The 144,179-nt window shown below is 42.4% G+C and overlaps 5 protein-coding genes and 1 pseudogene across 6 annotated transcripts; 2 read left to right on the forward strand and 4 right to left on the reverse strand.

The window, feature by feature from the left end:
• Nucleotides 1-11,289: 11,289 nt before the first annotated feature.
• On the reverse strand, nt 11,290-24,853 carry LOC139540872 (sodium- and chloride-dependent GABA transporter 2-like; annotated as a pseudogene).
• Nucleotides 24,854-32,332: 7,479 nt separating this feature from the next.
• Nucleotides 32,333-55,447, reverse strand: LOC139562835 (sodium- and chloride-dependent GABA transporter 2-like). Of its 2 annotated transcripts, XM_071380959.1 has the most exons (15): nt 55,331-55,447; nt 46,010-46,218; nt 42,877-43,011; nt 41,520-41,660; nt 41,081-41,171; nt 40,808-40,940; nt 40,556-40,690; nt 38,468-38,571; nt 38,119-38,243; nt 37,826-37,938; nt 37,520-37,657; nt 37,075-37,177; nt 35,643-35,743; nt 33,944-34,114; nt 32,333-33,273 (listed from the first exon to the last, which is right to left on the reverse strand). In XM_071380959.1, the coding sequence occupies exons 1-15, from the start codon at nt 55,369-55,371 to the stop codon at nt 33,112-33,114; spliced, it is 1,902 nt and encodes a 633-aa protein (XP_071237060.1). In that variant the 5' UTR covers nt 55,372-55,447; the 3' UTR covers nt 32,333-33,111. The 2 variants fall into 2 exon arrangements, with proteins under 2 accessions (XP_071237060.1, XP_071237065.1); XM_071380964.1 differs by lacking the exon at nt 35,643-35,743.
• Nucleotides 55,448-61,764: 6,317 nt separating this feature from the next.
• On the reverse strand, nt 61,765-73,020 carry LOC139562849 (synaptoporin-like). The gene is made up of 5 exons (XM_071380972.1): nt 72,823-73,020; nt 70,777-70,901; nt 66,050-66,248; nt 65,275-65,466; nt 61,765-62,907 (listed from the first exon to the last, which is right to left on the reverse strand). Exons 1-5 carry the CDS (start codon nt 72,844-72,846, stop codon nt 62,527-62,529), a joined length of 921 nt encoding a protein of 306 aa, XP_071237073.1. The 5' UTR covers nt 72,847-73,020; the 3' UTR covers nt 61,765-62,526.
• Nucleotides 73,021-104,279: 31,259 nt separating this feature from the next.
• LOC139562855 (caveolin-2-like) lies at nt 104,280-106,203 on the forward strand. The gene is made up of 3 exons (XM_071380979.1): nt 104,280-104,670; nt 105,095-105,282; nt 105,443-106,203. Exons 1-3 carry the CDS (start codon nt 104,443-104,445, stop codon nt 105,591-105,593), a joined length of 567 nt encoding a protein of 188 aa, XP_071237080.1. The 5' UTR covers nt 104,280-104,442; the 3' UTR covers nt 105,594-106,203.
• A 9,424-nt stretch (nt 106,204-115,627) lies between these two features.
• On the forward strand, nt 115,628-118,343 carry LOC139562865 (caveolin-3-like). Its single transcript, XM_071380983.1, has 2 exons — nt 115,628-115,954; nt 117,418-118,343. Exons 1-2 carry the CDS (start codon nt 115,832-115,834, stop codon nt 117,757-117,759), a joined length of 465 nt encoding a protein of 154 aa, XP_071237084.1. The 5' UTR covers nt 115,628-115,831; the 3' UTR covers nt 117,760-118,343.
• A 2,919-nt stretch (nt 118,344-121,262) lies between these two features.
• LOC139562874 (isotocin receptor-like) lies at nt 121,263-131,596 on the reverse strand. The gene is made up of 3 exons (XM_071380997.1): nt 131,469-131,596; nt 130,013-131,200; nt 121,263-123,730 (listed from the first exon to the last, which is right to left on the reverse strand). Exons 2-3 carry the CDS (start codon nt 130,941-130,943, stop codon nt 123,477-123,479), a joined length of 1,185 nt encoding a protein of 394 aa, XP_071237098.1. The 5' UTR covers nt 130,944-131,200; nt 131,469-131,596; the 3' UTR covers nt 121,263-123,476.
• Between the last annotated feature and the right edge of the window lie 12,583 nt (nt 131,597-144,179).

Consider the following 144,179-nt stretch of genomic DNA (forward strand, 5'->3'; position numbering starts at 1 on the left):
AGTGCTTTGAAAGGCTGGTCATGGCTCACATCAACACCTTTATCCCAGAAACCCTAGACCCACTGCAATTTGCATACCGCCAACAGATCGACGGATGATGCAATCTCTATTGCATTCCACACTGCCCTTTCCCACCTGGACAGAAGGAACACCTTCAATTGAAGTCGGAAGTTTACATACACTTAGGTTGGAGCCATTAAATCTCGTTTTTCAACCACTCCACAAATTCCTTGTTAACAAACTATAGTTTTGACAAGTCGGTTAGGACATCTACTTCGTGCATGACACAAGTAATTTTTCCAACATATTGTTTACAGACAGATTATTTCACTTATCATTCACTGTAGCACAATTACAGTGGGTCAGAAATGTACATACACTAAGTTGACTGTGCCTTTAAACAGCTTGGAAAATTCTAGAAAATGATGTCATGCCTTTAGAAGCTTCTGAAAGGCCAATTGACATCAATTGAGTCAATTGGAGGTGTATCTGTGGATGTATTTCAAGGCCTACCTTCAAACTCAGTGCCTCTTTGCTTGACATCATGGGAAAATCAAAAGAAATCAGCCAAGATCTCAGAAAACAATTGTAGACCTCCACAAGTCTGGTTCATCCTTGGGAGCAACTTCCAAATGCCTGAAGGTACCACGTTCATCTGTACAAACAGTACGCAAGTATAAACACCATGGGACCACGCAGCCGTCATAACGCTCAGGAAGGAGACGCGTTCTGTCTCCTAGAGATGAACGTACTTTGGGGTGAAAAGTGCAAATCAATCCCAGAACAACAGCAAAGGACCCTGTGAAGATGCTGGAGGAAACAGGTACAAAAGTATCTTTATCCACATTAAAACGAGTCCTATACCGACATAACCTGAAAGGCCGCTCAGCAAGGAAGAAGCCACTGCTCCAAAACCGCCATAAAATAGCCAGACTACAGTTTGCAACTGCACATGGGGACAAAGATCATACTTTTTGGAGAAATGTCCTCTGGTCTGATGAAACAAAAATAGAACTGTTTGGGAAGAACACCATCTCAAATGTGAAGCACGGGGGTGGCAGCATCATGTTGTGGGGGTGCTTTGCTGCAGGAGGGACTGGTGTCCTTCACCAAACAGATGGCATCATGAGGGAGGGAAATTATGTGGATATATTGAAGCAACATCTTAAGACATCAGTCAGGAAGTTAAAGCTTTGTTGCAAATGGGTCTTCAAAATGGACAATGACCCCAAGCATACTTCCAAAGTTGTGGCAAAATGGCTTAAGGACAACAAAGTCAAGGTTTTGGAGTAAAGCCCTGACCTCAATCCCATAGAACATTTGTTGGCAGAACTGAAAAAGCGTGTGCGAGCAAGGAGGCCTACAAACCTGACTCAGTTACACCAGCTCTGTCAGGAGGAATGGGCCAAAATTCACCCAACTTATTGTGGGAAGCTTGTGGAAGGCTAGTTAAATACTTTAAAGGCAATCCTACCAAATACTAATTGAGTGTATGTAAACTTCTGACCCACTGGGAATGTGATGAAAGAAATAAAAACTGAAATAAATCATTCTCTCTACTATTATTCTGACATTTCAAATTCTTAAAATAAAGTATTTATTCTAACTGACCTAAGACAGGGATTTTTACTAGGATTAAATGTCAGGAATTGTACAAAACTGAGTTTTAATGTATTTGGCTAAGGTGTATGTAAACTTTCGCGTTCAGCTGTATGTGAGAATGCTGTTCATTGACTACAGCTCAGCGTTCAACACCATAGTGCTGTCAAAGCTCGACAATAAACTAGAGACCCTGAGACTAAACACCTCCCTCTGCAACTGGATTTCCTGACGGGCCGCCCCCAGGTGTTAAGGGTAGGTAACAGCACATCCACAATGCTGATCCTCAACACAGGGGCCTCTCATGGGTGCGTGCTGAGTCCCTTCCTGTACTCCCTGTTCACTCAGGACTGCACAGCCAGGCACGACACCAACACCATCATTAAGTTTGCCAATGACACAACAGTGGTAGGCCTAATCCCTGACAACGACGAGAGGAGCCTATAGGAGGAGGTCAGAGACATGACCGTGTGGTTCCAGGACAACAACCTCTCCCTCAACGTGATCGAGACAAAGGAGATGATTGTGGACAACAGGAAAAAGAGGACCGAGCACTCCCCCATTCTCATCGAAGTGGCTGTAGTGGAGCATGTTGAGAGCTTCAAGTACCTTGGTGTCCACATCACCAACAAACTAACATGGTCCAAGCACAAAAAGACAGTCGTGAAGAGTTCACAACAAAACCTATTCCCCCTCAGGAGACTGAAAAGATTTGGCATGGGTCCTCAGATCCTCAAAAGGTTCTACAGCTGCACCATCGAGAGCATCCTGACTGGTTGCATCACTGCCTGGTATGGTAACTGCTTGGCCTCCGACAGCAAGGCACTACAGAGGCTATTGCGTACGGCCCAGCACATCACTGGGGCCAAGCTTCCTGCCATCCAGGACCTCTATACCAGGCGGTGTCAGAGGAAGGCCCTAAAAATTGTCAAAGACTCCAGCCACCCTTTTCATAGACTGTTCTCTCTGCTCTCCGCACGGCAAGCGGTTCCAGAGTGCCAAGCCCAGGTCCAAGAGGCTTCTAAACAGCTTCTACCCACAATCCATAAGCCATAAGACTCAAATGGCTACCCAGACTATTGACATTGCCCCTCCCCCCCTTTTTTTACACCGCTGCTACTCTCTGTTGTTATCATCTATGCATAGTCACTTTAATAACTCTATCTACATGTACATATTACCTCAATTACCTTGACTAACCGGTGCCCCCACACATTGACTCTGTACCGGCTCCCTCCTGTATATAGTCTCGCTATTGTTATTTTACTGCTGCTCTTAAATTACTAGTTACTTTTATTTCTTATTGTTATTCATATATATATTTTGAATTGCATTGTTGGTTAGTTAGGGGCTCGTAAGTTAGCATTTCACCTGTTGTATTCGGAGCACGTGACTAATAAAATGTGACTTGATTTTAAGGTGCTGGGGGCAAAAGGCAAAAACTCTTCAAATGTTGATCTTTGGTTGCGTTGACAATCAAACACAATTCAATATCAATAACTATCATTACATTCTAAGCACAGCTTGAAACCCTAGGCCTAATGATTTGTCTATTTTTAGTTGAATTCTGGGTTGAATTTAAGCAATAGCTGTCCTTGGCAAATGCTATAGGCTTAAATGGCTTCATTGATGATGAGTGATAAACTATGGTCACGCTTTATTTGCTCTGTTAAACCTTCCCTTTGGAATGACTTCGATAGCAACAGTGAATCTATTTTGTTTTTAAGTCGAGATCTCTCAACAATCGTTCTCAAGAGGGCACATTGGTAATAGTATCGCGGAAAACTACAAACTCTGTTATGCACATGCTCTGTATAAGCCTTGAACCTGTACATTTCCACTGTCTGTTTGTTTCATGTAAGAAGAAGCCAGTGTTTTTCCTCTCTTGTTTTGAGTAACTTAGTCATGCGGCCAAAGACAAAGGGCCATTTGAGAAGTGTTGCCAACTCATTTTCAGGGGAAGTTGCTAGAGGCAGGTAGATTTATTGCTAAAAGTTACTAAATGACGTTGTGACGTCATTACGTAGATTACACAATAACGTTACTCAAACTGACTGGCCATCTCGGTGAAAAATATGATTTGACATTTGTTAGTTTATTATCACATATTTTTATTTGTAAAAGTAATATAAACACAACACATTTGATATGATCAGATATTTTTATTTTTAAACACAACACATTGAAATATTGAACAATTACACATTACAAACTATTGAACAATTACATTTGATATATTTATTTTTTAAACTAGTAAACCTACACATTCTGAACAATTATAGTTTTAAGCAGTGTATTGGTAGTTAGTTAACATGCAAACTAACTGATCAACAATTATAGGTACAAGCTAATAACAAGGTATATATGCTATCTTTTTGAACAAGCAACTTAACTCAAATAATGATGTGTGCACCATGCATCTCTCTCCAGCTCTCTCCAGGTTGTTGTGCTGCTTGGCTGTCTCAATGGTTCAATGGCTCAATGGTTTCCTCCAGATATTGCCACTGTTCTCGCTCACACTGCAGTACACACTGCCACCATCAGCTGTGTGTCTCTACCAGTTCCAGAAAGTCCACTCCTTGCATACGTACTGTAAATATGATGAATCAAAGATTGGCAAGGAAATCCTCTTCCTCTATACTGTCCAACTACATTGTCATGGAGCTGGAACCAGCAGAAGAGGATGGAGTGGCCTAAAAGCTGTATGTTGCTGTGGTGCCAAACTGCTGCAGGACTTCACCTGGTAGTTTATGCTGGTAACAGGTATCACCAGCCAGCTTCAGTCCATATCGCACCAGGAGTATGGAGTTGAGTGTGCAGTGACATTCTATTTCTTAACTTTGACTTAACCACACTCATTTGGCTGAACAGCCGTTCAACCTCCTCATTTGAGTGTGGCAAGGAGAGGGCAGTGAGTGCAGCTTTGCACAGTTCTTCAAATGGATTTGACCCGGAAGAGTCCATGTAGTTATTCACTTCACTCCAAAACTCGACTGTATTTTCAGTTGAGTCCCACCTAAACAAATGGATGTTTCTCCATTTGGAAACAATTTTATCAATTGTTTGGGACTAGTACCCCAGTAGCTCAGCTACTTTAATAATTTCAGTGGTGCCTTTATTGTACTTTAGCTTTTCCTTAACACTGAACAAGGCCATGTTTCGCAAGGCGTCTAGGTTGTCTGGGATCCTTGCTTGCAGCTCCTTGCTTAAAGCAACAATGTAGTTGATGCACTGTCTCCGAATGACCTTTTCGTCCTCTGGCGCAAGACTAAGTTGGACACCGTGCTCTCGAAAAGGTACCCAAGGCATGGTGATGGACTGAGATGTCCATCAATGGCATCCTTCAGGACATCAATTTTTGCCATAGGGTTGACTACTAGGCTGCAAATTAATTTTAAGAGGTGTACCAGATTGTCCAAAAGCTTGACAGGATCTGTTTGCTCTCCCTCAGCTGACTTCACTACAACTTGTACGTCGGACAGGATTGATTTCAAGAATGTCAGGTAGACATAGTTGGTCTTGTCCATGTACATGGCGTGGAGCACATCCACCATGTAGCAATGCTCACTGGCCTTGGTCAACTCAAAGTCAACTCAAACCCAGCGTTGCTGGAGCAGACAGGACTGGCAAAAAGTGCTCTTCACTGACGAGGAATGAGCGTTACACCGAGGCCTGTACTGTGGAGCGGGATCGATTTGGAGGTGGAGGGTCCGTCATGGTCTGGGGCGGTGTGTCACAGCATCATTCGACTGAGCTTGCTGTCATTGCAGGCAATCTCAACGCTGTTCATTACAGGGAAGACATCCTCCTCCCTCATGTGGTACCCTTCCTGCAGGCTCATCCTGACATGACAATGCCACCAGCCATACTGCTCGTTCTGTGTGTGATTTCCTGCAAGACAGGAATGTCAGTGTTCTTCCATGGCCTGCGAAGAGCACGGATCTCAATCCCACGTCTGGGACCTGTTGGATCAGAGGGTGAAGGCTAGGGCCATTCCCCCCAGAAATGTCCGGGAACTTGCAGGTGCCTTGGTGGAAGAGTGGGGTAACATCTTACAGCAAGAACTGGTAAGTCTGGTGCAGTTCATGAGGAGGAGATGCACTGCAGTACTTAATGCAGCTGGTGGCCACACCAGATACTGACTGTTACTTTTGATTTTTACCCCCCCTTTGTTCAGGGACACATTATTCCATTTCTGTTAGTCACATGTCTGTGGAACTTGTTCAGTTTGTCTCAGTTGTTCAATCTTGTTATGTTCATACAAATATTTACACATGTTAATTTTGCTGAAAATAAACGCAGTTGAGAGTGAGAGGACATTTATTTTTTTGCTGAGTTTATATATACATCTACACAATCCCTTCGCATTAACCATCGATATATTTTCACAAATGTCATACTTCAAAGTCTTAAGAAATTACATAGTAGTAGAAAAAAACTACTGTATGTCAGATTATGAAACCCACCCAAATCAAAGATAAAATTTGATGACAGTTGCCTTGATGACAGCTTTGCACACTCTTGGCATTCTCTAAACCATCTTCATGAGGTAGTCACCTGGAATGCATTTCAATTAACAGGTCTGCCAGGTTAAAAGTTAATATATGGAATTAATGCGTTTGAGCCAATCAGTTGTGTTGTGACAGGTAGGGGTAGTATACAGAAGATAGCCCTATTTAGTAAAAGACCAAGTCCATAAGATTGTAAGAACAGCTCAAATAAGCAAAGAGAAATGACAGTCCATCATTACTTCAAGACATGAAGGTAAGACAATGCGGAACATTTCAAGAACTTTGAAAGTTTCTTTGAGTGCAGTTGCAAAAAACATCAAGCGCTATGATGAAACTGGCTCTCATGAGGACCGCCACAGGAAAGGAAGTCCCAGAGTTACCACTGCTGCAGAGGTCAAGTTCATTAGAGTTAACTGCACCTCAGATTGCAGCCCAAATATATGCTTCACAATTAACACACACATCTCAACATAAACTGCTCAGAGGAGACTGCTTGAATCAGGCCTGCATGGTCAAATTGCTGCAAAGAAACCACTACTAAAGGACATCAATAATAAGAAGAGACTAGATTGGACCAAGAAACACGAGTAATGGACATTAGACCAGTGGAAATCTGTCCTTTGGTCTGATGAGTCCAAATTTGAGATTTTTGGTTTGAAACTCTGTGTCTTTGTGAGATGCAGAGTAGGTAAACAGATGATCTCAGCATGTGTGGTTCCCACCGTCAAGCATGGAGGAGGAGGTGTGATGGTGGGGGGGGGGCTTGGAAAAGCGTTCCTCATGAAGCTGGTTGAGAGAACTACATGATTCCATTTGTGTTATTCCAAACCCTTGAATGAGTCGGTGTGTTCAAACTTTTGAGTGCTAGTGTATATGTGAAATTAAATTAAACAGTAATGTATGTTAATGTTAATCCTATGCTAGTGCTAATGATAGCAATAGTTTAATATGTTCAATATGTGTCACGTTCTGACCTTAGTTCCTTTTTTATGTCTTTATTTTAGTTTGGTCAGGGCGTGAGTTGGGGTGGGCATTCTATATTGTTTTTCTATGTTTTGTTCTGTTGTTAGATTTCTATGTGTTTGGCCTAGTATGGTTGTCAATCAGAGGCAGGTGTCAGTCGTTGTCTCTGATTGGGAGCCATATTTAGGTAGCCTGTTTTCTATTGTGTTTGTGGATGGTTGTTTCCTGGGTTTGTGTCACCATTCAGGACTGTTTTGGTTTTGGTTTTCATTCACTTTGATATTTTTGTATTTTGTAGCATTCAGTTTATTATTAAAATATGACAAACACTTACCACGCTGCATATTGGTTCGATCCTTGCTACTCCTCTTCAGACGAAGAGGAAAACCGTTCCAATATGCTGTGATCTGTAGAGATAATATATTAGACAGCATGTGTCAAAGTGATTGATGAGCTATTTTTAGTGTCATGTGTTTATACCCTTTTATGGTCATCCTGCTCGGATTTTCTCACGCTATCGAGTGAGTGTTTATGTAACATGATAGCGCAGCTGTTCCTTTGAAGTAAAGCAAATGTTTGCAATAAAAATGTCCTGGTGATAATGTGTCGTGACCTTGTTGAACTGTTGAATGTGTTTGAACATTTGAAACAGTTGGGATTTTATGTAGTGTGTGGGGGAGGCCTGAGTTTGAAAAGTTTAAACATTTGGGAATTTTTGTAGTGAACTTATGGAGTTAGCTTGTGAGCCCCTTGTATATGAATAAGTAATTTCTGGGGTAGGTCTGTCTGAGTATAAGTAAGTGTTAGACTAGTCCTGTGCCATGTCTAACACAGATAAACTATAGAAAACATGTCTCCTAGACCAATTCTAGGTGTATTGTGTCCTTCATGTCTGGGACACAATAACAAAACCATCTTAAGCCATTTTCTGCAAATGATGGTGGAAAATAAGTATTTGGTCAATAACAAAAGTTTATCTCAATACTTTGTTATATACCCTTTGTTGGCAATGACAGAGGTCAAACGTTTTCTGTAAGTCTTCACAAGGTTTTCACACACTGTTGCTGGTATTTTGGCCCATTCCTCCATGCAGATCTCCTCTAGAGCAGTGATGTTTTGGGGCTGTTGCTGGGCAACATGGACTTTCAACTCCCTCCAAAGATTTTCTATGGGGTTGAGATCTGGAGACTGGCTAGGCCACTCCAGGACCTTGAAATGCTTCTTACGAAGCCACTCCTTCGTTGCCCGGGCGGTGTGTTTGGGATCATTGTCATGCTGAAAGACCCAGCCACGTTTCATCTTCAATGCCCTTGCTGATGGTAGGCTTTGTTACTTTGGTCCCAGCTCTCTGCAGGTCATTCACTTGGTCCCCCCGTGTGGTTCTGGGATTTTTGCTCACCGTTCTTGTGATCTTTTTGACCCCACGGGGTGAGATTTTGCGTGGAGCCCCAGATCGAGGGAGATTATCAGTGGTCTTGTATGTCTTCCATTTCCTAATAATTGCTCCCACAGTTGATTTTTTCAAACCAAGCTGCTTACCTATTGCAGATTCAGTCATCCCAGCCTGGTGCAGGTCTACAATTTTGTTTCTGGTGTCCTTTGACAGCTCTTTGGTCTTGGCCATAGTGGAGTTTGGAGTGTGACTGTTTGAGGTTGTGGACAGGCGTCTTTTATACTGATAACAAGTTCAAACAGGTGCCATTAATACAGGTAACGAGTGGAGGACAGAGGAGCCTCTTAAAGAAGAAGTTACAGGTCTGTGAGAGCCAGAAATCTTGCTTGTTTGTAGGTGACCAAAAACGTATTTTCCACCATAATTTGCAAATAAATTCTTTAAAAATCCTACAATGTGATTTTCTGGATTTTGTTTCTAATTTTGTCTGTCATAGTTGAAGTGTACCTATGAAGAAAATTACAGGCCTCTCTCATCTTTTTAAGTGGGAGAACTTGCACATATGGTGGCTGACTAAACTTTTTTGCCCCACTGTATATATATATATATATATATATATATATATATATTATTTAAGAATGAATGTATTAAAAATGAAGGCTATTTATCCATTGAGCAGTAGCTATTGTTTTTTTTCATACTGTAGACAATAACTTCTGCCCTCTTAGGTTCTATTTGACCCTCTTATTATATCAAAACCTCTCAGACTAGAAACTATGATTAGAAACTTTGGCCAACTATGTTCAAACTAGGATTTGAAACGATAATGAGAAACTATGAGAAACTATGATCAAAAACTACGAACAACTATCAAGCCATGTATGTGTGTGTGTGAGTGATGATCTATTATTTAATTGTGTAATATCTCTCTCTCTCTCTCTCTCTCAATGTATAACATTTCCCTCAATGTATACCAAAGTAACAAATGTTTAACAATGTTTCAATGTTTTGTATTGCAACAGTTATGAAAGACAATGACATCCAATTATTAGGGAATTATTAATATAATGTGTTACATAGTGTGCATCTGTGATAACTTTATGTAATAGATCCTCTCTCTCCCTCTCTCAGGCTACGAAAAATACAAAAGACATGACACTGACTCCTGAGTGTTGAACTTTTGCCCCCTCTATAGCCACCCTGGTTATTATATGACCCTGATGATCATCTATAGTATGAAAGTTGGAACATCTTGAATAACAATAAGGGGCACACGTACTCTTAAATGTCCACTCAGCACAGCCCTCGGAGCATGGTTCCTCTCTAATTTTGTTTCTAGGTTTATGACTTCTAGGGAGTGTTTCCTAGATGCTGTGCTTCGGCATATGCATTGATGGGTCTTATATTTCTAGACGGGGTAACTGTAAAACACTTTGTGACAACTGCTGATGCAAAAAGGGGTTTCAAGAAATACATTTGTTTGATTGACAGATTTGTATTATTATAAAAAGTGTCACGCCCTGATCTATTTCACCTGTCCCTGTGATTGTCTCCACCCCCTCCAGGTGTCGCTTATTTTCCCCAGTGTATTTATCCCCGTGTTTCCTGTCTCTCTTTGCCAGTTCATCTTGTATGTCAACCAGCGTGTTTTTTTCCCCGTACTCCTTTTCTATTCTCTTTTGCTAGTCTTCCCGGATTTGACCACTGCCTGACTCGACTTCTTTCCCGCCTGCCTGATAACCCTGCATGCCCTGACCTTGAATCTGCCTGCCCTTCGGGTACCTATTGGACTCTGAACTGGTTTTGACCACCTTTTTCCTGTACACGACCATTCTCTTGCCTACCCCTTTTGGGATTAATAAACATTGTAAAACTCCAACCATCTGCCTCTTGTGTCTGTATCTGGGTCTCGCCTTGTGCCTTGATAAAAAGAATAACAATATTATTATAATCATTATTATTATTATGTTACAGGTGAGACCTACCCAAATGTTCAAACACATTCAGCATTTCAACAAGGTCACAACACATCAATCACCAAGACATTTTTATTACAAACACTTGCTTTACTTCAAAGTAACAGCTGCAATATCATGTAATATAAGCAATCACTTGATAGCGTGAGAACATCTGGACAGAATGACCACAAAAAGGCATAAACACGACACTTAAAAGAGCTCATCAATCACTTTTTGCCACATTCAAACCTCAGGCCACCCCCATTCACCACATAAATTCCCAACTGTTTCAAATGTCCTAACACATTCAACAGTTCAACATCAATCACATCACATCACATCAATCACCAGGACATTTTTATTGCAAACAATTGCTTTCCTTCAAAGGAACAGCTTGCATTATCATGTCTGCTAAACAATCACTCGATGACATCTACTATATTCTCGCATTGTCTTTTAACAGTTTCACTCAATTCATTCTAATTAAAAATAATAATGACACACCACTCTCTAGTCATTAGTTTGCGCAAATTGCACTGTTTTGTCTACATAACCTGGTTCAAGCATTCATGACATCACCCTGAAGAACGCACAGTGATGCCAAAACATTGGTGATTTACCCAATAAATTACGGTGAGTTTATACATAGAGTGTGCGACTCTCTTTGTTTTTATAGAAGCATTTATAATGAACATAAAGTTAGGATTATCTACTTTACATAGGTTACACATCGGCATCCATTTGATTTATATTTCTCTGTATTGCCAACTAAACTTTTTGGTTTTCTGTAAATCACTTGTATTACTGGGACATCAACGTCATGTTTACTATAACTATAATTGGAAAAATAACAAATTAATTTGCTGTTGACAGTGGGGTGTCAAGAAATAAAACTTACAGTGCAGATGACTGGAGTGAAATACTTCAAACAGTACTTAATGATGGGTAATGGTCGATAACCGATCATGTCTTCCATATTATCGTACAGACGGTCTGCACCTGTGGAGTAAACATATCAACAGGGACTCAAAATAACAGCAGTCAATAAAAGTGTTTGGTCAGTTGGTCTGTCAAATACCCAGTTGGTCTGTCAAAAACCAAGGTAAACATTCTCAAACCACCAAGTGACAGACAGGTTTAAACAATTGCAGATTAGAAAACCTGGAAAACAGCTCTAACCAGGGTTTCCCAAACTCGGTCCTGGGCCCCCAACAGCTGATTCAAATAACCAACTCATCATCAAGCTTTTATTATTTGATTCAGTTGTGTAGTGTTATGGCAAAAAACTAAATATGCACCCAGGGGTGGGCCCCAGGACCGGGTTTAGGAAACACTGGTCTAAAGTACCTGTATTTCTTTGTTTAGAAAATCAGAGCTTACGTTATGGCCATTCTTCTGAAAAAGTGGTGAAAAAAATATAAGTAATATGAAAAGAGGACCAGTGTCACGTATACTCTCTCTCTGACGCTCATTATTACACACACCCATCATCATCATTACACGCACCAGCGCCTTATCAGACTCACCTGGACTTCATCACCTTCCTGATTACCTTCCCTATATCTGTCACTTATTTTGAGTTCTTCCCCAGGCATGATTGTTTCTGTTCCAGTGTTTGTCTGTATGCTACCTGTGTTTCTTGTTTTGTTCATTTCGAGAACTAGCTTCCCGAGTCCCAGCCTACACGCTACAGAATAACCCCTCACCAAAGGGGAGCATCAGTGTCTTTAGTTATTTTTGATGTCGGGTCCTCGGCCGGCTTGTTAGGCTTCCATGCCTTAGCTGGCTCGCCTAGTTCCCACGCCTCACCCAGTCTCGATAGGTTCCCGAGCCTCACCCAGTCTCGATTGGGTGAGGCTCCGGAACCTATCGAGACTGGGTGAGGCTCGGGAACCTGTCTCGATAGGTTCCTGAGCATCAGCAGAGGTCACCGGTCCGCTCCTGGTCCCCGGGATCGTCCCTCTGGTCGGCGTCCTGCGGCTAAAGCCATGCGTCAGGGAGGGGGTACGGTCACATATACTCCCTGTCCGGCTCTCTAGGTCATCAGGCTGCTCATTATTACACACACCTGTCACCTGAAATTCAAGACCTTCATGACTCCTAAACAGCTAATCAAAGGGCTACCAAGACCCCTTTTGTATGCTGCTGTTGCTCTGTTTATAATCTATGCATAGTCACTTTAACTCTACCTACATGTACATATTACCTCAATTACCTCGACTAAACGATGTCCCCGCACATTGACTATGTACCGGTGCCCCTTGTATATACCCTCGCTTGCTCTTTAGCTGCTGCTGTTAAATTAGTTGTTACTTTAATTTTCTATTTTTTACTTAACACTTATTTGTATTTATTTTCTTAACTTCTTAAAGCATTGTTGGTTAAGGGCTTGTAAGTAAGCATTTCACTGTAAGGTCTACTACACCTGTTGTATTCGGCGCATGTAACAAATAACTAATAATGATTTCATAACCTTCCCTACATCTGTCACCCCTTAGGTTCCTTCCCAAGGTGTTATTGTTTCTGTTGCAGTGTTCATGTCTGTATGTCTGTTTCTTGTTTTGTTCTATGTTCATTTAGTTATTAAATTCACTCCCTGAACTTGCTTCCCGACTCCCAGCGTACATGTTACAACCATAACCTGTGATGTGAATCATCAAGGACTCAGGACTATAAAGTTCTAACTGCAAAATGTATAGTTTTGAGATAATGATTATTTTTAAGTACCAGATCTCAGAACTGTTTTGTGATGTCCTCCTATTTTCAAGTATATCACCTTACTTATGTACAATTATTTGTTATTGACAACCCAGCATTGTGTGATTGGATTGCATGTAGAACCTTATAGCACCAAGTTAAAAGGTGTTTGCATAGATAGAACTTTTTTCATTTTTTTCATTGTAAATGTACTTTTTCAAAAATCTGACTTATCTCACACGTAAAGGACCACCTAAAGAGCAACTCTATGTAAAATTCTAATTTTTGACCAACATGGTCAGAACCTTATAATCCCAAAGTAACGAGATGTCGTTTCACATCAATGTCCAAAGTGGCAATGTGTGCCAGAGGAACAACTTGGATAATGCCATAAACACCTTGAACAGAAACATCCTGAGGGAAGCTGACCTGCAATTAGGGTTTCTGTGATTGATTATCTGGGGTTGATGGAATGGGGCCAAGCAGGGTCTTTTACAGCACCTTGTTATCAGGGATCCTTGGGATGTTCCTACTCCATTGAAGTTGACATTTAAAATGGTTAAGGTTAGGGTTTAAGGTAGGGACATCCCAAGGATTCCTGGTAGCACTAATTTTACTATTATGTTTTCATAAAACCTACAATGATAGTGGTAACACTTAATAATAACTTACATGAAAATGCCTTCATTAATGTTTGTATTATAATACAAGGTTTAGATAGCTGACTAGACTAACTTACCTAGCAAACTATAACATGGTAGCTGACATGGGCTAATTGGTTGACTATCAGTGACTGACATAACAAGAGGAAAACTGCGGATGCACTACCACGTTTCAAAATGTCACATTGTGTATTCTACTATCTTAACTAACAGTAAGTTGAGACCCCGACTGACATTGAACAAAAGTGGTTGCGGGCCCTAAGAGACACTGGGAGTAGGCCGGGCTAACTCACCATAAACCCAGCTGATACACACTGACTGTAGTATAGCGAAGAGAAGCAGAGTCATCCCACTGCAGGCATAGTAATCAAACAGCTGGAAGATATACAGGCCTCCCTGCAAATAGAGGAGGGGTAGAAAGAGAAAGAAAGTATAAGGTCTTACTGAGCACAACAATAAGACTATAATCTACCTCCAGAGTCTACAAAACACTCAGACAATGATCGTAGGTGTGTCCACCAGCCCAATCGCTTACGGAATAAGTGGAATCAACCAACAATTCTGCGGAACGAGGTGGTATGTTGAAACACAGGGATATGTTGAAACAGATCACTTGGGAGGTACATAATTGATCATATATCTGGTTACTGTCATGATTGATCTAATAACGATGGCCTTGAAATTAAATATTTTATATCCTATTTCCTTATAGAATGGTGACTTCAAAGGACCTCTCACCTCTGTGACCATGACCAGGCCGATGAAGAAGCTACCCGCACTGATGATGATGAGGAGGATTTTACGCCGATGGCCAACCAGGAAGAAGGAGGGATTCATGTCTGAGATAGCTGTCATCAAAGCCTCCAGAGCTACAAACTGAAGGAGAGATGATGGGGAAGTTCAGTGGAAACTCTGTTCTTTGAAATACTAGCTACTTCTTCACAGTTTCACATCCATTAGTTTAGTGATGGTTGTAGCATATATTGTAGGTTATGTAATTATCCTTCACTAAGGAAATATTCCGTAGACCTTCAGGGCCACTCTAACACACCTCACTGTCTAACCCCAGTAGGATTATCATGATGAAGAATAAGATGGCCCAAAGCTGGTGTAATGGCATCATGGCCACGGCACGAGGGTATGCGATGAATGCCAGGCCAGGACCTGTATGCAGCAACACAGGTAAACTCATTACTGAACTCTCAGGGGCAGAGGGAAGAGTTAGATCCTTGAAATGCTAAGACACCTGTCTTGTAACAAAGCAGAACTTACAAGGGTTTGTTAATTTGTTTGTTTGTGCATTTGTTAACTTCATATCTCACTGCTGCAACACTTGACACCTGATTTGGCCACGGTTGAGATGTCTGTCCCTTATTCATAAGCCATGAAGCCCAGACAGAGAAGATAGCAAAACCGGCCACAAAGCTGGTTCCACTGTTCAACAGGCACAGGTACACACATTACCTAAAAAGATATTCACTTCCCTGTTAGTCACAACACGAAGGCATCCAAATGACCTACAATATGGAGATCATCAAACTTTCCAGATACCTTACCATTTCTGCAACCCAACCTCCAAAGAATTATGTGCACAGGGGACGTTTTTGCAGGCAAGAGAAAACGTTCTGCCAGCACATTTTATCTAGCAAGGCACATTTACTGTTTGTGTACATAATTCTTCCACTCACTTGTAACAGTTGTTGTCATATTTGTTGTAGCTGCCAAGAGCAGTCAGGCAGCCGAGGCAGATAGCATAGGAAAAGAAGATTTGTGTTCCAGCATCCATCCACACCTGTGAGACACACCAGAGAGAGACACAATAGTCTTCATAGTTTCACAATTCTTATACACTAGTCTCATCCCAGGGTGTTAGAGGCGAATTCAAATGGTATCTATTTTGACCTTGTATAGTGGCAAGAAAAAGTAAGTGAACCCTTTGGAATTACCTGGATTTCTGCATAAATTGGTCAAAAAATTTGATCTGATCTAAGTCACAACAATAGACAAACATTGTGTGCTTAAACTAATAACACACAAATGATTGTATTTTTCTTGTCTATTTTGAAAACATAATTTAAACATTCACAGTGTAGGTTGTAAAAAGCATAGGAGGAGGAGGAGATTTTACATACAAACATGGAAATAAAAAAGGCTTCTTCTGAGAAATATATGTGAGATATTGTCAAGCCCTGACCATAGAGAGTTGTTTATTCTCTATGTTGGTTGGGGCGTGATAGTGACTAGGGTGTGTCATCTAGGTGATTAATGGTTTATGTTGGCCTGGTATGCTTCCCAATCAGAGACAGCTGTTTATCGTTGTCTCTGATTGGGGATCATATTTAGGCAGCCATTTCCCTTTTGTGTTTTGTGGGATCTTGTCTACAGATAGTTGCCTGTGTGCACACCAGTAGCTTCACGTTTAGTTCGTTCAGTATTTTGGTTGTTTTTGTTCGGTATTAATTTAAATAAAACTAAATGTACACCTACCACGCTGCACCTTTGTCCAATCCTTACGACGATCTTGACACATATATTATATCCAATCACATTCTCAACCTAAAACATAAAAAAACATTTAACTGTGTTTCTTTTTGATGTGGATTAGACTCCTTTCAAATTCACCAGCCCTGATTAATAGGTTATGGTGCCATTCCAACAAGACAGACATTTGTGAATGTTGGAAGACAGGACAATTGTTCTGAATGCACGTGTCATGTCACAGGAAAGACTGTCACTTACTCTATCATGTAATAGCTCATGAATTAGTGTGAGCCAGTGTAATACTGTTGATGTTTAATCCAAGCTTCATCCAATAACTTGAATGAAATGTCTTGTTACTTTAATCCCTTTTCATTTTTGTTAAATCAGGTCAGAAACAGACCAGTCATCCAACAAGCAATCTAAAATGTATCCTGATATTGTTTCAAACTGGTAAAGCAGAGATTAAAATCATGGTTGACTGACTTTTACAAATACAATAGTGCAATATCATTTACAGAAGGAAAAGCCTGCATGTACTGTGCATCTATTGTACCTATTATGGCTAATTGTCTGGCCCTAAATGTCACCCTCAACCAGCACATTCTTGACAAAGGCTCCAGACAGAACCCTTGAGTTTACGTGCTGAATACCAATTTAAATCATATTAACATTTCTTTGGATTACAATGCTACTTTCTCAAGTTTGGATTTTGCAGCTAGGAGTTTTCCTGAGTACATACAACGAACAGACAACGTTTAGTGTACAGTCCCGCCTTTAATGTTTAATACATGTGCAAAAATGTCTAAATACCTGTTTGCTTCGTCATTATGGGGTATTGTGTGTAGATTGATGAAGATTTTTTAACATTTAATACATTTTAGAATTAAGCTGTAATGTAACAAAATGTGGAACATGGGAAAGGATCTGAATACTTTCCTAATGCAGTGTGCATACGCATGCTTCGCGTTATAAATCAGACCCCTCCTGAAACTATGTGTGCGTGAGCGAGTATTAAAACTCAGCCAGAAAAGAAAAACATCATTCACCTTTAATTTTCATAATAACGCCCTCATTTGCTGTACACTTTGGAAGTATTGGAATTATGCCAAGGCACCCACTGGGCACAAACTGCTTAAATCAGCTTGAATAATTAAAAAAATAATAATGGGCAAATATTGTACAATCCAGGTGTCACGCCCTGGCCTTAGTTATCTTTGTTTTCTTTATTATTTTAGTTAGGTCAGGGTGTGACATGGGGGATGTATGTGTTTTTGTATTGTCTAGGGTTTTTTGTATGTTTATGGGGGCAGTGTCTAGTATAGGTGTTTGTATGTCTATGGCTGCCTAGATTGGTTCTCAATTAGAGGCAGCTGTTGTTCATTGTCTCTGATTGAGAGCCATATTTAGGCAGCCATATTCATTGGGTATTTCGTGGGTAATTGTCTATGTCTTGACGTTAGTTGCTTGTGTCTGCACTTTCGTTTTGTAGCTTCACGGTCGTTTGTTGTTTTGTCTAGTTTGTATTAGTGTTCGTGTTCGTGTTCATCTTCTAATAAAAAAGAAGATGCTGCGCCTTGGTCCTCTCTCTCACAATACGAAGACAATCGTGACACCAGGTGTGCAAAGCTCTTAGAGTTACCCAGAAAGACTCACAGCTGTAATCGCTGCCAAAGGTGATTCTAACATGTATTGACTCTAACATGGGTGTGACTACTCATGTAAATGAGATATTTGTGTATTTCATTTTCAATATATTTTCAAACATTTCCCCTTTTTTTTATCACTTTCTCATAATGTGGTTTTGTGTGTAGATGGGTGAGATTATTATTTACTCCATCTTGAATTCAGGCTGTAATACAACAAAATGTGGAATAAGTCAAGGGGTATGAATACCTTCTGAAGGCACTGTATTTGGCCTTGTGTTTTTTGTCCTGCTGAAAGGTGGATTTGTCTCCCAGTGTCTGATGGAAAGCAGACTGAACCAGGTTTTCCTCTAGGACTTTGTCTGTGCTTAGCTCTTTTCCATTTATTTTTATCCTAAAAAAACTCCTTAACCTCTAACGAGCCTCTACCCCGGGTCCGGGAGCACCCCCCACCCCCCCACACACTGATTAGCATAGCTAGCATAGCTTCACAAGTAGATAGTAGCATCTAAATATCATTAAATCACAAGTCCAAGACACCAGATGAAAGATACAGATCTTGTGAATAAAGCCACCATTTCAGATTTTTAAAATGTTTTACAGGGAAGACAAAATATGTAAATCTATTAGCTAAACACGTTAGCAAAATACACCACTATTCTAACTCCATCAGTTTCTTACTCCTTCAGGTGCTATCACCAATTCGGCTCAACTAAGATATTGATAGCCAATAACCTATAAAAAAACCCATCAGATGACAGTCTGATAACATATTCATGGTATAGGATAGTTTTTGTTAGAAAAAAGTGCATATTTCAGGTAGAAATCACAGTTTACAATTGCACCGACCATCACAAATCGACTAGAATTACTAGATAGAGCAACGTGTATGACCAATTTACTCATCATAAAACATTTCATAAAAATAGACAAAGCATAGCAATGGAAAGACCCAGTTCTTGTGATTTCAGACCATATTTCAGATTTTCTAAGCGTTTTTCAGCGAAAACACAATAAATCGATAAGTTAGCATACCACATGTGCAAACGTTACCAGAGCATCGATTCCAGCCAAAGAGCGCTATAACGTAATCACCGCCAAAATATATTAATTTTTTCACTAACCTTCTCAGAATTCTTCCGATGACACTCCTGTAACATCATTTTACAACATACATATACAGTTTGTTCGAAAAGGTGCATATTTAGCCATACAAAACCGTGGTTATACAATGGAAATAGTCACAACTCAAGCCTCAAAATGAGGAACGTCAGCTTTCAGAGTGATCTAGTTTAATCGAAAGCTAATCATATACTTGACTAAAAAATACAGGGTTGACAGGAATCGAAAAACAAATTAGTTCTTAATGCAACCGCTGATTTACATTTTTAAAATTAACCTTACTTTTCAATACAGGGTTCGCCAAGTGAAGCTATACCAAACAAAATGGCGAAATATGCGTTTAAAATATTTCGACAGAACAACGATTTATCATATTAAATATTGTTTACTTTGAGCTGTTCTTCCATCAGATTCTTGGGCAATGTATCCTTTCTATGTTATAAACGTCTTTTGGTCGATAGATGTCCTCTGTCCTTCGAAATATCCACTAACGATCGAACGGGACCCCAAAACGTGTCCAAAGTTTCAGAGTGCACAACAAAGAAATTCCTCAAAATCGCACTAAACGGATATAAATTGCTATAAAACGGTTCAAATTAACTACATTATGATGTTTTTAACAACTATAAAGACTGAAAACATGACCGGAGAAATATTGCTGGTTAGACAAGGATTTGGAATGAGGCAAGTCCGATGTCCTTCACGCTTCAGGCGCGCGACGAGAAAGGGCGGTCCCTATACATTTTGTGGTTTTATAATGGCTGGGATTGTGCAATAGACTCCATTCAAAACGTGATGACGTACAGACACCCAGAGGAAGACGTAGGCAGTGTCGGTTTCTTCATAGCATTCACTGTCGCCTTAAAAACAGACTCCAGATCAGGGGTAAAAATTTCTGAAATCTGACCCCTGTCATGAAAAGTGCTGTAGATATTGTTCTGTACCACTCAGAGACAAAATTCCAACTTCTATAGAAACTAGAAGGTGTTTTCTATCCAATAATAACAATAATATGCATATTGTATGATCAAGAATTTAGCACGAGGCAGTTTAATTTGGAGACCCAAATATGCTAATGCGGAACAGCACCCCCTATAGTTGCAAGAAGTTAATGACAAGCATACACATAACACGATGCAGCCACCACCAAGCTTGAAAATATGAAGAGTGGTACTCAGTGTAACGACCTGGGTGTCGGGGGGGGTGCGAAGTCAAACGCAGGAAACAGCAGAGCTTCAATAAGTTGAGTCTTTAATCCCCAACTGTCCAACACAATGTCCAACACGGACGAACTGGGTGAACATACACGGTTCGGTCCAACGACACGAGCCACAATCCCAGTCCACAAATACAATCTCCACTCCCGAAATCCAAAAGGTTACAAAGTAATAATCCCGCACAAAGACGCCTACGGGCTGGCTGACAAATAAAGCCATACTAATTACCCACTTAACTGAACACAGGTGTAACAAATAAACACATAAGGAGGGGGAGGAAAAAGAGTCAGTGGCAGCTAGTAGGCCGGTGACGACGACCGCCGAGCGCCACCCGAACGGGAAGGAGAGCCTGCCTCGGTTGAAGTCGTGACAGTACCCCCCCTCTGACGCGCGGCTCCCGCAGCGCGCCGACACCGGCCTCGAGGTCGACCCGGAGGACGAGGCGCGGGGCGATCCGGATGGAGGCGATGGAAATCCCTTAACATAGATGGATCCAAAATGTCCTCCACCGGTACCCAGCACCTCTCCTCCGGACCGTACCCCTCCCAGTCCACGAGGTACTGCAGGCCCCTCACCCGGCGTCTCGAGTCCAGAATGGCCCGTATCGTGTACGCCGGGGACCCCTCGATGTCCAGAGGGGGAGGAGGGACCTCCGGCACCTCACCGTCCTGCAGGGGACCAGCTACCACCGGCCTGAGGAGAGACACATGAAACGAGGGGTTAATACGATAATAGGAAGGGAGTTTTAATCGATAACACACCTCGTTTATTCTCCTCAGGACTTTGAAGGGCCCTACACACTGCGGCCTCAGCTTCCGGCAGGGCAAGCGGAGGGGTAGGTTTCGGGTCGAGAGCCAGACCCTTTCCCCCGGTACAAACACGGGAGCCTCACTGCGGTGGCGGTCAGCGCTCCTCTTCTGCCTCCTAGTAGCTTGTTGAAGGGACTCCTGGACGGACCTCCAGGTCTCTTTGGAGCGCTGTACCCACTCCTCCACCGCAGGAGCCTCGGTCTGGCTCGGATGCCATGGTGCCAGGACCGGCTGGTACCCCAACACACACTGAAAGGGGGACACATTAGTAGAGGAGTGGCGTAGTGAGTTCTGGGCCATCTCGGCCCAGGGAATGTATCTCGCCCACTCCCCTGGCCAGTCCTGGCAATAGGACCGCAGAAACCTACCCACCTCCTGGTTCACTCTCTCCACCTGCCCATTACTCTCGGGGTGAAAACCGGAAGTCAAGCTGACCGTGACCCCCAGACGCTCCATGAACGCCCTCCATACTCGGGACGTGAACTGGGGGCCCCGATCAGAAACGATGTCCTCCGGCACCCCGTAGTGCCGGAAGACGTGAGTGAATAAGGCCTCCGCAGTCTGTAGGGCAGTAGGGATACCGGGCAACGGGAGGAGACGACAGGACTTAGAAAACCGATCCACAATTACCAGAACCGTAGTGTTTCCCTGAGAAGGGGGGAGATCGGTCAGGAAGTCCACGGACAGATGAGACCATGGCCGTTGTGGAACGGGGAGGGGTTGCAACTTCCCTCTAGGAAGGTGCCTAGGAGCCTTACTCTGGGCGCATACCGAACAGGAGGAGACATAAACCCTAACATCCCGAGCTAAGGTAGGCCACCAATACCTTCCCCGAAGGCTCCCCACTGTCCTCGTCACCCCAGGGTGACCCGAGGAGGGTAGGACATGAGCCCACCGAATCAGTCGGTCCCGAACACCAAGCGGTACGTACTTACGGCCCGCCGGGCACTGAGGAGGCGCGGGTTCCGCCCGTAACGCCCGCTCGATGTCCGAGTCCACCTCCCATACCACTGGCGCTATCAGCCTCGAGGCGGGGATGATGGGAGTGGGCTCGGTGGTCCTATCCTCCGTGTCGTAAAGGCGAGACAGTGCGTCAGCCTTTACGTTTTGGGAGCCGGGTCTGTAGGACAACGTGAACCTAAACCGGGTGAAAAACATGGCCCACCTTGCCTGACGCGGGTTCAGTCTCCGAGCTGCCCGAATATACTCCAGATTCTGGTGGTCGGTCCAGATGAGAAAGGGGTGTTTAGCCCCCTCAAGCCAGTGTCTCCACACCTTCAGAGCCCTGACCACCGCTAACAACTCCCGATCCCCCACATCATAGTTACGCTCCGCTGCACTGAGCTTACTAGAGAAGAAAGCGCAGGGGCGGAGTTTTGGTGGCGTACCCGAGCGCTGTGATAGCACGGCACCCACCCCAGCCTCGGACGCGTCCACCTCCACTATGAATGCTAAAGAGGGATCCGGATGCGCCAACACGGGAGCATCCGTGAACAGAGCCTTCAACCTGTTGAAAGCTCCGTCCGCCGCCGCTGACCACCGCAACCGCACCGGGCCCCCCTTTAGCAGTGAGGTAATGGGAGCCGCTACCTGACCAAAACCCCGGATAAATCTCCGGTAGTAGTTGGCAAAACCCAAAAACCGCTGCACCTCTTTCACCGTGGTTGGAGTCGGCCAATTACGCACGGCCTTTATGCGGTCACTCTCCACCACCACCCCCGAGGTGGAAATGCGATAACCCAGGAAGGAGACGGCTTGTTTGGAGAACACACACTTCTCAGCCTTGACGTATAGGTCATGCTCCAGCAGTCTGCCAAGCACTTTGCGCACCAGAGATACATGCGCGGCTTGAGTAGTTGAGTAGATCAGAATGTCATCGATATACACAACTACCCCCTGCACGTGCAGGTCCCTGAGAATGTCGTCTACAAAGGATTGGAAAACAGCTGGAGCATTCTTTAACCCATACGGCATGACGCAGTACTCATAATGGCCCGATGTGGTACTAAATGCGGTTTTCCACTCGTCCCCCTCCCGAATACGCACCAGACTGTACGCGCTCCTGAGGTCCAGTTTTGTAAAGAACTGCGCTCCGTGAAATGATTCCACCGCCGAAGCGATGAGAGGTAGTGGGTAACTAAACCCCACTGTGATGGCATTTAGACCTCTATAATCAATACACGGACGCAAACCTCCCTCCTTCTTCTTCACAAAAAAGAAACTCGAGGAGACGGGTGAGATGGAGGGCCGAATGTACCCCTGTCCCAGAGACTCCGCGACATATGTCTCCATAGCCAACGTCTCCTCTTGGGACAAAGGGTACACGTGACTCTTGGGAAGCGCAGCGTTAACCTGGAGATCTATCGCACAATCCCTACCCGGTCGATGTGGTGGTAATTTCGTCGCTTTCTTCTTACAGAAAGCGATTGCCAAATCGGCATACTCGGGGGGAATGCGCACCGTGGAACCCTGGTCTGGACTCTCCACTGACGTGGCACCAATGGAAACTCCCAGACACCTTCCAGAACACTCCTCTGACCACCCCTGGAGAACCCCCTGTCTCCACGAAATATTGGGATTGTGCCGGGCCAACCAGGGAATACCCAGCACCACTGGAAACGCAGGCGAATCAATAATAAAGAGACTGATACGTTCCCTATGATTCCCCTGCGTCACCATGTCCAGGGGAACTGTGGCCTCCCTGACCACCCCTGACCCTAATGGCCGGCTATCTAGGGAGTGCACGGGAAAGGGAGAATCTATCGGCACAAGCGGAACGCCCAACTCTCGGGCGAGTCCGCGATCCATAAAGTTCCCAGCTGCACCTGAATCTACTAGTGCCCTATGCTGGGAAGAGGGGGAAAAATAAAGGAAAAAAATTGAGACAAACATGTGACCAACAGGGGGTTCTGAGTGAGTTTGGTGCTGACTCACCTGGGGTGATCGAGAAGCGTTCTGCCTGACATCTCGACTCCCAGACAGACCCCCCCAGCACCGATCGGCCGTGTGTCCTCTCCGACCACAGCTGGTGCAGGGGAGGCCTCCTCCTCCGGTACCCCTAGGCGCGGCCCCTCCCAATTCCATTGGGATGGGAGCCGGGGCGCTGGGTGGTGGAACGCACAGGACCCTCTCCGAACGCCCGCGGGCAGCCAGCAGATTGTCCAGTCGGATGGACATGTCGATAAGCTCATCCAAAGAAAGAGCGATGTCCCGACACGCTAGCTCCCTGCGGACGTCCTCCCGGAGACTACACCGGTAGTGGTCAATAAGGGCCCTGTCGTTCCACCCTGATCCCGCGGCCAAGGTCCGGAACTCCAGCGCGAAATCCTGTGCGCTCCTCTTCTCCTGCCTAAGATGAAACAGTCTCTCACCCGCCGCTCGGCCCTCTGGGGGGTGGTCGAACACGGCACGAAAGCGACGGGTAAACTCCGGGTAGTGCTCCTTCGCTGAGTCCGGGCCATTCCAGACTGCGTTGGCCCACTCCAGAGCACGACCCGTTAGGCAGGAGACGAGGACACTCACCCTCTCCGCTCCCGAGGGAGTAGGGCGAATAGTGGCCAGGTATAGCTCCAGCTGGAGTAAAAACCCCTGGCACCCTGCCGCCGCTCCATCATAATCCCTCGGGAGCGTAAGACGGAGCGCGCTGGAGCCGGGGGATGAAGAGTCCTGAGGAAGGGGAGCTGAAGGTGGAGAGAGGAGCCCACTCCTCTCCCATCGCTCCATTCTCTCCATCATCTGGTCCATGGCGGATCCGATTCGATGGAGGACGGTGGTGTGGTGGAGAACCCGTTCCTCCATCGATGGGAGAGGGTTGGCTGCTGCTCCTGCTGACTCCATTGCAGGTGCGGGATTCTGTAACGACCTGGGTGTCGGGGGGGGTGCGAAGTCAAACGCAGGAAACAGCAGAGCTTCAATAAGTTGAGTCTTTAATCCCCAACTGTCCAACACAATGTCCAACACGGACGAACTGGGTGAACATACACGGTTCGGTCCAACGACACGAGCCACAATCCCAGTCCACAAATACAATCTCCACTCCCGAAATCCAAAAGGTTACAAAGTAATAATCCCGCACAAAGACGCCTACGGGCTGGCTGACAAATAAAGCCATACTAATTACCCACTTAACTGAACACAGGTGTAACAAATAAACACATAAGGAGGGGGAGGAAAAAGAGTCAGTGGCAGCTAGTAGGCCGGTGACGACGACCGCCGAGCGCCACCCGAACGGGAAGGAGAGCCTGCCTCGGTTGAAGTCGTGACACTCAGTGATGTGTTGCATTGGATTTGCACCAAACATATCGCTTTGTATTCACGACATATAGTTAATTTCTTTGCCACATTTTTTGCAGTTTATTTTAGTGCCTTATTGTTTTGGAATATTTTTGTTCAGTACAGACTGTGTTATTTTCACTCTGTAATTTGGTTAGGATTGTGGAGTAACTACAATGTTGTTGATTTTATTTAACTTAACTAGGCAATATTGTTGATCTTCCTCAGTTTTCTCCTATCTATGGAAATAAAAGCGAAGTCAGACACCATTTCAGTTGATGAGATAGTGTGTTGCTGTTGCAGGCTTAGTTGTATTATATATTCACTACAAGTCATATTTTACCTGTTGTAACTCGAGTATTATTTTTTACTGCAGAACCCATAAGTACTCTGGTGGAGGTAATGTAAAATATCTTCAAGCAGAAATAATGGTTGTTATACTCAGGCACTAAGCTATCAGCTCTCTTCCCTTCTGGCCTGAAATGTCAAATAGAAAAAGGGTCCAAATGTCATATTTTATCATTTAACATATGAATGCAGATGGCACTTTCACTCATCACAGTCACACTGAGAGATCTCATAGTACCACATGCTGTAGGCATGTTGTACGACCCGATAACTGGCACACTTTTAATAGGCACTCTGTCTTACCTTACTCACAACGACAAACTTGTCAAGCTTCCTCATATTTGAATTGCAAGGAGCACAGAATATATATTTTTATTCATTTATTTTATTTCACCTTTGTTTAATTACTTCATACCCATCCCGGATCCGGGAGCATCCTCATCAAAAAAGCTGACTAGCATAGCCTAGCCTAACGGGAAGGGGATATCATATAATATAATTTTCATGAAATCACAAGTCCAATACAGCAAATTAAAGATAAACATCTTGTGAATCCAGCCATCATTTCCGATTTTTAAAATGTTTGACAGCGAAAACACAATATGTATTTCTATTAGCTAACCACAATAGCCAAAGACTCAACCGCATATTTTCACCATGTTTCTACCGCATAGGTAGCTATCACAAAACCGACCAAATAGAGATATAATTAGTCACTAACCAAGAAACAACTTCATCAGATGACAGTCTTATAACATGTTATACAATACATTCATGTTTTGTTCGAAAGATGTGCATATTTGAGGTATAAATCATAGTTTTACATTGCAGCTACTGTTAGGGTTCGTTCCTTACGTCCTTTGTCAATCATTGGTTCATTGGTGAAATTAGCATTATTACAATATCTTTAATTAAATCATTCAAAAACCTTTATTAATGCAATTGCAGACAGAAGTTGACAAACAGGAACATAGCACGCATGTAAGTAAGTTCTGCCCCCACCAAAAGGTCTCCAGTGGTTTTATTAAACCCTAAGTCGCGCCCTGGTGACGTCACTACCTATATCATCATCCTCTACTCCTGGGACCAAAACCATGCCTACAAAGCTGTATAAAGAGGGCCCTTATTGTTAGCTAAACACTTAGCAGTAAATGTCCCCTTCCCCCAAAGTTGACCCATTGTGGAATGTTTACCTAGTCTTATCTCCTTCACTCCCGTGCAGAGTTCTGTCTAAGGGCCTCTTTATAATGAGGCAGAGAGAGAGAGAGAGAACTAAAATACAAATGTAGAACAATACTAAACTTCTACAATGAATATATATATATTGTTAATCAGTAGTCTAAAACCCTATAAATGTAAGGGTCTTTTAACCCCTCCCCTTCTATTAACATAACATAAGCATAATCAATTATTCTAATACACCAAACATTTGTACAGCCCCAATCATGACCCCTAGGTAAATCCTAACACTACCATCAAAAATAGCACCGAAGCAGCCAGAATAATTACAGAGAGCAACGTGAAATAAATAAATACTCATCATAAAACATTTATGAAAAATACATGTGTACAGGTGTACAGGAAATGAAAGATAAACATCTTGTGAATCCAGCCAATATTTCCAATTTTTTAAGTGTTTTACAGCGAAAACACAATATAGAATTATATTAGCTTACCACAATAGCCAAACACACAACCGCATTTATTCACCACAAAAGGTAGCTATCGCAAAAACCAGCAAAAGATATAAAATTAATCACTAACCTTGACCAACTTCATCAGATGACAGTCTTATAACATCAGGTTATACAATACACTTATGTTTTGTTCGAAAATGTGCATATTTAGAGCTGCAAACCGTGGTTATACATTGTGAATATGTAGCATCGATTCACCAGAATGTCCGGAGCTATTTTGGACAGTCACCTAATCTGACCAAAGAACTCATAAACTTTACATAAAAATACTTGTTGTATGGCAAATGAAAGATACACTGGTTCTTAATGCAACCGCCGTGTTAGATTTTTAAAAATAACTTTACCATAACAAACAGCTTGCGTTATTGCGAGACAGCGCTCGCCAAAACGGCAGAGAATAGGTATCAACATTTTCCACAGAAATACGAAATAACATCATAAATGGTTCTTACTTTTGCTGAGCTTCCATCAGAATCTTGTACAAGGAGTCATTGGTCCAGAATAAATTGTTGTTTGGTTTTAGAATGTCCTTTTCTTCTGTCGAATTCGCGCCAACAATGCTAGCCAAGGTTGATAACATTCCCACCCTCTCTTGACGCAAAGAATGGAAAACTCCAAAAGTCCCAATAAACGTTGAATAAACTGATAAAACTCGGTGGAAAAAAACTACTTTACGATGTTATTATCACATGTATCAAATAAAATCAGAGCCGGAGATATTCGCCGTGTAAACCGAAAGCTTTTCAGAAGCTAATGTCGAGCTCCGCCTCGCGCCTTGGTAGACAAAGGAAATTCCTGACCTGCCACTCCAAAAGCTCATGTTCGACCTCAGATCAAGCTAGACACCCCATTCCACCTTCCACTGCCTGTTGACATCTAGTGGAAGGCGTATGAAGTGCATGTATATCGATAAATATAAGCCAGTTGAATAGGCAGGCCCTGAAACAGAGCCCCATTTTCAGAATTTTCACTTCCTGTCTGGAAGTTTGCTGCCAAATGAGTTCTGTTTTACCCACAGATATAATTCAAACAGTTTTAGAAACTAGAGTGTTTTCTATCCAATAGTAATAATAATATGCATATTGTATGATCTAGAATAGAGTACGAGGCCGTTTAAATTGGGCACGATTTTTTCCAAAGTGAATATAGCGCCCCCCTATTGACAAGAAGCTTTAGGGAACATTTGACAGTGATGGGGTGGTTACGCGGACCGCGGACCCATTACGCACGTAGGCATTGAGGCAGTGATCGCTGAGATCCTGGTTAAAGAGAGCAGAGGTGTATTTAGAGGGCAAGTTGGTCAGAATGATATCTAAGAGGGTGCCCATGGTTACGGATTTAGGGTTGTACCTGGTAGGTTCCTTGATCATTTGTGTGAGATTGAGGGCATCTAGTTAAGATTGTAGGATGGCCGGGGTGTTAATTACAATTGACCATATGCGATCAATTCACATATGGTCTCCCCAGCACAGCTGGGGGCTGAAGGGGGTCTATAGCAAGCTGCAACGGTGAGTGACTTGTTTCTGGAAAGGTGGATTTTTAAAGTAGAAGCTCGAATTGTCTGGATAGTATGACAAATCTCTGCAAGCTATCTCTGCAGTAGATTTCAACTCCGCCCCCTTTGGCAGTTCTATCTTGTCGCAAAATGTTATAGTTATGGATGGAAATGTCAGGATATTTGGTGGCCTTCCTAAGCCAGGATTCAGACACGGCTAGGACATCCGGGTTGGCGGAGTGTGCTAAAGCATTGAATAAAACAAACTTAGGGAGAAGGCTTCTAATGTTAACATGCATGAAACCAATGCTTTTACGGGCACAGAAGTCAACAAATGACAGCAGCTGGGGAATGGGAGTGATGCTGGGGGTTGCAAGGCCTGGGTTAACCTCTACATAACCAGAGGAACAGAGGAGGAGTAGGATAAGAGTGCGGCTAAAGGCTGAAAGAACTGGTAATCTATTGCGTTCGGAACAGAGAGTAAATGGAGCAGGTTTCTGGGTGCGAAAGAATAGATTCAAGCAGTGGCGTGCCGTGGGCCTGGGGCCTGGGCCTTCAGTGAGGTATTACACAGTCCCACCCGAATTAATCCACCTCATTATGATGACATGGCTCTAGACACTATACATTTAGACAGAAACGCAGTATAACCAGGCGTTGCGTCACCTTGAAATTGACAAATTAACATTTTTGGGTAAACAGTGTTTACCCAAAAACATGACACAATCAATGAGTCTTTTCAATATTTCCCTTCACCTTTTCATTGTGCAGCTCCGTTGCCCTGCGCGCGTGTTCTTTGAGCTGTAGATCCACTCCGGTGTCCCCAAAAGTTTTCAAAAGCACCATTGCTTGTTAGTGCCCAGCCGTACTTTGGTGTCTCGTTGCTGCCTTGGTTAGACAACTCAAGTTTGCAAAGCCAGTGTGGCTCCAAACACCAAATCGATCACTTGCAAATAATAGGCATTCCCAGCAGTACAGTTTGCAGTGCTTCTCGGAGCCAAGGAGCCATTGACAGCGCTCGTAGTTGGAACTTTGAAAGTGGCGAGCGAACGAAGCCCTTTCCCGCCTGTGACAGGCTTTGTGGCGTCGGGCGACCTCTCCTTACAATGTCTAACTTTTATTGAAAAGTTTGTCTTGAGAATGGCGTTATAATTATATCCTCGACCAAATCGATATCTTCTCCTCCTTCCGCCATTGTGGGTTGAAAAAACAGCTTACTAGTACGCGAGTTAATTCGTTTATCAAATTCAATTCAATAGCCAACTCTAAAGCTGATTGGTTGACACTAAATTTTCATTTCCATTCACTATAAGAGACAAGCGCCCGCACTGTTGATTCTGAAGGCCTGAGGGCAGATTTTAGACCCCTGGCAACACATGATGGCTGAATATGATTGGATAAAAGATCTAACATAAAGACCAGCCCTTCAAATCTCAACCTGGGGCTGGAAGCAGTGCAACCAAGAGGAAAGCTATGAAATGAAGAGTATAACTCTTACTCTGGGGAATAATTTAATACATATTTGTGGGAAAATATATTTTAAAAAAAATTATATTCTGATGATGTTTAGGCCAGCAGAGAAGGCCTTGCAGGCCCTGACGGCCCACCACTGGATTCAAGGCATAATGTACAGACAAGGGAATGGTAGGATGTGAGTACATTGGAGGTAAGCCTAGGCATTGAGTGACGATGAGAGAGGTTTTGTCTCTAGAGGCACCATTTAAGCCAGGTGAGGTCACTGCATGTGTGGGCGTTGGAACATGAGTGCTAGCTAAGGCATATTGAGCAGGGCTGAAGGCTCTACAGTGAAATAAGACAAAATTGAATCACAAAAACAGCAATTGACAAGGCATATTGATGTTAGGGAGAGGCATGTGTAGTCAAGTGATCATAGGGTCCAGCGAGTAGCTAGGTAAGCTGGTGGCACGGCGATTCAGACAGCAAGCAGTCCGGTGCTAGCTGCAGGCTAGCAGATGGCCCTCAAGGGGACATCGCAACGAGAGAGCCTATTTAAACCCCCTCGAACGGTTACATCGGCAGATAAGTCGTGATGGATCGGCGGGGCTCCGTTGTCTGCAGCAAAGGGTTCAGGCCAATTGGCAAAAGAGGTATTGAAGCCCAGGAATTATCTGATGGATATCAGTTTTGTTCTGTTCTTTATTTACTGTAATGCAATAACATAACAGGGCAACAAGGGACCCTTTCAAAGGCTTGTTATGTTAACTTCGGCATTATACCTTGTCAGTCTCTCCCTGGATTGGCTACTCTTTGAAATTTCAAATCAGTATTAAAAAAGGTAGGAAACAATGGGCCAGTTTCCCAGACACAGACACGCCTAACCCAGGTCTAAAAGGCATTCTCAATGGAGATTGAGAGATATGTTGTGTGAATTCATTAATTATAATTCAACTTCTTCATCCAGAAAACCTGAATGACCCAGGACTCAATCTGCATTGCATAAATTCATCTTTGCAGAGTGATTGAGATTTAAAGGCAATGTTCCTGATTTAGTGGAGACTGCATTCACTGTAAACACTGTATATGTCGGTCCAATCGGAAATTACCTTGAGATTTATTGCAGAATCTGTAACGCTTCAGATTTACAGATTGAATAGAGCTCCTAGTCTTTAAACTCAGTGGAGTTTAGAACCAGAGTCTAACATATGTTAGAACTAGTATTACAACTTGCTGAAGCACTAAGGATGATAGCCTGACATGTGGAGTGACACAACCAATCATTGGACCTCAATGTCAAATACTAGTGGAATACGTCATATGCAGCTGGGGAATTGTGTCAAATTATCACGAGAACAATAATATATCAAAATCTTGAAACACTATTATCACCCTAACCTGCTACATTGAGGGTCATAATGGTATCTATGAATGATAAAACACAAACTGTCATCAGGGATAGTGGAGCTGGAGCTGCCACTGCCTTTGCTCAGCAATCATCAGAGCCATTTGTACACTGTAATACAGACCACAGTACTTCATTAAAGGATGAATATAGATATTGTACAAACTGTCTAAAGCTACGAGTATTCATTTTTCATATCAGGCTAAATTCACCTCAGACACAATTGCGGGTGGGGTGTGCTCTGTGTCGGTTTAGCCTGAACTAATGATAACTGTTGTTAACTACTGGTCTTATCTGTAACTCATAGAAGGGCATGGTTCCTGTATTAGTCTTCAGCTCGGCTATAGAACACTGTCAGTACCCTCTGGGGGAAACGTATTTACAGTCAGTGGAATGATGATGTCTCTGTTCAATTACCTCAGAGTAGGAGTGCTTATCTAGGTTCAGTTAGCCTTTTCTATGATCCTAGATCAGCACTTCTACTCTAGGACGCTTTATGAATACGGGCCCAGGTCTTAGATTAATGTCTGAATATCAGAAGAGATTTCTGCATGGAATTACACTTTTTATTTATAGTACTCCAAAGAATGGGTGGGAAAATGATCTAAGGTTTGATGATTTTATTGATATTGGCATCAAATCCTATCAGTGTTTTACAGTGTTTCTACTATATATGCATCTACACAATCCCTTCTCGTTAACCATCGATATATTTTCACAAATGTCATACTTCAAAGTCTTATGAAATTACAGTAGAAAAAAAACTATATAAGATTATTAAACCCACCTAAATCAAAGATAAAATGTATCTTTAAAAAAACTGTTTGTTCACTTGTATATACAGACTCACTTAACCAACCGGGACTAATAGCAGGAATGTCATGTTTTTGTTTCCACCATGTTGTGTGACAGGTGTTTGATCCATGCATCCATTACTCTGCCATGACCACAGTCCTGGTTAATTAAACTGCAAAGGTCCATATTTTGTGCCGGACCTTACTCAATATGTTTTCTCCTCATTCTGACATGAGTCAGCAAGATTGACCTGTAATTCTATTAATTCTAGGTAGGGTTTTCTGGGCCAAACAGAATGACCGCATCTCTCTTTTCACACCAAGACTTCCCAGAACCAGTGCTTCTACGTCTCATCAGCACTACATACAGGAAATAGTGTGTGTTTTGGAAACACTTGCCCACATCGCCCTCCCAAGAAAAAGGCATGGGGTGGATTATGTTCTGTACTATACTTTTCTAAGCCACTCAGACCAAGCGAAGGGTCACATAAGTCTCTGTTACACAACAGGAAGTATTTGTATTGTTTATGTCAGGACCTGCTTATCTCTAGTCCTATAGGGATGGTGGCTGAGAGAGGGGGCCAGTGTCTCTACAGGGGGCCAGTGTCTCTGTCTAGGAGGTTGTGGTCCCAGGCTGGTATCTCCATGTCCCCCAGGGGTCTGTCCTGCTCTGACTGCTTGGCCAGGAGGGAATTCTTCTGGGCCTTGGTCATGGGGAGATCCTTTGACGGTGTGGTGAGGATGGACAGTCTCTAAAGAATCAATAAAAAGGACAGAGGAGCATTTCAAAGATAGACCACCAAAGAAATGAGACATACAATAACTGGTGATGTTTGCAGAACGTTGATTGTTTGTCTTATTTTCTTAGTTGGTAGAAGAAACAACATCAGTGTATATTGGGGAGGAAATGGGGTTTGGGTAATGGATCTGATCATTCGATAAATAGAGACATAACTAGCGATAACACCACAAGTGATACCTGCCACCTTTTAAAAGATCTGAAGTTTGGAATTGATAGTGAGAAATTAACCATGACCTCTCATGACCATTGCTCCATCTTTGGAGGATGTACTCAAAGACTTAGCCTCTATCGTCGACCTACGTAACTAGCTATAGCTAGGCTACTTATGATATAATGCTTGATTTTTTGTTGCTTTTGGACCACTTTGAGATACTTTTCTGTTTTGAAACTCCAGTGCTTGACTTGGGCTGAGACAGTTGCCGGTACTCATGTTTGGTGTCGGTACTGTTTACATTTAGGTGCATGAGCTCCACAATACTTTTGAGCTAATATTGTAAAAGAGGAACAGGAGCTCAAGCTGTTAAACATTTTAGTTGCCGGTACTCAGCTCCGGAGAGCTCCTGCCCAAGTCAAGCAATGTGAAACTCTATAGAAACATAATAAATGATGTCCCTATTTACCTGTCGCAGTGTACCAGGAGTGACGCTCACGATGTACACCATCCATAGAGGAACCATGAGGGTGGAGGAGAGAGTGAACCACCAGCCAACGGCGGAACCCCACCAAGGATACTGAAAGGTGTTGTTGAACTTCAGCGGAGTAAACTTTATCAAGGAGAAGACAAATGTAGCCTAGAACAAAAGATATGGATGGAGGTTGTATAATAAACATTAAAGAACACAATGTATTTTCCGATAGCATTGTATTAATTATAACATATTAGGGTAACAGTGAGGGTTGAGTGAAGACAGAGATGAACAAGATAAGGTTAAGGACAAGGTTATTGTTTCTCCAGTACATTTAGGTCAGGCTTCTGGTGAAGCATTTTTAATGGTCTAAAAAAAAAAGCATGAGCTGGCGCACACCCAATATGTTCCTTCTGTTGATTAAGCTTATCATGCATTATAGTTGAAACAAAAGATTACATGTAACAAACATTTTATGAAATTGGAAACAATTAAATAAAGTACCAGTCAACTTTCTACAAACCTAATCATTCAAGGTCTTTTCTTTATTTTTACCATTGTCTACATTGTAGAATAACAGTGAAGACATAAACAACTATGAAATAACACATATGGATTCAAGTAGTAACCAAAAGTGTTAAACAAATCAAAAAATATATTTTTTTGATTCTTCAATGTAGCCATTTGCCTTGACAGCATTGCACACTCTTGACATTCTCTCAACCAGCTTCATGAGGCACAGTAGTCACCTGGAATGCATTTAAATTAAAAGGTGTGCCTAGTTAAAAGTTAATATGTGGAATTAATGCGTTTGAGCCAATCAGTTGTGTTGTGACAAGGTAGGGGGAGTTATACAGAACATAGCCCTATTTTGGGGTATGAAATCTGAAATCCACAACAGAAGTTAGCCAGTTCACTGGCCCTGCAGTGCCAATCCAGGCCCTGCAGTGCCTAGCTCCACTCCTATTCCCCAGGCGCTCTCTTTTGATGACTTCTGTAACCGTAATAGCCTTGGTTTCATGCATGTTAACGTTCAAAGCCTTCTCCCTAAGTTTGTTAATTTCACTGCTTTAGCACACTCTGCCAACCCGGATGTCCTAGCCGTGTCTGAATCCTGGCTTAGGAAGACCACCAAAAACTCTGAAATCTCCATCCCTAACTACAAATCTTTCAGACAAGATAGAACGGCCAAAGGGGTCGGTGTTGCAATCTACTGCAGAGATAGCCTGCAGAGTTCTGTCCTACTATCCAGGTCTGTACCCAAACAATTTTAACTTCTACTTTAAAAATCCACCTCTAAAAACAAGTCTCTCACCGTTGCCACCTGCTATAGACCACCTTCTGCCCCCAGTTGTGCTCTGGACACCATATGTGAACTGATTGCCACCGATCTATCTTCAGAGCTCATGCTGCTAAGTGACCTAAACTGGGACATGCTTAACACCCCAGCCATCCTACAATCTAAGCTTGTTGTCCTCAATCTCACACAAATTATCAATGAACCTAACAGGTACCACCCCAAAGCCGTAAACTCGGGCAGCCTCATAGATATCATCCTAACCAACTTGCCCTCTAAATACACCTCTGCTGTTTTCAACCAAGATCTCAGTGATCACTGCCTTATTGCCTGCATCCGTAATGGGTCAGCGGTCAAACAACCTCCACTCATCACTGTCAAACCTGTAAAACTTACAGTGCAGATGACTGGAGTGAAATACTTCAAACAGTACTTAATGATGGGTAATGGTCGATAACCGATCATGTCCTCTATATTATCGTACAGACGGTCTGCACCTGTGGAGTAAACATATCAACATATCAATATCAAGGGACTCAAAATAACAGCAGTCAATAAAAGGGTTTGGTCAGTTGGTCTGTCAAATACACAGTTGGTCTGTCAAATACCCAGGTTAACATTCTCAAACCGCCAAGTGACAGACAAGTTTAAACAATTGCAGATTAGAAAACCTGGTAATCAGCTCTAACCAGGGTTTCCCAAACTCAGTCCTGGGCCCCCCACAGCTGATTCAAATAACCAACTCATCAAGCTTTTAGTATTTGATTCAGTTGTGTAGTGTTATGGCAAAAAACTAAACAAGCACCCAGGGGTGGGACTATAAGGTTCTGTGTGTAAAATGAATAGTTTTGAGATAATAAAAATGTTTCAAGTCACAGATCTCAGAACTGTTTTGTGATGTCCTCCTGTTTTCAAGTATATCACCTTACTTATGTACAATTATTTGTTATTGACAACCCAGCATTGTGTGATTGGATTGCATGTAGAACCTTATAGCACCAAGTTAAAAGGTGTTAGCATAGATAGAACATCCGATTTTTCATTTTGTCATTGTAAATTAACTTTTTCAAAAATCTGACATATCTCACACGTAAAAGACCACCTAAAGAGCAACTCTATGTGAATAACTCATTTTTGACCAACATGTCAGAACCTTATAATCCCAAAGTAACGAGGTGTCGTTTCACATCAATGTCCAAAGTGGCAATGTGTGCCAGAGGAAAAACTTGGATAATGCCATAAACACCTTGAACAGAAACATCCTGAGGGAAGCTGACCTGCAATTAGGGTTTCTGTGATTGATTATCTGGGATTGATAGAATGGGGCCATGCAGGGTCTTTTACAGCTCCTTGTTATCAGGGATCCTTGGGATGTTCCGACTCCATTGAAGTTGACATTTAAAATGGTTAAGGTCAGGGTAAGGGAGGGGTTAAGGTTAGGGTTTAAGGTATGGACGTCCCAAGGATCCCTGATAGCACTGACCATATTTTACTATTATCTTTTCAGAACACCTACAATGACAGTGGTAACATTTAATAACTTACATGAAAATGCCTTCATAAATGTTTGTAATATAATACAAGGTTTAGAAAGCTGGATAAACTAACTTACCTAGCAAACTATAACATGGTAGCTGACATGGGCTAATTGGGTGACTGTCAGTGACTGACATAACAAGAGGAAAACTGCGGATGCACTACCACGTTTCAAAATGTCACATTGTGTATTCTACTATCTTAACTAACAGTAAGTTGAGACCCCGACTGACATCGAACAAAAGTGGTTGCGGGCCCTAAGTGGCACTGGGAGAAGGCCGGGCTAACTCACCATAAACCCAGCTGATACACACTGACTGTAGTATAGCGAAGAGAAGCAGAGTCATCCCACTGCAGGCATAGTAATCAAACAGCTGGAAGATATACAGGCCTCCCTGCAAATAGAGGAGGGGTAGAAAGAGAAAGAAAGTATAAGGTCTTACTGAGCACAACAATAAGACTATAATCTACCTCCAGAGTCTACAAAACACTCAGACAATGATCGTAGGTGTGTCCAGCAGCCCAATCGCTTACGAAATAAGTGGAATCAACCAACAATTATGCGGAACGAGGTGGTATGTTGAAACACAGGGATATGTTGAAACAGATCACTTGGGAGGTAGATTTTTGATCATATATCTCGTTACTGTCATGATTAATCTAATAACGACGGCCTTTAAATTCTATATTTTATAACCTATATCCTTATAGAATGATGACTTCAAATGACCTCTCACCTCTGTGACCATGACCAGGCCAATGAAGAAGCTACCCACACTGATGATGAGGAGGAGGATTTTACGCCGATGGCCAACCAGGAAGAAGGAGGGATTCATGTCTGAGATAGATGTCATCAAAGCCTCCAGACTTACAAACTGAAGGAGAGATGGGGTAGTTCAGTGGAAACTCTTCAAAATACTAGCTACTCCTTCACAGTTTCATATCCATTGAGTTTTGTGATGATTGTAGCATCTATTGTCGGTTATGTAATTATCCTTCACTAAGGAAATATTCCGTAGGCCTTCAGGACCACACTAACACACCTCACTGTCTAACCCCAGTAGGATTATCATGATGAAGAAGAAGATGGCCCAAAGCTGTGGTAATGGCATCATGGCCACGGCACGAGGGTAGGCGATGAATGCCAGGCCAGGACCTGTATGCAGCAACACAGGTAAACTCATTACTGAACTCTCCGAGGCAGAGGGAATAGTTAGATCCTTGAAATGCTAAGACACCTGTCTTGTAACAAACCAGAACTTACAAGGGTATGTTAATTTGTTTGTTTATTCATTACTTAATTCATTCATTCGTATCTCACTGCTGCAACACTTACCTGATTCGGCCACCGTTGAGATGTCTGTCCCTTGTTCATAAGCCATGAATCCCAGAACAGAGAAGATTGCAAAACCGGCCACAAAGCTGGTTCCACTGTTCAACAGGCACAGGTACACACAGTCCCTAAAAAGAGTTTCACTTCCCTGTTAGTCACAACACGAAGGCATCCAAATGACATACAATATGGAGATCATCAAACTTCCCAGATACCCTACCATTTCTGCAACCCAACCTCCAAAGAATTATGTGCACAGGGGACGTTTTTGCAGGCAAGAAAAAACATTCTGCCAGCACATTTTATCTAGCAAGGCACATTTACTGTTTGTGTACATAATTCTTCCACTCACTTGTAACAGTTGTTGTCATATTTGTTGTAGCTGCCAAGAGCAGTCAGACAGCCGAGGCAGATAGCATAGGAAAAGAAGATTTGTGTTCCAGCATCCATCCACACCTGTGAGACACACCAGAGCTAATGAGGCTAATGAGTTCTCCTGTGAGACACACCAGAGCTAATGAGGCTAATGAGTTCTCCAAAGGTAAATTGGAGTCAGGAGTCAGCTAACCTTGTGTCCAATCAATGAGACTAGATTGGAGATGTTGGTTCGAGCTGCCTTGCCTTCATAGTTTCACAATTCTGATACAGTAGTCTCATCCCAGGGTGTTAGAGGCGAATTCAAATGGTACCTATTTTGACCTTGTATAGTGGCAAGAAAAAGTAAGTGAACCCTTTGGAATTACCTGGATTTCTGCATAAATTGGTCATACAATTTGATCTGATCTTCATCTCAGTCACAACAATAGACAGACATAGTGTGCGTAAAATATTTTTCTTGTCTATATTGAAAACATAATTTAAACATTCACAGTGTAGGTTGGAAAATGTATATGAACCTCTAGGCTAATGAGTTCTCCAAAGGTGAATTGGAGTCAGGAGTCAGCTAACCTTGTGTCCAATCAATGAGACTAGATTGGAGATGTTGGTTCGAGCTGCCTTGCCCTATAAAACACACTCACAAGATGTGAGTTTGCTATTCACAAGAAGCATTGCCTGATGTGATCCATGCCTTGAACAAAAGAGATCTCAGAAGACCTAATATTAAGAATTGTTGACTTGCATGACGCTGGAAAGGGTTACAAAAGTGTCTCTAAAAGCCTTGATGTTCATTAGTCCACCGTAAGACATATTGTCTGCAAATGGAGAAAGTTCATTACTGTTGCTACTCTCCCTAGGAGTGGCCATTCTGCAAACATGACTGCAAGAGCACAGAGCAGATTGCTCAATGAGGTTAAGAAGAATCCTAGTGTCAGCTAAAGACTTACCGAAATCTCTTCTGGCAGCACTACTGACTCAATATTCAGTGGACAGAGGAAACTACAGTTGAGTTGTTTGAAAGGAACACACAACGCTATGTGTGGAGAAAAAAAGGCACCGCACACCAACATCAAAACCTCATCCCAACTGTAAAGTATGGTGGAGGGAGCATCATGGTTTGGGGCTGCTTTGCTGCCTCGGGGCCTGGACAGCTTGCTATTATCGACGGGAAAATGAATTCCCAAGTTTATAAAGACAGTTTGCTGGAGAATGTAAGGCTATCTGTCCGGCAATTGAAGCTCAACAGAAGTTGGGTGATGCAACAGGACAAAGACCCCAAAAAAAGAAGTAAATCAACAACAAAATGGCTTCAACAAAATAAAATATGCCTTCTGGAGTGGCCCAGTCAGAGTCCTGACCTCAACCTGATTGAGATGCTGTAACATGACCTCAAGAGAGCAGTTCACACCAGACATCCCAAGAATATTGGTGAACTGAAACAGATTTGTCAGGAGGAATGGTCAAAAATTCCTCCTGACCGTTGTGCAGATCTGATCCGTAACTACGGAAAACGTTCGGTTGAGGTTATTGTTGACACATGAGGATAAACCAGTTATTAAATCCAAGGGTTTACATACTTTTCCCACCCTGTACGTTGAATGTTTACACATTTTGTTCAATAAACACATGGAACCTATAGTTGTTTGTGTGTTATTAGTGTAAGCAGACTGTGGATGTCTATTGTTGTGACCTAGATGAATTTCAGATCAAATTTCACGACCAATTTATGCAGAAATCCAGGTATTTCCAAAGGGTTCACATGCTTTTTCCTGCCACTATAGCTATAATAAGTCAACAGGAAATGCATTTGCTTTGAAAATCAGAGTATTTTTTTAATCAGGTATTGATATTGTAACAAATCTGATGCTCTTAACCACAAACTGTTGCACCAAGGGAGTTACGTTTATTGTGTCAGTGGTAATGGTTGCTGCCCTCAGTCATGTTGACCAGCTTTCAAACACCGGCAGAAACATGACCATTTATCCCCCACAAATCACTACAGTATGTACTGATCGTTTTTGTTACACCTGGACACAAATTATACAGTGAAGTGTGTTCCTACCTGTGGGTCTGTGAGGCGGGCTGGGTTTGGGTAGAGGTAGAACTTGATACCATCTATTGCCCCCGGCAGTGTGAGTCCACGGACCAGCAACACCAGCAGCATCAGATAGGGGAAGGTGGCAGTGAAGTAGACCACCTGGGGGGGGGGGGGGCAGACCAGACCAGCGTTACATTCACTCAGTCTATGGCTCATCCTAACAAATCTACAGTATTCATGGTGTCATCAGGTTGAATGGCAGAGATCCCACCTTACCTTCCCAGTAGACTTCACTCCTTTCCAGACACAGAAGTAACAGAGAATCCATGACAGTAGAAGACACAGAGCCAGCTCCCAGCGAACACTGCCTAGATTGTTTGGACTGTCTGTGAGATTCAAAACTCTTCTCCTGAAAATCATATTATGAGTTACAATCCCACCACTTGCTTTTCACCATTCTCTCTGCGCCTCCTAAGGCAAATAGCCCTGATTTCCATCTGTAAGGACTCAATAAGGAGTTGATAAATTGGAATGATTTTGTATACTCACTCCCAGAACTCTCTCACTGGCGATGTTGCGTTTCCTGCTACTGTCCAATTTAGATGTCCCACTACTCTTCTGTCAAACTCCATGCAGGTTGCTGGTTAGGAGGAAATTACACAATAACAAGCATGTCTCAGAACTCTATGAATCTCTCCTGGATGAGGAGACATTTACAAAAATAAAACTCACAAAAATAATATCTCAGTTTGAGGTAGTGTCCATAAATGTAAGATACTATCTATCTTTTGGGCATGACAAAGCTATGTCACCATCAACATGTCTACACACTGAAGTTAACCTGGTCCCAGATCTGTTTGTGCTCTTTGCAATGCCAACTCCATTGCTGTCCTTGTCATTCCAAACAGGTTTGTTATGACAATGAGTGACAAGCAGTTGGTAGGACAGCACAAGCAGACTGGCACTCAGGCTACACTGAAGTACATACCTGTGTTCCAGCTGTTTCTACAACTGGCCCAGGGGAGCTCAGAGCTGAATGAGGAGAAGAGGTAGAAGAAGGCCCAGGCTAGAATGATGATGTAATAGATGCTGGAATATATAACCACCACCTGACTACCATAACCCAGTCCTGAGGAGGAGGAGGAGGAGGAGGAGGAGGAGGAGGAGGAGGAGGAGATTTTGTGAATGTTTGTGAATGTTTGAACACAGGACAAGTGTCCTGAATGCACGTGTCATTGCACATTAAGCACTGTCACTTACTCTATCATGTAATAGCTCATGAATTAGTGTGAGCCTGAGTAAATCTGTTGATGTTTAATCCAAGCTTCATCCAATAACTTGAGTGAAATGTCTTGTTACTTTAACCCCTTTTTCATATTTGAAGTTATATCAGGCCAGAAACAGACCAGTCATCCAACAATCAATCTAAAATGTATCCTGATATTGTTTCAAACTGTTAAAGCAATGTGATTAAAATCATGGTGGATTGACTTTTACAAATACAATAGCGCAATATCATTTACCGAAGGAAAAGCCTGCATGTACTGTGCATATACTGTACCTATTATGGCTAATTGTCTGGCCCTATATGTCACCCTCAACCAACACATTCTTGACAAAAACTCCAGACAGAAACCTTGAGTTTATGTGCTGAATACCAATTTAAATCATATTGACATTGCTTTGGATTACAATGCTACTTTCTCAAGTTTTGATATTGCAGCTAGGAGTTTTCCTGAGTACGAATACAAAAAAACAGACGAAGTTTGGTCTGCAGTCCCTCTGAATGTTATCTTTTCTTTTGGCACAGTTTACAGTCCTATCAAATCTTTACTTTTCTGAAGGCTATAGCCTTTCTTCCTTCTAGCTATCAGGCTTTTATGTCTATTTCCCCAATATGGAATTCACATTAGGAAGCAAATGCTATCAATTGTCAGACAAACAGTGACAATTTAATCCCTAATATGGTTGCAATACGTACAACAAGACCCCATGGCCACATTCATATAGCATACCAGTAGGATTTTTTTTATTTAACTAGGCAAGTCAGTTAAGAAAGAAATCTTAATTACAATGATGGCCTAGGAACAATGGGTTAACTGTCTTGTTCAGGGGCAGAATGACAGATATTTATCTTGTCAGCTCGGGGATTGGTTCTAGCTACCTTTCGTTTACTGGCCCAACGCTTTAACCACTAGGTTACCTGCCATCCCTAGGATGGCTGATCTAGGGTCATATTATCCTTTTAGATCATAATGACTAAGCTTATATGGACAGAGGGGACCTGATTCTAGATCAGCAGTCTTACTCAATGACGCTTTATAAATATGAGCCTTGATATTTACCTTCAAAAAGGGGGCAGATCTTCCTCCAGCAGGTGATGCTGCCCTGCGTGGTGTACTGGCCCAGGGAGGTCTCCAGGAGAAAGAGTGGAATGCCACAGATGAACAGAAAGAGCACATAAGGGATGAAGAACACCCCTTACGAACAACACAAGTTAAACCACAATTAACCATATGGCCAAGACCATAACTTAATGTTTCATTTCACGTGATTATTTTTCCACAAGACACATTTCTTTCCCCCGAAGCCATCTCAACCACCTGAACCCCCCCCCCCCCCTCCCACACACACACTTCAGGTTTGAGTACATCTCTACTGTCCAGAGAGGAGAACACAAGTATTTTTTATTCATATATATTTTTTGGGGTGAGAGGGTGGATTGTCTTTAAAATTGCAGATAGATTGTCGCTTCCATCAATGTAATTGTCTGCATCATTTCTAATCGCCCATATATTTTTGGGGTAAATATATTTATATACATACACATATCCACATATATATACATAAACATACATACACATACATACATATACATACACATACATATACATACATACAATACACATACCTATATAAATATACATATTATTTAGAATATCTTTTTCCTTTATTATTCCCCACAAACCTGATGAGGTTTACCTTGGGGTCATGATAGGGGTTGCACCAAATGATTGATGTAATATAATAATTGATTATGCTTATGTTGTATTAATAGAGGGGGAAGGGCTATAAGACCCTCCCCCACTACATTTATATGGTCCTGGACCACAGATTAGCAATATACGCATTATAAGGTTTAATATTGTTCCACAGTTCTTATCTAGTCTCTGCCTCTTATAAGAAACGGTCTGAGAGATGTGTGAGCCATTGCGGTCAAAACAGGGTGTCTGTGAGAAAGCGCCTCAAGGCTAAAAGAGATTCATAGACACAGAAACATGCAGGGGAGTAAAAGAGGTAAGAGACAAGTCAGACATACCACTATAAGCCACACGGGAATGGAAAATTACTGCTGAGCCCTTAGAAAACACTGGACTATTGTTTATCCTGCAAGTTTGTATAACTGTACATGCATGGGCTTGGTCTCATGAGTAGAAGGTGTTGACGTAGGCAGTTACATCACTAGGGGTTGACTGCAAACATATTAAAGCAACTTTGACCTTTTTTATTTTACAGAATAACTCTGAAACATGCGTGCTATGTTTCCGTTGTCAACTTCTGTCTGCAATTGCATTAAAAAAGGTTTGGTTTGATTGATTTACTTAAAGAAGATATTGTCTGATTGCTGATTTCACCAATAAGCCAATGATTGACAAGGAACAAGGAACCTACCCTGACAACCCTACCACCCCTCCCCCAATTGGAGTAAACTAATAAACAATAACACTTAGGCTTCTACTTCCAGCTAATATATTTTACAGACATAATCTATTTTACAATAGATATATTTTGTTTGTTTTTAGTCCTGGCCTTCCTCTATTTCTGGTGTCTCTATTTGCCATATATTTGCAACTGTGCTATTTCACAAAGTTCTGAACCTATATACATTTAACAGACCCCATATGTTTTACATTTGTTATCGTGTTGTTATTATTTACACCCTTCAGCTCTATTCAACCCCTGCCATCTATCTCTTAACACCATCCATATTGGATTTCTATTTGCCATATATTTTTTAACTGTACTGTGATGCTTCACAAAGTACTGAACCTTTCTATTCTCATATTTTCTACAGATCGTAAATTAAAGATAACATTTTTTGCTAAAATTATTGATTGATTGACTATGACTTTTCAAATCACCGAGTATTGTTATCTGCAGCGTTAGATCTAGGTAAATGTTGCAATTCTTCTGCAGTTCTTGGACCTGTGACCAAAAAAGAGCTACATATGGACAGTACCAAAATAAATTATCTAATAACTGCCTCCTCGCAGCAAAATCTGCAGAGCTGGGAAGATTGCATCCCCCATATACTGTATATATATATAACATTCTATTCGTTGCAAGAATTTTGAATAATAATTTAAATAGAAAAAATTAGAAGTTTTGAATCCGGTGTCATTTTGCGTGTCATTTCATAAACCATGTGCCATGGAATCGGTCATCGAAAGTCTCTTCAAAACTATTTTGCAATTTATATGGCACAGCTGTCAATTTTTTGGTCCTTAAATGAAACTGGTATATATTTTAATTTATCACAATTTTCTTTAACCAATTTTGGTCTTTAATGCAGGGCCGACAGACAAGTTCCTTGCTTTTCCCCCTTCCACTTGCCTCTTCCATTTTTGTGGTAATGTTGCAATTACTTGGTTGTAATTTTGGGTAGAGCAGACATTTCCATATGTCTGTGTTAGCTGCATGTGTGACATAACTCCACCAGTCCTATTTATGATATAATTTACAAAGATGATAATTTAAAAAAATTGTATCGAAAAATACAGTTAAAAAAAAAATCTATTATTATATTTGAGTTGAACCACAGGGACGGAAATATTTGTTTGTGTGGCTGGTGGACTTAGCTACCACCTGAAGTGTTGTGCGTCCATTTGGCATGTAAGTGTTATGGATATTATTGTGGGGTATCTGGGACACGTTCAGTAGCCTAACATCATCGAACATTGCAGATAGAAAGGCCATGAATAGAGTCTACGTGATTCCTAATTCTACATGTCAAAGAAACATGTTTGTTCTCCATAGCATATTTCTATCAGAGCGTAACAAAATGTTGTACAGTAGTGATGTGCATATCAGTATAGAGATTCTGAAAGCACCTAGAAGGTTTTGGTGCCTTTTGTGCACCCAGGCATGCACTGTTGTTTTTATTATAGTGCCCGCCAGATAAAATCTAGCCCTAGTGTGTAAATATCCCTATAATATTATAGCAACCACTGATATGTTTATATCAGGCCATGATTACACATCTCTTAATGATTATTCCATTACTGTCTTGTAATTGTGTGATTTCAAAATTAGCCTAAGATATGAAAAGAACAACTCTGTACTGTCTCCACCAAAATGAAGTTAAATGAAGTGACTAGCTCTTTTGCATTGATAATGTAAAAGACAAAGGCTCACCTTGCCATACATTTAATGTGAGCTTAATTGTATGACCATGTAAAGATGTGATGTGAGACTCACCTCCTCCATTTTTGTAGCACAGATATGGGAACCTCCATACATTCCCCAAGCCTACGATTTGTCCGGCCACAGCCAGGAGGAACTCCAGCTTGCTGGACCACTGTCCCCTGGTCTGGGTGCTTGGGACAGGGACAGGCTGGACCAGACCCATCTCCTGCTGGGAAAGCTTATTGAACCTCAAATTGGGATCATTATGCTTCTCCATAACACTGAGAAAGACAAAGTTGGTTTTATGCGGTGAACACACATTTATCTAACATAGTCTGTGTGTTATGAAGACAGTATAAGGACACACAGTTAACAGCTACATATGACCTGCTACATATGACTAGCTACATACAGTGCCTTGCAAAAGTATTCACCCTCCTTGGGGTTTTTACTATTTTCTTGCATTTACAACCTGTGTTTTAAATGGATTTTTATTTGGATTTCATGTAATGGACATACACAAAATAGTCCAAATTGGTGAAGGGAAATTTAAAAAAGAACTTGTTTCAATTATTATTATTATTATTTTAAACTATAAAGTGGTGGGTGGTAATGCGTTCACCCCATTTGCTATGAAGCCCCTGTCAGGATTCGGCCAGGATTGTTCAGGTTTTGGTCACTAGATGCCCCCATTGTGCTTTTTTTGACCCTTTTGTTTTTTCCCTTGTTCCAGTTATTATTTGCACCTGTGCCTCATTTCCTTTGAAAGTATTTAAACCCTTAGTGTTCCTCAGTTCTTTGCTCTGTGTTTGTATGTTAGCACCCAGCCCCAGCCATGCTGTGAACATTTGTTTCTCTTGTTGGATTTGCTTGAGGTACTCTGGTTTTGTTCTTGTTTATTTTTTTGATTATTCTTTTGAGGTTTGTTTTTTCCCTGCTGTTGTTACCACTTTGTGGATTTTCCTTGTGTCTTAGAGGATCTAAATTTTTTCTCTTGGAAATTACTTTTGACGTTGTGGATTTTTATTTTTTGCCTGAAGATCTTTTCCTTTTTACTTTATTAAACCACCGTCTCTAGTACTGCTGTGTCTGCCTCATCTTCTGGGTTCTGTCGACTATTAGTGGCTCAGTTTACTAAGTGACTGTTTCTCACACCGGGTCCTGACAGCCCCTTAATAAGATCTGGTGCAACCAATTACCTTCAGAAGTCACATATTAGTTAAATAAAGTCCACTAGTGTGCAATCTAATTGTCACATGATCTGTCACATGATTTCAGTATATATACACCTGTTCTGAAAGGCCCCAGAGTCTGCAACACCACAAAGCAAGGGGTGCCACCAAGCAAGGGGCACTATGAAGACCAAGGACCTCTCCAAGCAGCTCAGGGATAAAGTTGTGGAGAAGTACAGACCAGGGCTGGGTTATAAAATAATATTCAAAACTTTGAACATCCCACAGAGCACAATTAAATCCATTATTAAAAAATAGGTGAACATGGCACCACAACAAGTCTGCCAAGAGAGGGCTGCCCACCAAAACTCACGGACCAGGCAAGGAGCGCATTAACTTCTTGCAACTATAGGGGGTGCTGTTCCGCATTAGCATATTTGGGTCTCCAAATTAAACTGCCTCGTGCTAAATTCTTGATCGTACAATATGCATATTATTGTTATTATTGGATAGAAAACAGTCTATAGTTTCTATAGGAGTTGAAATTTTGTCTCTGAGTGGTACAGAACAATTTTTACAGCACTTTTCATGACAGGGTTCAGATTTCAGAAATTTTTACCTCTGATCTGGGGTCTGTTTATAAGGCCACAGTGAATGCTATGAAGAAACCGACACTGCCTACGTCTTCCTCTGGGTGTCTGTACGTCATCACGTTTTCAATGAAATCGATGGGACGTTCACAGCCATTATAAATGACCAAAATGTACAGAGACCGCCCTTTCTCAACGTGCGCCTCAAGCGTGAAGGCCATCGGACCTGCCTCGTTCCAAATCGTTTTCTAACCAGCTATATTTCTCCGGTCATGTTTTCAGTCGTTATAGTTGTTAAAAACATCATAATGTGGTTAATTTTAACCGTTTTATAGCAATTTATATCCGTTTAGTGCGATTCTGAGGAATTTATTTGTCGTGCACTTTCTAGCTTTGGGAACGTTTCGCGGTCTCGGTCGTTGTTAGTGGACATTTCGAAGGACAGAGGACATCTATCGACCAAAAGACGTTTATAACATAGAAAGGATACATTGCCCAAGAATATGATGGAAGATCAGCTCAAAGTAAGCAATATTTAATATGATAAACCGTGTTTCTGTCGAAATATTTTAAACGCATACATCGCCATTTTGTTTGGTATAGCTTCACTTGGCCAACCCTGTATTGAAAAGTAAGGATAATTTTAAAAATGTAAATCAGCGGTTGCATTAAGAACTAATTTGTCTTTCGATTCCTGTCAACCCTGTATTTTTTAGTCAAGTATATGATTAGCTTTTAATTAAACTAGATCACTCTGATAGATGACGTCAGACATATTGAGGCTTGATTTCCTAGTATTTTTATTGTGTAACCACGGTTTTGTATGGCTAAATATGCACCTTTTCGAACAAACTGTATATGTATGTTGTAAAATGATGTTACAGGAGTGTCATCGGAAGAATTCTGAGAAGGTTAGTGAAAAAATTAATATCTTTTGGCGGTGATTACGTTATAGCGCTCTTTGGCTGGAATCGATGCTCTGGTAACGTTTTCACATGTAGTATGCTAACTTATCGATTTATTGTGTTTTCGCTGTAAAACGCTTAGAAAATCTGAAATATTGTCTGGAATCACAAGATCTGGGTCTTTCCATTGCTATGCTTTGTCTATTCTTATGAAATGTTTTATGATGAGTAAATTGGTCATACACGTTGCTCTATCTAGTAATTCTAGTCGATTTGCGATGGTCGGTGCAATTGTAAACTGTGATTTCTACCTGAAATATGCACTTTTTTCTAACAAAAACTATCCTATACCATGAATATGTTATCAGACTGTCATCTGAAGAGGTTTTTTCTTGGTTAGTGGATATCAATATCTTAGTTGAGCCGAATTGGTGATAGCACCTGAAGGAGTAAGAAACTGATGGAGTTAGAATAGTGGTGTATTTTGCTAACGTGTTTAGCTAATAGATTTACATATTTTGTCTTCCCTGTAAAACATTTTAAAAATCTGAAATGGTGGCTTTATTCACAAGATCTGTATCTTTCATCTGGTGTCTTGGACTTGTGATTTAATGATATTTAGATGCTACTATCTACTTCTGAAGCTATGCTATCTATGCTAATCAGTGTGTGGGGGGTGGGGGGTGATCCCGGATACGGGGTTGAGGTTCGGTAAAGGTTAATCAGAGAGGCAACAAAGAGACCAAAGATAACCCTGAAGGAGCTGCAAAGCTCCACAGCGGAGATAGAATTATCAGTCCATAGGACCACTTTAAACCGTACACTCCACAGATCTGGGCTTTGAGTAAGAGTGGCTAGAAAAAAGCTGTTACTTAAACATGAGACTAAAATGTAGATTTTTGGCCATCAAAGAAAACGCTATGTCTGGCGCAAACCCAACACCTATCATCACCCCGAGAACACCATCCTCACAGTGAAGCATGGTGGTGGCAGCATCATGCTGTGGGGATGTTATTCATCGGCAGGGACTGGTAAAACTGGTCAGAATTGAAGGAATGATGGATGGCACTAAATACAGGGAAATTCTTGAGGGAAACCTGTTTCAGAATTCCAGAGATTTGAGACTGGAACAGCGGTTCAACCTTCCAGCATGACCATTACCCTAAGCATACTGCTAAAGCGGCACTCAAGTGTTTAAAGGGGAAACATTTAAATGTGTTGGAATGGCCTAGTTAAAGCCCAGACCTCAATCCAATTGAGAATATGTGGTATGACTTAAAGATTGCTGAACCCATCCAACTTGAAGGAGCTGGAGAAGCTTTGCCTTGAAGAATGGGCAAAAATACCAGAGGCTAGATGTGCCAAGCTTATAGAGACATACCCCAAGAGACTTGCAGCTGTAATTGCTGCAAGAGGTGGCTCTACAAAGTATTGACTTTGGGGTGGTGAATAGTTATGCACGCTCAAGTTTTCTGTTTTTCTGTCTTATTTCTTGTTTGTTTCACAATAAAAAATATTTCGCTTCTTCAAAGTGGTAGGCATGTTGTGTAAATCAAATGATACAAACCCTCCAAAAATCTATTTTAATTCCAGGTTGTAAGGCAACAAAATAGTAAAAATGCCAAGGGGGGTGAATACTATCACAAGCCACTGTATGAACAGCTACATATGACATATGACCAGCTACATATGAATGCTACATATGACCAAGTACATAGGCACACCTACATATGACCAGCTACATTTGCACACCTACATATGACCAGCTACATATGACCAGCTACCTATGAACACCTACATATGACCAACTATATATGACCTGCTACATATGACCTGCTACAGATGACCAGCTGCATATGAACAGCTACATATGAACAGCTACATATGACAAGCTACATATGACCAGCTACATATGACCTTCTACATATGAACAGCTACATATGACCTTATACATATGAACAGCTACATATGACCAGCTACAGTACATATGACCAGCTAAATGTGACCTGTGTGAGAGCAAAATTGCAAGATTATGTTATAATACTGTAATTGCATGAAATGGTTGTTTTATGCAACAGAATAGAAGGTTGTCATAACTCTACTGTGTCTGTATGAACTGAAAGTGGGCATCTGGGAGATTTAACACTGACAGGAGATTCACAATGTCTTTGGTTGATACCGCATTCCAGAGCATTAGTTAATGTTTCTGTTCTATAAGGGAGAGATGGCTCGGGGCCAGACCCTGGTTTCTACAGAATGAGAACAGTTTTTACAGCAGATACTGTCTGCTGTGAATTCTAAGTATCTTTCATACAAATGTTTACCTTGTGACCCATTCCATACATCTGTTGTTTGTAATGTGGACTGAAGGGGGTGTATCTTGGCTATAAAAGACCTTTGCACCTTTATCTCGAGGTTCTCAACGAATCATCTGAGGGTGATTTGTCGTCCAGACATTATTATCGTAGAGCACTCAATCGATTCACTTTATATGTGTGTGTTGTATTGACTTGCCCCTTTTTAAATAAGTGAATAAAGATTTAGTTTAAGTACAACTCTGACTTGTGTGATAATTTTGTCTCTCCTCATTTGATAGAAAATAAATTAACCACCACAACTGTCAAGAAAAATAGAATAGAGGGGAAAAGGGAAGGTCTAGTACAGCAAAACATGAGCCCCTTTCTTCCATGCTTTGGATAGATCTGCATTGCTTGCTGTTTGGGGTTTTAGGCAGGGTTTCTGTATAGCACTTTGTGACATCTGCTGATGTAAAAAGGGCATGATAAATAAAATAGATTTTATAGGTTCATTGTTCATGTCTGAGTCGTCTCTTTCTAATATTTTAGCATACTGTCGTGTTTATTTTTTTCTGTTAAGGTTTGTAGCTTGAATTATGAAAATAAGATCTACCTCAACAACCAGTAATTCTGCTTTCAAATCGAAAGAATGCGATAAGAGGACTTCTACGTTTATTAGACATGCCTGTACAGTTACACAGAACAGGAAGACACTGCTGCTCTCACTGGCACTGCTGAGCCTCCAGACTTTGGCCGTCATTCCGTGCCTACAACAAGTGCTACTGACTGCAGATAGAGAGAGAGAGAGAGAGAGACAGCGAGAGACAGCGAGAGAGAAAGAGAAAGAGACAGCGAGAGAGAGAGACACAGCGAGAGAGCGAGAGAGAAAGAGAAAGAGAGAAAGCTACAGTACCACTGACTGAAGCCTCATGTCTGTCTCTGTCTCTATATACAACTAGGGAGATGTCTAGGTGTTATCACAGCCCCTGCCTGCCAAGTCTGCTAGATTTCAAATATAAACAGTGATAAACAGTCTAAATAAAAGGTTTCTTGATATAAATGGAGGAGACTAGAAAGCGAGAGAGAGAGAGAGAGTACCTTAAAACTTCTTCAGGGTTGGTCGGTCCCCTGCGGGATGTTGAGCTAACATAGCCTAATGCACAATTTTGAACAGAAATGCAATGGTTCATTGGATCAGTCTAAAACGTTGCACATACACTGCTGCCATCTAGTGGCCAAAATCTAAATTGCAGCTGGGCTGGAATAACACATCATCGCCTTTCTCTTGCATTTCAAAGATGATGGTACAAATAAAATACAAAAGAACGGTTGTTTTTTTCTTTGTATTATCTTTTACGAGATCTATTGTGTTATATTCTCCGACATTCCTTTCACATTTCCACAAATTTCAAAGTGTTTCCTTTCAAATGGTACCAAGAATATGCACATCCTTGCTTCAGTTACAGGCAGTTTTGGGATTTCATTTTAGGCGAAAATTGAAAAAAAGGGTCCGTTCCTGAAGAGGTTTAGGATGAAGTCTGTTGTAGTAGTCTACTTCTCCATCAAGGAAGACTTGTTCTGGTCCCTTTCATTGGAAGCAAACCTAGACCATGTGTTTCTCCCTGTCAAATGCCCTTCCCAGAACTAACCATGAGTGAACCCATGTGGATAGTTTGGAGTGTGTGTGTGTTCATGTGCCTGTGTGTGTGAGGCGGAGCTAGTCAAGGTAACACTGGCTCCTTCATTGAGGGGAAGAGGAGGGGATTTGCTCTGTGAAAGCGACAGCAGCAGGCAGGCTTTTACTTTAACCTTTATTTAACAAGGCAAGTCAGATAAAAAAACAAAATCTTATTTACAATGACAGCCTACTGGGGAACAGTTGGTTAACTGCCTTGTTCAGGGGCAGAAGGACAGATTTGTCCCTTTTTAGCTCTGGGATTCGATCCAGCAACCTTTCAGTTACTGGCCCAACGCTCTAACCACGAGGCTACCTGCTACCCCAAAATTGAATGCTGAAGGGGCATAGATTTGTGGAATGTGAACAACTGAAATTCTCTGCATTATGACTTTACAATGGATAGAGGAGAGGAGTGACAGAACTTAAGCACTTAAATAAATAGGAAAGGGGGGCATAATACATCTAATGTATATTACTTGCAAAACTTTTGAAATGTAATGGAGAGTGATAATGTTACATCTAGTTTGACAGATGTATTTTTTTATTACTGTAACGTTCGTCGTCTGAAGATGAGGAATCATCGGACCAAAGCGCAGCGTGGTAAGTGTTCATGTTGCTAAATTTATTAAAACAGACCACTAAAACAAAATAACAAAGAGAATGAAACGAAACGAAACAGTCCTGTCTGGTACAGACACAAAGACAGAAAACAACTACCCACAAAACACAGGTGGGAAAAGGCTACCTAAGTATGGTTCTCAATCAGAGACAATGATAGACAGCTGCCTCTGATTGAGAACCACACCCGGCCAAACACACAGAAAAGAAAACATAGAACACAAAACATAGAACGCCCACCCCAAGTCACGCCCTGACCAACCAAAATAGAGACATAAAAAGGATTTCTAAGGTCAGGGCGTGACAGTACCCCCCCCCCCAAAGGTGCGGACTCCGACCGCAAAATCTAAACCTATAGGGGAGGATCTGGGTGGGCATCTATCCTCGGTGGCGGCTCTGGTTCGGGACATGGACCCCGCTCCACCTTAAGCTTGGCCCACTTATGTGGCTCCTCTGGAGCGGGGAACCTCACCGCCGACCCCGGACTGGGGACCCTCGCAGCGGGCCCCAGACAGGAGGGCGACTCTGGCAGCTCCGGACAGGAGGGCGACTCTGGCAGCTCAGGAGAGGAGGGCGTCGCTGGAGGGTCCGGACTGGAGGAAGACTCTGGAGGGAGGAGACGCAGAGACAGCCTGGTGCGTGGGGCTGCCACAGGGCCCACCAGGCTGGGGAGACCTACAGGAGGCCTGGTGCGTAGAGGAGGCACCGGATAAACCGGGCTGTGGGGGAGCACTGGAGCTCTGGTGCGCAGCCTTGGCACTACTCCTCCAGGCTGATTGCCCACTTTAGCCCGGCCCCTCCAGAGTGCAGGCACAGGTCGAACCGGACCGTGGGGGAGCACTGGAGATCTGGTGCTTACCGCTCGCACCTCTCCATTAGGCTCAATGCCCACTTTCGCCCGGGGTACTGTCACGCCCTGACCTTAGTTTTCTATATTTTCTGTATTATTTTGGTCAGGTCAGGGTGTGACAAGGGTGGGTATGTGTGTTTTGTCTTGTCTAGGGTTTTTGTTTATCTATGGGGTTTTTGTATGTCTAGGTAATGTAGGTTTATGGTGGCCTGAATTGGTTCCCAATCAGAGGCAGGTGTTTATCGTTGTCTCTGATTGGGGATCCTATTTACGTTGCCGTTTTCCATTTAGGTTTTGGTGGGTAGTTCTGTAACGTTCGTCGTCTGAAGATAAGGAATCATCGGACCAAAGCGCAGCGTGGTAAGTGTTCATGTTAAATGTATTAAAACAGACCACTAAAACAAAATAACAAAGAGAATGAAACGAAACGAAACAGTCCTGTCTGGTACAGACACAAAGACAGAAAACAACTACCCACAAAACACAGGTGGGAAAAGGCTACCTAAGTATGGTTCTCAATCAGAGACAACGATAGACAGCTGCCTCTGATTGAGAACCACACCCGGCCAAACACACAGGAAAGAAAACATAGAACACAAAACATAGAATGCCCACCCCAACTCACGCCCTGACCAACCAAAATAGAGACATAAAAAGGATCTCTAAGGTCAGGGCGTGACAATTACCTCATACCAAAGTCCACTGATTTCAACAGTTTAAAATATGCTGTACATTATGTAGTATTTCAACATATCAGCATGATCAACAATTATAGTTGGATGGACGGTGCCTAATGACTGTGGATGGAATCTTAAACTTCAGGCAATGAAATAAAATGTAAATAAAAGCATTCTGTCAAGGCCTCTTTAAGGCCCATAGTGTGATTCCATATGTGCTATTTCATAGTTTTGATGTCTTCACTATTATTCTACAATGTCGAAAATAGTAAAAATATAGAAAAACCCTTGAATGAGTACAGTAGGTGTGTCCAAACTATTTTTTACAGCACATAAGTGACCAGCCATTTACTAAGAAATAGCATGTTAATGACACAGTAATTATGTTAAAGTAGTGTAAACACATCCAGTGACCTTCAGGTGAGGGTCACTTCAAGAAAATCTGTTGCATTTTACATTACAGTGTAAGTACAGTATAATAATGAGTAATTACAATACTGTTGCACTGTACCTGCAGGAATAATTCCACTGTAATAAGGGCACTGTAATATAAAGTGTTACCTAAACATCTAGCTCAAAGAAAATAATGAAAACTGTAGTGCTCACCATTCTCCATGCTTTGTAGCTGAGCAGTATTCTTCAAGCATTTCCTCTAGATGCCTCTCAACTTCATTCACAACCTATTTTTACGATTTGAATGTTGTGCTATATTTGCCTATGTGGACCTACTGTATGGCAGAGCGCTCTGAAAAGACAACACTGAGAAAGATGCTCCTTTATTCTGAATGTTAAAACCTCTTAAGGATCCGCCCCTTTTTTCAAAATGTTCTTGTTGAATAATAGTGAAGATATCAGAACTATGAAATAACACATATGGAATCACATATGGAATTTTTGATTAGGAACTCTGTTGAAACAGAGATATCTTTAGTTTAAGGAGATTTTCTTAAAGGACGAGTTACCCAGGGTAGGGGTTTCTGTAGAAGCAAAGAAGAGGCCAAGGGATGACATGACATGGTTTCACTGTGTGTGAAGTAGACCTTGTCTTAGTGACAAAGAGGTATCTTCTGTGTGTGGAGGAGAATTCACTGTGTGAGAGTTTTCACTGTGTGAAGTAGACCTTGTGTAACGGATGTGAAATGGCTAGCTAGTTAGCAGGTACGCGCTAGTAGCGTTTCAATCAGTTACGTCACTTGCTCTGAAACCTAGAAGTAGTGTTGCCCCTTGCTCTGCACGGGCCGCGGCCTTTGTGGAGCGATGGGTAACGATGCTTCGTGGGCGACCGTTGTTGATGTGTGTAGAAGGTCCCTGGTTCGCGCCCGTGTCGGGGCGAGGGGACAGACGTAAAGTTAAAACTGTTACAATTGTCTTAGTGACAAGGAGGGCTCTACTGTGTGTGGAGAATACCCTGTTTTATAACAGAGGTATTCCTGTGTAAATTAGCATTATTTGGCAAAGTACTAAATTAATATTAATTGATATGCCATGGTTTGCAATCTTTAGATGAAAATGCATGAGCTATTTGATTCCAGGAAAGGGTCCTGAGATAGAAGCAAGAAAATATTCCTGCAGTTTATCACAATTTGACCAATGGAGCCATAGGAGAATTGGATATACTGTACTTGGGAAGTCCTGGGACCTCATTTATAACTTTTGCATACATTTCACATACAGGTATGTGCACTGCGTGCACTATTTCTAAGAAGACTGTTGGTTAAGGGAAATATATATTTTTTAAGTAGTTGCTTTCTCAGATCTGAATTTTAGAAAAAGTAGCCACTTCTGAGATCTGTATGCAAATTGTTTTAAAAAGTAGTCTTTTGGGGGGATCTGTATTCAAATATATGTATTTTTTGAAAACTTTCCATAAACTATATTTATCACAGGCCTGATCTGGTGGCCGGGCAACCAGCCAACTTCTTCAGAGGGAGATGTACAACTTGTATAAGTCTATGAGAGGTGGCTACAGGCTGCTACAGGTGAACCCAGCCTAAATACTGTTGTGTTAGAAAGGTGTCAGGAATGAGGGATCTTGAAAACAACACATGTTTTTGTAAGTTGGCTTCCACCCACTGCTGGCTAAAGATAGGAACCATCTATGTAGGTTGTGGGAACGATGTCAGGGTTGGGGATCTTAAAAGCCACTGAAGACGTTTAGTCTCTGAAAGTCTTCTAAAGGTCTTTGGCTCCCCCTGCAGGTTCCAGGGTAACACTGCGGATTTGAAATAAGGCCTTTGGGGCTGTCTCAAGACCCTACATGTAAAAAAAAAAAAGATTAATGTAATCAAGATTTAAGCTTTTATTATGGTGTTTGGCGGTGTTTTGTATATATATGCTGTGCTGAGAGATGTATGATGCATTGTGATGATGAGTAAATTAGTAAATTACCGTAAAAACATGGCTTTCCAAGCATGTCCATACTGAAATACACTGTAGCGATAGAAATCCTGGGTGCATCCTAATAATATGTCCTTGCTCCTGAGGTGTACACTCATTCACTACTTCCCATCAATCTAAAAGCATAGGATTGGTGGAGGCATGGGCTAGTTGGTTCCCACCATATTTATTATACCAATCATTGTATTTCAAATCAGTGAAGGGAAGTGAACAAGTGCACACTTTTGGAGGAGGAGAGATTGAAGCAATAAGGTATGAGTACCCGGGGATTATCGTGAGTTCCTGAGTTCGAGTGCCTTATTGGTTTTATGAAATGGTTGCCAGATATTTAAAAAAAGATTAACGACATGTTTATTTTAAAAACGTTATTTTAACGCAGTTAGTTATCTCATCCTTTCACCAGACAATATTGTCTGTGCAAAAGCCAGCCATTAAATTGCTAGTCAAGTGGAGCTGTCAGCCTCAACTGAACACGTTCATTCTCTATTGCACTGTGGAGATCAACAGGAAAACACATTGTTGCTCAGGTTGGAGAGGCAGGCAGCAAGATTCAGACAAACCCCCACAGTTGCAAACTAAATGCTAGGCTAGAATCATGGGGAAATAATGCTTTTTCCAGAGGAGATTATGTTTATGAATTGCCTGGCTGGGCTGTGGGACAGTTAATGCCCGGGTTGTGGTCAATTCCACAATTTAAATTTTTATTCAATTCTCGCTCCTTGTAAATTCCATTTAATACAATTCAAATTCCAGGTCAGTCTTTCAATTTAGAGAATTAAATTCCTCTGAATTCCAGTTTTAGTTCAATTCCAAGAATTCAAATCTCAACAATTGCGCAAATTCAAATTCAATTCTCTCAGGCTTTCAGGCTGATCATGTCACTGTTCAGACAGCCTAGTTATACAGGAAATATAGGAATACAGGTTGGAATGAATAAAAACAAATCTTACATTAAATGTTTGATAATATGTGCATCAATTCCATTAACTGGGAAATGTACAAATATTGAATTCCAATTAAATTCCGAAGATTACATGTTTTTACAATTCAAATACAATTCAAATTTAAAAAGTCCAAACAGTCTAATTTCAATTCCAATTCCATAACTTGAAGATTTTTACAAATCTAATATAATTCAACATACATTTTCCACTTCATTAGGTAAGTAAAGAATTGAATTGGAATTTAAAATAATTTGGAATTTATTGATCCCAACCCTAGTGGATGTACAATGATAATTAAAATGAAACTCTTAACAGGTATTACCCTGGGATTGTCATGAATAACACCCTGCTATCAACCAATCAGCATCCTGTATTCAAACAATCCGTATTTGTTGTTGTTGAAAATAGCCCTGGCCGTGTCCGAATACCCATACTAGCATAATACATACTTAAACTGCATACTATGTAATCATCGTTGCATACTATTTAGCATGTACTTTTTAGTAGAAAGTATGCAATATTCCACGGCTTCAACGCAGTAGTGGCTCCTGGCTGGCTGAAAAGGTGGGGCGGGGCTGAGTGCAGGTGGATTTGTCAAAATTCAACAGACATGCATCACATTAACCAGCCTGATAATTTCCAATTAGATTCATTTCTTTAAACTCTGAATCAAATATGAATGGAATTATAGGCTTACTCAGGCTGGTTATGGCAGACTATAACATTCAACCTATACCGTAGCCCATATAGCCCATCTATCCTATTTAAAAAGGACCGTAGACAGAAACATATAGCCTAATTTGGTTCCATTTCAACATATTTCTTAGTAAAACCCAAGTGATGTAGCATATGTAACAGCCTAGTACACACACCGAACATTTTCTAATGTTCAAATCGAAAGGCTATTGCACAGAGAAACGTTGCACAGAGAAACGACAGTCGTGTACATCGCAAATTCAGAACCGCTGGACAGTATCATAATGAACTAATGTACTGATCATTGGGAACTAGGCTTGATCCATAAATAAATATAAATTACAGAAAGCCTAGCCTACAAAACAAACAATCCATATGTTCAAATCAAAAGGCCTGATTAACATGACATCAACAACGCAGCCACATCCAGAGTCCCCGGTGTTGACATATTCAGAAAAAATCTAATCAAATTAGTAGGCTATTTTGCTTAACGAAGGCCAAGAGAACAAGTAACACTTTTTTTTTAAACATTTGTTCTCAAAGATGTAGCCTATGACACGATACTCGTGATCATTTTAAGCAGAACAAAAACTACTTAGCCTACATTTGAACACTTCACTATTTGGTGTCTTCCCAAATACATAGCCTAGTTTTGTCGTTTGGCTACTTGAAGAGAACTTGGGCCTATCACTCTCAGCCCATCTATTCCAATGCATTGTGGAATAGTGTGCATCGAATTCTACTAGATGAAGAGTGAGTATGTGAGTGAGTAACATTCTGGCATTTAAAACACACTTGATTTCTGAAAATTCACATACTCTATTTTTGTATGCTGAGAATGTGTCATGCATGATTGCGTTGTTTCCCGCTATTGGTTGATTTCCTTAGCGCATCCCCATATCTAATGTATCACCTGTGGTCAAAGCCGAAAAAAGTATAGTTGATTTTAGAAACGTTTTATACTATTAAACTTAATTTTTTCACATACTCAAAACGGCCTACTATTTAGGGCACAAGTATGGGTATTCGGACACGACCAGTGTTTGAACCCATCAACCCCCGAACCCCTCCATCTCTCCCAACCCCTTCCACATCTCCCGCCCTCCACACAGCCTTGGCATGTGCATTCTAACCCTTCATTTCCTGGTGATCTTAATTGTTATACTGTGGGACACCTACACTGCAATTTCCATCCTTGTGTCTTTCTGTGGCCTGGACACCTGCTGTTGCCGTTTAGCTAACATCTCTGTGGAGGGTCGGCCTAACACACAAAGTATGCATCTCAAATGGCACCCTATTTCATATACAATAGTGTACTACTTTTGACCAGAGTCCTATGGGCCCTGGTCAAAAGAAGGGCACTACACAGGGAATATGGTTCCATTTGGCATGTGACCAGAGAAACACTGCCTCACTCTCTCCACACTGTATTTAATGGCTGCGCACACACAGAAGAGTCCATGCAACCCACAGAAACTTAATTACAACCCTCGTGCCACGTTATTAAACAGGCTTACCATTGGGTAATGTCTGTACATCCGCTCTCTCCTATTCTGTTCTCTTCTGTTCTGTTCGGCTCTTTTCTTATCTCATCTCTTCTCATGTATTTTACATCCCAGCTGTCATCCTGAGATGTTAGGCCCATTTCAGTGTTTGGCATTTCGTCATGGTATTTGTCTTAGTTGGATTCCTCATTCCATTAGCTTGCTCCTTGGGAGCCTGTAAATTCAATTATGCTGAGAAAAAAAATATATATATATTGTTTCCCACTTGGTCTCAATTATAGGGACTGAAATGATGGAACGCTGTTGCAGAAGGTGTTAGATTTCACCATTAGGACTTTATCTGGATTAAAACGTGTTTTTATTATGTCAACATCTTTAGGGCTCTTCAAAGAACATTTGATTTCTGATATTGCAGAGATCTGATTATGCAGCACTGGCTGCAATGCAGCACTGGCTGCAATGCATTAGCTGCTGTATATGAAAGGCATGTATTTAGAATGCTCATCCAAGATACAGTACTATAACCCTCAGTAAGAGACAGAATTGAAGAAAGAGAAAGAGAATCCATGTTTTGTGATGTGAGCAGGCTTGGATCTCATTAAAATCCTTGCGTTCAAAGGAATAAAATAGAGTCCCTAAGCCAGAGAGAGGGGCCCCATGGGCCCTTGTGTCTGTGCCTGTATGAGCCTTTAATCTGACAGCCTTTCTCCACACTTGTCTAGTCTAGCCACAGAGCTAAACAAGGTACTGTAAGCATGACAATATCTAGGGGACCTGGCAGGTGCAGTTAGCACTCCCCTCAACACAAACTAGACATTCACACCTACTCACACACTTTATTTTTCTCTCTTATCAATGTGCTTTCTGATCTTTTCTCCTTCACCTTCTTCAGTTACTTCTGTATTTAATATCCTCCTTTTCTCTTTCCGTTCCCTGTTCTGTATCAAGTAGCCCACATTGCCATGGAAACGAGGCAGTGCTGAATCTTATTTGTCTTGTTACAGACTCCCTCTGAAGCAGAAAAGGATGACAGCTCTCACCTATTGTACCATACCTGCATTGCCATGGTAACAGCTCTCAGGTAGATCTGATCTGATCACTGTGATAGGACAGCAGAATATCAGAGCACCTTTCACCTGTGTGATAGACCGTGTATTCAGAGCACAGAGTTACAGTCGAGCAGTAAGTGTTCATATATTTGGAAAGTCAGGGCTCAGAGCAGTGGAGGCTGGTCGGAGGAGCTATAGGAGGACGGGATCATTGTAATGGCTGTAATGGAATAAATGGAATGGTATCAAACATGTGGAAACCACATGTTTGTCAGGGCTCAGAGTTCAGCAGTAAGAGTCCATATCTTTAGAATGTCAGACCTTAAATAGGATATTCTGCATAGGTGTGTTCCTAAACTGCCCTTGTAGTTGGTTGTTGTCTAGAGACAGACAGACTGGTTTGACTTTAGTTTCATAAGGCTTAGTACAGTATTCACACAGAGGCAAACCATTTGGAAAATGCCAATGTCATTTTTATTTGTGCATCTTCAATGTCAGTATTATTAAGATCCCTGTGAAACATCAACATCACTTGAAAACCATTGAGAAATGACAACAAGTATACAAAATGTGTGAAACGACTGGGGAGCATCACTGCATAACACTATCAACACTGCACAGCCACCCACCACCAATCAAGCACACTGCATCAATTGAAGAATCAGATTGTATAATTAGAGTATATATAATATACAGTTCACAAACGAATGTACCCACCGCAATTTTTAATTCAATAGCACAAACCTACTGAAGCTTAAAACAATTTGTAAATATAAACATGAATCATTGAACCTCTAGTGAAACACAGGTAACACCTGTCCACCGATGCACCAAGTTCTAAAACAAAACACACCAAGTTCTAGACTAAACACACCAAGAAAACCACTTCCGTAAGACAGCCACCACATATAATGCAAAGTCACTATTCACACAGACAATCTTCTCTCACTCCATTTTGATTTCTGATACATTCTCCAATTCACTCCGATCTCCTCTCAAATAACTCACTTGCTAAATATCCCTTACTTCCCTTTTACTATACCATCTTATTCCCTCTTATATTCCACCCCGTTAGATAATTACAACCTCCTGGCCCTTGCAAACTTCACATCGGAAAATCTACATGACTTATCAATACACAATAGTATTTTCTGATCTAGTCAAGTTTGTGAGGGTAAGTAGATGAGGGCAAAATGTATGCAAAATGTGATCTAAATATCATTAACAAATATGATAGGATTAGGCCCTTTAGGGGTGACATCCCCCTGACTGATGATGACTGGCTGTCCTAGACTAGTCTGCGGCAAGCGTAAGCTGCCCATTGATTGGTTGAAGCTGCCTTGGCTGTAGTGATGTTGGCCAAAGCTCTCCCGTGATAGGTCAAAACTAGCCTGCCTGTATGGATGTTGATAGAAGCTGTCCCCTGATTGGTCGACACTGTTCTGGCTGCAGAGTCGTTGGCTCATCCCATTGGCCCGTCTCTCAGAGGCACTTCTCATCGGGTACCTCTGGCCAGTCTTGTACCAGCCAGTCTCTTTGAATACAAACCAGATGTTGCCGGCCCAGAGGATAAAGTTTACAAAACCAAAAGCCTGCATAGAGGTATAGAAAGAGGGTATTTAGTTAGGGTCTAAACATAAAAATGACAGATTTAGAATCAGAAAATTTAACAAATGGTTGCTAAGAATTTTCGTTGGTGTGCACACATGATGTAAAACGTCATCAACAACCGTTAAACACCACCTGTCGGAACTGAAGACCTGAAGTCCTGAAAGAGCTGCAGAATCTGGATCCCTACAAATCTGCTGGGCTAGACAACCCTCTCTTCCTAAAATGATCTGCCTCTTTCATATCGTCTGAGATTCCTAAAGATTGGAAAGCTCTTCAAAGGGGGAGACAATCTAGACCCAAACTGTTACAGACCTATATCCATCCTGCCCTGCCTTTCTAAAGTCTTCGAAAGCCAAGTGAACACACAGATCATCGACCATCTCGAATCCCACCGTACCTTCTCCGCTATGGAATCCAGTTTCCGAGCTGGTCACGGGTGCACCTCAGCCACGCTCAAGGTCCTAAACGATATCATAACTACCATCAATAAAAAACAGTACTGTGCAGCCGTCTTCATCGACCTGGCCAAGGCTTTCGACTGTCAATCACCACATTCTTATCGGAAGACTCAACAGCCTTCTCTAATGACTGCCTCACCTGGTTCACTAACTACTTCTCAGATAGAGTTCAGTGTGTCAAATCGGAGTGCCTGTTGTCCGGACCTCTGGCAGTCTCTATGGGGTGCCACAGGGTTCAATTCTCAGTCCGACTCTTTTCTCTGTATATATCAATGATGTCGCTCCTGCTGCGTTGATTCTTTGATCCACCTCTACTCAGACGACACCATTCTGTATACATCTGGCCCTTCTTTGGAGACTGTGTTAACACATCTCCAAACGAGCTTCAATGCCCTACAACTCTCCTTCCGTGGCCTCCAACTGCTCTTAAATGGTAGTAAAACTAAATGCATGCTCTTCAACCGATCGCTGCCCGCACCCGCCCGCCCGCCTAGCATCACTACTCTGGACGGTTCTGACTTAGAATATGTGGGCAACTATAAATACCTAGGTGTCTGGCTAGACTGTAAACTCTCCTTCCAGACTCACATTAAGCATCTCCAATCCAAAGTTAAATCTAGAATCGGCTTCCTATTTCGCAACAACGCCTCCGTCACTCATGCTGCCAAACATACCCTCGCAAAACTGACTATCCTGCCAATCCTTGACTTCGGCAATGTCATTTACAAAATAGCCTCCAACACTCTACTCAGCAAATTGGATGAAGTCTATCACAGTGCAATCTGTTTTGTCACCAAAGCCCCATATACTACCCACCATTGCGATCTGTATGCTCTCGTTGGCTGGTCCTCGCTACGTATTTGTTGCCAAACCCAATAGCTCCAGGTCATCTATAAGTCTTTGCTAGGTAAAGCTCCGCCTTATCTCAGCTCACTGGTCACTATAACAACACCCACCCGTAGCACGCGCTGCAACAGGTATATTTCACTGGTCATCCCCAAAGCCAACACCTACTTCGACCGCCTTTCCTTCCAGTTTTTTGCTGCCAATGAGTGTAACGAATTGCAAAAATCACTGAAGACTTATATCTCTGAAGACTTATATCTCCCTCACTAACTTCAAGCATCGGCTGTCAGAGGAGCTTACCGATCGCTGCAGCTGTACACAGCCCATCTGTAAATAGCCCATCCAACCAACTACCTACCTCAACCCCATATTCGTTTTTTGTTATTTTCTGCTCTTTTGCACACCCATATTTATATCAGTATTTATACACATCCTCATCTGCACATCTATCACTCCAGTGTTAATTGCTAAATTGTAATTACTTCGCCACTATGGCCAATTTATTGCCTTACCTCCTTACTTAATTTGCACACACTGTATACAGATTTTCTATTGTGTTATTGACTGTGCGTTTGTTAATCCAATGTGTAACTCTGTGTTGTTGTTTTTGTCGCACTGCTTTGCTTTATCTTGGCCAGGTCGCAGTTGTAAATGAGAACTTGTTCTCAACTGGCCTACCTGGTTAAAAAAAGGCAATGGAGCTAACATTGATCAGCATTCATGTTTCACATAGAGTATAAGGGCTGTGTACCAAATGGACCCTACTCCATATATCCCTCAAAATCAACTCTAGACCTCGAAGCCAGTTCCAGTGCATTGTATCATAGTTCCCCTCTAATCAGGGACTCATTTAGACCTGGGACACCAGGTGGGTGCAATTAATTAACAGGTAGAACAGTTAAACCAGGAGGCTCTGGACCTCATAGGGTAAGAGTTGAATACCCCTACCATATATAGTGCACTAATTTTGACTAGGGCCCATGGTCTAAAGTAGGGCACTATATAGAGAATAGGGTGACATTATGGACGCATCCAATGACTCACCACAGACGTGTTGAGCTCAGACCAGACTGGGTGGTGGGAAGCTGAACACCGGTTGGCTGGGCGTCTGCAGGCGGAGATGAGCAGGAGGACCTGGGTGGGATCTGTGGCTGACTTCACATCAGACAGAGCTTTGGCCCAGGCACAGGAGCTCACCAACCACATGAAGGCGAAGAGCACAGTCACTACAAAGTCCTGTTTAGGAGGGAGAGATGGAGGAGGTTATTATCAGATGTAATGAGATTGTGAGAGTTGAGGAAGAGGATAGGGTGAAGTTATAAATGAGATTTAAAGGGATATGGGATAAAAAAAAGCAGGAGTAACATGTGGAGTAACATGAGGAGCAACGTCTCCCTGCTTTCTCAAGTTCTGTTTCCTAGTTTCTCCGGTTCTGACCATTCTGCCTGCCCTGACACCGAGCTTGCCTGCTGTTCTGTACCTGCCTGACTCTGAACCGTTTATGAACCTCTGCCTGTCCTGACCCTGCCTGCTGGTCTGTACCTTATTGACTTTGCCCTGGATTACGGTCCTCTGCCTGCCTTTGACATGTCTTTTGCCAGCCCCCTGTTTGGGTCTATAAACATCTGTGACTCTAGCTGCAGGAGTAACAGCAGGAGTAACATCAGGACTAACAGAAAATTACAGCTAACTGCTATTTAAAGAATGCAATAATGTATAATGTTAAATTTATTGTATCTCAATTAATACACATGCAAATTATACAAATCCCATGGCATGAATGAATCAAAGGCAGCTCTTGGTAAGTAAATCAACTCACCACCAGTGGTCCTCTGTTACCCTCGCGGTACTTGTTCTGGTAGTAGATGTACACCACGGTGGCCAGCAGGGAGTAGAGGAAGGCAACAACTGCCACGGTCACAAAGAACTGAGCTGAGGAGGAGTAGTCTCCTACCATGAAGATGGTCTCCTGTCTGTTCCCATCACACAGTGTGGGCTTGAAATGGACCTGCTGTAACCTATCAGATGACAGGAACAAGGACATGGTCACAGAGACCTTTATTGAGTAATGCAAGGCTCTGATCACAGTGTAGGCAATTTAAACCTTTCAATCATGAATCCATAGCAGTGAAACTGCCACATCCGTTTGTGATATTACAACAACAAAGATGTTACTACATTGGGGGGGGGGGATCCTTCCATTACCAATGGTATCTGACCTGATCTGACAGGCTTTGGGAGGAGGGGAGGGAGGGAGAAGAGAGAGGGGAAGAGAGAAAACTAATCTAAGGAGATTGGGGTATACAGTTGAAGTCGGAAGTTTACATACACTTAGGTTGGAGTCATTAAAACTCGTTTTTCAACCACTCCAAAAATTTCTCGTTAACAAAGTCGGTTAGGACAAGTCGGTTAGGACATCTACTTTGTGCATGACACAAGTCATTTTTCCAACAATTGTTTAAAGACAGATGATTTCACTTATAATTCACTGTATCACAATTCCAGTGGGTCAGAAGTTTACATACACTAAGTTGACTGTGCTTTTAAACAGCTTGGAACATTCCAGAAAATGATTGTCACGCCCTGGCCTTAGTATTCTTTGTTTCCTTTATTATTTTAGTTAGGTCAGGGTGTGACATGGGGAAGGTATGTGTTTTTGTATTGTCTAGGGTGGTTGTATGGTTTAGGGGGTTAAGTAGAGTAGATGGGTTTGTGTTCAGTGTAGGTGTCTAGCTGTGTCTATGGTTGCCTGAATGCTTCTCAATCAGAGACAGATGTCATTAATTGTCTCTGATTGGGAGCCATATTTAAGACAGCCATGGGCACTAGGTTAATGTGGGTAATTGTCTATGTTGTACGTTTGTAGCTTGTGTGTGCACTTACGTTTATAGCTTCACGATCGTTTGTTGTTTTGTTTCGTTTTGTTATAGTGTTCGTTGCGTGTTTTTTCCCTTCTCGAAATAAAGAGAATGTATTTTGCACACGCTGCGCCTTGGTCCTCTCTCTCTCCCATAGACGATCGTGACAATGATATCATGGCTTTAGAAGCTTCTGATAGGCTAACTGACATCATTTGAGTCAATTGGAGGTATATCTGTGGATGTATTTCAAGGCCTACCTTCAAACTCAGTGTCTCTTTGCTTGACATCATGGGAAAATCAAAAGAAATCAGCCAAGAACTCAGAATTTAAATTGTAGACCTCCACAAGTCTGGTTCATCCTTGGGAGCAAATTCCAAACGCCTGAAGGTACCACGTTCATCTGTACAAACAATAGTACGCAAGTATGAACACCATGGGACCACGCAGCCGTCATACCGCTCAGTAAGGAGACGCGTTCTGTCTCCTAGAGATGAACGTACTTTGGTGTGAAAAGTGCAAATCAATCCCAGAACAACAGCAAAGGACCTTGTGAAGATGCTGGAGGAAACAGGTACAAAAGTATCTATATTCACAGTAAAACAAGTCCTATAGCGACATAACCTGAAAGGCCGCTCAGCAAGGAAGAAGCCACTGCTCCAAAACCGCCATAAAAAAGCCAGACTACGGTTTGCAACTGCACATGGGGACAAAGATCGTACTTTTTGGAGAAATGTCCTCTGGTCTGATGAAACAAAAACAGAACTGTTCGGCCATAATTACCATCATTATGTTTGGAGGAAAAAGTGGGAGGCTTGCAAGCTGAAGAACACCCTCTCAACCGTGAAGCACAGGGGTGGCAGCATCATGTTGTGGGGGTGCTTTGCTGCAGGAGGGACTGGTGCACTTCACAAAATAGATGGCATCTATCTATTTTGTGGATATATTGAAGCAACATCTCTAGACATCAGTCAGGAAGTTAAAGCTTGGTTGCAAATGGGTCTTTCAAATGAACAATGACCCCAATCATACTTCCAAAGTTGTGGGAAAATGGCTTAAGGACAACAAAGTCAAGGTATTGGAGTGGCCTTCACAAAGCCCTGACCTCAATCCTATAGAAAATCTGTGGGCAGAACTGAAAAAGTGTGTGCGAGCAAGGAGGCCTACAAACCTGACTCAGTTACACCAGCTCTGTCAGGAGGAATGGGACAAAATTCACCCAACTTATTTTGGGAAGCTTGTGGAAGGGTACCCAAAACATTTGACCCAAGTTAAACAATATAAAAGGCAATGCTACCAGATACTAATTGAGTGTATGTAAACCTCTGACCCACTGGGAATGTGATGAAAGAAATAAAAGCTGAAATAAATCCTTCTCTCTACTATTATTCTGACATTTCACATTCTTCAAATGAAGTGGTGACCCTAATTGACCTAAGACAGGGCATTTTTACTAGGATTAAATGTCAGGAATTGTGGATAACTGAGTTTAAATGTATTTGGCTAAGGTGTATGTAAACTTCCGACTTCAACTGTATGTACTCTTCAGAATCACTGCATGATGCTCAGGAGTCTCAATTACAAATCTCTCCACCGATCTCTAAGGGACTAATTTATCAAAGGTGCGTGCACACAAAAAAAGACTAAACCTTGCATTTGCCAGTTTTGACGGGGAAGTGTGCTTATCTCCATGTACTGTACCATGCATACGCACAACTTCAAGTGGTTGAATAATTGTATTACATGCTTATATTGCTATTTTGTGGAAAATGGAGGTGTTTGACACACGGGAATTATGATAATAGTTGGATAATATGAACATTAAAGAGTAAGCCTAATGATAAAATCGATGCATTTGCCGTTGGTAAGGAGGTTGCATAACAGAATGTATAGCCTTTGTACACTTTTATTATATAGGTCTAAATCTGACATGTCCCATTCCAACATTTCCCAAATCATACAGCAAATGAGGAAGTTTGTTACCATAAAAGGTGGAGTTTTAGCGCTTGTTCATGAGCACACAAATATACTATGGCTCTGATTTATCAATGAAAACATGTGTATAATGTTGCAAGCTACACTTTGATAAATCCCAATAATTTGTTACAGAAATCCTAGAATCTCCACATATACCATCATATATTAAGACATGTATGCACGGTTGATAAATGAGGCCCCAGGAGTTGAAAAGGTTTAGGGTTTTCAAGGGAGCAGGTACTGTAGATAGATACACATGAGATACTGAATGTGGAAACATGAATCATTTCTGGGGATCAGACAAAGACTCTGACACCACAGTCTGTCTGACAGCTCCATATTTCATCAACTCAATGCTGTTCTCTTTCTTCCATCTTTTATAGATGGAAAATAAAACTCAGCCACCACACTATTTTTCAAAACACATTCACAGGCAGACAACACTGTCATTGTCTCATCATAGCTATATTCCCATATGCACCGTAGATTCAATGATAGCTAGACCAGAAGCTCTTGCTTTGAAATATCAAAGCAAACTCTGAACCAACTATATTTGGGGACAGATCAAAACGCATTAAACATTAATGGCAATTTAGCTAGATATCTTGCTGTTTCTAGCTAATTTGCTTTGGGATATAAACATTGGGTCATTATTTTTCCTGAAATGCACAGTTTGTGTAGGCTACAGGTCGCCTACAGTATATCCCAGAACAATTAATCCACACATAAAAGGGTAAAAGTTTGCTTCTAGTAATCTCTCCTCCTTCATGCGTCTTCTTCTTCTTTGGACTTGACATGGTGGTTGGCAACCTATTTTAAGGGGGATTACCACTACCAACTGGACTGGTGTGTTGACCTCAGTTCATCTTTCAAACACCCACGTAGGTATATGCTCCTAAAAACCAATGAGGAGATGGGAGAGGCGGGACTTGCAGCGTGTCAAGCTGTCCCGGATCCCCCGGTACTGATGCTCATTCTGTTCACCAGTTTCGGGAACGGGATTCATTATCATCAACCCCGGACTGTCTTGTCTGATTACACACACCTGGTTCCCATTTCCCCTGATTAGTATGTTATATATGTGCCCTCTGTTCCCTCTGTCTTTGTTGGTTATTGTTCCCATGTTTGTTGGTGGTGTGAGTACCTATGCGTTGGTGGAGCTGTTATGCTGCGTGCTTTATATATTGTGTATTACGGGTATCATCCCGTGTCAGTCAGTGAGGTTTACCCTCGCTCTTTTGTTTGGGTACAGCCCAGTGTTTTTGTATACGTGTTTGTTTTGGGTGTATTAAAAACCCCTATTGTGTATTCCTGCGCCTGTCTCCAAAATCCTTTATACCAGCATGACACAATAGTCGCAAATAGAACCAAGTTCTGGATATGCAGATGCTCGTTGACGCGCTCGAACAGTGTGGGTGCAATGATTGAATAACATGTATGTTATTTTGCAACGCTTGCACACGTGACACGAGCAGTGTGGTCACCATGTTAATCTAGGTAAATATGACTTGTCTCTCAACGTGACATACCCATGAGTGCGAAAGTACATGTGACAATGGCATGAGCCTTCTGCTCCAGTTTGCACATGACTGTAGTGTACTTCAATGTCAATTCTGCTGAATTCATGTTTTGGAGAATGTTGACCATGAACCACAATAAAATGGGTAAAAGTATAGTAGTCAGACTATGGAAAAATGTCAGCATGTATTACCTGAAGGGATAGGCAAAGTTTACGGTGATGCTGAGGTTGCTCTGGCTCTTGTCTAGACATTCCACTCTCACCCGCAGGTGACCAGAGTACCCTCCACATGTTGCAAATGCACAGACGGCAAAGATCTGGGAAAAGAAAATACCTCATTAGACTCCTACCCATTGAGCATTCTAGACATAGGCTGTGTCCCAAAATGGCACCCTATTCCCTACACGGTGAACAACGTTTGACCAGAGCTCTGGGCCTGGTAAAAAAGTTGTGCACTACATAGGGAATAGGGTACCAGTTGGGAATGCACACATAGTTGCTTCTTGTCACACCTCTCCTGTCTGGTCCTGTACAGAGCTGCTAGACTAGCAGCTGGAATTAATGGGCCACAGAGGACCATCAACATCCTGACAAAGGCTGACTCTGTGAAAGTAATTAGGGAACTTTTCATGTGTAACATGGTGTATGGTGTGGATACAGTATATGGTGGAAGGAGTTTTACAGTTGGTTGTCTTTAGCTTTTACCAACTTGGAGCTGTTGATCGATCCTTAAAGAAAAGAGAACCTGCTCTTTCCAGTATCACGTAGGTTTATTAAGCAACAGTCACTCTGCGTTTGTCAGAGCTTCAACTGCTGTTGATGAATGCAAACAGGTGAATGCATGTTGTATCTCCGTATATATCTATTGGGAGTCTATGAGGCATGCACATCTTTCAAAGGGATCATGTGTCTATAATTTCTGTCAGTGGCCCGGGAGACTGAAGTCAGCATGTTATACATGTTATATATATTTCATCAGGAACCGTCCGTGGGCATGGCAGGCAGTCAGATACTGTAGGCTACTGGCACTAATCTCTTTCTGTTATCTACCTTTGATGCATGCGAAAGGACTGAAGCATTGGTCAATTCTAATCAAGACCTAGCACTCCCACGCACGCGCATGGACACACACACCAAGTAATTATCCATCATCTTTAACCTTTCCCATAATTTAGAAAGACGACACAACTCATCTCTCTGATGAAATGTTGTTTGTTTGTTGTGTTTCTTTGTGTGGGTTTGTTTATCTTTTAGAAAGAGAGAGATTGACAGTGGCAGAGAGAGACAGAGAGAGAGAGAGCAAGACAGAAACAGAGACAGAGAGAGAGAGCGGGACAGAGACATAGACAGAGAGAGTTGCTTAATAAAGGGATCACATACAGCCAGGAGACCCCATCTAATTAAGTATGTGTGGCTATAATTAAAAGTCAGTGATTGGATGGATTTATAGATGGATTGATCTGTCTGTTGTCTGCAAACCCCTTGGTCATTCACTCATTAATATTCAAATGGATAAGGATGCTTTCTAAATTATTCCGATCATTAATGACACAGAGAGAGAGGTGATAGATGAAAGCTAGCGTCAATTTAATCCTTAGCACTGAAGATATGCGTTGTAGAGTGATTGACATTTAAAGGCAATGTTAGCGGAAACTGCATTTACGGTAAACACTAGATATGTTGGCTCAATCGAAAATCACCTTTTAATTTTAATTGCGCTATAGCGCTGAACTTCAGCGCTGCGTATTTAATCGAGCCCCTAATCTTGGCACCATATCTATCAAGCAGACTGATGATCAAGGTTTGGGATTGATTTCCTTGAAAACAGTATTATGAAAACAACTGAATAATTTAGAAATGGGCTGACTGCAAACAGAGGGTCGCCTACGGTGGGTTAGAGGGTGGGCAGAGCCCCATAGAGTGACTCAACCTGTTGGAATACTGTACATGCCACACACACACACACACACACACACACACACACACCAAAAGACTCCACTGGAAACAACGTTTGATAACATTCCACCCACTAAACATAAATTCTATTCCTTACAAACTAAATTGAAAATGAAAAAAAAAACGATTTTAAAAACAGATCTATCACTAGCCTACCATAGAGCACATCCATACTTCATAACTGGATAATTGTAATGCTTTATTATAGTGTTTAGCCAGGAATGTACTTACTAATGAAAATCAATTAGCTACAGTCCAAATATGAAAGAAACAACAACTTACCGGAGCAAATATGACCATACACATTTAAAAAGCAAAGTGAACAAGTTCTACTCCGCAAGATGGTGTTAGCAGCTTTCTCCTCATACTGTTGTACTGTCACTGATGTAGATGGCACAAAGAGAGAAAGCAGAGAGAGAGAGAGCAGAGTGCAGAGGTTGCCCGGAGGGTGGGGAGACCAGAGACCAGACATCTGAAGTGAGGAGAGGAGAGAGCAAAGCAAGCAATCTGGGGTTGGGGTAGGTGTCGGGGGGGGGGGGTAGGAGAAAGAAGAGGATGTAGTGTAGAGACTGTCTGTCGTGTAACTTGGTGTTTCTGCTCCTCTCTTAGAGGACAGATAGACAGAACTGTAAAAGTATGAGGATTCACCTAGGAGATTTCCACCCATAGATTCAGTAGAGACAGGGATACAGTGCCTTCAGAAAGTATTCACACCCCTTTACTTTTTCCAAATTTTGTTGTGTTACAGCCTGGATTTAAAATGGATTAGATTGAGATTTTGTGTCACGCAATACCCCATAATGTCAAAGTGGAATTATCTTAAAAAATATATATACATTAATTTAAAATGAAAAACTGAAATATCTTGAGTCAATAAGTATTCAACCCCTTTGTTATGGCAAGCCTAAATAAGTTCAGGAGTAGAAATATGCTTAACAAATCACATAAGTTGCACGGACTCACTCTGCGTGCAATAATAGTGATTAACATGTTTCCTCTGCTTGGAGCAACAGCGAAGTGGGCAGGGCAGTACAGATTTCTTCTCTTACATTTGCAAGCAGAGTCTGAACATCAGACAGGATGGCATAGTTTCCCTCGATCCGTGGAATGGCTACTGCTATAGGTTTCAGGAATTTCAGGCTGCTTACCACTCTCTCCCAAAATACATCATCCAGAAGGATCCTCTTGAGGGGGCTGTCCATAATGGCAGACTGTGATATGGCCATTTCTTGGAGAGACTCCTTCCCCTCCAGGAGACTGTCAAACATGACAACACCACCCCAACGGCTGTTGCTGGGCAGCTTCAGTGGTGCTCCTATTCTCCTCACTTTGCTTGGTGAGGTAGATTGCCGCTCTAACGTGATGACCCTTCACATACCTAACCATTTCCTTGGCTCTCTTGTAGAGTGTATCTATTGTTTTCAGTGACATGATGTCCTTGAGGAGCATATTCAATGCATGAACAGCACAGCCAATGGGTGTGATGTGAGGGTAGGACTCCTCCACTTTAGACCAAGCAGCCTTCATGTTCGGAGCATTGTCTGTCACCAGTGCAAATACCATCTGTGGTCCAAGGTCATTGATGACTGTCTTCAGATCATCTGCAATGTAGAGACTGGTGTGTCTGTTGTCCCTTGTGTCTGTGCTCTTGTAGAATAATGGTTGAGGGGTGGAAATTATGTAGTTAATTATTTCTTGCCCACGAAAATTCCCACGAACAGTGCCTTCTCAATGATTTGCTTGACCTTCACTTGAACTCTGTTGAACTCTGCATCCAGCAAATGAGTAGGTAAAGCATGTCTGGTTGGAGGGGTGTATGCTGGGCGAAGAACATTCAGAAATCTCTTCCAATACACATTGTCTGTGAGCATCAGTGGTGAACCAGTTGCGTACACAGCTCGAGCAAGACATTCATCAGCATTTCTCTGACTACGTTCCTCCATTGAGTCAAAAAAACGTCTGATTCCAGTAGGATCGTGAGCAGTTGCTATCGATAAGGTGTCTGATTCATAATTTTCACCTCGAATAGAAGTAGAGGGACTTTTGTAAGAGGTTGATTGATGTGAGTGCTGAGGGAACTTAATAACTTCTTATGGATAGGGGGCAGCATTTTCACGTTTGGATGAAAAGCGTGCCCAGAGTAAACTGCTTCCTACTCAGTTCCAGATGCTAATATATGCATATTATTAGTAGTATTGGATAGAAAACAATCTGAAGTTTCTAAAACTGTTTGAATTATGTCTGTGAGTATAACAGAACTCATATGCCAGGCAAAAACCTGAGAAAAAATCCAACCAGGAAGTGGGAAATCTGAGGTTTGTAGTTTTTCAACTCAGCCCCTATTGAATATACAGTGGGATATGGGTCATCTTGCACTTCCTAAGGCTTCCACTAGATGTCAACAGTCTTTAGAACCTTGTCTGATGCTTCTACTGTGAAGTGGGGCTTTGTTGAAAATCGACCAACCTCAGAATTCCCACTTCCTGTTTGGATTTTTTCTCAGGTTTTTGACTGCCATATGAGTTCTGTTATACTCACAGACATCATTCAAATATAATTTTGACCCATCAAACAGGCAAAGCATCAATACAGGGCTAAGATTGAATCATACTACATCGTCTCCGACGCTCGGCTTGCAAACTATTACAGACTACAAAGGGAAGCACAGCCGCAAGCTGCCCAGTGACACGAGCCTACCAGACGAGCTAAATCACTTCTATGCTCACTTCGAGGCAAGCAACACTGAGGCATGCATGAGAGCATCAGCTGTTCCGGACGACTGTGTGATCACGCTCTCCATAGCCGATGTGAATAAGACCTTTAAACAGGTCAACATTCACAAGGCTGCGGGGCTAGATGGATTACCAGGACGTGTGCTCCGGGCATGTGCTGACCAGCTGGCAGGTTTCTTCACTGACATTTTCAACATGTCCCAGATTGAATCTGTAATACCAACATGTTTCAAGAAGACCACCATAGTCCCTGTGCCCAAGAACACAAAGGCAACCTGCCTAAATGACTACAGACCCGTAGTATTCACATCCGTAGCCATGAAGTGCTTTGAACGGTTGGTAATGGCTCACATCAACACCATTATCCCAGAAACCCTAGACCCACTCCAATTTGCAAACCACCCAAACAGATCCACAGATGATGCAATCTCTATCACACTCCACACTGCCCTTTCCCACCTGGAAAAAAGGAACACTATGTGAGAATGCTATTCATTGACTACAGCTCAGCCTTCAACACCATAGTACCCTCAAAGCTCATCACTAAGCTAAGGGTCCTGGGACTAAACACCTCCCTCTGCAACTGGATCCTGGACTTCCTGACGGGCCGCCCCCCCCAGGTGGTGAGGGTAGGTAGCAACACATCTGCCACTCTGATCCTCAACACTGCAGCTCCATAGGGGTGCGTGCTCAGTCCCCTCCTGTAATCCCTGTTCACCCACGACTGCATTGCCAGGCACGACTCCAACACCATCATTAAGTTTTCTGACGACACAACAGTGGTAGGCATGATCACCGACAATGACGAGACAGCCTGTAGGGAGGAGGTCAGAGACCTGGCAGTGTGGTGCCAGAATAACCACCTATCCCTCAACGTAACCAAGACTAAGGAGATGATTGTGGACTATAGGAAAAGGAGGACCGAGCACACCCCCATTCTCATTGACGGGGCTGTATTGGAGCAGGTTGAGAGCTTCAAGTTCCTTGGTGTCCACATCAACAACAAACTAGAATGGTCCAAACACACCAAGACAGTCGTGAAGAGGGCACGACAAAGCCTATTCTCCCTCAGGAAACTAAAAAGATTTGGCATGGGTCCTGAGATCCTCAAAAGGTTTTACAGCTGCACTATCGAGAGCATCCTGACTAGTTGCATCACTGCCTGGTACGGCAATTGCTCGGCCTCTGACCGCAAGGCACTACAGAAGGTAGTGCGTATGGCCCAGTACATCACTGGGGCTAAGCTGCCTGCCATCCAGGACCTCCACACCAGAGGAAGGCCCTAAAAATTGTCAAAGACCCCAGCCACCCCAGTCATAGACTGTTCTCTCTACTACCGCATTGCAAGCAATACCGGAGTGGACAAAAAGGCTTCTCAACAGTTTTTACCCCCAAGCCATAAGACTCCTGAACATGTAATCAAATGGCTACCCGGACTATTTGCATTGTGTGCCCCCCCCAACCCCTCTTTTTACGCTGCTGCTACTCTCTGTTTATCAAATATGCATAGTCACTTTAACTATACATTCATATACATACTACCTCAATTGGGCCGACCAACCAGTGCTCCCGCACATTGGCTAACCGTGCTATCTGCATTGTGTCCCGCCACCCACCACCCGCCAACCCCTCTTTTATGCTACTGATACTCTCTGTTCATCATATATGCATAGTCACCATATCTACATGTGCATACTACCTCAATCAGCCTGACTAACCGGTGTCTGTATGTAGCCTCGCTACTTTTATAGCCTGTCTTTTTACTGTTGTTTTATTTCTTTACTTACCTATTGTTCACCTAAAACCTTTTTTGCACTATTGGTTAGAGCCTGTAAGTAAGCATTTCACTATAAGGTCTACACCTGTTGTATTCGGCGGGATTTGATTTGATTTGCCATCTAGTGGCCAAAATCGAATTTGCACCTGTGCTGGAATAATACATTTTGGCCTTTCTCTTTCATTTCAAAGATGATGGTACATAAAAAATACAAAAAAATGGTTGTTTTTTTCTTTGTATTTCCTTTAACCAGATCTAATGTGTTATATTATCCTACATTCATTTCACATTTCCATAAACTTCAAAGTGTTTCCTTTCAAATGGTATCAAGAATATGCAATTCCTTGCTTCAATGGCTGAGCTGCAGACAGTTAGATTTGGGTATGTCATTTTAGGCACATTTTTTTTAAAGGGTCAGATAACATTCATATAGTACCAATTTCTGAGAATCACTTAGATAATTAATTTGATGATACAGCAGTAACAATACAAGGATATAACATCTATAGAAGAGACAGGAATGCTTATGGGGGAGGTGTTGCTGTACTGTATATATTCAGAGCCATATCCCTGACACTTAGAGAAGATCTTATGTCAAGTGTTATTGAAGTGTTGTGGTTGCAGGTTTACCTGGCACACCGAAGCCTTTTCTATTGGGTTGTTGCTATAGGCCACCAAGTGCTAACAGTCAGTACTAAATAATATGTGTGAAAAGCTTGATAATGTATGTGATGTAAACAGAGAGGTCTACTTTCTTGGGGACCAGTGTCTGTAATGACATACCCAACTCTAACTGCCTGTAGCTCAGGACCTGAAGCAAGGATATACATATGCTTGATACCATTTGAAAAGTTTGTGGAATGTGAAATGAATGTAGGAGAATATAACATATTAGATATGGTAAAAGATAATAACATGTTTTACATTTTTTTGTTCTATCATCTTTGCAACGCAAGAGAAAGGCCATAATATAATGTTGCAGTTTAGCCGCAATTTAAATTTTGGCGACAGATGGCAGCAGTCTGTGTGCAAAGCTTCAGATTGATCCAGTGAAGTATGCAAAACATTTCCGAATTGGTCAATTGATACATTTTCCATTACATAACTATAGAGAACATACAAAAATGATATGGTAATACACAATTTAAGTTTATACACTTCCAGGAATGTCATACATGATGGATCGTTGGCTTATACACTAACTTTCACACATCTAGATGGCTGGGTGGGGTGGGTGTGGAGCCAGAGACATCAGGGGTTCAAACTGTAGAACCCAGTTCCTACATTTGAATATAAAAATAGATTGTATCAAACAAAACTATGCTACATCTTATCTCTGGGACCCTCGGGATGACAAATCAGAGCAAGATTACTGAATACAAGTACATTATTTACCTTCAGAGGTGAATGTATCAAACCAGTTGCTGTGATAAAAGTTTTTTGTTGTTGTTGTGCACTATCCTCAACAATAGCATGGTAATAGCTACTGAAAATTGGACAGTGCAGTTAGATTAAATATGGGGAACTTCTCGACAACATCCGCTGAAATGGCAGAGCGCGAATTAAAAAAATATTTTTTAGAAATATTTAACTTTCATACATTCACCAGTTCAATATGCCAAATTATAGCTTACCTTTTTGTTAATCTAGCCATCGCGTCAGATTTCAAAAAGGCTTTACAGTGAAAGCACAACATACGATTATGTTTGGTCAGCGCCTAGTCACAAAAAAACATACAGACATTTTCCAGCCAAAGAGAGGAGTCACAAAAAGCAGAAATAGAGATAAAATTAATCACTAACCTTTGATGATCTTCATCAGATAGCACTCATAGGGCTTCATGTTACACAATACATGTATGTTTTGTTCGATAAAGTTCATATTTATATCCCAAAATCTCAGTTTACATTGGCGCGTCATGTTCAGTAATGTTTTGCCTCGAAAACATCTGGCGAATTTGAAGAGAGCCACATCAATTTACAGGAATACTCATCATAAACTTTGATGAAAGATACAAGTGTTATGCACAGTTTTAAAGTTAAACTTCTCCTTAATGCAACCGCTGTGTCAGATTTCAAAAAAGCTTTACGGCAAAAGCACACCATGCAATAATCTGAGTACAGCGCTCAGCCACCAAAACAAGCCATACAGATACCCGCCATGTTGTGGAGTCAGTAAAAGTCAGAAATAGCGTTATAAATATTCACTTAGCTTTGATGATCTTCATCGGAATGCACTCCCTGGAATCCCAGTTCCACAATAAATGTTTGTTTTGTTCGATAAAGTTAATCTTTATGTCCAAATATCTCCTTTTTGTTCGCGCGTTTAGTTCACCAATCCAAATGCACAAGGCGTCCAGATGAAAAGTCAAAAAAGTTCCATTACAGTTCGTAGAAACATGTCAAACGATGTATATAATCAATCTTTAGGATTTTAAAAATCATAAATCTTCAATAATGTTTCAACTGGACAATTCCTTTGTCTTTAGAAATGAAAGGGAACGGAGCTCATGCTCACGGCCTGATCAACAACTAAAGGCTTTCAGCCAGACCCCTGGTTGAAACAGCTCTTACTCGCTCCTCTTTCACAATAGAATCCTGAAACAACGTTCTAAAGACTGTTGACATCTAGTGGAAGTAAATAATTATCTGAAAAACTCTCTCTTGTGAAGCCCATAGAAATATTCATTGGGCACAAAGATGATACAGCCAGAAAGTGACATAAGTACACATCTGACACATCAGTATATTTCTATCATCAAGTTCCTCTTCAGCAATGAGAGAATGCAGAGGGTCTATATGCAGTCTATAATAAGTGTAGATGGTAAAATGGTGACTATTGTGATGGTGCTGTAACGATGTGCGCTGAGAGTTGGGAAGCAAGTACAGGGAGTGAGTGTTTCAATAAATAAACAAAAGAATAAACACAAAACACAAACAATGCACCGGCATGAAACAGAGTCAATAACACCCGAGGAAAGAACCAAGGGGAGTGACAGATATAGGGAAGATAATAAAGGAGGCGATGGAGTCCTGGTGAGTGTCATGAGGCGCTGGTGTGCTTGATGATGGTGACAGGTGTGCGGGATAATCAGCAGCCTGATGACCTAGAGGGAGTTTCCGTGACAGGTGCACAGTTTGAAACTCATCCATTGTACAGTAGCTGTCCAGATGCCTTGCGGATACAATTGTACTATGATGATTTGTCAACAACCAATCCTTAGGGTTCTTAAAACTAAATGGGGGCTGTATATTTCTCTTTGAGGAACTTGCTTCCTGAGTAGAACTTTTACCTTACAAACATTCACTTGTGCCTCCTGTTTAATTCTATGGATAGAGAAGTTTATGGGTTTGGCAAAATATTGGAGCCACTGTCAGACATTAGACATCTTGAAAGTCATGGTATTGAGATTGAAATGAAAGGTCAGAGCCATTTGCTCTATGGAACCATTTGTTCTATGGAACCATTTGCCTCTTGACAGCTGACAACCTTGCTTGTCATTCACTGTTTTTTAACTGTTAACAAATTTTGCAATTTTTGTTTGACTGACAAACGAACTGCTCAACATGTGTTTAATGAAGATGAGCTTGAGAAACGTAATAAAAATTGTTATCAATAGCAAAGGCTGTATCACATCCGGCCGTGATTGGGAGTCCCATAGGGTTGCGCACAATTGGCCCAGCGTCGTCCGGGTTTGGACGAGGTAGGCCATCATTGTAAATAAGAATTTGCTCTTAATTAACTGACTTGACTCGTCAAATAAAGGTTAAAAAAAATAATTAAAAAAATCAGGCTTAATGATTCCAGGTCATCAGGGGACTCCCATTTGAACACACTTCTATACTTTAATGTAACTGACTGAGAATACATTATGCATTAGAATATTTGCCCTCTTTGGAAGTAAAACTAATGTTACAGTATTTTATCTATGACAAAAAAAAAATCACTTTGTAACAGCTAAAAGACAGATTATCAAGTTTTTATTATGGGAATGAGAAGAATAAGCCAAGCGTAATTCTGAATTTGAGAATATCGGAAAATCCCATAAAACAATTGCCACTCAAATGTGGCTTTCTTACTGGACCACGTTAGTTTGCAAAGTCCGAATTGGCAGTTGTTCAGTCTTCTTAGGGAAATATGCAGCACAATATGTTCCCCTGTAATCACAAATGGACTAGCTGTGATTTTAAAGCAGTTGATTAAAGACCATCAAAACCTATTTAAAACCCTCTATCCAGATAGGCCGCTCATCTCAAAGCATAATTTCTTGATTCATTATGCCCAATGAAACGCCTAGCATTAACATTAGCTTACAAGAACCAAGTAGAGAGTATGTTCAGCTGGAAATTGAGCGAGCTGCTGATGAAAAAAGTTTGTATCCCAAATGCCTCTCCTTCAAGGTAGGATATTTGCACAAAAAAAACTATCTGTTCTTTCAAAACCAGCAAACTATTGACAATGATTTTGGAATTTGTAGCACTATCGATGTTGCACACTCAGTTAGTGTATTGGGTCAGACCTATAGAACAGGGAGTGTCCTCCCTCTGAACTGTGACACCAGAGGTGAACATCTTTTTGGAGAAACAGTTCACATCATTCCAGAATGTTTGTTAGAATTGGCACAGTGAAGTATTTTGACGACCACTTAAATCAAATCAAACTTTATTTGTCAAATGCGCCGAATACAAGTGTAGACCTTACCGTGAAATGGTTACTTACAAGCCCTTAACCAACAGTGCAGTTCAAGAAGAGTAAAAAAAATATTTACCAAATAAACTAAAGTAAAAAATTATAAAAGTAACACAATAAAATAACAATAACGAGGCTATATACAGGGGTTACCAGTACCAAGAGTCAGTGTGCGGGGTAACAGGTTAGTTGAGGTAATTTGTACACGTAGTTAGGGGTGAAGTAACTATGCATAGATAATAAACAGCGAGGAGCAGCAGTGTACAAAACAAATGGAGGAGGGGGGTGTCAAAGTAAATAGTCCGGTTGCCATTTGATGAATTGTTCAGCAGTCTTATGCACATTTGTGGCCTGCTGGAGGTCATTTTGCAGGGCTCTGGCAGTGCTCCTCCTTGCACAAAGGCGGAGGTAGCGGTCCTGCTGCTGGGTTGTTGCCCTCCTACGGCCTCCTCCACGTCTCCTGATGTACTGGCCTGTCCCCTGGTAGCGCCTCCATGCTCTGGACACTACGCTGACAGACACAGCAAACCTTCTTGCCACAGCTCGCATTGATGTGCCATCCTGGATGAGCTGCACTACCTGAGCCACTTGTGTGGGTTGTAGACTCCGTCTCATGCTACCACTAGAGTGAAAGCACCGCCAGCATTCAAAAGTGACCAAAACATCAGCCAGGAAGCATAGGAACTGAGAAGTGGTCTGTGGTCACCACCTGCAGAACCACTCCGTTATTGGGGGTGTCTTGCTAATTGCCTATAATTTCCACCTTTTGTCTATTCCATTTGCACAACAGCATGTGAAATTTATTGTCAATCAGTGTTGCTTCCTAAGTGGACAGTTTGATTTCACAGAAGTGTCATTGACTTGGAGTTACGTTGTGTTGTTTAAGTGTTCCCTTTACTTTTTGAGCAGTGTAGTTCACATCATTCCAGAATGTCAAAAGGAAGAGGTGTTTCTTATAATTGACACTGTGATGTATTTTGGGATGTATTTCGACACCCGCATATTTGGTAGAAAAGAGTATGAAATGTTTAGGATAAATTATTTCAGACCATTGGATATGCTGTCATGTTTTCAGGGAGACTAACTTTACCTAAATCCCAGTTACAAGTTGTATAATTTTATGGCACTCTATAAATTGTATGAATCAGTTGAATAAATAGATTTTTTTATACACATCTTTCCCAGTTATTAACAGTATTTTAAAATGGATTTAAGTGGAAAACAACACAATGTGTTTAAACAAAACAAACATATTTTGACACATCCCTGTGTCTAGTTAGGGACAACACATGTTGTGTTACTATTCAAACAATCACTGTGTTGGAATATGTAACACATCCGTGTGTCTAGTTAGGGACGACACCAGTGGGGGTCGTTGCCATTTAGGATGAGGGAGGATATATTTTTTTATTGGCCTTATTTCTATTACAGTATATTATATGACTGTCATTAATTAATTATTGTTTGACTTCAGTGCAGCTTTTGACATTATTGATCATAGTCTGCTGCTGGAAAATGTATGTGTTATGGCTTTACACCCCCTGCTATAATGTGGATAAAGAGTTACTTGTCTAACAGAACACAGAGGGTGTTCTTTAATGGAAGCATATCAAATATAATACAGTTAGAATCAGGAATTCCCCAGGGTAGCTGTTTCGGCCCCTTGCTTTTTTCAATTTTTACTAACGACATGCCACTGACTTTGAGTAAAGCCAGAGTTTCTATGTATGTGGATGACTCAACGCTATACAAGTCAGCTACTACAGCGACTGAAATGACTGCTACAGCTGCAGTTAGTTTCAGAGTGGTTGGCAAGGAATAAGTTAGCCCTAAATATTTCTAAAACTGAAAGCATTGTATTTGGAACAAAACACTCACTAAACCCTAAACCTCAACTAAATCTTGTAATAAATAATGTGGAAATTGAGCAATTTGAGATGACTAAGCTGCTTGGAGTAAAACTAAAGTGTAAACTGTCATGTTCAAAACATATTGAAGCAGTAGTAGCTAAGATGGGGAGAAGTCTGTCTATAATAAAGATGGGGAGATGTATGTCTATAATAAAGCGATGCTCTGCCTTCTTAACAACACTATCAACAAGGCAGGTCCTACAGCCCTAAATTTGTCGCACCTTGGCTACTGTTCAGTCGTGTGGTCAGGTGCTACAAAAAAGGACTTAGGAAAATTGCAATTGGCTCAAAACAGGGCAGCATGTCAATAATATGCATGTCAATCTCTCCTGGCTGAAAGTGGAGGAGAGATTGACTTCATCACTACTTTTATTTATGAAAGGTATTGACATGTTGAATCATCAAATCAAATCAAAATCAAATCAAGTTTATTTTATATAGCCCTTCGTACATCAGCTAATATCTCGAAGTGCTGTACAGAAACCCAGCCTAAAACCCCAAACAGCAAGCAATGCAGGTGTAGAAGCACGGTGGCTAGGAAAAACTCCCTAGAAAGGCCAAAACCTAGGAAGAAACCTAGAGAGGAACCAGGCTATGAGGGGTGGCCAGTCCTCTTCTGGCTGTGCCGGGTGGAGATTATAACAGAACATGGCCAAGATGTTCAAATATTCATAAATGACAAGCATGGTCAAACAATAATCAGGAATAAATGTCAGTTGGCTTTTCATAGCCGATCATTAAGAGTTGAAAACAGCAGGTCTGGGACAGGTAGGGGTTCCATAACCACAGGCAGAACAGTTGAAACTGGAATAGCAGCAAGGCCAGGTGGACTGGGGACAGCAAGGAGTCATCATGCCCGGTAGTACTGACGTATGGTCCTAGGGCTCAGGTCCTCCGAGAGAGAGAAAGAAAGAGAGAAGGAGAGAATTAGAGAGAGCATACTTAAATTCACACAGGACACTGGATAAGACAGGAGAAGTACTCCAGATATAACCAACTGACCCTAGCCCCCCGACACATAAACTACTGCAGCATAAATACTGGAGGCTGAGACAGGAGGGGTCAGGAGACACTGTGGCCCCATCCGATGATACCCCCGGACAGGGCCAAACAGGAAGGATATAACCCCACCCACTTTGCCAAAGCACAGCCCCCGCACCACTAGAGGGAATGCACTGAGCTGTCTGTCTAAACTACTGGCACACAGCTCGGACACCCATGTATACCCCACAAGACATGCCACAAGAGGTCTCTTCACAGTCCCCAAGTCCAGAACAGACTATGGGAGGCACACAGTACTACATAGATCCATGACTACATGGAACTCTATTCCACATCAAGTAACTGACGCAAGCAGTAAAATTACATTTAAAAAACTGATTAAAAAAACACCTTATGGAACAGCGGGGACTGCAAAGCAACACAAACATTGGCACACACACACACACACATATACGATAAAATACGCACTATACATACACATGGATTTAGTACTCTCGATATGTGGTAGTGGTGGAGTAGGGGCCTGAGGGCACACATTGTGTTGTGAAATCTGTGAATGTATTGTAATGTTTAAAAATTGTATTATATGCCTTCATTTTGCCCGGACCCCATTAAGAGGATCCATAATAAATACAAATACAAATATTCCATTCACCCAGCTCAATATAACATTGATTGGTTTAGGCTACTACATGATACTCTAATTTTCCATATACCCATCATGAGGTTGCTACAACCTTGCCCACGAATGACAGAAAAAATGTAGTAATCAAGGTGACAGACAGTGACACATACAATACTGCCTTGCACACTCTTGCATGCATCCAGTTGATCTAGGGTGTAATCATTAGTCCAGCAGTTGCAAACAAGAGTTTCTATTGGACAAATGCAGGTATGTTTATGCCAGTTTTGTTCCTTTTGCTTCCGGTTAAGAATCGTTTTACAACAGAATTGGCCAAATGAATACACCCTTCATCCTTTGCCTCCCGAGCCCGTTGGGAAGTTGCAGCGATGAGACAAGATCGAAACTGGGGAGAAAAAAGGGGGTCAAATAAAAACAAAACATGCTGCTAAAATGATTGCTGTACACTGTACTGCATGATTGTTGCGGGTTTACTAGCGCATTAATTATAGTAGCTATGTTGACTATGAAATTAGCTAATATGGTGACAACGATGTAGGCTTATCCTCTCACCTTATCCCTTCGCTTATGGACTTCAGTGCACAACACAACAGCTGTCTGTAACCAGGCGAATAAGCCTTCCCAAGCCAAACCTTCATACCATAACCGCTAAAAGCTACACACAGCCTACATCGTTGTCACCATATTAGCTAATTTCATAGTCAACATAGCTACTATAATTAATGCGCTAGTAAACCCGCAACAATCATGCAGTACAGTGTACAGCAATCATTTTAGCAGCATGTTTTGTTTTTATTTGACCCCCTTTTTTCTCCCCAGTTTCGATCTTGTCTCATCGCTGCAACTTCCCAACGGGCTCGGGAGGCAAAGGACGAGTCATTCGTCCTCTGAAACATAACCAGTCAAACCACATTTCTTAACACCCGCCTGCTTAACCCGGAAGCCAGCCGCATCAATGTGTCGGAGAAAACACCATTCACTTGACAACCGAGTTCAGTCTGCAGGCGCCCTGCCCGCCACAAGGAGTTGCTAGAGTGCGATGAGCCAAGTAAAGCCCCCCCCCCGGCCAAACCGTCCCCTAACCCAGACGACACTGGGCCAATTGTGCGCCGCTCTATGGGACTCCCGATCACGACCGGTTGTGATACAGCATGGGAACGAGTGATGCCTCTAGCACAGCGATGCAGTGCCTTAGACCGCTGCGCCAATCGGGAGCCCCATATATGTTGTTTTTAACACATCTCTTTTAAGAGTGTAGGATGACGCATATGTGTGTGTTTGTGAGTACTACAATTTAGGACAATTGAAGTTAGTGTGTCTTCTTCATCCTATGCGTTGGCCGCCTTATGAGGCATTATCCGTCCCGACAGATTGAGGAAACATTGTTAAGAACACTGTGTGTGTGTGTGTGTGTGTGTGTGTGTGTGTGTGTGTGTGTGTGTGTGTGTGTGTGTGTGTGTGAAATAGAGAGAGACAAAAGGAGAGCTTTTCCAACAGTATTGAAGGTGTTCCCAAATATGCTAAGCATTTGTTAGCTGCTTTTCCTTCACTCCAGCCCAACCAAAACCATCTCACTTGGGTTGAGGTCGGGTGATTGTCATCAGGTCATCTGATGCAGCACTCCATCACTCTCCTTCTTGGTCAAATAGCACTTACACAGCCTGGAGGTGTGTTAGGTCATTGTCCTGTTGAAAACAAATGGTAGTCCCACTAAGTTCAAACCAGATTGGATGGCGTCCCGCTGTACAATGCTGTTGTAGCCATGCTGGTTAAGTGTGCCTTAAATTCTAAATAAATCACAGACAGTGTCACCAGCAAACCACTCCCACACCATCACACTTCCTCCTCCATGCTTCATGAGGGAACCACACATGCGGAAATCATCCGTTCACCTACTCTGCGTCTCACAAAGACATGGCGGTTAAAACCCAAAATCTCAAATTTGGACTCATCAGACCAAAGGACAGATTTCCACCGTGTTTCTTGGCCCAAGCAAGTCTCTTCTTATTATTGGTGTCCTTTACACCATGCCCAAACCGGATGCGTCGCATGCGCAAGCATAGCAAAATACATTTTCACATACATGTTATTCAATCATTGCACCCACACTGCTCGTACGCGCCAACGAGTGTCTGCGTTGATTCTATTTGTGATGCAAAACGCATTGCAAGTCCTGCCTCTCCCATCTCCTCATTGATTTTTAGAAGCATATACCCACGTGCCATCTTCTCATTGGTTTTTAGGAACATATACCCATGTGGGTGATTGAAAGATGAAATGAGGTCAGTTGTGAAATGCACCTTATTATGAAAGTTAGTTGCCAATCACAATATAAAGTCCAAAGAAGAAAAAGATGCCTGAAAGGAGGAGAGATGACTAGAAACGATTCGGTTGACCGTTTTATGTGTGGAATAATTGTCGGAGTAGAGGACCTTGTGCATTTCAGGTAAAATAACAACTCAGGACAAAGTAGCTAGCAACAGCAAGCTAGCTAGCTAAGTAGGACAAATTAGCTATCAACCTCAAGCTGGCTAGCTAAATTGCCATACATGTTAAATGCTTTTTTCCCCAAATTAATATAATTGTTTCAGAGTTTGTTTTGATATTTCAACCTACATATCGCGTTTGGTGTGGGGGAACAAAATCAATTCGTGCGCGATGAAGCACGCAGACACATGCGCAGGTCCGGTTTGGGCGTGGTGTTAGTAGTGGTTTCTCTGCAACATTTGCATGTTGAGATGTGTCTGTTAATTGAACTCTGTGAAGCATTTATTTGGGCTGCAATTTCTGAGGCTGGTAACTCTAATGAACTTATCCTCTGCAGCAGAGATAACTCTGGGTCTTCCTTTCCTGTGGCGGTCCTCATGAGAGCCAGTTTCATCATAGCGCTTGATGGTTTTTGCAACTGCACTTGAAGAAACTTTCAAAGTTCTTGACATTTTCCCGGTTTGACTGACCTTCAAGTCTTAAAGTAATAATGACTGGACTGTCGTTTCTCTTTGCTTATTTGAGGTGTTCTTGCCATAATATGGACCTATTTACCAAATAGGGCTATCTTGTGTATAACACCTTTTAATAAGGATCAGACCCTTTTTTCAATTTTCGCCTAAAATGACATTCCCAAATCTAATTGGCAAGGATATGCATATTCTTGATACCATTTGAAAGGAAACACTTTGAAGTTTGTAGAAATGTGAAAATAATGTAGGAGAATATGACACGTTAGATCTGGTAAAAGATAATACAAACAAAGAAACATGCATTTTAAATTTTTGTTGTTCCATCATCTTTGAAATGCAAGAGAAAGGCCATTCATTGAGATAGGACTTTAGGTGTAATTTAGATGTTGTTCACAAGATGGCAGCAGTGTGTGTGCAAAGTTTCAGACGGATCCAGTGAAGAATTACATCACTACACAATATTTTGTGTAGCGCCAGAGACAGCAGTGGGGTCAAACTGTAGAACCCAGTTCCTACATTTGAAATTAAAAAATGATTTTATCAAACAAAACTATGCTACATTTTATCTGGGACCCTCAGGATGACAAATCAGAGCAATATTACTGAACGTAAGTACATTATTTACCTTCAGATGTGAATGTATCAAACCAGTTGCTGTGATAAGTGTTTTGTTGTTGTGCATTATCCTCAAACAATAGCATTGTATTTTTATGCTGTAATAGCCACTGTAAATTGGACACTGCAGTAGATTAACAAGAATTTAAGCTTTCTGCGCAAATAAGACATGTCTATGTCCCAGAAAGTTCTAGTCACATTCCCGCACATTGAGCAACAACTATCCCGGTTTAGGGACACCGATCCCGTAGAGGTTGATTTCTATGTAGTATTTTTCTCATGTTTAATCTAAGTATAGTTTTAAATATCTGTCTATATATACGTATATATACAGATCCAGTCAAACATTTGGACACACCTACTCATTCCAGGGTTTTTCTTTGCTTATTTGAGTTGTTCTTGCCATAATATGGACTTGGTCTTTTACCAAATAGGGCTATCTTCTGTATACCACCCCTACCTTGTCACAACACAACTGATTGGCTCAAACGCATTAAGAAGGAAAGAAATTCCACAAATTAACTTTTAACAATGCACACCTGTTAATTGAAATGCATTCCAGGTGACTACCTCATGAAGTTGGTTGAGAGAATGCCAAGAGCGTGCAAAGCTGTCATCAAGGCAAAGAAAAATCTCAAATATAGAATATGTTTTGATTTGTTTAACATTTGATTCTATATGTAGTATTTCATAGTTTTGATGTCTTCAGTATTATTCTGCAATGTAGAAAATAGTTGTTTCTTTTAAACGTTGAATGAGTAGGTTTGTCTAAACTTTTGACTGGTACTGTATATACATACTGCATCTCTTTATACTGTGTCTCTAGTTCTAGTATTCCTTTGTAACCTTGGTAGTGGACTATATTAAACACCCACTAACCTTTTTACCATCACCACTGTGAAACGTAAAGTACTTTTATTAACGGTTCTGTATTTCTGTTGGGCAGATGGGCGGTCCAACATAATGATTACAGTAATTAGTAGACAACAAATGAGCACTGGTCTCCACTTCCTCTAAAGACCAGCTGGGAAGCCCTCATGCTGGGAGGAAAGATGTTGGTACTTGGTAGTAAGCCCATTGTTGCATTGTTCCATTACTTTGGTCAAGATCTAACTAACCCACTAAATGAAACATCAATAAGCTGAATTTTATTTTATTTTATTTGGGGTTTGCAAATATAGCATAAATCAGAAGATGACAGACCTTATTTGAAATTTCAGAGGATTACATATGAAAGAATTAATAAAAACTCTCATTTCCCAAACTGTCTTAACATTATATAGCAGAACGTTCATGGAATCCCACATCATGGCAATGTTCTCATTAACTGTGGTTAATCCACTCTCTCTATTTACCAGGTGGTATATTCATTTGAGAGGGGAAGAAAATGACATTGGTCTACTTGAGCACCGAGTCAGAGACGATCCCGTTCCTCAAAATAAATCTCTCAAGTTGCCATAGTAACCCGGAGTCTTGAGCAGTCCAAAATGTTCGTTCAAAGACACGCTTTGAAGAATCATAACTTTCAATGGAACTACAGCCCTACCCTCCTCTCCACTGATGCAATTGTGGAAAAGAGATCTGATATTGTTTTGGTAAATTGAGTTTGAATGACAATTTGACGTCACATGAAGCACAGGTCAGGCACAATTACATACTTCAACCACCACATTTGGTATGCTACAGTTATAAAACAACAATCTCAAAATCACATTCCTTCAGACGGAGTAATGCAGTTTCTAAATCAACATAGTGCCTCTTAGATGCAAACATTTTCTAGGAACAGTACTTAACATGGGAACTATTTGCTCATCACAGCTTGTGCAGTTATTGTCATCATCAGTGAACCTGTAGCCCCGGTCACCACTAGTGATGGCTAACTTGTGTCTGATTACTGCAGTGATCAGATGTGTAAAATCAGTATGTAGTGAAATCTGATCTGATGTTACAATTATTGTGTGTGTGCAGTCACTGTATGCTTCAATCCACAAAATTCATACAGGTTTATTTTGTGTTCTATATCCCTATATCCATAACTAAATATGTAGTTTAATGGTAAATGCTGTGTTTTTATTTCAGCATTAGTACAGTAAATACAGTACAGTATGGTCCAGTTCTTGCTGAAGGGGTGAAGGTGTATCTCCCTCACTAGTAATATTTACATAATTTATTCAAAATGGATTTTAAAGCATTTACCATGAGAGTGTCTGAGCATACAGTTCCCTCAGAAAGTATTCACACCCCTTGTCACAAAGCCAGGAGTGGTGGGTGCGGAGTCAAGCGCAGAGAGCAGAGGATAATGGGGTAAACCGAGCTTTATTGCGGTATCCAAAATAAACGCCCAAAACAACAGGCGATAATCAAAAGAGTCCAACCCAAAACTGGGCACAAACAGACAGGGAACACAACACGCAACAAACCTCGACTAACAGAAAACTAGCCCGCACAATAGCAGGCAGGGCCTAACAGGTTTACATAGTCCTGAATCAAAACTCAAACCCGAAACAGGTGCAACCAATAAGACATAACAAACAGAAAAGGAAAAGGGGATCGGTGGCAGCTAGTAGACCGGCGACAACGACCGCCCGAGCGCCGCCCGAACAGGCAGGGGAGCCACCTTCGGTGGGAGTCGTGACACCCCTTGTCACGTTCCTGACCTGTTTTCTGTTAGTTTTTGTATGTGTTAGTTGGTCAGGACGTGAGTTTGGGTGGGCAGTCTATGTTTTCTGTTTCTATGTTGGTTAATGGGTACCTAATATGGTTCTCAATTAGAGGCAGGTGGTTTTCATCTCCTCTGATTGAGAATCATATTAAGGTAGGTGTTGTCACATTGTTTGTCGTGGGTGGTTGTCTCCTGTGTCTGTGTTTGTTTGCACCATACGGGACTGTTTCGTTCGTTCGTCGTTTTGTGTAGTCATTTTCCTGTTCGTGCGTTCTTCGTTACATGTAAGTTCTTACGTTCAGGTTTGTCTACATTCGTTTTGTTATTTTGTTAGTTCTTCAGAGGAAGAGGAGAACCGTTACAGAACCACCCACCCTACCAGAACCAAGCAGCGGAAATTCGAGCAGCGGCCAAGTAAGCAGGACTCGTGCACTTGGGAGGAAGTATTGGAGGGAAAAGGACACTGGGCGCATATTGGGGAATATCGCCGCGCTCGTGAGGAGATGGAGGCAGCGAGAGCCCAAGAGCGTTGGTATGAGGAGGCAGCAAGGAGACGTGGCTGGAAGCCCGAGAAGAAACCCCAAAAATTTCTTGGGGGGGGGGGGGGTGCTAAGCGGTAGTGGAACGAGGGCAGGTAGGAGACCTGCGCCCACTTCCCAGGCTTACCGTGGAGAGCGGGAGTACGGGCAGACACCGTGTTACGCAGTAGAGCGCACGGTGTCTCCTGTACGTGTGCATAGCCCGGTGCGGGTTATTCCACCTCCCCGCACTGGTAGGGCTAGATTGGGCATTGAGCCAGGTGTCATGAGGCCGGCTCAACGCGTCTGGTCTTCAGTGCGTCTTCTCGGGCCGGCATTCATGGCACCAGCCTTACGCATGGTGTCCCCGGTTCGCCTACATAGCCCGGTGCGGGTTATTCCACCTCCCCGCACTGGTCGGGCGACGGGGAGTATTCAGCCAGGTAAGGTTGGGCAGGCTCAATGCTCAAGGGAGCCAGTACGCCTGCACGGTCCGGTATTTCCGGCGCTACTTCCCCGCCCCAGCCCAGTACCACCAGTGCCTACACCACGCACCAGGCTTCCAGTGCGTTTTCAGAGCCCTGTTCCTCCTCCACGCACTCTTCCTATGGTGCGTGTCTCCAGCCCAGTGCCTCCAGTTCCGGCACCACGCACTAAGCCACCTGTGCGTCTCCAGAGCCCTGTACACACTGTTCCTTCTCCCCGTACTCGTCCTGATGTGCGTGCCCTCAGCCCGGTGCCACCAGTGCCGGTTCCACGCACCAGGCAAATAGTACGCTTTGAGAGTCCAGTGTGCCCTGTCCCTGCTCCCCGCACTAGCATGAAGGTGCGTGTCCTTAGCCCGGTGCCTCCAGTTCCGGCACCACGCACCAGGTCTACAGTGCGCCTTATCCGGCCAGAGCCATCCGTCTCCCCAGCGCCATCTGAGCCATCCGTCTCCCCAGCGCCATCTGAGCCATCCGTCTCCCCAGCGCCATCTGAGCCATCCGTCTCCCCAGCGCCATCTGAGCCATCCGTCTCCCCAGCGCCATCTGAGCCATCCGTCTCCCCAGCGCCATCTGAGCCATCCGTCTGTCCCGAGCCATTAGAGCCGCCCGTCTGTCCCGAGCCGTCAGAGCCGATAGTCAGTCAGGAGCCGCTAGAGCCATTCGTCAGACAGGATCTGCCAGAGCCGCCAACCAGACAGGATCTGCCAGAGCCGCCAACCAGACAGGATCTGCCAGAGTCGCCAACCAGACAGGATCTGCCAGAGCCGCCAACCAGACAGGATCTGCCAGAGCCGCCAACCAGACTGGATCTGCTAGAGCCGCCAGTGAGCCATGAGCGTCCAGAGCCGTCAGCCAGCCATGAGCGTCTAGAGCCGTCAGCGAGCCATGAGCGTCCAGAGCCGTCAGCCAGCCATGAGCGTCTAGAGCCGTCAGCCAGCCATGAGCAGCCAGAGCCGTCAGCGAGCCATGAGCGTCCAGAGCCGTCAGTGAGCCATGAGCGTCCAGAGCCGTCAGCCAGCCATGAGCGTCCAGAGCCGTCAGCTAGCCATGAGCGTCCAGAGCCGTCAGCTAGCCATGAGCGTCCAGAGCCGTCAGCCAACCATGAGCTGTCCCTCAGCCCAGAGCTGCCAAGTATCCAGAACTGCCCCTCAGTCCAGAGCTGTCTCTCTGTCCGGAGCTGCCCTTCAGTCCGGAGTTGCCCCTCTATCCTGAGCTACCTCTCTATCCTGAGCTACCTCTCTATCCTGAGCTACCTCTCTATCCTGACCTACCTATCTGTCCTGAGCTACCTTGTCCCGGAGCTGTCCCTTATTTTGATGTTACCCAGTATATTAGGTGGGTGGAGTAAGAGGGTGGTCATTCTGAGGGAGAGACGTAAGCTGGGATTGACTATGGTGGGGTGGGGACCTCGCCCAGAGCCTGAGCCACCACCGTGGTCAGATGCCCACCCTGACCCTCCCCTAGACTTTGTGCTGGTGCGCCCGGAGTTCGCACCTTAAGGGGGGGGTTATGTCACGTTCCTGACCTGTTTTCTGTTAGTTTTTGTATGTGTTAGTTGGTCAGGACGTGAGTTTGGGTGGGCAGTCTATGTTTTCTGTTTCTATGTTGGTTAATGGGTACCTAATATGGTTCTCAATTAGAGGCAGGTGGTTTTCATCTCCTCTGATTGAGAATCATATTAAGGTAGGTGTTGTCACATTGTTTGTCGTGGGTGGTTGTCTCCTGTGTTTGTTTGCACCATACGGGACTGTTTCGTTCGTTCGTCGTTTTGTGTAGTCATTTTCCTGTTCGTGCGTTCTTCGTTACATGTAAGTTCTTACGTTCAGGTTTGTCTACATTCGTTTTGTTATTTTGTTAGTTCTTCAGAGGAAGAGGAGAACCGTTACAGAACCACCCACCCTACCAGAACCAAGCAGCGGAAATTCGAGCAGCGGCCAAGTAAGCAGGACTCGTGCACTTGGGAGGAAGTATTGGAGGGAAAAGGACACTGGGCGCATATTGGGGAATATCGCCGCGCTCGTGAGGAGATGGAGGCAGCGAGAGCCCAAGAGCGTTGGTATGAGGAGGCAGCAAGGAGACGTGGCTGGAAGCCCGAGAAGAAACCCCAAAAATTTCTTGGGGGGGGGGGGGGGCTAAGCGGTAGTGGAACGAGGGCAGGTAGGAGACCTGCGCCCACTTCCCAGGCTTACCGTGGAGAGCGGGAGTACGGGCAGACACCGTGTTACGCAGTAGAGCGCACGGTGTCTCCTGTACGTGTGCATAGCCCGGTGCGGGTTATTCCACCTCCCCGCACTGGTAGGGCTAGATTGGGCATTGAGCCAGGTGTCATGAGGCCGGCTCAACGCGTCTGGTCTTCAGTGCGTCTTCTCGGGCCGGCATTCATGGCACCAGCCTTACGCATGGTGTCCCCGGTTCGCCTACATAGCCCGGTGCGGGTTATTCCACCTCCCCGCACTGGTCGGGCGACGGGGAGTATTCAGCCAGGTAAGGTTGGGCAGGCTCAATGCTCAAGGGAGCCAGTACGCCTGCACGGTCCGGTATTTCCGGCGCTACTTCCCCGCCCCAGCCCAGTACCACCAGTGCCTACACCACGCACCAGGTTTCCAGTGCGTTTTCAGAGCCCTGTTCCTCCTCCACGCACTCTTCCTATGGTGCGTGTCTCCAGCCCAGTGCCTCCAGTTCCGGCACCACGCACTAAGCCACCTGTGCGTCTCCAGAGCCCTGTACACACTGTTCCTTCTCCCCGTACTCGTCCTGATGTGCGTGCCCTCAGCCCGGTGCCACCAGTGCCGGTTCCACGCACCAGGCAAATAGTACGCTTTGAGAGTCCAGTGTGCCCTGTCCCTGCTCCCCGCACTAGCATGAAGGTGCGTGTCCTTAGCCCGGTGCCTCCAGTTCCGGCACCACGCACCAGGTCTACAGTGCGCCTTATCCGGCCAGAGCCATCCGTCTCCCCAGCGCCATCTGAGCCATCCGTCTCCCCAGCGCCATCTGAGCCATCCGTCTCCCCAGCGCCATCTGAGCCATCCGTCTCCCCAGCGCCATCTGAGCCATCCGTCTCCCCAGCGCCATCTGAGCCATCCGTCTCCCCAGCGCCATCTGAGCCATCCGTCTGTCCCGAGCCATTAGAGCCGCCCGTCTGTCCCGAGCCGTCAGAGCCGATAGTCAGTCAGGAGCCGCTAGAGCCATTCGTCAGACAGGATCTGCCAGAGCCGCCAACCAGACAGGATCTGCCAGAGCCGCCAACCAGACAGGATCTGCCAGAGTCGCCAACCAGACAGGATCTGCCAGAGCCGCCAACCAGACAGGATCTGCCAGAGCCGCCAACCAGACTGGATCTGCTAGAGCCGCCAGTGAGCCATGAGCGTCCAGAGCCGTCAGCCAGCCATGAGCGTCTAGAGCCGTCAGCGAGCCATGAGCGTCCAGAGCCGTCAGCCAGCCATGAGCGTCTAGAGCCGTCAGCCAGCCATGAGCAGCCAGAGCCGTCAGCGAGCCATGAGCGTCCAGAGCCGTCAGCGAGCCATGAGCGTCCAGAGCCGTCAGCCAGCCATGAGCGTCCAGAGCCGTCAGCTAGCCATGAGCGTCCAGAGCCGTCAGCTAGCCATGAGCGTCCAGAGCCGTCAGCCAACCATGAGCTGTCCCTCAGCCCAGAGCTGCCAAGTATCCAGAACTGCCCCTCAGTCCAGAGCTGTCTCTCTGTCCGGAGCTGCCCTTCAGTCCGGAGTTGCCCCTCTATCCTGAGCTACCTCTCTATCCTGAGCTACCTCTCTATCCTGAGCTACCTCTCTATCCTGACCTACCTATCTGTCCTGAGCTACCTTGTCCCGGAGCTGTCCCTTATTTTGATGTTACCCGGTATATTAGGTGGGTGGAGTAAGAGGGTGGTCATTCTGAGGGAGAGACGTAAGCTGGGATTGACTATGGTGGGGTGGGGACCTCGCCCAGAGCCTGAGCCACCACCGTGGTCAGATGCCCACCCTGACCCTCCCCTAGACTTTGTGCTGGTGCGCCCGGAGTTCGCACCTTAAGGGGGGGGTTATGTCACGTTCCTGACCTGTTTTCTGTTAGTTTTTGTATGTGTTAGTTGGTCAGGACGTGAGTTTGGGTGGGCAGTCTATGTTTTCTGTTTCTATGTTGGTTAATGGGTACCTAATATGGTTCTCAATTAGAGGCAGGTGGTTTTCATCTCCTCTGATTGAGAATCATATTAAGGTAGGTGTTGTCACATTGTTTGTCGTGGGTGGTTGTCTCCTGTGTTTGTTTGCACCATACGGGACTGTTTCGTTCGTTCGTCGTTTTGTGTAGTCATTTTCCTGTTCGTGCGTTCTTCGTTACATGTAAGTTCTTACGTTCAGGTTTGTCTACTTCGTTTGTTGTTTTGTAGTTTGTGTAAGTGTTTTCGTGTTTTTCCGTTTTGTTTAATAAATATTATGTCTACAAGAAACGCTGCATTTTGGTTCGATCCCTGCTCCTCCTCTTCGGATGAAGAGGAGGAGGAACGCCGTTACACCCCTTGACTTTTTCAACATGTTGTTGTGTTACAAAGTGGGAAATAAAATGTATTTATTTGTAATTTTTTGTCAACGATCTACACAAAATACTCATGTCTAAGTGGAAGAAAAATTATAACATTAGTAACAAAATAAAATAAAATAAATCACTAATATATCTTGATTAGATAAGTATTCAATACATTTTAGTATCACCTTTGGCAGCAGTTACAGCTGTGAGTCTTTCTGGGTAAGTCTCTAACAGCTTTCCACACCTGGATTCTGCAACATTTGCCCATTATTCTTTTCAAAATTCTTCAAGCTCTGTCAATTTGTTGTCGATTATTGCTAACCATTTTCAGGTCTTTCCATATATTTTCAAGCAAATTTAAGTCAAAAATGTAATTTGGTGACTCAGGATCATTCACTGTCTTCTAGGTAAGAAACTCCAGTGTAGATTTGGCCTTGTGTTTTAGGTTATTGTCCTGCTGAAAGGAGAATTCATCTCACAGTGTCTGTTGGAAAGCCGACTGGACCAGGTTTTCCTCTACGATTTTGCTTGTGCTTAGCTCCATTCTGTTTATTTTCTGTCCTGAAAAACTCCCCAGTCCTTAACGATTACAGGCATAACCATAAGATGATGCAGCCACCACTATGCTTGCAAATATGGAGAGTGGTACTCAGTAATGCGTTGTATTGGATTTGCCCCAAACATAGCACTTTATGTTCAGAACATGAAGTTAATTGCTTTGCCACATTTGTTTGCAGTATTATTTTAGTACCTTGTTGCAAACACTCTGTCAATTAGGTTAGTATTTTGGAGTAACTACAATGTCAGTTTTCTCCTATCACAGCCATTAAACTCTGTAACTGCTTTAAAGTGCCTGTTGGCCTCATGCTGAAACCCCTGAGCATGGGCATTTTCCTTCCCTGGTAACTGAGTTACAGTAGGAAGGACACCTGTATCTTTTTAGCGACTGGGTGTATTCATACACCATCCAAAGTGTAATTCATAACTTCACCATCCTCAAAGGGAATCCATAATACATATAAAAATACAAAAGGATATTCAATGTCTGCTTTTGACATTTTTAACCATCTACCAATAGGTGCCCTTCTTTGTGAGGCATTAGAAAACCTCCCTGGTCTTTGTGATTGAATCTGTGTTTGAAATTCACTGCTCGACTGAGAGCCCCTACAGATAATTGTATGTGCGGGGTACAGAGATGAGGTAGTTATTCAAAAATCCTGTTAAACACTATTATTGCACACAGAGTGAGTTCATGCAACTAATTATGACTTGTTAAGCAAATTTTTTAGCCTGCCATAACAAAGAAGTTGAATACGTCTTGACTCAAGACATTTCAGCTTTAAATAGAAAAATGTTAGTAAATGAAATTGAAAAACATCATTCCACTTTGACATTATGGGGTATTGTATGTAAGCCAGCGGGAGAAATAAAATCAACATTTAATCCATTTTAAATTCAGGCTGTAATACAACAAAAGTGGAAAAAGTCAAGGTCTGTATATACTTTCTGAAGGCACAATACAGTCCACCACTAATGATTGTATTAACCAGACGGTATTTAGTTTGAAAATCTATAGTGCTTCAATGCAGTTTTCCAAATAAAACCTTAATGTATGACTGACTTCTTTTGGTGAAAAGATGTCCTACCGATGTGATATTTTTTGAAAGAGGTGGGGAGAGGAAGGGAAGAGAGGACAGGATGAGAGGACATGAGGAGAAGAAGAAACAAGAGGACATGAGGACACAAGTAAAGACTACTGAGTAAAATCCCCTGTGTGAAATGTCATGGTCTCCTATTTCCATAGGGGGGCAATAGAGAATCAACACTAGCTGACTATTGGTGAGAGGACATTGGTGTGTCACCTATAACGTATTACATTAGCCACATTACCATATGATTCAGTATAATAATTGTGAAGTGTATGTGAGATACAACTCAAAGGATTATCCTTTCACCGTGTGGACAGGACATTAGATTCAGGGAAATCCAGAGGGAGTATGGAGGACTATGTCTCTTCATCAACAACAGATGGTGTGCAGACTAGTGCAGAGAAAGTCTTGACCTATTGTTTACCTATCTTGGAATACTTGATGGTCAAATGCTGACCCTTCCACCCTCCATCTGTTATCATGAATGATAACCCTTCTTACCCCCCCCCCCCCCCCCCCTGTTGTGCTTAGAACAGCCTCAATTTGTCGGATCATGGACTCAACAAGGTGTTAAAAGCGTTCCACAGGGATGCTGGCCCATGTTGACGCCAATGCTTCCCACTGTTGTGTCAAGTTGGTTGGATGTCCTTTGTGTGGTGGACCATTCTTGATACACACAGGACACTGTTGAGTGTGAAAACCCCAGGAGAGTTGCCGTTATTGATGCAAACCGGTGTGGCTGGCACCTACTACCATACCCTGTTCAAAAGCACTTACATTTTTTGTCTTGACAATTCATCCTCTGAATGGTACATATGCACAATCCATGTCTCAGTTGTCTCAAGGCTTAAAAGTCCTTTAACCTGTCTCCTCCCCTTCATCTCCACTGATTGAAGTGGATTTAATAAGTGACATCAATAAGGAATCATAGCTTTCACCTGGATTCACCTGGTCAGTTAATGTCATGGAAAGAGCAGGTGTCCTTAATGTTTTGAATGCTCAGTGTATATTCCACCTGAGGACAACAAGAACACCAAGCTGGCACTCTGTATGAGGCTATAAAAACAAGCAGGAAACAATGCACCTGGAGGCTGCTTTTCTTGTTGCTGGTGAATGTAATTATGCGTCACTAAGACGTGATGCCCAACTTTTATCAACACATCTGCTAAGCCACTAGGGGCGATGAAGTCCTAGACCACTGTTAACCACAAGGCCCTCCATCATCCCCTTTTTGGTAAATCAGATTGTCTGTACTCCTGCTTCCTGTTTGCAAACAGAAGCTCAAACAAGAAGTACCCGTGACGTGCTCTGTAGAGATATGGTCAGAATCGGAGGTTATGCTGCAGGACTGCTTTGCTAGCGCTGACTGGAAGATGTTTCGGTACTCCGCCGATAGCATCAACGAGCTAACCACCTCTGTCTCGGGTTTCATCAAGAAGTACATTGCCGACGTTGTCCCCACAGTGAAGTTTTGCTGCTTCCCCAGTCAAATGCCGTGTATTAAGACAGAAGTATGCACTAAGATAAAGGACATGGCTACCTCACTGTAACGATCTTCTTCATCTGAAGAACAGGAAAGATCGGACCAAAATGCAGCGTGGCACGTGTCCATGTTAAATTTATTATGACTGAACACTAAATACAAAATAACAAAAGTGAAACAACGAAAATCGAAACAGTCCTGAAAGGTGAACACAAAACAGGAAACAACTACCCACAAACACCAGGTGGGAAAAGGCTACCTAAGTATGGTTCTCAATCAGAGACAACGATAGACAGCTGCCTCTGATTGGGAACCATACCAGGCCAAACACATAGAAATACAAAACATAGAATGAAAAACATAGAATGCCCACCCCAACTCACGCCCTGACCAAACCAAAATACATAAAAGACCAAAAGACATAAAAACGGAACTAAGGTCAGGACTTGACACTCACACAGGGCTATCGCAGCCAACCCTGAGGCTATGGCTGAGGACACAAACACATACAAGAAGTCACACTATGACCATCAAACAGGCAAAAGGACAATATAGGAACAAGGTTTAATCCTATTAAACTGGCTCCGACGCTCGTCACATGTCGCATGGGCAACAATCCATTATGGATTACATAGGAAGACCTAGCTTCGATCTATTCAATAATGCCTCTCTACCAGACAAACTCAATGAATTCTATTCATGCTTTGACAAAAACAACACAGAGCCGTGCATGGGGGCCCCCGTCGTCCCAGAGGACTGGGTGATGTGAGGAAGGTTTTTAATTAGGTCAACACTTGTACGGCCACGGGCCAGACAGTATTGCAGGGAACGTTCACAGAGCGTGGGCAGACCAGCTGACAGGCGTCTTCACTGTAATTTTCAACCTATCCTTGTCCCAGTCTGTAATCCCCACATATCTCAAGCTGACCACCATCATTCCTGTTCCCAAGAACTCTAAGGCTACCTGCCATAATAACTACCGCCCTGTAGCACTAACATCTGTCATTATGAAGTACTTTGAAAGGCTGGTCAGTGCAAACATCACCTCCATCATCCCAGACACCCTAGACCCACTCCAATTTGCATACCGCCCCAACAGATCTACAGACGATGCAATCTCAATTGCACTCCACACTGTCCTCTCCCACCTGGACAAGAGGAATACCTTTGCGAGAATGCTGTTCATCGACTACAGCTCAGCGTTCAACATCATAGTGCCCTCCAAGTTCGGGACCCTGGGACTGAACACCCCTCCATGTGGAATGGCCCTTCAGATGCTCAGGAACATTTACAGCTGTACCATTGAGAGCATTCTAACTGGTTGTATCACCATCTGGTAAGGCAACTGCACCGCCCACGTCCGGAAGGCCCAACAAAGTGTGGTGCAGACGGCCCAGCGATTCACTGGGGGTGAGCCAGATGGTGTCTGACTCCAGCCAACCGAGACATGGGCTGTTCTCCATGCTCCCATCCGAAATAAGAATCAGACAAACAGAATACTAAATAGCTTCTTTACCCTGGCTAACAGCTACTGCTCTCCCTCTCCCACAGATTATGCACACTGACTCTATACCCATCCACAGGTCTCTGCCCACTCAGACACAACCTACGCTGCTGCTAAAATTATTATTGATTACATTTATTACTCCATTACGTTGCTGTCCATTGGTTATTGAGTGCCATTATCATTAGTATTTATCTATTTATCCTACTAATAGTCACTATTATGCCTGTTTACGTGCATATATTTCTATTACCATAAGTATTTATGTATTCCTGCTACCAGTCACTTTCAGCCCTGTTTACATGTATATCCTACTACCTGTCACTTTTTATGTATAAACCCATCTCAACCACTCCAGTATCCCTGCACATTGAATAAGGTACTGGCACTGACCTGTATATACTTGCATTCTCCTATTCTTTGACTCTCTTCTTGTGTGTTTTTTTTTTCTTACTTAATTTTTTTAATTATATGTTCTATTATTATCTATATTATTATTATTATCAGGGAATTGTTAGGAAAGAGCTCTCTAAGAATGTCACTGTACTGTTTTAAACCTGTTGTATCCTCTGCACGTGACGAATATACTTTGAAACTTTGAGAATATGGCTCCACAATGAACACACATTTGGTTATCGGTTGGGTAACGACTTACTTTGGCTACATATCCATAACACATTTAATACACATCTATAAGCATTTCATGAATGTGTTATAGCAGGTCCCAACCACATTATTAAAGGTTAATGAAATATATCCATACCAAAACTCTAGTGCATTCATGTCATGCAAGAGCTCCTATGTACGTTTCTTAATAGATGCATTATTACAATGACAGCACAGGGTCATCATTATGGCTGTTCTGAAAAGTGCTTCTGTTAGTGAATATGCCGAAAGGCCAAAACCACGTTTTGAAAATGCTGCTGCTATATAGCCTGAACCAGCCACATTTCCCCCACTGGCCAGTATAGACCCATGACTTACCTTCTTCTTCTCACTGAGGTCAATGGTGCATGAAAATCCCCACATGGTTGAATCTTCAGGGTAGCTTTTACAGATCAAACTGTGTAGTTGAGGGTCATATCATAACTCGTTCTTCCTCATTAACAACCCCCCTCCACATCACAATTAAGTTGGTCGATACCGGTCTATAACGCACAGTCAAAGTAAAGTCAAATCTATTCATTCATAAAACATTTGTAGCTAAGCACTTTATGGTAATTAACTGTGCAGTTTGCCAATGATCTATAACACCACATTAAATGTCTATGTTTGAATTCTATGCTGTCAATGTAATGTCATTTCAATTTTTCCTGTTTATAAAGCATTTTCCAGATGTAGTAAATAAAACAATTGCTGAGCACATCCCCGAAAAATCTAACTATTGGCATTTTTAGATTTAACAAAATGTATTCAAAGCATTCAAATTCAATTCCCCATTTCAGACTCATAGCTAGCAAGAAATATTTTGGTGAGAAAAAATAAGAATCAGACAGGGGATTCATTTACATCAATAGATAGGTAGAGACTTCAGCATTCTCTTCATTTGTACATTATATCATTCCTATAAGACAAAAACTGAAGGTATGGCACGTTGCACAAGCCCTGCACTTTTAAAATGGCTGTGTTCCAATGGGAATTTTATGATGTGTAGAGCACCACCATCAGGTAAAAGATCTGATTCCTCTTGGTACAGGGGACATATTTGGGGACATATTTTATTTCCAACCTAGACTTTCAAATCTTTTATTCCCCAACATGAAGAAAATGATGACCCAAACCCTGAGAGACCAGAAGGGGGCATTGTTGGGCTGCAGCCTTTACACACTTTAGTTGACCCTTTTCTTCTTGGAGTATGGGCGATATTCATTTGGAACAAAGCCGGGAGCAAACGGGACAAAACAGGGAGAGACTACATGAACTTGTCAATTAAGACTGCTAGTTTTCATTTTCCGTTGCAAAGCATTATGCTACGTGTGCAATATTGAGTACGGCCCAGAACTGGTTTACAATACCTTCCTGTGGGAACCGGGCCAGGTAAAGTTACCACTTCTAATAAGTCACAGAGTGCAGGGCGGGCTAATCACCACCTAGCCAACGATATCACAAGAACTCGTAGCCTATCTAAGTGTGTTTGTGAGATCCTGTTGCCATATCACTACGACATTCATATCACAATTTTGGCTTACTCTACAAAGCTTCGTGTGCAAATTGTTTCTTCTTTCTCCTTTTCATATCAATTGGAAAGTGACTTTTTACTTCTGTTCATACATTTTGCAAGTCAAAACCAATACCCTATTGAGTTGTCATTGTCCTCTGTAATGTAAAGTCTCTATTTGATCAGATGAGAAGATCAGTCTATATTCATAGAAGCAGGCAGAATATAGTTTCCTCTCTAGGTATTTATATCCTGCAGCAGGGAGGGTCTCTCCCCTCTCCCTGGGCCTGAGCCTGGGTGTGGGGAAGTGATCCACACACCAAAGCCCTTTTGAAAATTCCAGCCAGGCCAGTCTCACTTTCCCAATATAACCCACTTGCTGCTGACCACGCCCGTGTAAACAGCCTGGTTGGTCACCCTCTGCCTGAGAGTGTCACAGTTTGACAGTGTGTGTGAGTGTGTAGGTATTTCTGTGGGCAGAGCGAGTCTATTTCTGGCCCTGGGCTTGTGAGTCCTGTTGCTCTCTCGTGTTTGAATACATTTTTTCTTCAGTTCAAATCAATTCGAAAACCGTTTTGTTTGTTCTTTCGAATGGGCACCATGATGAGGGAAACAGATCCAGTGGGGACAGAGATTGACCTAGGAGACTCTGATGATGAAGACCTGGATGAGGACCGTGAGGAGCCTCAGCTGCTATGGAAGGCTGAACTGGGGGATGGGATGGATGAAGAGGAGGCTGTGTCCCCGTTAGTTGACGTTAGTGACACCAAGCCCCTGCTGAAAGAAAGAGACCCTAGAGGAGTCAACGACTGTCTGAAGGTATTTCAACACAACCATGCATCAATGCATCAACGCGGGCGCTGACTGCTAACAATACCGCATTTGTTGTGTTAATTTGCATGACTTCATGAATGAGTTTTTTGTGCTTTCTGGATTGTCATCTGAAAGGAGTAATGCTGTCACAATAGTAATATTAGGTGATGTGGGGTCAAGCATATAATCTGTCTTAACCCAATTATTCAAACCTAATTACTGAAACTAGCAAACAGATCTGAAACATTTTATAGTTCTACAGTAATACAGTCTGTGGTTTGTCACAGTTGGTTTTCTATGCTTGTACTGCTCTCTGGTGGGCATGTTATTGACTGCACTTATCCATATTTCTTTGAGTGTCAAAAAATGTGCAGTAGTTTGAAAGGAAACTGTGGGAACGTCCACCCTGAGACTATGACTCGGCCTTTAGGTGACCTTTGAGGATGTGATAGCGGAGCCGGTGTCAGTGCGTAGCGGAGACAGAGTGTGGATCTGGAGTAATGCCCTGTTCGAGGTCACCAGGGTCTGGATCTACCGGATAGTAACTGTCTTGCTGGCCGTCCCTATATCCATCATCACTGCACTGCTCTTCGCCATCCTCAGCTTCCTACACATATGGTAGGTATATAATATCATTTCAAGGCCCACTGATAGTATATGAACCATAAATCAACATGTTGACATTTTCTCTTCTCTTGTCTTCTCTTGTCTTGTCTTGTCTTCTCTAACCTTCTCTTTTCTTCTGTTTCTCCATGTATTCTCTATCTAACCGTGATAGGTTCTTCAGCCCATTCGTCCATTACATCCTTATTATCACATACTGGCTGCAGAGCCTATGGAGCATCGTACTGGACATTGGTGTCCGCCCATTCCTCACTAGTGCTGCAAGGTGCCACAGTGGAATCAGACTTCGCCTGACACAGGAATGAAGGAATGATAGAACCTCACACAGAGATAATGGGAAAAACAGGATTGGGAATATGGGATTGTTTATAACATTACCCTACTATGGAATGCCCTCTGGGGAGACTGTTAGGGCTGGACTAAGCTTTGTAGGATGCTCTAGGATCCGACCAGGGGCACAACTACAGGCCTTTTGGTGGATCGTGGGACCTTACTGCTGAACTGAGATCAGTGTGATTGATCAAGACTGAGGAAAAGTGTTTATCAAGCTCCAACAAGAAGATTGGTTACCTATTTGAGAAGTTGTCACGAGTGAAGGTGAAAAGGAGAATGTGTAAAGGATGCACAATCATTGAGGGTAAAATTTGTATCTAGTATAAACTGGAAGTGTGCTTTGAAGTGTACTTTTTCCGCATGATGTGATAGCGTTAGATGATTCACTTGTTTGATGACCACATTTAATATAATTCAGATACAGCACTGTAATATAGTGTTATCTTTATCAAATCTGGCCACACAGTTCAAAATGTGCCTCCGCTATTTTTGTTGTATTCGAGAAAATGTCAAGTTTATCTTCATCTATTCTGATAAAAATGAAATATATCTTAAATAAAGTGTCATGGATTATGATCAATATATCAATATCAGACCTGTTTTCTTATACAAAATCAACCCATTGAAATATCTCTCTTCTTCAAAGAGACACACCTTTTCTGAATATCACTGTTGTACTGAGTGCAGAAATAAGATTCAAATAGATGGGTAAAGAGGCTCTTGTTCACTCATTCACACCCAATCTGCTTGCAGGTGACCTCGTTATGTATGATTAGCCTTTTTCATGCTAACATCCAGTAGGATGAACTCCTTGGCCCTCCCTTTATCTTCACTTCACAGCTCAGGGTCTGGACGCATCTCTCTTCATCCTGGAAAGCCATCTGCCTTCACCAAAATAGGAAACGGGGCAGTTCAATGAATTCAACAATAGCACAGGCAAACTCACTGTATTTGAAGTGAACCATGTTTCACAAACACACCATTTTTTGTTGTATTTTTATTTATTATGGATCCCCGTTAGCTGCTACCAAGGCAGCTACTCTTCCTGGGGTCTGGCAAAATTAAGGCAGTTATGCAATTTTAAAAACATTACAATACATTGATAACAGATTTCACAACACACTAAGTGTGTACCCGCAGGCCCCTACTCCACTATCACATATCTACAACACAAAATCCATGTGTACGTGTGGGTATAGTGCGTATGTTATCATGTGTCTATGCATGTGTCTGCGCCTATGTTTGTTTTGCTTCGCAATCCCCGCTGTTCCACAAGGTGTATTTGAATCTGTTTTTTAAATCTGATTCTACTGCCTGCATCAGTTACCTGATGTGGAATAGAGTTCCATGTAGTCATCACTCTGTGGTACTATGCGCCTCCCATAGTCTGTTGTGGACTTGGGGACTGTGAAGAGACCTCTGGTGGTATGTCTTGTGGGGTATGCATGGGTGTCTGAGCTGTGTGCTAGTCATTTAAACAGACAGTTCAGTGCTTTCAACATGTCAACACCTCTCACAAGTACAAGTAGTGATGAAGTCAGTCTCTCCTGCACTTTGAGCCAGGAGAGATTGACATGCATATTATTAATGTTTTCTATCTGTGTACATCCAAGGGCCAGCCGTGCTGCCCTGTTCTGAGCCAATTGCAATTTTCCTACGTCCCTCTTTGTGGCACCTGACCACACAACTGAACAGTAGTCCAGTTGCGACAAAACTAGAGCCTGTAGGACCTGTCTTTGTAACGCTCGTCTTTAGGTGGAAGAGAGGAGGACCAAGGCGCAGCGTGGTGAATGTTCATGATGTCGAATTTTAATGATATACAACGAAACAGAACACTGACAAAATACAAAATAACAAAACGACGTGAACAGACCTGAACTTGAGAACATAAAACATGAACGCACGAACGAAACGAAACAGTACCGTGTGGCGAACAAACACAGACACAGCAACAATCACCCACAAACAAACAGTTAGAAACAGTCTACAGCTCTGGCAGGTCATGGCTGGCTGACGGCTCTGGCAGGTCATGGCTGGCTGACGGCTCTGGCAGGTCATGGCTGGCTGGCGGCTCTGGCAGGTCATGGCTGGCTGGCGGCTCTGGCAGGTCATGGCTGGCTGGCGGCTCTGGCAGGTCATGGCTGGCGGGCGGCTCTGGCAGGTCATGGCTGGCGGGCGGCTCTGGCAGGTCATGGCTGGCGGGCGGCTCTGGCAGGTCATGGCTGGCGGGCGGCTCTGGCAGCTCCTGGCTGGCGGGCGGCTCTGGCAGCTCCTGGCTGGCGGGCGGCTCTGGCAGCTCCTGTCTGGCGGGCGGCTTTGAAGGCTCAGGACAGACGGGCGGCTTTGAAGGCTCAGGACAGACGGGTGGCTTTGAAGGCTCAGGACAGACGGGCAGCTTTGAAGGCTCAGGACAGACGGGCAGCTTTGAAGGCTCAGGACAGACGGGCGGCTCAGACGGCGCTGGGCAGACGGGTAGTTCAGACGGCGCTGGGCAGACGGGCAGTGCAGACGGCGCTGGGCAGACGGCAGACTCTGGCCGGCTGAGGCGCACAGTAGGCCTAGTGCGTGGTGCCGGAACTGGTGGTACCGGGCTAAGGACACGCACCTTAAGGCTAGTGCGGGGAGCAGCAACAGGGCGCACAGGGCTCTGGAGACGCACAGGAGGCTTGGTGCGTGGTGCCGGAACTGGTGGTACCGGTCTGGAGACACGCACCACAGGGCGAGTGCGTGGAGGAGGAACAGGGCTCTGGAGACGCACTGGAAGCCTGGTGCGTGGTGTAGGCACTGGTGGTACTGGGCTGGGGCGGGGAGGTGGCGCCGGATATACCGGACCGTGCAGGCATACTGGCTCTCTTGAGCACCGAGCCTGCCCAACCTTACCTGGTTGAATGCTCCCCGTAGCCCGACCAGTGCGGGGAGGTGGAATAACCCGCACTGGGCTGTGTTGGGCGAACCGGGGACACCATGCGTAAGGCTGGTGCCATGTATGCCGGCCCGAGGAGACGCACTGGAGACCAGACGCGTTGAGCCGGCTTCATGGCACCTGGCTCAATGCTCAATCTAGCCCGGCCGATATGAGGAGATGGAATGTACCGCACCGGGCTAAGCACACGTACAGGAGACACCGTGCTCTTTACCGCATAACACGGTGTCTGCCCGTACTTTCGCTCTCCACGGTAAGCTCGGGGAGTTGGCGCAGGTCTCCTACCTGACTTCGCCACACTCCCTTGTAGCCCCCCCCCCCAAGAAATGTTTGGGCTTGACTCTCGGGCTTCCTACCGCGTCGTCGTGCTGCCTCCATTCGCCGGTATCCCTCCTCACACTGCTCCAGAGAATCCCAGGCGGGCTCCGGCATTCTCCCTGGGTCGATCGCCCACCTGTCGATCTCCTCCCACGTAGTGTAGTCCAGACTCTGCTCCCATGTCCATTCCTCCTTGCGCTGCTTCTGCTGCCGCTGCCTGTTACCACGCTGCTTGGTCCGGTTTTGGTGGGTGATTCTGTAACGCTCGTCTTTAGGTGGAAGAGAGGAGGACCAAGGCGCAGCGTGGTGAATGTTCATGATGTCGAATTTTAATGATATCCAACAAAACAGAACACTGACAAAATACAAAATAACAAAACGACGTGAACAGACCTGAACTTGAGAACATAAAACATGAACGCACGAACAGGAAGGAAGGAACACACGAACGAACGAAACAGTACCGTGTGGCGAACAAACACAGACACAGCAACAATCACCCACAATTAAACAGTGAGAAACAGTCTACCTTAATATGGTTCTCAATCAGAGACAATGACAAACACCTGCCTCTGATTGAGAACCATATCAGGCCAATACAATGAACCCAACATAGAAACACATAACATAGAATGCCCACCCAGCTCACGTCCTGACCAACTAAACAAGGCTAAACAAAGGAAATAAGGTCAGGAACGTGACAGTCTTGTTGTAGTGCTGGAGGCAGAGCAGCGCTTTATTATCGACAGACTTCTCCCCAACTTAGCTACTGTTGTATCAGTATGTTTTGACCATCACAGTTTACAATCCAGGGTTACTCCAAGTAGTTTAGTCACATATTTAGTTGAGGTTTAGGGTTTAGTGAATGATTTGTCCCAAATACAAGTTTTAGTTTTTGAAATATTTAGGACTAACTTATTCCTTGCCACCCATTCTGAAACTAACTGCAGCTCTTTGTTAAGTGTTGCAGTCATTTCAGTCGCTGTAGTAGCTGACGTGTATAGTGTTGAGTCATCCGCATACATAGACACACTAGCTTTACTCAAAGCCAGTGGCATGTCATTAATAAAGATTGGAAAAAGTAAGACAGCTGCCCTGGGGAATTCCTGTTTCTATTATGTTGGATAGGCTTCCATTAAAGAACACCCCCTGTGTTCTGTTAGACAGGTAACTTTTTATGCACAATATAGCAGGTGGTGTAAAGCCGTAACACATACATTTTTCCAGCAGCAGACTATGATCAATAATGTCAAAGGCCGCACTGAAGTAAAAAAGAAAACAGCCCCCACAATCTTTTTAAAATCAATTTCTCTCAACCAATCATCAGCCATTGGTATAAATGCTGTGTATGTTGAATATCCATCCCTATAAGTGTACTGAAAGTCTGTTGTCAATTTGTTTACTGTAAAATAGCTATGTAACTGGTCAAACAACATTTTTACTATTCTTAGGTAGCGGAATTACTTTTGCTTCCCTCCAGGCCTTAGGGCACCCAATTTCTAGTAGGCTTAAATTTAAGATATGTCAAATAGGAGTGGCAATATTGTCTGCTATTATCCTCAGTAATTTTCCATCCAAGTTGTCAGACCCCGGGGGCTTGTCATTGTTGATAGACAAAAATCATTTTTTCAACTCTTCCACACTCACTTTACAGAATTCAACATTACAATATTTGTCTTTCATAATTTGGTCAGATATACTTGGATGTGTAGTGTCAGTGTTTGTTGCTGGCATGTCATGCCTAAGTTTGCTAATCTTGCCAGTTAAAAAATTATTAAAGTAGTTGGCAAAATCAGTCAGTTTTATGATGAATGAGCCATCTGATTCAACGAATGATGGAGCTGAGTTTGCCTTTTTTCCCAAAATGTAATTGAAGGTGCTCCAAAGATTTTTACTATCATTCTTTATGTAATTTATCTTTGTTATTTCTTTTTCTTTTTATTCAGTTTAGTCACATGACTTCTCAATTTGCAGTACGTTTGCCAATCGGTTGTGCAGCCAGACTTATTTGCCATTCCTTTTGCCTCATCCCTCTCAACCATACAATTTTTAAATTGTGCATGTTTATTAGTAACCGGGGATAAGCTATTTCATATATGTGTCAAGTGCAACGTCTGTTTGCTCCTCATTACACACCATGGACCAACAAATATTCTTTACATCAACAACATAGGAATCACTACAAAACATATTGTATGACCTTTTATACACTATATTAGGCCCAGCCTTTGGAACTTTGGTTTCCCTAAATATGGCTACTATATTGTGATCATTGCTTTCAAGCACATTTCTGCAGCATTAGTAAAGATGTGATCAATACATGTTGATGATTCCATTCCTGTGCTGTTTGTAACTACCCTGGTAGGTTGACTGATAACCTGGCACTGGTTACAGTTTGAAGTTTTTTCTTGAGTGGGCAGCTTGATGAAAGCCAGTCAATATATAAATCACCCAGAAAATATACCTCTCTGTTGATATTACATACATTATCAAGCATTTCACACGTTATCCAGATAGCACTTGGTGGTCTATAGCAGCCTACCACAAGAATGGGCTTTAGTTGAGGCAGATTAACCTGTAGCCATATTACTTCAGCAGTATTGAACACGTGATCCTCTTTAATCTTCACAGGAATGTGGTTCTGAATATAAACAGCAACACCTCCGCCACTGGCATTTCTGTATTTTCTGTAAATGTTATAACGTTGTATTGCTACTACTTTCATCAAAGGTATTGTCTAAGGTAGTCTCACAGATAGTCAGAATATGAATCTCATCTGTTACTAACAAGTTATTAATTTCATGAACCTTGTTTCTTAAGCTACATATGATTACAACACAATGGTAGTGATTAACTGATCTGGGCTTGGGTCATTGATAAGTCATTGTCTCAACGCAGAGTTATAAGGCTGTGAAAGGATCCAGGGACCCAAATGATTTGGGTGGATCCCACCCTCCTTATAAAACTTGTTTTGTTTCGAAAAGGTATCGAAATTGTCAACAAAAGTTACACCCATTGAGCTGCAATAATCACGTAGGCAGTGAAGAGAAAGATTCCTGCAAAAACATACAAAGCCACGATTCAGAGAGGGCACAGGGCCAGATATGATGGGTATTTTATTCGTGTCTAGCAGAGAGTCAATCAGCTCTTTGAAATTCAGTTTCAGCTGTTGAGAGTTGCCCTTCATAATGTCATTAAAACCCACTATGATAGAATCGATGTCCATGTCTTGGTGTAGTACATTTGGAAGCTACTTAGTAATGTACTTTACTCGAGCTCCGGGAGAGGACATTGTTTTTGCACCAGGAACAGTCACATTTCTTACCATAGAGCTGCCCAAAATCACAGCTGGCGAGAAGGACGAGGAAATCCACTCCCACGTTTCACAGGATGGTGCAGGCCTCTGACAGATGGAGAAACCCCGCTTGATCCAGAGCAGGGACGGAAGGTTGCTGACGTCGACTTCGAATTGGTGGAGAAGGAGTAGGAGTAGGCACAACGGCCGCAGACACAAGTACCCACAGCAATGAAGGTGCAAGCTCCAGGGCGGCAAAACTATTCATTGTTTGTATCCGCTCCAGGACTCTCGTTTGGAGTCTAGACTGCTTTGCGTGAGGCCGCTGTCTTCGGCTTCCACAGCTCGTGACATGCAACCATTGTTGATCGCCAGGCTCTAATTACTCAAATTGTTTGGGCACAGACTTGGATAGTATGACAGAACTCTGCAGACTATCTCTGCAGTAGATTGCAACTCCGCCCTCTTTGGCAGTTGTATCTTGTGGGGAAATGTTTTAATTAGTGATGGAAATTTCAGGATTTTTGGTGACCTTCCTAAGCCAGGCATCAGACATGGCTAGGACATCCGGGTTGGCAGAGTGTGCTAAAGCAGTGAATAAAACAAACTTCTAATGCAGGCTTCTAATGTTAACATGCATGAAACGAAGGCTTTTACGGTTACAGAAGTCAACAAATGAGAGCGCCTGGGGAATGGGAGTGGTGCTGGGGGCTGCAGGGCCTGGGTTAACCTTTACATCACCAGAGAAGCAGAGGAGGAGTAGGATAAGGGTACGGCTAAAGGCTATAAGAACTGGTCGTCTAGTGCGTTCGAAACAGAGAGTAAAAGAAGTCGATTTCTGGGCCCGGAAGAATAGATTCAAGGCATAATGTACTGACAAAGGTATGGTAGGATGTGAGTACAGTGGAGGTAAATCTAGGTATTGAGTGACGATGAGAGAGGTTTTGTCTCTAGAGGCACCATTTGAGCCAGGTGAGGTCACCGTATGTGTGGGGGGTGGAACAAAAGGGTTAGCTAAGGCATATTGAGCAGGGCTGGAGGCTCTACAGTGAAATAATACAATAATCACTAACCAAAACAGCAATAGACAAGGCATATTGACATGTGGCATGTGTAGCTGAGTGATCATAGGGTCCAGTGAGTAGCAATAGATGAGTCAGGGACCCAATTCAGTAGTCGCTAATATGCTAGGCGAGCTGGAGACACGTCGATTCAGACAGCTAGCGGGCCGGGGCTAGCAGATGGGCCTCCGGGGACGTCGCAACGGAAGAGCCTGTTGAATCCACCTCGGACGGTTACGTCAGCAGACCAGTCGTGATGGATCGGTGAGGCTCCGTGTCGGCAGTAAAGGGTCCAAGCCAATTGGCAAAAGAGGTATTGTAGCCCAAGAATTGGCTGATGGACCTCTTCGGCTAGCCGGGAGACGGGCCTAGCTCGAGGCTATCTCCAGGCTAACTGGTGCTTGCTTCGGGACAGAGACATTAGCCAGGAGTAGCCACTCAGATAGCAGATAGCTAGCTGCGATGATCCAATGTAAAGGTTCAGAGCTTGCTGTAGGAATCCGGAGATGTGGTAGAGAAAAAGCAGTCCGATATGCTCTGGGTTGATATTGCGCTGTGCAGACTGGCAGGAATTGACTGGGCTGAGGCTGGCTGATGTCCGAGTTAACGGTGATGACCGCTAGCAGTGGCTAACTGACTACTAGCTAGTAGCTAGTAGCTAGTTAGCTGACTAGCTCTGATGGGGGTTCCGGTTCAAAAGTATAAAAATTAGCAGATCCGTACCACATTGGGTGAGGCGGATAGCAGGAGAGGATGTTCAGTCCGTAGATGGAAATTGAGATTACGTAGCTGGAATCCATGCAAAAACAAGTTTGAATGTGATTGGTTTGAATGTGATTTGCTTGACAGTACTGTTCCTGGTAGGCCGTCTTGTTAAATAAAGGTTAAATAAAAAAAATACCAAATTAGCTGCAATTATCCAGACCTCCTCTATGAGGAGAGGAGGTTGTCCTGTACTAATGTTAGCATAAAAAGGCTTGATTTTACATAATCAGATAAGCATGGGTGTGAAGGAATAAATCAAACATTTGGTTTATACGGTACCACTTTTAAAAAACATAGCAAAATATCCTGTTACCCAACCTCATGGATATTATAATCAAGAGAAGGGAAACTGTGATTGAAATAAAGCAGATATATTTTTTGTTGTTGTAAAGTCATCCTACCATTTTATAACTGTATACTGCAATGGCGATGAAAAGAGTGGCCCTTAATTAATGACATGGTTGCTGTGGAAACACAGGTTTGAGTGACAAGAAAAAACAGGCAGATATTCATGGTACATTCCACCATCAGCAGCATGCTACATCTACTGCCAAGTTGAATTTTCGATTTATGGAGTTAATGTTAGAAGGGAAATAATTGTTATGTTGTTTATCACCACAGTCTGCTCCCAACTTAAGGTGTAGGAGTAAATGTATTATACTGCATATACTGCCTACAGATCTTTGCACAGTTCTCTGTCCCAGCAGCAGATCCACCCGCTCAAACATATACTACAAGTCTCTCCATAGAGGGAATAACCAGAACATATCTTGGTAGTGTATCACAAGGCACTATAAATAGATGCCTCATAGAAAGTGTCAAGTTTCAAGTTTTATTAGTTGTATGGGATACACATGGTATACACCGTCCAATGAAATGATTACTTATGGGTTATTTCGCATCAACGCAACAACAATAAGAAATACGTAAAGACAAGAATATAAAGTAAATGGCACAGTAGAATTGAATAAACATTTTAGCATGAGTATCATACATTGAATGTCATCTACTTCTCTGTAGGGACACCACTTGTTTATATCTGAGCATTGCTATATGACATAGAAAACGTACTGTTAGTGTACAGGTGGGAGGATTCAAATGTCTCCACACTGTAGTAGGCTACAATAATAACTGTGGTGAACCATGAGGGAAGTGTGAAATGCAACATACAGTGGGTCTGCTCTTTTCTTAAAGAAATTCTTAGGGTCCCAGTGTGAGGTATGGCATGAGTGTGGATGGAGAATGAGCCACAACGGTATGTGTGTTTACAATATATTGTCAACACAGCATATGTAGGAAAGGGGAAAGGGAATGCTTTCAACCAAAATGTGTCTTCCACATTTAACCCAACCCCTCTGAATCAGAGAAGTGGGGCTGACTTAGTTAATGTTCACGGAGAAGTTGTTGGGGATTTAACTGCTTTGCTCAAGGGCAGAACGGCAGATTTCAGGGATTCGAACCAGCGACCTTTTAGTTACCGGCCCAACACTCATAACCTCTAGGCTACCTGCTGCCCCTGTAGTCTATGTGTGTTTGTGTGCTTGTGCTATTCTATGGCTACAGTGGCTACAGTCTGACAGGACAACTAGGGACTGTCAGCAGTTGCAGCTGCCTGCTGAGTGCTGCTGGAATTCCAGGAGTGACATCACAGTGATTGGTGATCCAGAAGCCTGGGCACAGCCACTCCCTGTCCCACTACCCACTCTGCCCCTTTGACTACTACATATACTACTGCCCAGCTCCAGGATAGGTAACAGCCTTGCTCAGACCACTCTTCTCGAACCCCTGTACTCTTCCAGGACCTGGGCCCTGCCTCGTCCCTCTTTGCCCCCCTCCTCTGACTATCATATGACCGTGACCATGGCTGACATCAACAACGGTTATGAACAGAAGTTCCAGATGGACAGACATCATAAAGAGATTGACCTGATCAACAGAGACCCCAAGCAAGTCAACGAGGATGTAGTGAAGGTAGGCTACATTACAAGTGTGTGTGCGCGTGTGCACCAGATAGCTAAGTATGGGCCTATTGAAGTATTGTCGCCCCGGACTGGACTTGGAAATGCCTTGGCTTTTTTGTGTCAGTGACAGAGCTTCTGGTTTTGCAATTTGTTGTCTCATTGAAATAGAGGGTTCTGAGTAATGTTGGGAGGAGAAGGACGGGAATCACTCTGTTATATACGCACATGTGTCTATGATAATGATTTATTCAATTATTGTTTATTGCTCGTGCTATGGAGTAGCCAGGAGGGTATCTTGAGCTGGCAGTGTATCCTTTGGGTTACGATTGTGCCCCATCAAAATGTTCCCTGAAATAGCCTGTATTCCTGTAGCGCTTTACCAGCCCAGCTACAGATAGTAGCTCTATTTCTGGGAAGGCCAATGTAAGGGCATGAGATGCAGTTCGACATGTTTATCTGCCAATACTGCCATCATTGAATTTGTTCTAATCTCGTTATTTTAACATAATGTCTTTGATGGTTTTCTGTGGTATTCTTTGATTTGCTCATTAAGCATTCAGCTTGTGTGGCTATTATAGCACACATGGGCCTCTGTATAGATATACAGTAAGTGCATTCATAAGTACCGGTAGTGATATCAGATAGACTGCAGCTTACAAATACTGTTCCATTAATTAGATCTGTGACTTTAAAACAGGCAGGTTGTTAGATAGAGAACATCTATGTGTTCATGTTGTGAGAATGTATCCAATTGGCCTGTCTTAAGGGATTTCTTATAGAAACTGTTCAGTGTCTCCAGATGTCTATGAAATATGACCTAGAATGAATTACAATATGAGTGAAATAGTTTTCCTTACAAAAAAATGGCAATTAAGTATGCTAAAAAGCTTCTTCTGTGTTGGATTGGTCTGGGCGTACTTCAACAACAGAATGGTGTGGGCGTATACTGGTCATTAAAATATTAATACGAGTAGACCGCTGATTGTTCATCCTCCTCACGAGGATGACATCATCCTCTGAGGAAATAGCAGGCATTTTGAAACGATCTGTTTGAAATACAAGTTTGAGGTTGGGCTTTTAAAGTGTCTCCCCCCCTAAAATGTATACTTTGGCCACAAATATGAGTATAGGATGAGTAAAAATGATTTCTGTTTGAGGTTTTCACTGGACAGTTACTTTAAGATATTTGCTCATGATATAAGTATTTGCATTGGACAGTGAGAGGTTTCACACAATATAATGATGATTAAGCAACAGTTATAAGCAAAAATTATTTATCTAAAAGAAGGTCTAGCTGTGGATGGCTGTAGCATAATGTACTACAATACCCATACTGCTTTGAGTAGGATATTAGGTTTTATTTTAGTACAGATGTACCTGAAGCTAGCATAATGGTGTCTTGTCTAATTGGCATTTGTGTCAGAAGTGGAATCCTGATATCAATTACAATGGCCTCTCTGTCTCCACCTGCAGGTGGACTTTGAGGACGTGATCGCTGAGCCTGACGGGACTCACAGTCTGGACGGGGTGTGGAAGGCCAGTTACACCACCTTCACTGTGTCCAAATACTGGTGCTACCGTATCCTGTCTGCCATTTTGGGGATCCCCATGGCTCTACTGTGGGGCTTCCTATTTGCCTGCCTTTCCTTCTGCCACATCTGGGCTGTGGTGCCTTGCATTAAGAGCTGCATGATAGAGTCCCAGTGTTTCAGCCGTATCTACTCCCTGGCCATACACATCTTCTGCGACCCGCTATTTGAAGCCCTGGGAAAGATATTCTCAAGTGTTCGGGTGGTGCTACAGAAGGATGTGTAAGGTTCAGAAGCATGGGCCAGATTAAGATTTGGATAGGGTAGTGATGGTGCTGCACGGTCTACTCTCCACCCTAAAGTAGGCTACTTCCCTGGCCTCATGTCTGATTGCTGATGCTGGGTCTGACTCATTTTCCAAAAAGAGCTTGTGATTGATAGAGATTAGTGTGTTCAATCAGAAGAGAAAAAGAATAGTGCTCTTAATTTGATCTCTCTTTTGTTGCTGAGAATTGCACACTTTTAGTGTATTCAAGGTTTAAAATGCCTTCTAAAGTTTTTAATTTCCACTTTAAAATGTCAGAATTGACTTTCCTTAACTAAAAATGTTTCAAGTTCCTGGATTATTTTCCTGCTGTAGCAAACTGGCTCAAAATAAGGTCCTACTGTACATTTGTACATGTAGATGGGGGGTCAATTATGGTCTATACAACATGGTACACTACAAACATCACTCATCAATGATTGATTGATTTAATGGTATTCCATACTCTATTTTACAAACTTTATAAAAAAAATGATTTATTGTGTTTTCTTTTTAGTCATTTTTCACACATTGATTCTACAATAAATTAATTGTTTATTGTTACAGTTTGCTGTTATGTCAGTCTTTAGTGCTAGTTGTGACTTAGAATCTGCCTACAGTACGTAATTGATATAGAAAATATTTAGTGAAAGAATTCCCAGTATGTTCAGGCAAGGGTGAGGCCAGATGGATCTACACCAACATGTCTAAGTACCAATAGGGAACATTATATCTAATGTATCTATTTCGTGAATGATATGGAAATTCAATCTATAGGAATTGACAGCATGCTTAGCCATATCAGAAAATAATCTTATGACCTAGAGATGAAATGTATAAAGACACCACGTTTGGTCTTATTCAACCCAGGTAACCATCAACAAAGGATAAGGAATATACTGTTATCTGATCCAAAGATACACCATAAAATCCAATTTATGTTAAAGATAAAAATGTTCAAAAACAGGAAGGCCCACACACTGTTTATGCTCCCAATCCACCACTTTATTGGCAAACGTTTAACAGACTGAGTGCTCACATACTAAAATATAAACATTTCACCTCACATGACCATTACGCACATGACGCATGGTGGGCGTGGAAACAATTCAATTCACATTTGCGCATAATCACAGAGGTACATATGGTCATAACGGGTTATATACATACAAATCTGTTCAAGTTAAAGCCTACACAACAGTAAAGAAAATGAGATTACACTGGAAATTGTTGGAATACACGCACGTATGACCAATATGTGCATGACAAGTGGTGGCAGTAGATATAATTACAGTGACATATTTCAAAAACAACTTGTGTATTTTATATGAATGAGATGGGCACAATATATATATATATATATACAATATTTACAAAAAGACCAAGTGGAGACAAAGTGTCATCACTGCATGGTACACTCCAAACATGGGCCTGTAAACACAAAGTAAAGGTTATAACCGACCCCAGGGTCATGTTCATTAGGCATCAAATGGGGAAAAAGGATTGAAACACGGAGTGACTACCTGGACTTGTCCAATAAGAAACACTAATTTTTCGTTGCAAAACATTTTGCTTTGTGTGCCCTAAAGAACACTACCCAGCTTCAGAGTAAATCCACACTTTTTTTAAAGACATAAACCTTTTTGGCCACTAGGTAGAACTACATGGTACGTTTTCCAGCCTCTGCGTGTTGTTCAACGCTATCTGTCAGGGAGTAACTTGATCTGAATCATAGACATTGAGAGGACTTGAGAAAACAAGACCTTAACAAACATGACACCTTATTCATTCATTCATTCATTCATTCGTTCATACTGACAACAATCTGACTACTTATTAATTTATTTAGTGTGGATGGACCAAGCTCTTCTATCTATGCATTAAGAAGAAGAGAAAATTAAGCACACACAAATTCTTTATTTTTTCTCATACATTAGTGATACATTTATTCTATTTACATTCAAATAAATAATTGATATAAAGGGAATCTTTACTTCCTGAATATATTGTAAACACTGTACGGCAGGGGTCTCCAACAGGTAGATCGCTAGCTACCAATTAGCTCGCAGCCCACCTATGAGTAGCTCGCCAAGCAATTCTGAAAGTACATGCATTTTTTTTATGTGTTCCAGCACAAACTGTCATAAACATAAAGCTACTATCCAATCAAAGCCAAATTGACATTATCCCACTACTGGTTAGCCTCTATTGCTTGAAAAGCCAACGGTAACACAATATCTACCACTTAATTTCCAGCAATATTTCCCGTCTGTCCGTTTGGTGCATGCATTTGTCTATCATCCAGTATGTAGCCAGTTATCGATGCTAATGATAACAATCTTGTGGGTAGTTAACTGCAAAGTAGGCTTACCGCTGCAACCTGGTCTCAGAGCATTTTGTATTATTCTGTACTTAAATCCGGGACACTCCATTTAGTATGATATGTTATGTTTCGTATGATATGTATTAATTTGTGGATGTACATCGCCCATTTCGTATTATATGTAACGAATTACAATTTGTATTATATGTTACTAATTTGCAAAACATATGATATGTTACGAATTCTAGCTAGGTGGCGAGGTGGCTATCGTTAGCTAGCTTGCTAACATTAGCTAGGCTAGGGGTTAGGGGTTAGGGTTAAGTTTATGAGTTAGGTTAAAGGGTTAAGTAACCATCTGTCTTATGTAACCATACCAAACATAACATACAGTAAGTATCATACTAATTTGAGTGTCCCGGATTTACATTTACTATGTTACCTCTAGTCTATAAGACCAGGCTGGCTTACCTGATATAAAGATATTATGACAATTTGTATCAATTGGGTGGCCATTGTTTTACAAACTCTGCCATAACATGTGCTGCAGCAGTACGCTTAACAGGAGAAAAGCACTAGACCACCACATTCCTCTCCTAATTAAAGGTCCAATGTAGCCATTTCTATCTCAATATCAAATCATTTCTGAGTAACAATTATGTACCTTACTGTGATTGTTTCCGAATTAAATATTCAAAAAGACAAAAAAATTGCTTCTTAGCAAAGATCAATTTCCCAAGCAATAATTTAACTAGGACTGTATGGGAGTGGTCTGAGTGGGGAGGGGGAAACTGAACATTTGCTGTTATTGGCAGAAAGGTTTGGAACTCTCTTTCTTATTGGTCTATTAACTAATTGACTGCATGGTTATGTCACCATGGAAGGTCAAAATAGTCTGAAATTTCAGGCAGTCTTACACATAATTTTCTCAATTTTATCGGGCCCCATTAGAGTTGTTTATCAACCATTATTTTATAAGGTATATTGACAAAAAAAAAAAAAAAAAATTAAAATAAATAAAGTAGCTCTCCTGCTAGAAAAGGTTGGCGACCCCTGCTGTAAGGTGAATCCGAAAGGTGAATGAGCAGATACATATATACACAAAATAACACCTGCGTTGATCTACTGTAATCACCCACACAACAATAAAGAAAAGATATACGTGTGTTGGAGCACATTTAAAAGCATATGCACGTTTTATTATTTTACAAAGCTACAGTATAGCTTACATTGCGTCAGAAATTGAACCCTATTCCTCTATAGTACACTATTTATTTTTTTACCAGAACCCTATATGCCCAGGTCAAAAGTAGTGCAGTGTGTAGGGAAAAAGGTACAATTTGGGACACACAGCCTTAGATAAATAACAATAAAGTGTCTTTAATATCCCCTCCATGGTTTGAAGATATAGGCAATCTAATCTAACATCTCTCTGTGTAGAGATCAATAACAATGCAATATCCCTGGCTGAGCAGTAAGGTCACCAAGAGAACAGGTTTCATTGTGAAACTTCATTCTATTTCCCATGTTGTTATTGTGGTGACTGAAAGGTCAGCTTGGTGTGTGAATAAGCTCTGCTGAGTTTCTCTCTACTTAGACCTGAGAAATACAGAGAGAGTCATAGAGCTCTGTGTAGAAACAAATCTTACATCAAGTGTATATAATAAGAATTCAATATAACATTTTTGCTGAAGAAGAGGAGGAGGGGAAAGGTTGGCGTGGAAACACAGTCTCTTTTAATATTTTCCTTAAAAAGCCATACAGGTAGATAATAAATCATTTGATTTATGGTACACATTGACTGACAGTCTTATCATCAGCTGTACAGTATATGGAAAACTAAAATGAAACAGGAATGAATATGTGTGCTACAAAGACATACCATAACTTGACCTATGGGCAACAACTTATGGGCAAAATACATCTCTTCCTCAGAAAATGTTCATTTTAGAGGGATTTCAGTAACATGCTGGAGAGCTTTGTGAGACTAAAACACAGAGTAAAGGTTATAACCGACGATAGCAAGCATACACTACCCATAATATGATGCAGAACCACCATGTTTGAAATATGAAAAGTGGTACTAAGTGAGGTGTTGGATTTGCACCAAACATAACACTTTGTATTCAGGACATAGAGTTCATTTCTTTGCCAAAATGTTAGCAGTTTTACTTTTAGTGCCATATAGCAAACAGGACACCTCTTCCTTCCTCTTCTGCAACTGAGTTATGAAGGATGCCTGTATCTTTGTAGTGACTGGCTGTATTGATTCACCATCCAAAGTATAATTAATAACTTCATCATACTCAAAGGGATATTCAATGTCTGCTTTTTTTAATTTTTACCCATCTACCAATAGGTGTCCTTCTTTGCGAGGAATTGGAAAACCCCATGGTCTCTGTGGTTAAATCTGTGTTTGAAATTCACTGCTCGACTGAGGGACCTTACAGATAATTGCACACAAAGTGACTCGATGCAACTTATTATGTGACTTATTAAGCACATTTTCACTCCTGAACTTATTTAGACTTGCCATAACAAAGTGGTTGAATACTTATTGACTCAAGACATTTTAGCTTTTAATTTTTTATGCATTTTTATAAAAGCACAATTCCACTTTGATATTATGGGATATTTCAAATCTGGCTGTAGCACAACAAAATGTGGAAAAAGTCAAGGGGTGTGAACATTTTCTGAAGGCAATGTATAGGCCCATGTAGCATATTTATATTTTAATGAAGTCATCTCAGTTTTAATTTGAAGCATTGTTTTATCCTCCACTTATAACAATGGCAAATACTTGGGCAACTTTATATTTGTATTGAACTTCGTTCAGAAGTTATCGGCGGTCACAGTCAGACAGATAGCTAAACATAGAATCAAGATGTTTAGGCTAACATATTCTGTGAATAAAAGGGCAATGCACACTAACGATGCACTTAGCTGTTCTACGAGTGGTCTGAGGCATTCGGTAACTAATGAGGGTTTTCAAGTGCAATTTTAGTAATGATGGTTTTGGGAAACAGCTTGGCTACTAAAGATACATCGTAAGATCGTTCTAACGATGATCTTAACACTACAAAGGCTCTGGGAAATGAGGCCCTGGTCTTACAGGGGTACCTGGCCCACACCAAGCCTCGGATGAAGGTCTTTCAGGTTTAGAGTACGCAACTTAACCTCTCTCCATGGTCTTCATGTGCTGGAGATCTGTGTGCTGCACCTCTTGCTGGTATCTGGCCCACCCCATCGATAAGCATTGCATGGTGAAGATCTAAGTCTTCACCATGCAACCCCCTCTCTGACTGATATGAAGAAGGGCTTTCGGGAGTAGTGAGTTCCTGTCCCACCCAAAACTCATCTCCTCCATGGTCCTCACTCCTCATGTGCTGGTGGTCTGAGTGATGCTCCTCTGACTACTATGGTTCTTGTTGACGAAGGTGGAGGTGGAGATGCTCTTGCGGCTCTGCTGGCGGTCACACCCTCCGCACTGTGAGGCCTTCAGGTACTGTGAGGAGCAGCAGATGAAGCACCTCATCAGGTCATGGAACAGGTGGCCAGCGAAGAACATATAGATCCACGGGTTACAGCAGCTGTTCAGACTGGCCAGCAGCATGGCAATGATGAACGCCATGTCTAGGATAAAGAGAGAGAGAAGGAAGGCTTTATAAATACTGTAATTTTCACCTGTCGACAGCTTTCAATACACAGGTCACTACCAAAATAAAGGAAACACCAACATAAAGTGTCTTAATAGGGCGTTGGGCCACCACGAACCAGAACAGCTTCAATGCACTTCGGTATAGATTGTACAAGTGTCTGGAGCTCTATTCGTCACCATTCTTCCACAAGAAATTCCATCATGTGGTGTTTTGTTGATGGTGGAAATCGCTCCAGAATCTCCCATGAGTGTTCAATAGGATTGAGATTTTGTGACTGACACGCCCCTTTTTTACATTGTTTTCATGCAAACCATTCAGTGACCACTCGTGCCCTTTGGATGGGGCATTGTCATCCAATGGGGGCATAGCCATGGTAGCCAAAATAATGGCCTGCCCAGCATCTTTATACATGACCCTACATGCTGACCACACCAGTCGCATCGCGTGTGTGAACTCTGCAAAATAAATGTACACATACATGTTATTCCATCATTGCACCCACACTGCTCGCGCGCGTCAACGAGCGTCTGCGTTGCCAGGCGCTAAAATAGAGGTTGATTCTATTTGTGACGCAGAACGTGCTGTAAGTCCTGCCTCTCCCATCTCTTCGTTGGTTTTTAGAAGCATATACCCACGTGCCATCTTCTCATTGGTTTTTAGGAACATATTGAATGATGAACTGAGGTCGATTGTGGTAATGCACCTTATTATGAAAGTTAGTTGCCAATCACCATATAAAGTCCAAAGAAGAAAAAGAAGGCTGGAAGGAGGAGAGATGACGAGAAACGATTCGGTTGACTGTTTTATGTGTGGATTAATTGTCGGAGTAGAGGACCTTGTGCATTTCAGGTAAAATAACAAGTCAATGTTTATATCCCAGGACAAATTAGCTAGTAACAGCAAGCTAGCTAGCTAAATAGGACAAATTAGCTATCAACTGCAAGCTAGCTAGCTAAATTGCCATAAATGTTTAATGCTTTTCGACCTGTCCCCAAAGTAATAGAATTGGTTCAGAGATTGTTTTGATATTTCAACCTGTGTGTCGTGATTGCGTTTGGTGTGGGGGGACAAAATCAATTTGAGCACGATGGCACACATGGACGCACGCACGCGTCCGGTTTGGGCATGGTGTAAAGCATGATGGGATTATAATTGCTTGAATTAACTCAGGAGCCACACCTGTGTGGAAGCACCTGCTTTCAATATACTTTTTATCCCTCATTCATCAAGTGGGCCTGAAATGTAATCCATCATCTACAGAGAACTCTCAACTCTTTATTCAATTTGATAATGCATGCATGCAAGGAAGCCTCCTAAGCATATAATGTATAACACCTACACAAGCGAAGGAATATTAGGGTAATGAAGTGAGTGTGATGAGATATGGTGACAGCTTCTCTCTCTCTCTCTCTCCCCATAGCCTCTCCTTCATTCTACAGACTGTTAAATATACATCAGGCTATAAAGATATATTGAACAAAGCCTGCAGGGCAAACTTGATCTGGTATAGAAATGATTGATCCTAAAGAAGTTCAGAGCAGTACCCAATGTTACAGTATAACCATAGAAATAGACCGATCTACATTATATTTATATGAGTAGAAATGAACTGACAATCAATTAGGACAGTTGAGAGCTGAACAGCTGAACAGGTGTCAATTATAAGTCACCATGGTAACATGGGCATACCCATGTATTAATAGTTTTCTCCTACTCATGTATTAATCATGCACAGAGAGAGACTCTTGTCAGGTGCACTCATTATTCCTGAAATCATCCAATTAATATTGTGTTGTGCTACCTCCACTAGACTTGAGATAATGAATCTGCAGAGTGTGTGAGGGAGAGAGAGAGCGAGAGTGAGAGAGCGACAGAGAGAGAGAGAGAGAGAGAGAGAGAGAGAGAGAGAGAGAGAGAGAGAGAGAGAGAGAGAGAGAGAGAGAGAGAGAGAGAGAGAGAGAGAGAGAGAGAGAGAGAGAGAGAGAGAGAGAGAGAGAGAGAGAGAGAGAGAGAGAGAGAGAGAGAGAGAGAGAGAGAGAGAGAGAGAGAGAGAGAGAGAGAGAGAGAGAGAGAGAGAGAGAGAGAGAGAGAGAGAGAGAGAGAGAGAGAGAGAGAGAGACCATCTTGCTGGATGTTGTCATTAAGACTGTAAATCCTTCTCTGGTCATGGATCTTAATTTGTGCAAAGACACAGGCCTTTTCTCAATTAGATTAGCTCAACTCTGCATCCTACTCCTCTGTCCTCTCTGGCTTCCTCAAAGGTAATCTCGGAGAGGCGGCAACGAGAGGGAAAGTGGACGAAAATGCGCTTGTATGAAATGAGACTCCTTGTCGTGCTCCCTCAGGCAAATTACGTTTACAGGGTGGAATCCCAAAATAAATGTATAACGTGATAATTTAAAAAAAAATACAGTTAGTTGTGCAGACATCGTATAGATAAAGGGATAAGTAGTATATTGTTTTTAAATGTTTGCATGCTTTTCTCCTTCATGAAAACAATAGCTGATTCAACATGGGGTTTGGCAGATTTAAAACTCTTCTGGGAAGGACTCGGTTTCCGGGTCATGGAGGAGAAAGGACGGAGGAGAGAGAACGGAGAACGGACTTTTGCCCAAATAAGGCCTTGTATTTTAGATTAGTCTGGCGCAGGAGGCCATGGCCATTATGAAGCATGGACTAGCTCATGATTCTAACCATCCAGAGAATTAATCACACGCCAAACGACAGAGTCATATATCCACTGTTCTTTTTCCTCCACATTAATGGTCTTGACAGGCATTCAGAGCTAAGCTGACAAATAGGCTCACGGTGACAACTCAGACAGACACCGTTGCAATTCATTGCCACAGACACCATCTATATCACTTATGGACCGAAGGCCTAAGGCATGGCCATGACCACAAGACATCAGACCTAAGTTCAAAAAAGTTTTTAAATCTTTCTAATACATTCAGGTTTTGCTTAGCATGCCTGGAGTACCAGGTGGGCAGAGTTCGCATTTTGCTATTGGTTCATTACAACATGCAAGCTACATTAAATCAAGCATACTTTTACATTTATCAGAGGATCTTATCCAGATCAACTTACAGTAAGTGCATTCATCTTAAGATAGCTAGGTGATACAACCACATATCACAGTCGAAGTATGTGAAAGTATTACAAATAGTATTTGAACCCAGACCGGTGGAAAATCCCATTTTACTGATGAATGGGTAAACAAAAGAGGGGGATGAAGCTTTCAAACACTTTTTTGTTGGCTGAAGGAGCCATTTTTACACTGATAGGCCATGTCAAGAACATACATTTAATTTTTATATTTGACTTTTCCAATTACAGTGCTCATTCAAAACCTGAGTTGCTCCTAGCCTCCCCCACTTCCAGAGGTCCCAAGGCTGACACCTTGATGTCACAGTACATTTACCCTCCCTAACTCTCAACGGGCTCTGCAGGGCTATTGGAATGTATAACTGCTACTTTCTCCTCCTCATCCCTTAATTTTGTTGTTTCCATTTTGAGGTGTATTTATGGATTGTATTTAAGGCTTTTGTGCGGCTGCTCGGCCATGGAAACCCATTTCATCAAGCTCCCGACGAACAGTTATTTTGCTGACTTTGCTTCGAGAGGCAGTTTGGAACTCATTAGTGAGGGATGCAATCAAGGACAGCCGATTTTTACGTGCCACGCGCTTCAGCACTTGGTGGTCCGCTTCTGTGAGCTTGTGTCCTACCACTTTGCGGCTCAGACGATGTTGCTGCTAGACTTTCCGCTTCCCAAAAAAAGCACTTACAGTTGAAATTTCACAAACTGACTACTTGGAAAGGTGGCATCCTATGACTGTGCCACGTTGAAAGTCACTGAGTTCTTCAGTAAGGCCATTCTACTGCCAATGTTTGTTTATGGAGATTGCATGGCTGTGTGCTCAATTTTATACACCTGTCAGCAAAGGGTGTGGCTGAAATAGCCGAATCCTCTAATTTTAAGAGGTGTACACATACTTTAGTATTATTATTAATTTATTACCTTTATTTAACTAGGCAAGTCAGGAACAAATTCTTATTTACAATGACAGCTAAACCTGGACGACGCTGGGCCAATTGTGCGCCGCCCTATGGGACTCCAAATCACGGCCGGTTGTGATTATATTATACATTTTGGCATTTGTGACTCATTTAAGAAAACTAGGCGTATGTCGCGCGTCACTACTTCACAGGAGAGGCATTTGAACAAAAACTTAAATGTTTTATCAAAATGCGTTTTTTGGCAGAAATGCCTTCTGGAACATGTGAACTTTCATGTGCCTTAATAACACACTTGTATGCCATCTGTTAATACGAATAAAATGGTTAAAGTACGATCATAGTTGGTTTAGCCACTGAAAAAGAGAGGAATCTTCGGTCTTGCCATGATTGGCTTAGAAAATGGATGGGCTGGACATGCCGATAAATGAGTTTGGATAGGTCTGCCATGTAGCACGCTCCTGTCTATAATATGAGCTGCTCAGTATGTGTAGGTAATCCTTCATAACACAGCTTTTGGAAAGATATCACGAAGAACTGCAAAAGTGTTTGATTGCAAATATGGGAAGGGAGTCGAAAAAAGTGTACACAAAAGGCTGTTGTAAAGAACACCTGTCTCCAGATTACATCTTCAAACTAAGGGCAACCATGGCATCTGTGACAGAGAAGCTTTTTTCCATTTATTCGGGTAAGATAGTCTAGCTAGCTAGGTTTTCAGATACTATACATTTCTAATTTTGTCAGAAAGTCATTTTCATTGCAAGTTAAAGCATACTGTTAGCTAGCTAGATAACGTTAGCTGGCTGGCCCCATTTGCATTGCTAGTTATAGCCTAATGCTAGCTAGCTAACATTGAACCTAGTTGATTAGCTTTAGCTACAGATTCATGCAGGATAGTAACATTATGAGTTGGGATTATGGTTCATTGTTTAGCTAACTAGTTAGCTACATGTCTAAACAAAAGACTATGCAAGTAACCATTTCACTGTACCATTTACACCTTCTATATCCTGTGCATGTGACAAATAAACTTTGATTTATTTGATACAGTGTGTGTTTACCAGAGATGGTAATGTGAAGTACAACATGACCTGCACTAAAGTCAAATTAGGATATAACTTTAGCCCAACGAGACAGTGTCTAAGTTCTAAATTTCTCCGGTGGAATGCCTTGCTTTTATTTTGTCACACTCACAACCCTAAGCTATGTTCTGTAATTAGCTCGCCATTAACTTGTAAATAAGGATCTTGCTGTGAGTTTATTTTCCTGTAATAAAGAATACAAATTAGCTAAAGTTAAGGCGTTGTAAGCTATATGATATGGTCATTATTTGAACTGGCTAGCCAGCTAACTTAACATTAGCTAGCTAGCTAACAAGCTAGAAACAAACAAAAACATTGGTTAGAAAGTTGCTTTCAGTTGCCTGGTTTTCTAGATTGACATATACTAAATTCATTTTTAAACAGATGGGTTTATTGGTGTTAAAATATACCCGTTTTTTTGGACCACCAGGCTGTTGATGTCATGCAGCCCGTCATTTTTGTGTTCATACTTTTTCATAACAACAAAGACAAGTGTGATGTTGAACGACAATAGAATGTTCATAATGTCCCTGCGACAACTGTTTACAGACGTAGTTAAAACCAGCCTTTAGTCTTGAAATCTTTGGTTGTTTAGTACACCACCGTACTCCCTCTGTTTAGCACATGGCCTCACATGTGAATCCTTAAAGAGATGGGTGGGGATAGGGTTTAAGAGGGTGTGAATGGTTCTGAATGGGTGTAGACAAGGATGAGCTCTCCATAACATTCAATGGACATTTTCTCAAAAGTGGGGTTACAAGTTTATCAACTTTCAAAGCAGAATTACTTTCCCATTGTTCCTCAACTGTAGTGTCTAATATACAATTTTCTAGCTCTGAGACTCTACTTTTATCCAATGTAAAAATAAAAATAAAAATTTCAAATGTTGCTACATAAGACCGAATTGAGCCGGTCATTTGAGCCGGATCAAAAAGCCATTGAAAATGCCCTCTTCCCTCTTATGAGCAAATCCATAACTCTCTTACTAAAACAACATTTGACCTGTTCAGATAGTGACAAATAGCACCAGGAGAGAGACAGGAGAACAAGACATTCCCCCCCAACTAATGACATGTCACTCTCTGTGCCTCCCTCCTTATAACCCCATCCATGTATAAAGCAGTGTGTAATTCACGCATAAAGCCCTTTATAGTTTACCTTCTCTGGGCGCAGCAGGGTCCCATGCCGACCACATTTGTACGAAGAAAAAAGGGGTCCAACAAACAATATAAGCTACGACAATGACAAAAGTCATTTTGACAGTTCGGATCTTCGCTTTTGATATGAGCCTTACGCTGCTCACCCGAGAGAGCGTTGCACCTTTGGACGTCCGCGGTGTCAGAGACATACACTGATCCCGTCTGGTTTTCATTTTAAAGTTTTGCCATATTTTAAAACTTATCAGGCCATAGCAAATACTTAGAATAGCCACTGGAATTATGTAGATTGTAAGACTAATCCACGTAATGTACGCCTTGGCGCCCCAGGGTTCTACGAAGTCTCCCCAACAGTCATAAACTCCGTTGCCCACCTCCCTCAAGGAAAATATGTACACTTGAGGGGTACTGAAAACCAGACTAAGCATCCAAGAAGCAATCACATAAAAACGGTCCTTCCTCTTCTGCAGAGAGCGGAGGGGCTGACATATCGCCAAGCATCTGTCTATGGACATTAGAACAAGCATGTAAGTGGACGCGAACATCCCGACAACCTGTAGGTACTTCACCAGCCTGCACAGTAAATCAGACCCGTAGAAGCGAAATGTAATGTCCCATATGAGCTGCGGGAGGACCTGGAAGATTGCCACCACCAGGTCCGCAATACTGAGGTGTTTCATGAAGTAGTACATTCGAGAGTGGCTGTGCTTGCTCGTATGTATAGCCAAGAGGACGCAAAGGTTACCGGCCAACGCGAGCAGCAGGACGAGGACAAGAACGGTCACCTCCACTTTGGCCACATCCTCGTTCCGCTTCAGGGGGTTCACGCCGGTCTGGTTCCTGGTACCCGTCTCGTTTCCACCGCGACTCGAGTTGGTCCATGAATCGTTCATCATCGCCCACACGTCTTGGTCTCGTTGGTTCTCCATCATTCATGCGTTAACTGGCCACTAAAGCGTTTCACCCTGAGCGCAAAAACACTGCTTCCAGCACCAGAGATCAGTGACGTGGGAGACTTATTGGCTCCTCATCTGTTCCTTGTTCATTTGTTTATCATTCCCCGTTTTTCCAAAGTTTAACAAGTTTGTTTTCCGTTTACATGTTTCGACGGTAGGCCTATAAAGGCTAAATTAATTCCAGTAGTAAGGTGTCCCAATTAGGCGTAGTCTATGAGAGATAGGCATACGTTCTAGGTAAACAAAAACAAAAATATCGTTTACAAGTCAAAGTGACAAAAAAATCGAACATGGATGAATTAATACATAAATATATGATATGCGCAATGTGCAATTATACTAGCGAAATCAATTAATCAATCAATGTCAACAATATTAATAGGCTACTAATAATAGACGAATTATAATAATCACAATAATCTTACTAATTATAATTCCAATCATACATACTAATCCTGATCAAAATGATAACTTTAGAATAATGAATATTCATTTACATACCGTATTAGAAAGACCGAGACTTTCCAACTTTACACAACTCGTGTAGAGAGATTTTTTCAAGAGAGGCTTTTGCCTACCGCATCCCTATGTGTCTGTGCAGCGTGCATGGGGTCTAATGGAATGCTTCAAGCACAGTATACCAAGTTGAAGAAGCTTCGACCCGCCCTCTGCCCGCGCGCAATGTGTCCCGCATCCTTATTGGTAGCACTATCGTCTCAGCAGAGGAGCGGCTGAGATACTAACGGCCATCGCTAGATGGCTATGCAAGCCACCGTATGCATGATCTTCCAATCTTTAATTAACGCAGGACATGAATTGTTTGTTTTGACAGTAATTAAAACAAAAACAAAATGCGTTATCAGTGGATTCACCAATATATGTTAAACTGGCACACTGTTTTACGCATGAAAAGTATTTACTCTAGTATCAATTCATACAGAGAATAAGGTTACCTCGACCTCTCTAGGCTACAATCAATCTCCAGACGCCACAATTTTATTTTCAACAGTGTTTGCTGGATGTGCGTTAGTGGTTAATCAGTGAGGAACATAATTTGCCAAACATGCAGAGATAGCACCAATCACAAGTATCCATTTATTGAACTGTAGTTCAATTAATTATTTTAAATAAATTAACTTACATTTTTTATTTTAACCTTTATTTAACTAGGCAAGTCAGTTAAGAACAAATTCTTATTTACAATGATGGCCTACCCCGGCCAAACCCGAATGACGCTGGGCCAATTGTGTGCCGCCCTATGGGACTCCCAATCACGGCCCGGATGTGATGCAGCCTGGATCCAAACCAGGGACTGTAGTGACACCTCTTGCACTGAGATGCAGTGCCTAAGACCACTGCACCACTCAGGAGCCCTACTAGGCCTATGTACTCTATTACTAGGCCTATGTACTCTATTACTAGGCATATGTACTCTATGAAAGCCCTTAATCCAAAAATTCCAGTGCATGCATACAGTTTACCAACACATATGGCTAATAACCTCAAATGTAACTTCAACCTGAAACTTAAGCTGAGCAGTTAACGGAGCATATAACCGGGTTAACGGAATATGAATATGATAATCCAAACCTTTTGCATAACTCCTCTTCCCCTGCCTCCATTGTCCTTATTTTAACAAATAAAAGGCCACACCCATTGACCTCTTGTTTAGTCTGATTCTAACTGTTTTTAATGTACTGCCATGAAAGTCCTGAGGGTGTGAAACTCAATTATCCCTGGTATTGTTAATAAGGGACAATTCAATTCACAACCTCAGAATAGGAAAAGTACTCTCACATCTCCATCGGCTTGCGTGGGTATCAAACAAATATTAACTCCAGCACCATACCTGTGTCAATATACTGTATTGATACAACGGGTGGGTCTAATCCTGAGTGCCGATTGGTTAAAACCTCATTCCAGCCTGTGTCTATTCCACAAGTTACCACCAGCTAAATGTATTACGTTAACATGTATTCTGTTCCATCTGACTGTGCAATCCACTGTCTCATCAGCCCAGCCAGGCACTTTGTGAACTTCATCTCCACCATAAAAAGCATCTAGACATTATCTCACATTTCTTTTAGACTAACATTTAGTTTTCAACAGCAGAGACTTGTATAAACCTTAATGTCTGTCATTTGCAACATTGTTTCAATATTCAAATTCGATCTCCAGATGTCCCATAGTACTGAACTTGTCCGTATGAGACAGACAGGCAGTTTTTCTCAGCCAGTCGAAATCTTGAATCAGCATAATTTTTGGGGATATACACAAAGAACTATCAATAGAAAACAGGTAACACGAAACAAAGTGCAGCTAGTTTGCTGTCTTTCCAGCTTCAGTTTGAAGTGATTGTGTTAGCTGTGTTGTTGGCTAGCTCATCTGAACAAGTGTCCTAACGAGAGAGCACATTTTCTACGGCAGGCGAAATCCCACATCATTAGCTCATCGTTATGGATGTATCCAAATAAATGTAACTAGAAAGCAGCTTAAACAAACGCAACCAAACCAATCGAAACGAACGACCAGCCAGTTTGAGTAGAAACCCTAGATTTGTGTCGGGACTATATCTTGTGCAAGGATAAAATATAATTAATAAATTAATTAAAATAAAGTTTTTAATGAAAATACGTAATCATTATTTCAATATGTTGGTAACCCGTTGTATAAAAGTGATAAGTGCCCTCGAAGCCGGTGTTTGGAGGATCTATTGGCACAGTTTGCAGGCCCGAGACGAACAACACCCGTGACAATATATTCGCTAAACACCGGCTTCTCTGGCAATGTCACTTAATGTTTGGGACATTCGGATGAAAAGCGTGCCCAGAGTAAACTTATATATATGCATATTATTAGTAGATTTGGATAGAAAACACTCAGAAGTTTCTAAAACTGTTTGAATGATGTTTGTGAGTATAACAGAACTCATATGGCAGGCGAAAACCTGAGAAAAATCCAAGTGGGAAATCTGAGGTTTGTAGTTTTTCAACTCATTGCCTTTCTAATATACAGTGTAAATGGGGTCATATTGCACTTCCTAAGGCTTCCACTAGATGTCAACAGTCTTTAGAACCTTGTTGCAGGCTTCTACTGTGAAGGGGGAGAGAATAAGAGCTGTTTCAATCAGGTGTCTGGCAGAAGGCCATGAGCTGGTCACGCGCGTGGCCGTGAGAGCGACCTGCGTTCCATTACATTTCTAAAGACAAAGGAATTGTCCGGTTGAAACATTATTGAAGATTTATGTTAAAAACATCCTAAAGATTGATTCTATACATCGTTTGACATGTTTCTACGAACTGTAATATAACTTTTTGGACTTTTCGCCTGAACTTTCGCCTGGACTTACCCGCGCCTCGCTAACAAAAAGGTAACCTGTCCACGCTAACAAAAAGGAGGTGTTTGGACATAAATTATGGACTTTATCTAACAAAACAAACATTTATTGTGGAACTGGGATTCCTGGGAGTGCATTCTGATGAAGATCATCAAAGGTAAGTGAATATTTATAATGCTAATTCTGACTTTTACTGACTCCACAACATAGCAGGTATCTTTATGGCTTGTTTTTGTGTCTGAGCGCTGTACTCAGATTAATGCATGGTGTGCTTTTTCCGTAAAGGTCTTTTGGAAATCTGACACAGCGGTTGCATTAAAGAGAAGTATATCTTTAATTCTGTGCATAACACTTCTGTAAATTTCTGTAAATTAGTATTTCTGTAAGTTGATGTGGCTCTCTGCAAATTCACCGGATGTTTTCGAGGCACAACATTACTGAACATAACGCGCCAATGTAAACTGAGATTTTTGGATATAAATATGAACTTTATCGAACAAAACATACATGTATTGTGTAACATGAAGTCCTATGAGTGCCATCTGATGAAGATCATCAAAGGTTCGTGATTAATTCTATCTCTATTTCTGCTTTTTGTGACTCCTCTCTTTGGCTGGAAAATGACTGTATGTTTTTTGTGACTAGGCTCTGACCTAACATAATCATATGGTGTGCTTTCGCTGTAAAGCCTTTTTGAAATCAGACACGATGGGTAGATTAACAAGAAGTTAAGCTTACATTTGGTGTATTTCACTTGTGAATGTATGAAAGTAAAATATTTCCCAAAAATAATTTTGAAATTCGCGCTTTGCCTTTTCAGCGGATGTTGTCGAGGGGTTCCCTAGCCTTATAAAATAAATAAAAACAGCGTTTTTTTATGCTGTCTAGTCAAACACATGAGAACATTTCCTAAGAAAACTACCCGCTATGATGTTCTAGGATGTTATATGCTATCCATGAACTGATTCACTTAATGTGATTACTGTATATTGTACCAATTCCAAACAGTAAGGTTATGTTCCAAATAGCAACCGATTCCCTACATAGTGCACTACTTTTGACCAGCGCCCTATGGGCCCCATAAAGGGAAAGGAGTGCCCTATAGGGAAAATGGTGCTATTTGGGATGCTTTCTCAACTTCTACTTCATGGAAACACTCATACCATTTAATTTTAATTTGAGAGGGTTGCATAGCTATTACCCTATTATTACTTATGTATTTTCATACCAATGTATTCTAAATCATTATTGGCTCAATGTTCCAAGTGTCTAAGAGTCAATGTCCTGTGTTACTGTTGAAAAGTTTGTAAGGTACTCTTTGAAAACCTGCACACAATGTAGAATTGCACTACACACGGAGTGCACACCACTCCCAGAGCTGAGAAAGTGCAATTTATTTGAGTGGTGGAGGTACAACATGCCTAAAAAGCCTTATACTTGCAGCAAAAGAAAATAGTGCAATTTAATGACAAATTGTGCAAAAATGGATGTGGTGATTCCATTAAAACAAAGCCCAGCTACTATGCAGGAAAAGCGGGACTACTGAATGTGTCAGTCAGCCTTTGTCTGAAAATAGATTTTTACTTTGTGCAGTTGTGAGAAGAACTCCAGGTGACTCACAGTCCTCTCTAGTTTTCCTCCTTCAATTGACCACAACAAGTCTGCTTTGTGTCTGATTATACATTTTGTCTTCTATCCCTCACGCTCTCTCACATTTGGCTCTTAAGCATAATCAGGATGCAGAGAACGTCATAGAAAATGCTGCCAATCTTTCCCCTAAAAAAGAAACCTCAAAAATACATTTCTTGAAAGCAGGAAACGCACTGAAGAAAAGCACTGTGTTGTCTTCACGACGAAAAGGCCTGCGCTTTCGGCAGAGTGCATGTGAAACTATTTTAGGTGTTTGTGTGCGCGTGTGTGTGTGCGTGCGTGTGTGTGTGTGTGTGTGTAGAAGAGAGAGAGAGGGATGTGAGCATTTTAGAGAGAGTTTGATGTCTATTTGAGGGTCAAGGTAGGGTCAAGGTAGGTAGGACGTGACAAGGTTTACCACCTGGGCTTGGATCACAATCACATTCTCACTGGACGTGTGCCAAGGTTTTAAGGTTGTAGAACTGTAAAACATTATCACAGTAAACCTCCATCCTGGAGAATATGTATATCAAAGCAGTATCAAACATTATATTTAGCTGTTACAAATTCCAGGAACAAACATTTTGATGAGCAATATACGAAGAGTTTATTTCCAAAACGCGATATACACCAGTTTTTCCACATTTGTGTCTTTTCATCAGAAATGATTGCTTATGGGCACATCCATGTGTATGAAAAATTGATTTTTATTCATAGATATGTTTCCATTGTTAAGCTGGAATGGGATGTTTGTTTACTGTATATCAAATCAAATCAAATGTATTTATATAGCCCTTCTTACATCAGCTGATATCTCAAAGTGCTGTACAGAAATCCAGCCTAAAACCCCAAACAGCAAGCAATGCAGGTGTAGAAGCACGGTGGCTAGGAAAAACTCCCTAAAAAGGCCAAAACCTAGGAAGAAACCTAGAGAGGAACCAGGCTAGGAGGGGTGGCCAGTCCTCTTCTGGCTGTGCCGGGTGGAGATTATAACAGAACATGGCCAAGATGTTCAAATATTCATAAATGACCAGCATGGTCAAATAATAATAATCACAGTAGTTTTCAAGGGTGCAACTAGTCAGCACCTCAGGAGTAAATGTCAGTTGGCTTTTCATAGCCGATCATTAAGAGTATCTCAACCGCTCCTGCTGTCTCTAAAGAGTTGAAAACAGCAGGTCTGGGACAGGTAGCACGTCCGGTGAACAGGTCAGGGTTCCATAGCCGCAGGCAGAACAGTTGAAACTGGAGCAGCAGCACGGCCAGGTGGACTGGGGACAGCAAGGAGTCATCATGCCAGGTAGTCCTGAGGCATGGTCCTAGGGCTCAGGTCCTCCGAGAGAGAGAAAGAAAGAATTAGAGAGAGCATACTTAAATTCACACAGGACACCGGATAAGACAGGAGAAGTACTCCAGATATAACAGACTGACCCTAGCCCCCCGACACATAAACTACTGCAGCATAAATACTGGAGGCTGAGACAGCAAGGGTCAGGAGACACTGTGGCCCCATCTGATGATACCCCCGGACAGGGCCAAACAGGCAGGATATAACCCCACCCACTTTGCCAAAGCACAGCCCCCACACCACATAGTTGACTGTATAGTTGACTGTGATATGTGGTTGTCGCACCGTGCTATCTTAAGATGAATGCAATAACTGTAAGTCGCTCTGGATAACAGCATCTGCTTAATGACTAAAATGTAAAATGTAGATGTTTTACATACAAATCTCATATTACTGTATCGATTCTTAAAAAAAAAAAAAAATTCACTTGTATCATTTGTACAGTTCTTTATTAAAAATGTAGTTATTTGTTACATTTGCCTGTGTAAAACCTAGCTGTACTAATTATTTATCTGAGAGGGAGGTGGATATATAGTATTTTGCAAAAAAACATTATGTGTCTCTCTGCAATGAAACCAGCAAATGATAGATTTTAATCCCATGCCACGATTAGATAGTGAAACAATGATAATCGTCTTAGTGTGTGAAATTTAGCAAATGGTGTGTCTAGTACTAAAAGCCCTGTTATCTCTGCTCTTAGGAGTGTGCGGAGATATCACACACGGGCTCCTTTCCTTGCTCCTCACATCTCGCTCAAATTCAATGCTTTTCTCTGAGGTGAAAAACAAGACAGATTATATATCTAATACAGAAACACTAGATTCTCTCCTTTGATTCGAGTGATACTCCCTGGACATTTCACTGGGACATAAGAGTTGTGTGAAAATGTCAGGGGTCACATGATTATGAATTGTGAAAGTCCTTAAAATAATCTCCCTAAAAGTATTTCCCCCAGGAGTACCATTATTTATGATTTAGTTAGTTTAAATCCCAAGGCATGCTGTGGTCAAAAAACGATCAGGGCACACATAACCCCATTCATGGTACATTAGGTTGCTTATGGCGATAAGTATATGTATTTATAGTAAATCACATGCGCTATAGCATCCAGAGCATTAACACTCATCACTTTTACTGTAACAACAACTGTACCTTCTTTATTTGACCTGGATCTAGGGCAGGTGTCCTGCCGCCGCATGTACAGTATAATGGCCACATGAACAGTGTGATGGCTTTAGATAACATTCTGTGTCAATTATAGCTCCTACTTTGATTACACCACCATCAATGTTCCATCATACATATACAGCTCTCAAAAAAGTACATACAACCACAAAGCACCAATATTTTTTGCTGTGTGCCCAAGTTTCCGCAAACCCTCATATTCAGTATGACCTTTAAAATTAAAATATGCTCTTATCATGTATCTTCTCTTTTCATCTCTCTTTTCCTCTCTTTGGTTTATTTGTTCTGTCTCCTCTAACGATGCTCTGAACATCCATTAGAGCTAATGTATTGATGTACTTTTCTGTGGTCAGTCATCCTCTCTTATGATCTGTTGGTCTTTGTTGTGATTACTTTGGTACAGAGTGATGTAGAAAAATGTTATTTGGTCTTTGTTCTGATGATTTTGGTACAGCGTGCTGCGGAAAAAACATCTGCTGGTCTTTGCTGTGATGATTTTGGTACAGAGTGCTGTCATTGGCAAAATCCTATTGCTAAATTGCAGCTCTAGAAATTTGGAATTATAGTTCCTGATGACAGTACAGTAGTAGCAGTAGCATGATAGGGGATTGTATGCGTGTGTGTGTGTGTGTGTGTGTGTGTGTGTGTGTGTGTGTGTGTGTGTGTGTGTGTGTGTGTGTGTGTGTGTGTGTGTGTGTGTGTGTGAGCTTTCCACATCTGGATTGTACAACATTTGCCCATTATTATTTTCAAAATTCTTCCAAAACTGTCAAATTGGTTGTTGATCATTGCTAGACAACCATTTTCATTTCTTGCCATATATTTTCAAGTAGATTTAAGTGAAGACTGTAACTAGGCCACTTGGCCACATTCACTGTCTACTTGGCATGCAACTCCAGCATAAATGTGGCCTTGTGTTTTAGGTTATTGGCTTGCTGAAAGGTGAATTCATCTCTCAGTGTCTGGTGGAAAGCACACTCAAACAGGTTTTCCTCTAGGATTTTGCATGTGCTTAGCTCCATTCAGTTTTATGCTGAAAAGCTCCTCAGTCCTTAACAATCATAAGTATATACATAACATGATGCAGCCACCACCATGCTTGAAAATATGAAGAGTGGTACTCAGTGATGTGTTGTATTGGATTTGCCCCAAACATAACACTTTGTATTCAGGACCAAAAAAATTATTGCTTTTCCACGTTCTTTGCAGTGTTACTTTAGTGCCTTGTTGCAAACAGTATGCATGTTTTGGATTTTTTAAATTCTCTACAGGTTTCCTTTTTTTCACTCTGTCAATTAAGTTAGCATTGTGGCGTAACTACAATGTTGTTGATCCATTCTCAGTTTTCTCCTATCACTGCCATTAAACTCTGTAATTGTTTTAAAATCACTATTGGCCTCATGGTGAAATCCCTATGCGGTTTCCTTCCTCTTCTGTAACTGAGTTAGGAAGGCCGCCTGTATCTTTGTAGTGACTGGGTGTATTGATATACCATCCAAAGTGTAATGAATAACATCACCATGTGGAAAAGGATATTCAATGTCTGCTTTTTGGGGGGGGGGGACTTCCCTGGTCTTTGTTGTTGAATCTGTTTTTGAAATTCACTGCTTGACTGAGGGACCCTGCAGATAATTTTATGTGTGGGGTACAGAGATGAGGTAGTCATTAAAAAATCATGTTAAACACTATTATTGCACACAGAGTGAGCCCATGCAACTTATTTTTACTCCTGAATTTATTTAGGCTTAATTGCCAACAACGTGGTTGAATACTTATTGACTTAAGACATGTCAGCTTTTCATTTGTAATTAATTTGTAAAAAATGTCTAAAAACATAATACCAATTTGACATTATGGGTTATTATGTGTAGGCCAGTGACAAACAATCTCAATTTAATCCATTTTAAATTTAGTAATGCAACAAAACGTGGAAAAAGTCAAGGGATGTGAATATTTTCTGAAGGCACTGTATAGGACCTTCCACCTCACTTGATGATTTTTTTTATTTTGCACTGACTCTATGCACACTCACAAGACTACACACACACACACACACACACACACACACACACACACACACACACACACACACACACACACACACACACACACACACACACACACACACACACACACACACACACACACACACACACCTACCTTACCCCTTTATATACCCACCTCTACCACTCCAGTATCCCTGCACATTGTAAATATGGTATTGGAACTGACCCTGGAACTGACCCTGTATATAGCTTACTTACTTTCTTGTGTTCTTCTCATTTCTTATTTTTATTTGTCGTCAGTTTTTGTTCTACCTTATGTAATATTTAGTACTACATTGATATTGATTACTGCACTGTTGGGAAATAGCTTGCAAGAAAATAATTTCACTGTACTTGTGCACGTGACAATAAAAACTTGAAACTTGATATTAATGGAAACCAAATGAATAATGTTCTGTATCCAATCACAGTCTAATAATGATCATATACAGTAAAACTATAAAGTTCCAACTGGTCATGACATATCCTTTCCTCATTAGCGCAGTGTTCTCTCTTTACAGTTTTTTCTGAATGCTTAAACACTAACATTATCTCTGAAACCATTTACACTTGTAGCCAATGCATTTACCAAGTGTGCCAAACTCTGCTTTACACTCAGTTTGTAATTTTATGACACACTTTTTGCAAAACTGTAAACACAACTCACTGCTTTACACTCAGTTTGCAATTTAATAACACACTGCTAGCAAAACTGTGAACATTGGTCTCTACATTGCTACACTATTTCGCCAATTGCCTTTCCACATTGACACATGTGAAAACACTTTTAGATAATGAGTTCACTTACAAATCAGAGCTTGAGCACTATAAATAGGCCACAGGTAAACATTTGGTTTGGACAACAATAGAGGCCAATATTGGACAGAGAGTAAGAGGGGTGAGAACTAGAAGAGGAAGAGGAGGACGAGGAGGAGGAGAAGATGAAGAAGTACGAGGAGGAGGAGGAGGAGGAAGAGGTGAAGTAGGACGGGGAGAAGGAGAGGACGGGGCAGTGGAAGAGGAAGGGGAGTCAGGAACAAAATAACTGATGAAATCAGAGTGACCGTGGTTGACTCTGATAACCAGGTGGTGAATCGCATCTCTGCATGTCTGGCAGACATATCAGTGTGGATGACGGATCACCACCTCAAGCTGAACCTCGGCAAGACGGAGCTGCTCTTCCTCCCGGGGAAGGACTGCCCGTTCCATGATCTCGCCATCACGGTTGACAACTCCATTGTGTCCTCCTCCCAGAGTGCTAAGAACCTTGGCGTGATCCTGGACAACACCCTGTCGTTCTCAACTAACATCAAGGCGGTGACCCGTTCCTGTAGGTTCATGCTCTACAACATTCGCAGAGTACGACCCTGCCTCACGCAGGAAGCGGCGCAGGTCCTAATCCAGGCACTTGTCATCTCCCGTCTGGATTACTGCAACTCGCTGTTGGCTGGGCTCCCTGCCTGTGCCATTAAACCCCTACAACTCATCCAGAACGCCGCAGCCCGTCTGGTGTTCAACTTTCCCAAGTTCTCTCACGTCACCCCGCTCCTCCGCTCTCTCCACTGGCTTCCAGTTGAAGCTCGCATCCGCTACAAGACCATGGTGCTTGCCTACGGAGCTGTGAGGGGAACGGCACCTCCGTACCTTCAGGCTCTGATCAGGCCCTACACCCAAACAAGGGCACTGCGTTCATCCACCTCTGGCCTGCTCGCCTCCCTACCTCTGAGGAAGTACAGTTCCCGCTCAGCCCAGTCAAAACTGTTCGCTGCTCTGGCACCCCAATGGTGGAACAAACTCCCTCACGACGCCAGGTCAGCGGAGTCAATCACCACCTTCCGGAGACACCTGAAACCCCACCTCTTTAAGGAATACCTAGGATAGGATAAAGTAATCCTTCTAACCCCCCCCCCCCCCCCTTAAAAGAGTTAGATGCACTATTGTAAAGTGGTTGTTCCACTGGATATCATAAGGTGAATGCACCAATTTGTAAGTCGCTCTGGATAAGAGCGTCTGCTAAATGACTTAAATGTAAATGTAATGTTGTCGACCATGGGATGAGCATGAGGGAGGCTGGGCAACGGGTTCAACCAATTCTGAGCCGCTATACTGTTTGCAGGTATCATCCAGATATTTTGAAATGAGAACCGGTAAGTAACTGTAGTCTTACTGGTACAGTAATATGTACTGTACTTTCATAATGAGAAGGATCTATCACTAAAACCATTCAAATGTGTTTACAGAACTGCAAGAAAACCAGTATCTGGTGGAAGAGGTCGACTGTTCACCCCAATAGGAGGAGACCCATATTGTAAATATGGTCATTGCAAATAGCTGCATCAGACTCAGAGAACTGCAGGACCACATAATGGCAGATAGCACCATATTCCAAAACGTCAACAGAGTGAATCTCTCTGCATTGTCTCATCTACTGAAACACAATAGAATTAGGATGAGGCAGCTGTACCGAGTCCCATTCGAAAGAAACGCAGATCTTGTAAAACAACTGAGATATGAATATGTGCAGGTAAGCTATACTGTCCTATCATTGGTACTGGATCTGGAAGTGGATGGTGCTACATCATATTGACTGATCCCTGTCTTTTCATACTGTGCTACATTGTTTTGTCTTGTCTCTTTCTGAGAATCATGGCGCTAGAAGCAGATGCAGTGCATCATGAGCTAATATATGTGGACGAGGCTGGTTTCAACCTTGCAAAAACAAGGAGCTGCGGCAGAAATATCATCGGACACCATGCCATCATCAATGTCCCGGGACAACGTGGTTGCAACATAACAATGTGTCAAAACGGCGTCCTTCACCATCATGCAATCCTAGGCCCATACAACACTGCACACATTATCACATTTCTGGACATACTCCACAACAGACTAATCCCTGATGACCAGGTGCCAGCCTAGTGGTTAGAGCGTTGGATTAGTAACCAAAAGGTTGCAAGTTCAAATCCCTGAGCAGACAAGGTACAAATCTGTCGTTCTGCCCCTGAACAGGCAGTTAACCCACTGTTCCTAGGCTGTCATTGAAAATAAGAATTTGTTCTTAACTGACTTGCCTAGTTAAGTAAAGGGGGGAAAAAAAAGAGCAGACCAGGTACGTTATCATCTGGGACAATGTTAGTTTCCACCGGGCTGCTGTGGTCCGCAATTGGTTCACAGGTCACCCACTTTTCATCGCACTCAATCTCCCCCCGTACTCTCAGTTCTTGAATTCTTCTCTGCATGGTATTGGAAGGTGTTTGATCGCCAGCCAACCAACGCATACCCCTTCTACAGGCAATGGAGGAGGCTTGTGGAGACGTCGATCAGGGGTCATGCCAGGCCTAGATACGGTACACCAGGTGATACTTTCCACACTGCCTAGCTCAAGACAACATGTGATGTGGAGGAAGTCTTGTTTCCAGACCCACATAGAAGGTGAGATATATTCTCATTTTTTTCTGTTCTTTTTTTCTAGCACAAATGCTTTTGTTTTCTTCTACTGCGCTTTTGTTGTTTGGTCACTTTTTCCCCTTATTTGTATTGATAGTTTTTTATGTTCGGAATAGACATCCATACTTTACACATTTGGATATACATTTGGATACCTGTTCACTACATGTATGACAAATACATTTCAAACAAACAGACATAGCTCAAAAACAAAGAACAAA

The sequence above is a fragment of the Salvelinus alpinus genome, chromosome 2 (genome assembly GCF_045679555.1).
Source record: "Salvelinus alpinus chromosome 2, SLU_Salpinus.1, whole genome shotgun sequence".
Taxonomy (NCBI): Eukaryota; Metazoa; Chordata; class Actinopteri; order Salmoniformes; family Salmonidae; genus Salvelinus; species Salvelinus alpinus.

Coding starts and splice junctions, on each gene's coding strand:
- LOC139562835 (XM_071380959.1), bottom strand. CDS start 55,371: ATGCTTGAAGAATACTGCTCAGCTACAAAGCATGGAGAATG. Junction 41,661..42,876: donor GATCTGCCCCCTTTTTGAAG/GTAAATATCAAG, acceptor CCTCCTCCTCAG/GACTGGGTTATGGTAGTCAG. Junction 37,939..38,118: donor CTCAACGGTGGCCGAATCAG/GTAAGTGTTGCA, acceptor TGCTGCATACAG/GTCCTGGCCTGGCATTCATC.
- LOC139562849 (XM_071380972.1), bottom strand. CDS start 72,846: ATGTGTATGGTCATATTTGCTCCG. Junction 65,467..66,049: donor GTAACAGAGGACCACTGGTG/GTGAGTTGATTT, acceptor CCTCCTAAACAG/GACTTTGTAGTGACTGTGCT. Junction 62,908..65,274: donor CTGAGCTCAACACGTCTGTG/GTGAGTCATTGG, acceptor ACCTCTATGCAG/GCTTTTGGTTTTGTAAACTT.
- LOC139562855 (XM_071380979.1), top strand. CDS start 104,443: ATGGGCACCATGATGAGGGAAACAGATCCAGTGGGGACAGAGATTGAC. Junction 104,671..105,094: donor GAGTCAACGACTGTCTGAAG/GTATTTCAACAC, acceptor CTCGGCCTTTAG/GTGACCTTTGAGGATGTGAT. Junction 105,283..105,442: donor CTCAGCTTCCTACACATATG/GTAGGTATATAA, acceptor TAACCGTGATAG/GTTCTTCAGCCCATTCGTCC.
- LOC139562865 (XM_071380983.1), top strand. CDS start 115,832: ATGACCGTGACCATGGCTGACATCAACAACGGTTATGAACAGAAGTTC. Junction 115,955..117,417: donor TCAACGAGGATGTAGTGAAG/GTAGGCTACATT, acceptor CTCCACCTGCAG/GTGGACTTTGAGGACGTGAT.
- LOC139562874 (XM_071380997.1), bottom strand. CDS start 130,943: ATGATGGAGAACCAACGAGACCAAGACGTGTGGGCGATGATGAACGAT. Junction 123,731..130,012: donor CCCTGCTGCGCCCAGAGAAG/GTAAACTATAAA, acceptor TCTTTATCCTAG/ACATGGCGTTCATCATTGCC.